Source organism: Microcaecilia unicolor, chromosome 4 (assembly GCF_901765095.1).
Source record: "Microcaecilia unicolor chromosome 4, aMicUni1.1, whole genome shotgun sequence".
Classification (NCBI taxonomy): Eukaryota; Metazoa; Chordata; class Amphibia; order Gymnophiona; family Siphonopidae; genus Microcaecilia; species Microcaecilia unicolor.
The window spans coordinates 181,398,681-181,542,859 of NC_044034.1; the positions used below are offsets into that span (position 1 = coordinate 181,398,681).

General features: G+C 45.6%; 1 protein-coding gene across 1 annotated transcript; it reads left to right on the forward strand.

Annotated features, from left to right (window-relative positions):
• Positions 1-54,930: 54,930 nt before the first annotated feature.
• Positions 54,931-119,248, forward strand: RIC3 (RIC3 acetylcholine receptor chaperone). Its single transcript, XM_030201034.1, has 6 exons — positions 54,931-55,125; positions 56,889-57,094; positions 70,804-70,882; positions 82,197-82,290; positions 97,744-97,889; positions 117,155-119,248. The coding sequence occupies exons 1-6, from the start codon at positions 55,011-55,013 to the stop codon at positions 117,655-117,657; spliced, it is 1,143 nt and encodes a 380-aa protein (XP_030056894.1). The 5' UTR covers positions 54,931-55,010; the 3' UTR covers positions 117,658-119,248.
• The last annotated feature ends 24,931 nt before the right edge of the window (positions 119,249-144,179 follow it).

A 144,179-nucleotide genomic window follows, 5' to 3' on the forward strand; every position in this document is an offset into this window, starting at 1 on the left:
GTGGTGGCAACGATTCCCATATGTTGCCATGCCGCCGGCACCTGCCTCTTCCCGTTATAAGCAGGACTTTTTTTATTTTTACTTAGACATTTTTTTTTTTAAATGGTCCTCCACATGTATGTGTGCACTTACACAAATATATACCAGTATGCTACCTAAGCACTACTCTTTAAATATGCAACTATCATATTGTAACCAGGTACCTCTTTTGTGCAGCCAAGGATAGAACAATCTCCTCCAGCCAAAGGCTCCCGGTACAATGAAGAAATAGATGTCCACCAGTAATTTCAATCTTAAGGACTTTTATTCCATGCAGGTTTCTAGTACACAGTTCCAACAGCAGCATAGCACATACCAGGATTCAATACAGGCTTACAGGTTCCAGTCTGGGCTCTTTATCCAGTGCACAATAAACAGTAATTCAATTCCCAAGACAAACAGTTCTTTCAGTTCATCCTCACAGTTCAGTCTCTACCTTCTATCCTCTTTACCTTCAGGAGAGTTCAATATTTTAGGGACTCCTTCTACCCAAGGGTTTTCCCCTGCATCAGCTTCACAGTGAATTCAATACTTTTGGGACTTCCTCTCACCCAAGGAATCTCAGCCCACTTCAGTACTTTAGGGACCTCCCTGCCCAAGGGTTTTCAGCCTGCAACTGCTTCTCTCCTTCAGTTCCTCTCTCCTGAACTGAACTGCTGGGACTCCTTCCCACCTGCCTAATCAATCCCTGGCTTCAGCTACCACCACAATCATTCTCCTTCCATTAGCTTTCTCACACCCTAAACCAGCTGAGTTAAGCATTAGACTAATGAGACCAATGATGAGCTCCTGCACACAGGGTTTCCTAACTCTCTTTCCGCCTAGTGGCAGCCACTCTACACAACCTGCCCGCTTACCCCCATGTCTTCCCTGATTGCAGTCCGGGTTCTTCATCTCCCCCTCTGGCTCCTTGCCTGCAATGCCTTTTGGGACTTGTATTTCAGACTGAAACTGCCGTAACCCAACTATCCTGGAGGTGACTTTATCACAATATATAGCATGCTTTTCCAAGGGGGTAGACAAATAGGGGGAAATGGGCATGAGAAAGGCAGGGCTCCTACTTACATGTATAAGGCTCTTTGATCGGCGTAAATTCAAGCAGTTAAATATTAAGTGCATGAATATTGGGTTATGCTAGAATTCCATAATGGAACCTAGGTGCTAATGATAATAGGACAGAACTCAATTATATCACAAGGGACACCAAGAATAATAGGACAGAAGGCAATCATCCTACAAAGGACACCAAGAATAATAGGACAGATCTCAATCATACCACAAGGAACACAAAGAATAATAGGACAGAATACAATCATCCCACAAAAGACACCAAGAATAATAGGACAAAACTCAATCATACCACAAAGGACAGAACTCAATCATATCACATAGAGGGGCATAATCGAACGGGGCACCCAAGTTTTCCTGAAGGCATCCCCGCAGGACGGCCACATGAAGGGGCGGGGAAACCACTATTATCGAAACAAGATGGGCATCCATCTTTCGTTTTGATAATACGGTCGAGGATGCCCAAATCTCAACATTTAGGTCTACCGTAGAGATGGTCGTCCCCAGTTTTCGGTGATAATGGAAACAGAGGACGCCTATTTCAGAAATGACCAAATGCAAGCCCTTTGGTCATAGGAGGAGCCAGCATTCGTAGTGCACTGGTCCCCTTGACATGCCAGGACACCAACCAGGCACCCTAGGGGGCACTGCAGTGGACTTCATAAATTGCTCCCAGGTACATAGCTCCCTTACCTTGGGTGCTGAGCCCCCCAACCCCCCCCCCAAAAAAAAAACCCACTCTCCACAACTGTACACCACTACCATAGCCCTTATGGGTAGAGGGGGCACCTACATGTGGGTACAGTGGGTTTCTGGTGGGTTTTGAAGGGCTCACATTTACCACCACAAGTGTAACAGGTAGGGAAGGATGGGCCTATGTACGCCTGCCTGAAGTGCACTGCACCCATTAAAACTGCTCCAGGGACCTGCATACTGCTGTCATGGAGCTGGGTATGATATTTGAGGCTGGCATAGAGCCTGGCAAAAAAAAAAAATTGTTTTTTTTTTTAGGGTGGGAGGGGGTTGGTGACCACTGGGGGAATAAGGGGAGGACATCCCCGATTCCCTCCAGTGGTCATCTGGTCAGTTCGGGCACTTTTTTGAGGCTTGGTCGTAAGAAAAAAGACCAAGTAAAGTCACCCAAGTGCTCGTCAGGGACGCCCTTCTTTTTTCCATTATCGGCCGAGGACGCCCATCTCTTAAGCATGCCCCAGTCCCGCCTTCGCTACACTGCCAACAAGCCCTCGTGAACTCTGGTCATCCCTGCGATGGAAAGCAGTTGAGGGCGCCCAAAATCGGCTTTCGATTATGCCGATTTGGGTGCCCCTGAGAGAAGGACACCCATCTTCTGATTTGTGTCGGAAGATGGGCGCCCTTCCCTTTCGAAAATAAGCCTGATAGTGCCTCAGGGATCAGTGCTCGGGCCAATTCTATTCAATATATTTGTGAGTGACATTGCTGAAGGATTAAAAGGTAAGGTTTCCCTTTTTACAGATGATACCAAGATTTGTAACAGAGTGGACACCCCAGAGGGAGCAGAAAAAATGAACTTGGATCTGCAAAAGTTAGAAGAATGGTCTAACATTTGGCAATTAAAATTTAATGCAAAAAAGTGGAAAGTGATATATTTGGAGAGTAGAAACCCAAGGGAGCTATATATTCTAGGAGGTGGGAGGCTAATATGCACAGACAGGGAGAGGGACCTTGGGGTGATGGTGTCAGGCACCTTTTTGAGGCTTGGTCATGAAAACAAAATGGACCAAGTTGACCAAATGCTCATCAGGGACGCCCTTCTTTTTTCCATTATCGACCGAGGACGCCCATCTCTTAAGCACACCCCAGTCCTGCCTTCGCTACACCTCAGAAACGCCCCCGTGAACTTTGGTCGTCCCCGGCGTCCAAAATCGGCTTTCAATTATGCCGATTTGGGCGACCCTGAAAGGATGCCCATCTCCCGATTTGTGTCAGAAGATGGGCGCCCTTCTCTTTCGAAAATGCCCCTGAAAGTACATCAAGAATAATAGGCCAGAACTCAATCATCCCACAAAGGACACCAAGAATAATAGGACAGAACTCAATCATATCACAAGAGATGCCAAGAATAATAGGACAGAACTCAATCATCCCACAAAGGACACCAAGAATAATTGGATAGAACTCAGTCATATCACAAGGGATGCCAAGAATAATAGGACAGAACTCAATTATACTACAAACGATGCCAAGAATAATAGGTCAAAACTCAATCATACCACAAAGTTAACAAGTTTTGCAACTGGTTCATAAGGCTCATAAACAAGGCAAAGAAATACGATCATATTACCCCCTACTTAAAGAATGTACACTGGTGACCTCTTGCACTGTATCACCTAAAATGTTCTGGAACAACAAAGTCTTTACCTTTTTCCTAAATATTATATAAGAATGAGAAGATGAAAATATTTCAGCCAGCTCCTTCCAGTATCGAGTGGCTTGAAATTCCAAGGTTAATTCTAACATCCTTAATCTCCTTTTTTCTTTAGGTGAAGTGAAGGAAAACAAGTAAGCACAATTAGACCTTCTGGCTGTTATAGAAACTGCAAACTGAAAATAGGAATAAAGCTAATTAGGGGCTAGACCATGCAGCGATTTGAATAGAAAACAGGCCAGTTTGAATACTGGCTTTAAAAGGCAGCCAATAGAGTTTGATATAATAAGAGGAAATGCCATCATATTTGGTTAAACCAAAAATAAAACAAACTGTGGTGTTTTGAACAGTTTATGCTAAATTACAATAGTCTAGTTGCAAGAGAAGAAGTGTCTGTATCAATAGGCAAAACGGACAGTCTCAAAATAACTATGAATACAACACAGTTTTCTCATCAGGAAGAAAGATTTCCTCACTTAGGGGCCCTTTTACGAAGCAGCGGTAAGCCCAATACGGGCTTACTGCTCACTAAAAGAGAAGTACCGCTGAGCTATCGAAGCAGCTCGGCGGTAGTTCCCCCCACCAGTGCGCACCATTTCAGGCGCTGCCAAAATATTTCAATTTTTGTAGTGCCAGTGTGTACCCAGTATTAATTGGGCAGTGCTGTGTGTTGCCTGGTTACTGCTGGGTTAGCGCGAGAGCCCTTACCACCACTTCAATGCTTCCCTTTGACATGGCCGTGAGGCAAGTGCTTCACTTGCTGCATGGCCATTTCTTGAAACAAACAAAAACCTGCCTTTTATCCACTGCGGTAAGAGGGGGCCTTGGTGCACATCAAAAACATGCACTGATGCCAGCGCAGGCCCTCTTTTGCCACAGCTTCATAAAAGGACCCCTAAAGAAGTAACGTGCACTTCCTTTGAGACAGAACTGGCCACTAAAACACCTAGAATCTTTGTCACGGTGAATAGCTTGTATTCTGTTTGATTGATATAAATGTAGTTCACCCTCCTGCCTCTCCTTCATCCTGTCTTGCCCAAGCTGTACTTTCACCGCTTCTCCTTGTAAGCTACCCAGATGGTATGTCTAATGAGCAGGATAGAAAGTCCAAAATAAACTTGAAAAAAACTTGAAATTTGAAACTCAAGATAGAGTTAAAACATACAATTACATATAATCAAACGACTGCTTCAAGCATGAGCAGACAACCCTTCCTCAACCAGAGCATGGCCTTGGGGGGGGGGGGGGGGAGGGGTCTAAATAGAGGCGCTCAAATTATAAAATTGCCCCCAAAGTACCTAGCAGACTGCTTGGTTCCATTATCTCCCACCCAATTGCTGCACTCCTTCCAATAACTTCTTTTGGTTATTCCTTCCAGTTCTTTCATCCATTTGGAATGCATACAGTAGGCTGTGTTTGTTTGTTTTTTGGCTCCGACATTATAGAACTAGCTTCTTCTGTCCCTGCAAATGGAAAGGTCTTGAGTGACATTTGTCCATACCCAAGTCATGGATATTTTAGCAGGCCCTTCAGCAGCTAAGTAGAGAAGGAGGGCCTCCCTCACACCAGATCCATTTGGCTCAGTTATTTCCAAGACGGTCTCTTTGTCTATTATCTTTTTAGATGTTTTATGTCTGTTTTTTAGGATTGTACACCATTTTGTCAAGTTAGTTCTTGAAGAGCGCTACAGTAGATGCTATGAATAAAATAGAATTATGGGGAGGGGGCTGAGGAGGTGGGAGAAATAAGACAACTCACGGGAGGGAGTTATTTAAAAAGTGGTAGGGATTTACTTGGTGATGAGGGGGGTGGGGACAGCAAGGTTGGCTGCTACTTTTTATGTGCACTGTCAAAGGAAATAAAAGAAATATGCAGAAACAAAATGAAAACAAAATAAAAATTCCTGCACATCCATATATCATGTTTATGTTTATGTTTAATGGTTTAATACACTGCCTTTCTTGATGAGCCAGCAAAGCATTATACAGGCTTAAATCCAGGGCTTTTTTCAGGGGATACTGAGTACCAGTTCCTTTTCCATTGCATGCTAAAACTGACCCCTTGTCCTCAAGTGTTAATGAAAGAGCCCAGGCTTTGCACACCAATTCTACCTTTCCCTAGATTCTGTGTCTGGCTGCAGGGAGACTGACTATTGTGGGACAGGTCCCTCAGCGATCACCCCATCCCTGAAGGATAGCCTGGCATTTGAATACCAGTACCTTTTCTGCTAAAAAAAACACACACTGCTTAAAACTGACAAATAACTAACTTTACCATGCAGGTTTTGAACCCAGTTAGTATACAGACCTCTTAATGCAAAATATAATAAAAGGAAAACACACTGGTGAGAGACTTATCAAAGAGTAAAAGTAAACAATTTGATGCATTGTTATTCAAACAAGCTTATGTATAGTTCTTTTTGAACAGGTTTCTCAATACATGTCTATGTTTCATTATGTTTGTCTGCTGATCTTGTATGTTTCTTATAATATGCTAAGGACACTTGTTTGGTGGAATACAAATACATTTTGAATAAATAAATAAATATCAGAGGAGATTCTGAATAATGAACTCTTTAAAAACCATCATTCAGCACATTTTGTACCAGTACTGTGGTGCCGGTTACTTTATCGCCAGCATTCTTCTGTAATATCACAGGATTGCTCAGAATCTAGACAACTACAAGGCCAATTTTTAAATGGGGGTAATAGGTAAAAGTAATGGGATTTGATATACCACCTTTCTGTGGTACAATCAAAGCGGTTTACATTTTTATTATATGCAGATACACTCTCTGTCTCTAGTGGGCTCACAATCTTTTTTTGTACCTGAGGCAATGGAGGATTAAAGGCTCTGTTTACTAAGGTGCAATAGTATTTTTAGCGCACCTATACTTAGCGAGCGCACTAACCATGTAGGCGCCTATAGGGATATTGTAGGCATATACATGGTTAATGCGCGTACATGGTTAACACGCGTTAAAAATGTTAACGCACCTATAATGCTGCTTAGGGCCCTAAGTGACTTGTCCAGAGTCACAAGGAGCTGCAGTGGGAACTGAACCAAGTTTCCCAGGTTTTCAGCCTACGGCACTAACCATTATTTATTTATTTGTGACTTGATATACCACCTTAACTGTACAGCAGAACAAAGTGGTTAACAAAATAAAAAGACATCATAAAAGAGAAGGAAAAGAACTCCAATAAATTGATAGGAAAGATGATATACACATTCATAAAGAAACTTTAACAAATTCACACATTATAACAAATAATATCAATTTACTGTCTCTCCCAAGTGCCAGAATCCCTATGTGCCCCTAGGCCTGATTAAACAGCCATGCTTTCAACAAAGATTTAAATTTCTTAATGTTAAGTTCACCATGCAATGACAAAGGTAAAGAATTTCAAAGATAGGAAATAGTAAAGAAAAAAGCACTCTGACGAGTTATCTCTAATTGCATAAAACGCAGTCCCAGAAAGACCATATGACCACTTTTTGCTGCTTCCATGGTTAATTACCACCATTTCTATGCAGAGTTTTGTAAAATCAGCCAATGATATATAGAGGCACCAGCATGGAAGGTGTAAAATTGACTCTTGCACATCTCCTTATACAATGGAGGTGCTGGGTGATGCCTGCCTTTTTTTCTTTGTGCAGCTTTGTGGAATCACTGTTCCCACTGAATGTGTCAGTACAAACATATCTACTTGCCAGCACCCCTCTATGTATTTTACAAAAGGGTCCAAGTTCAGCAGAGCCTTTTGTAAAGCCTGTGGAACTGTGAAAACCTCAGACTAACCATTATAATTCTTCCCTTGATGAGCTGTGGAAAATGGGCCTTTATAACTGACGCATGCAAATCTTTAATGTTTTTACGTATATTTTTAGGTTGTTTGCATCCATATATTTTTATTTCTTCTTTATATGTAACAATACCTATTTGAGTAGTCTACAAAGAAGTACATGATATTATTAATTTGCACTGTATATTTTTCCAGTGTGCAGTGCAAAATTAGATATTGGATATCATACTGATGAGACAGCTGAGGAATAATTAATGACTGTGTAATAGATCATCTTGATTTCTAATAATAACCCTTTTGCTTCATTTGACCTATGTGTAATTTCAGGTCAGTTCATGTCTATAATTTGAAAATATTCACATTTGCATATACACACAATGGCTGCCATCAGTGTTCACAGAATTCGTTTTCAGTGATCCTGAAAGCAGGTGCCTCTTTGCCCAAGCTGACATCTCCATTGCAGAATGGAAAAAGCCTTCAGACATGTTTTTTAGTTTATGCTGAATCTGTGACATCACATTCTGCTATGTGCAATGAATTCCTGGCAGGCTGCATTTCCACAGTTGATATTCAGCTGGCGACACTCAGTGCTTTGCTGACTGCTGCCGGCATTATGCCCATAAATAGAGGGGCCCTTTTACAAAGCATCAGGAATCTCAACATGAGCTTACCGCACGCTATCCCGGAATTACGGCTGGCCCAACGCGGCCACCGGTGCTAGTTCCAGCTTCAGCGTGCTCCATTTCTGGCATGCCAGAAAATATGTTTTAATTTAATAATGTGGTGCTCACCCGATGGTAATCGGGCATCGTCATGCACTGCCCAGTTACTGCCGGAGCCCTTACCACCACCTCAATGGGTGGCGGTACTTCCTCCCACATGGCCAAGCAGTAAGAGTACTCTTGTTTTTTAGGGGTCCTGGCGGGAAAAATGGCCCTGGTATGCAGGAAAATGGCCCCCGCCACTACCGCAGGGCCCTTTTTCCCACAGCTTAGCAAAAGGACCCCTCAATGCTGGGCCATGCACTTGGGCTACAGAAACCCAAGGGAGCAGTACAGTTTAGGGGAGAAAGTACTTCTATGCTCGAAAGAAGAGCGGGACTTGGGAGTGATCATTTCTGACAATCTCAAAGGAGCCAAAACAGGTAGAAATGGTGACAGCCAGAACCAGAAGGATGCTTGGGTGCAGGAGGAAAAAGGAGGTGATAGTGTCTCTGTTTAAGTCTCTGGTGAGGTTCCAATTAGAGTACTCTGTACAGTTCTGGAGACCACATCTTCAAAAAGATATAAACAGGATGGAGTTTATCCAGAGGGTGGCTACTAAAATGATAGTGAGCTTATTTTATTTATTTATTGGGATTTATTAACACCTTTATGAAGAGATTCACTCAAGGCGGTGTACAGCAGGTACAATTTAACATAAAACTTACAATTTTGTTAAAAGCATAACAATAGTAAAATAACCAAGAATAAACTAAGTACAATAAATGAGGTAAACTTGAAAACATAAATTGAAACCTAACAATAGAACTACCGTGAAACAGTATAAAAATATACACATTTAACAGCACTGGAATTCAAATACCAGAGATATAATACAATGTTAGCATAATGCTAATGAACACCTAATAAGCATGCATTAGAACATTCAACTAACATAGATATGATAGATAGCTGAGGGACCAAGAGCAGATATATGATGGGAACAAGATGCGAGGTACAGAGTCAGTTGGAATAATTTGATGATTAACTAAACTCAAGGCAAGTTATTTGTATAATTGAGCAAGAGATAAGGAACTGATCTAAGTTACAGTGTGTGTAGCAAGGTAGTCTATGTGCAGAATGAGTGTATAGTCAGTCACCCTATGTATTAAAGGCTCATAAAGCATATAGAGATGGACTCATAGACCACAATAGGTATACTTTGGAAGAAAGATGAGAGAGAGGAGATATGATTGAGACATTTAAATATCTCTGTGGCATTAATGCACAGGAGGCAGGTCTCACTCAACTGAAAGGAAGCTCTGGAACGAGAGGGCATAAGATGACGTTAAAAGGGGTTAGACTCAGAAGTAATCTAAGAAAATACTTCTTTACAGAAAGGGTGATGGATGCTTGGAATGACCTCCCGGAGGAGGTGGTGGATGCAAGGACTGCATCTGAATTCAAGAAAGTATGGGATAGGCATGTGGGATATCTTAGGAGGAGGAAGAGATAGTGAATGATATGAGTGGGCAGACTGGATGAACCATATGGCTTTTATCTGCTGCCATTTTCTATGTTTCTATGGGAAACAATTCAAAAGAAAAGTACTCCAGAACAAATCCCAAACAATCAAAACAGTGGAGATGACAAAAGCAACTGGGTGCTTCAATGTCTTTTATTATAAATCTTCACTAAACTCGACATGGGCTGGGTTTCGGCTATAAAGCCTGCTGTTAGGCCTTGTTCAAAGAAGAGTTGCAGGTCCCAGGGGTCTTTAGCCAATTTAGTGATATTTTCATGGGGAAGGTGTGTCCAGTGGCAAAAAAGAAGCCCTAGGGAGTACTGGGCAAGCTGAATGGGAAGAGTCTAAGGACCTGATGCACAAAAGTCACCATTAAACACTGTGCACATTTCTATCCACTGGTGAACTTCGCAATCTTGTAACAGCACCCGATGCACAAAGGAAATTGCATGCAAAGCATATGCACAGAAAATCTGTAAGTGTCTCGGAAGGGAAAGCACCTAGCACATGAGCAGAACAGTCTCTCGGTAAATATTGATGTTCTACGCATGTGCTTTTCCCCTCTTGGCTTTCCACTCCTACGGTGCATGACCAGCTAAAACAAAAACTTTTTATATATTTAACGCTTGTTTATTTGTTTAAAATTTGTTTATGGTAAAAACTGTTTTTCTTGACTCTTGCTGACCGTTCGGAGCCACTGTTACATCAGCTTTGTTGACACAATGTATGTTCCTGGTTCTTGTTGACTGCTTAATAAAAAAGATTTAAACATAAAAAGGCTATTGCAAAACAGTTACAGTAACTTAAGAATTGGGGGGGGGGAGGGGAGTTCCTTTTGTTTGCTCAGTTGAAGTGTTTTTCTGGGGGGGGGGGGGGGGTTGTTTACATTTGCTAGTCCTTGTCTGCTGAGAGCTGGGCTATTTAACATTAGTACTCTACATCCAGCAAACTGTACTGCAAGCAGACTCTTTCACCACTCCTTTACTCCATCGGCTCCAGACCTGCGGGGAGGGGGGGGGGGGAATTTGCACATTAAAGGAAGGTGCTCCTTTTTGTGCATCGCTCGGAGTGCTCATTTTAATACTACTTGTAATACATTTGCATTGGGTTATTTGTGAAATTGAAATGGGACTTGATATACTGCCTTTCTGTGTTTTTTGCAACTACATTCAATGTGGTTTACATAGTACATACAGGTACTTATTTGTACCTGGGGCAGTGGAGGGTTAGGTGATGTTCCCAGGGTCACAAGGAGCTGCAGTAGAAATTGAACCCAGTTCTCCAGGGTCAAAGTCTGCTGCACTGACCACTAGGCTACCCCTTTGTGCATTAAATACTAACCAGCTCATAATCGAAAGTGATCGCCGGCCATTTCCTGACACAAATCGGGAGATGGCCGGCGATCTGGGAAAAGCGGCGAAATCGGTATAATCGAAAGCTGCTTTTTTTGACAGCATCGCCGCTTTCCCGTCGCCTCGCCGGCGAAAGTTCAAAGGGGCGTGTCGGTGGCGAAGTGAAGGTGGGACATGGGCGGGTATGGGCGTGGCTACCAGATAGCCGGCTTTCGCCGATAATGGAAAAAAAATACGGCGTTAAGCAGTATTTCGCCGGCTTTACTTGGTCCTTTTATTTTCACGACTAAGCCTCAAAAAGGTTCCCAAACTGACCCACATGACCACCGGTAGGAAGCGGAGATGACCTCCCTGTACTCCCCCAGTGGTCACTAACCCCCTCCCACCAAACCCCCCCCCCCCCACTTTAAACACTTTTCTTTCCAGCCTGTATGCCAGCCTCAAATGCCGTACCCACCTCCATGACAGCAGAATGTGTTCTGTCCTCCGACAGCCTTTTCCTGCTTGTGATGTGGCTCTGGGGTGAGTGTGACACCTTTTCTGTTATTTGCACTGCAGAGTCACATCAGCAATGCATTGTAGTGGGTGTAGGGTATTGGGCTCCGTGATTCCACTAGTTTGTGGCAAATGCTCACGATGTTGGTAGTTGGTAAGCTCTACTCCCATGGTGCTTTCCTCCTGCTTAGTGGGTCAGTGTGCCCTGTTTTGTTTCCTGTTGTAGTCCATGCGGTAGTGGCCATTTTTGTAAGCCACTTCTAGTTCCCTTTCCTGTGTTACCCACTTAGTTATTACCTTGAACGGTGCTGAAAGAGGGCATTGTACACCATTGTGCCAGCTCTGACCTACTGCTAATCTTAGTACCAGGAGACTCTTTGCCAGTGGGGCACAACCTCTGATCTGCAGTTAACTGTGAATAAACGTGCTTATTTCAAGAAAGGACGTTTTCAGAGAGATTAGTCTTCAGGTGTGAACTGGTGTGCCAAAGTTATACAGCAGCAATAAGTCCTAGAGGCTGTATGCAGGTCCCTGGAGCAGTTTTAGTGGGTACAGTACATTTGTGGGTAGTGGGTTTTGGGGGAGGGTTGGGGGGGCTCAGCTCCCAAAGTAAGGGAGTTATGTACGTGGGAGCTTTTCTGAAGTCCACCGCAGTGACCCCTAGGGAGCCCGGTTGGTGTCCTGGCATGTCAGGGGGGCCAGTGCACTAAAAATGCTGGCTCCTCCCATGGCCAAATGCCTTGGATTTGGTCGAGGTTTGAGATGGCTGACATAACTTTCCATTATCGCTAAAAAACGAAGCCAGCCATCTCAAACCCCGGCCAAATCCAAGGCATTTGGTTGGCCGGAACCGTATTATCGAAACAAAAGATGGCCGGCCATCTTTTTCGAAAATACAGGTCTGGCCAGCTGTTTGTGGCACCGCAAAAATACATCGCTGGCCATGTATTTCGCCGGCGCCATTCCATTATTCCCCTCCACATAACCTTTGCTTCAGACCAGCTACAACCAGTCTAAAGCAAATGTTGTAAGTTCAGTAAGCTTTGTGTATCGGGCCCTAAGACACTTGCAGGCTCATTTTCGAAGATTTGCATCCTTTTCACAGGGTCGCCCAAATCGGCATAATCGAAAGCTGATTTTGGGCATCCCCAACTGCTTTCCGTCGCGGGGACGATCAAAGTTTACGAGGGCATGTCGGAGGCGTAGCGAAGGCGGGACTTGGGCATCCTCAACCCATAATGGAAAAAAAAGGGAGTCTCTGATGAGCACTTGGACGACTTTACCTGGTCCTGTTTTTCTTACGACCAAGCCACAAAAAGGTGCCTAAACTGACCAGATGTCCACCGGAGAGAATCGGGGGTCACCTCCCCTTACTCCCCCAGTGGTCACTAACCCCCTACCACCCTCAAAAAACATCTTTAAAAATATTTTGTGCCAGCCTCTATGCCAACCTCAAATGTCATACTCAGGTCCATCACAGCAGTCTGCAGGTCCCTGGAGCAGTTTTAGTGGGTACAGTGCACTTCAGGCAGGTGGACCCAGGCCCATTCCCCCCCCCCCCCCCCACACACACCTATTACACTTGTGGTGGTAAATGTGAGCCCTCCAAAACCCACCACAAACCCACTGTACCCACATCTAGGTGCCCCCCTTCACCCGTAAGGGCTATGGTAGTGGTGTATAGTTGTGGGTAGTGGGTTTTTGGGGGGTTTGGGGGGCTCAGCACACAAAGTAAGGGAGTTATGTACCTGGGAGCAATTTATGAAGTCCATTGCAGTGCCCCCTAGGGTACCCGGTTGGTGTCCTGGCATATCAGGTGGACCAGTGCACTACGAATGCTGGCTCCTCCCACGTTCAAAGGGCTTGCACTTGGTTGTTTCTGAGATGGGGGTCCTTGGTTTTCATTATCGCCGAAAATCAGAAACGACCATCTCTAAGGATGACCTAAATTTCAAGATTTGGGTGTCCCCGACCGTATTATTGAAACGAAAGATGGACGTCCGTCTTGTTTCGATAATATGGGTTTCCCCGCCCCTCCACCGGGATGTTTTGCGAGGGCGTCCTCAGCAAAACTTGGGCGTCAATTATGCCCCTCTTAGATGGTCTTTTACTAAGCCATGGTAGCGTTTGTAACTCACAGTAGAAATCAGTTGGCAGGAAATGCTGAGACGCCCATAGGAATATAATGGGTGTTTCGGCGTTTACCGCCAGTTGATTTCTACCACAAGATAAAAACACTACTGCGGCTTAATAAAAGACACCCTTAATCAGCTAAGTACCAACCCCACCCCCGGAATGCAACCATAATATCCATATTTGCTTTAGGCACTAACAGAGCATTTTCAGCAGCACTAACCGGTTAAGTGAACAAGCGATTTAACTAGACAGAAGACATTCCAGGCTTGTTCAGTCCCTTTGAATATCAACCTCCTGATGTTTTACAGCATAGTTTAGAGTGAGTTCTTGATTCAACATGTTATTTACCTAAGCTCAATCTGTCAGTATCTTTGAAAAATATATGCTTGACTCCTGAGGGAAGCGCATCAGGCACTGAAACGCAGGACTGCGTCACTTTTAGCCATTATTCATCAATAAACCACTTGCTTTGGAATTACATTGGTCTACCCCTTTCTTCTTTTTGTTTCATTGTGAGTGGACATGCCAGATTATAAAACACAGAAATGTGGTTTTTAATTTCTTTTTTGTTTGTTTGGTTTGGTATAAAAACGTGTTATAATTTACTGTGAAATTCTGAAAGACCCTGAACTTTCTTGTCCTGCCTTCTTCCCACTGCATATGTAAAACATACGGAACCTTTCAGAATGCTCACGGAACCCCGGCTGAAATGTACTGGAATATGATTTCATTGAGTGTAATGAAGATATGTTCCTGTGTTCTTTATAGTGAGTTTTCTACTGTTTCAATCTGAAGGAGGACAGAATTAGCATGACACACCCACGTTTCTCTTCTTCCCATGGAAGGCCTTGGTGAAACAGGTCAACACTAGCTTCTGTAACACAATTTGGCTCTTTATAAATGCACATGTATAGTGTGAAAGTTTGCACAAAAGTGTGCCACACTGCAATATAAGCAGGGAAAGAAAGACATCTCAAAGTGAAATGCACTAAAAGATGAGTAGGTACAGCCAGTTTATAATTTTTTTTAATTAACAGTGCTTTATGTTAAGTTTTCATTTGTAATTTAAAAAACAATTGCCCCCCCCCCCCCCCCAAAAAAAAAACAAGTTTTAATCATCCTACAGTCTAGAACAGGGGTTCTTAACCCAGTCACTGGGACACACCTAGCAGTGGTGTAGCCAGAACCAGTATTTTGAATGGGCCCAGAGCTAACTTAGATGGGCCCCTCCATGGCACGGCACTGCATTCCATAGCCCCCCCCCCCCCCCCCCCCCCCGAGATATTTTAAAAATTATAGCTTTTTCACCAACCTCAAATCAACATCTCTCTTCCTCCACGGCGTCCCCTCCCTGGTGTACCTTACAGATGTCTCTGGCGCCTGCAGTGATTCAATTATTGTTGCCTGTGCTGGCTCCACAGGTTTCCATCTGCCAGGTCCTGCCAGACAGGAAATAATGAAAGTGAGGGCAGGACCCAGCCAATGGAAGCCTGCAGAACCAGTGCATGCAGCAATAATGAATCACTGAAGGCATCGGGGATGCCTGTAAGGTACACCAGGGAGAGATGGTGTTCAGCGACGGGCAGGCAGATGCCAGGATGCCAAGGAGGAGGAGAGATGTTGATGTGGAGTGCTGCCATTGTGTGGGCCTGAGCCACTGACACCTAGACAGTCAGGTTTTCAGGATATCCCCAATGAATATGAACATCAGAACATAAGAATAGCCATACTGGGTCAGACCAATGGTCCATCCAGCTCAGTATCCTGTTTCCAAAGTGGCCAATCCAGGTCACAAGTGCCTGGCAGAAACCCAAACAGTAGCAACATTCCATGCTATCAATCCCAGGGCAAGCAGTGACTTCCCCCATGTCTATATCAATAGCAGACTATGAACTTCTCCTCCAGGAACTTGTCCAAACCTTTTTTTAAACCCAGATATGGTAACCACTGCTGTTACCACATCCTCAAGTTCCAGAGCTTAACTATTCACAGAGTAAAAAAAAAAAATATTTCCTCCTATTTGTTTTAAAAGCATTTCCATGTAACTTCATTGAGTTTCTCCTAGTCTTTGTACTTTTTGAAAGAGTAAAAAAATCGATTCACCTTCACTCATTCTACACCATTCAGGATTTTGTAGACCTCAATCATATCTCTCCTTGGCAGTTTCTTTTCCAAGCTGAAGAGCCCTAACTTTAGCCTTTCCTCATATGAGAGGAGTTCCATCCCCTTTATCATTTTGGTTGCTCTTCTTTGAACCTTTTCTAATTCTGCTATATCTTTTTTGAGATCAAGCAATCAGAATTGAATGCAATACTCAAGGTGAGGTCGCACCATAGAGCAGTACAGAAGCATGATAGCATTCTTGGTCTTATTTATCATTCCTTTACTAATAATTCCTAGCATTGCTTTTTTCGCTTCCACCACACACTGGGCACATTTCAGCATGTTGTCTGACACCTAGATCTTTTTCTTGGGTGCTGACTCCAAAGGAGGACCCTAGCATCAAGAAACTATGATTTGGATTATACTTCCCAATCTACATCACTTTGCATTTGTCCACATTAAATTTCATCATGCAGGTTGGATACCCAGTTTTCCAATTTCCTAAGCTTCATGCAATATTTCACAGTTCATATGTGTTTTAACAACTTCGAATAGTTTTATGTCATCTGCAAATTGGGGGCTCCTTTTACCAAGCAGCTATAATGGGGCCCTGCAGTGGCATCGATGCATGGGATTGCCATGCCCTGAAACCCCCCTTTTACCACCATTGGTAAAACTTTTCTTAAAGGAAGGGAATGACCATGCGGTAAGTTAAACACTTGCTGCATGGCCATTTCCTGGGGGAGCCTACGGTATCCTATTTAGGAGAAGGTAAGGGCTCCCATGGTAGCCAGGCAGTAATCTGGCAGCGCATGGCACTGCTCAATTACTGCTGGGTGTGCCCCCGCCACTCGAAGAAAAAACATTTTTGACACACCGGAAATGAGGCATGGTGGGGGCAGGAACTACTGCCAGGCTACCCTTGGAACCTAGCGGTAGAACCAAATTGCAACAATAGGCTTGCCGCACTTTTGTAAAAGGGCCATTTAGTCACGTCACTTGTCATTCTGATTTCCAGATCATTTATAAATATGTTAAATAGCACCAGTCCCAGTACAGATCCCTGTGGCACTCCACTATTCACCCTCCTCTATTGAGAAAAATGGCCATTTAACCCTACCCTCTGCTTTCTGTCCATTTAACCAATTCCTAATCACAACAGAACATTGCTTCCTATCCCATGACTCTTTAATTTTCTCAAGAGTTTCTCATGAGGAATTTTGTCAAAAGATTTCTGAAACTCTAGATACACTAAATCAAACTGGCTCACCATTATCAACTTGTTTATTTATGCCTTCAAAGAAATGAAGCAAATTGGTAAGGCAAGACTTCCCTTGGCTGAATCCATGCTGACTGTGTCCCATTAAACCATATTTGACTATCCAGCTTATTTTCGAAAGAGAAAGATGCCCATATTGCAACCCAAATAGGGAGATGGGCGTCTTTCTCCCGTGGGCAAACAAATCGGTATAATTGAAAGCCGATTTTGGGCGTCTTCAACTGCACTCCATCGCAGGAACGAACAAAGTGGATGGGGGCGTGTCGGAGGCGTGGTGAAGGCGGGACTGGGGCGTGGTTATCAGCCGAGGAGAGATGGGCGTCTTTAGCTGATAATCGAAACAAGAAGGGCGTTTTGGACGAGAATTTGGTCCGCTTTATTGGACCCTTTTTTTTCAGGTCCAAGTCCCAAAAAAGTGCCCCAACTGACCAGATGACCACTGGAGGGAATCTGGGATCACCTCCCCTGACTCCCCCAGTGGTCACTAACTCCCTCCCACCATAAAAAAATCCACTTTAATAACTTTTTTTGCCAGCCTGTATGCCAGCCTCAAATGCCGTACCCACCTCCATGACAGCAGAATGTGTTCTATCCTCTGACAGCCTTTCCCTGGTTCTGATGTGGCTCTCGGGTGAGTGTGACACCTTTTCTGTTATGCGCACTGCAGTCACATCAGCAATGCATTGTGGTGGGTGTAGGGTATTGGGCTCCGTGATTCCACTAGCATGTGTTAAATGCTCACGATGTTGGTAGTTGGTAGGCTCTACTCCCATGGTGCTTTTCCCTCTGCTTACTGGGTCAGAGTGTGCCCTGTTTTGTTTCCGGTAGTCCATGAGGTAGTGGCCTTTTTTGTAAGCCAGTTTTAGATCCATTTCATGTGTTACCCACGTTACTGAAAGTGGGCATTGTACAGCATTCTGCCAGCTCTGACCTACTGCTAATCTCAGTACCAGGGAGACTCTTTGCCAGTGGGGCACAATCTCTGATCTGCAGTTAACTGTGAGTAAACATGCTTATTCCAATAAAGGACATTTTCGGAGACATTAGTCTTCAGGTGTCAACTGGTGTGCCAAGGTTCTACAGCAGCAACAAGTCCTAGAGGCCTGGAGCACTTTTAGTGGGTACCGCAGTGCACTTCAGGCAGGTGGACCCAGGCCCATCCCCCTACCTGTAACACGTGCTGATAAATGGGAGGCCTCCAAAACCCACTGTACCCACATATAGGTGCCCCTTTCACCTCTAAGAGCTATGGTAGTGTTGTACATTTGTGGGTAGTGGGTTTTGGGGGAGGGGGTTGGGGGCTCAGCACCCGTGGTAAGGGAGTTATGCATGTGGGAGCTGTTTCGGAAGTCCACCGCACTGACCTCTAGGGTGCCCAGTTGGTGTCCTGGCATGTCAGGGGGGGCCAGTGTACTACGAATCCTGGCCCCTCCCACGACCGAATGGCTCGGATTAGGACGTTTTTGAGCTGGCCAGTTTTAGTTTCCATTATTGCAAAAAAAAAAAAAAAACTCCAGCTCAGAAACGAACAAATCCATGGTATTTTGTCCGTACAAACCGTATTTTCGAAACAAAACAAAGACCTCCATTTTTTTCAAAAATACGGTCTGTCCTTCCTCTTCACTTACCCGTTTTTTGTCATAGATGCCCATGAAGATAGGCGTTCGCGTTCGATTATGCTCCTCCACGTGTTCTGTAATTTTATTCTTTATAATAGTTGCCATTATTTTGCCTGGCACTAAAGTCAGGTTTACCAATCTGTAATTTCCTGGATCACCCCTGGAAACCTTTTTAAAAATCTGTGGTGCATTGGCCACCCTCCAATCTTCAGGTACTATGGACAATTTTAATGACAGGTTACAGATCACTAACAGCAGATCAGCAATTTCATGTTTGAGTTCTTTCGGTATCCTAGGATGCATGCCATCTGGTCCAGGTGATTTACTACTCTTTAATTAATCAGTTTGGCTCAGTGCATCTTCCAGGTTCACCGAGATTTCTTTTAGTTCCTCCATATCATCACCCTTGAAAACCATTTCTGGTACAGGTAAATCTTTCAACCTAAACTCAACTGGGAACAAAATTTGTTTAACTAGGTACTAATTGACCATAACATTAAATACAAGAAAGTACCATTCTTAAATACCTAAACACATAATTGACTATAACAAAAAATAAAATTAAAATAATTTTTAAGTTATTAAATGTATTAATATTTAATTGTAATATGCTCAGTTCACCAGTATATTCAACCACACATGAAATAAGTGTTTCATTGGAGAGAACAATTGAATACCAGATAAGTGGACAAAATTTTGTGACTTTTTATCCATATATAACTTTGTAAACTGTTATATAAGTGAAGCTTTTTTGCATTGTGGACTCATTATTGGGTTGATTGAAATAAATATTTATTTATTTCAGCTTCCCTTATAGTGCAAGCTATCTGGCGATTTGAAAGTCATTATTACCACCTTTATTTGGGTGAGAGGTTTGGAACATTGATGTGCGATGATGGTTCCATATCAAGCTGTCACTTTTTTCACATTGTGAGTGATTATACTGGTGAACTGAGCATATTACACTTAAATATTAATACATTTAAAATTATTTTTATTTATTTTTATTACAGGTAGATCTCTTACATCTTCTTCTGTAAAGACCAAAGCAAAGAATTAAATCAGTCTCTCCACTATGGCCTTATCCTCCCTGAGTGCCTTTTAGTCATGAGATAGATTTACACAGAATGGAGGCAGTGCATGCAAATTTATCTCATGAATATTCATTGTGGGTATCCTGAAAACCTGACTGGCTATGTGTGTCCCAAGGAGTAGATTGAGAATCTCTGGTCTACAAAATACCCCTCTGTTGCATATCACACCATTAAATTCCAAGGTGCACATTCTTCATTTATCAGAGTCAAGCAATCAGGGCCATTTCAACCAATTGCAGGGCCCTAGGCAAACTTTGTGGATGAGGCCCATTTTATTTTTTCCTAATTGCACCTCTCTTAGGGCCCTATTTACTAAGCCGCGTTATAGGCACATTAGTGTTTTTAACATGCGTTAACAGTGTACGTGCCTATAATATCCTTATAGGAGCCTTATATAGCACATAGTTAACACGTGTGCTAATTGTAGGTGCGCTGTGAGGAGGCAGGAAACTACAAGGTCCAGAATGCACTGCAGCTGGAAAGGAAGCAGAGTCAGGGGAAGGACTCTAGGCAGGAGAGTGAGAAGCCAGGAGTTGATTGGGAAATTGAACCAGGTGTGAGAGGTTTTAGCAGCTTTATTAAGACAATGGTGGAAAGCTGGAAGGGGAGATGGAAGCACCGGGGAAGCTCTCTGCTGAAAAGGTGACTGCTGCACTACCCTCTGAGAAGGAAAAGTAAATGCTTTTGTTTGGCTGTTTAAACTGTGAAAGTTTGAGGAACTGCTTTAAGTCTGAAAAGGGTTTAATTAGAAGACTCTGAGTAAATACCTTTTGTTATGTTTGAGTTGAAGAAGAAATGTTTGAGTTAAAGAAGAAATAAGCCATGAAGTTTATGTTAAATGGCAACTAATAAAGCCTTTGGTTATAAGAAGCCTGGTGTTGATGAATATTTGTGAAAGGAGAAGAGGAGGCAGAGAACTCCCCTGTGTGTGAGGCAGAGTCCTGGTGAATCACCGTGAAGTGTAGAGCCCAGCAGTGACTGTGTGTGAAGGAAGCTAAGCAGGGTCAGTCCTGGAAGGGTGACCAGCTCACAGCGTTAAAAATGCTAACATGCCTTAGTGAACAGGGCCCTTAATCTGACCCCTTCACACCCTCCTTTCCTCCAGTCAAAGCCCTTTCTCATCTCCTTCCTCCATTGTGATCCACTTTCTCATTTCAGACCCCACCCATGGCTCTTCTAGCAACTCAGCACTGCCCCAATCACAATCCTCTACCAGGCAGGATATGCTTAATTACTCATCTGGTGAGATGAGTTGCAAAATCTTGTACATCATAATGAGACTAGCTCCACAGTAGCAGAGTATGATGTCAAATTAAATGCATCTCCTGCTGCTGGTATTGCGGAGTGCCATGTGCACTATGAGATCAGACCGGTCGAGAGTTTGGGTTATCTTGGGCCTGATCTGATGGGATTTCAAACTGGGTTTTTTTTATTTTGGAGGGAGCCACTAACCACTTGCTCACCTCCTAGCAACATCAGCGCTAGCTTCTGTAATACAATCTGGCTTTGTATAACACTTTATTGTAAGCAGAGAAAGCAAGACATCTCAAAGCGAAATGCACCAAAAGATGAGGAAGTACAGCCAGTTTAGACTTTCTTTTATCAACAGTGCTTTACATTAAGCTTTCATTTGTAATTAGAAAAAAAGAATTGCAAAAAAACCCCAGAAGGGAATTGAAAATGACTTAATCATCCTACAGTCTAGAACAGGGGTTCTTAACCCAGTCTTTGGGTCACACCTAGCCAGTCAGGTTTACTTATGAGCCCTCTATTAGGCAGGGCCCAGGACAGTTGTCCCTTTTGCCCATATGTAAAAGCAGCCCTGAAAGCCATAGGGTAATTCTTTGTCTTGAAGCTGCAGCTCAGAACATGAAAAATATTTGTTCACTGCTCCTCTGTATTACAGTGTATATGTTGGGGTCTCAAATACTGCTGCATGCCTTTTGAAAGAAAGAAAACTATTTTCAGTTCCAGAAAAAGAGGGTTTGCTTATATAATGAACATCTTTTTCTAGAAAATCTAACCACAGAACAGCCCAGAGACTGCCTCATGGAGAGTGGACCAACGCAAAGAAACCCAATGGGTATAAGAGGCTACCCAGGGAGAAAGAGCTAGAGAGAAGTTGAGAAACGAGTTTTGAAATCTTCTGTAATTAAAAAAAAAGTTTGCCTTCCAAAAATGAGTATATATTTCAAGCACAGTACATAAATGAATACCTCAGGGATAAACAAAGATTTTCTTAAAAGCAAATTGTTCTTATAACAGGAATTACTTCAGCAGGAATGAACTCTTGGGACAAGAAGAAAGCCAGAGAAAGTAAGTGCAAGACCTTTCCAAGAAGGCATAGAATAAGAAAGGTTCTTCCTAATGGAATCCAACATCAAACTATAATTAGCTGCAGTGTGCAGTATACAGTGTGATGTATACAAATCTGGCTTTTGCTTAAGTTGATGTTATAGAAGAAAAGACTTTTTTTTTCTGGGTAACTTAAGTTTAGAATGGTGTGTCTCCATCACAAAGAGCTGCTGATGTCAAAGAATACATCAATAAATCATGAGTTTCTAACATCCAGTAGGGTCACAGAGTGTTCTCAATGAGCTTCCTTAAAGGATATTAGATTGCATTATACCTTGTCTTCTCTTGACATTCGGAAGAATTAAGACTCACAATTATCCTGTTGAAAGCTGGTTCTATTTAGAGTTATTTGAACTATAATTATCTGATCATAGACTTATTAGTTATCTCACCTTTTATCTCTTTAAAATAGATTGATGCTCTACCTCATATGGTATACAGATGTCTATCGAGTTATCATCCTAAAATAATAAAACCATAAAGCCTAATAGTTTTAATAATAGAGCACCTTTTATCTGGAATTGGTTAGGATCAGACTTGTTCTAGAAAATAGATTATTCCGGATGATGGAAATTGCAGATAAGGGGAGATTCTGTCTTTCTTTTTCTTTCTCTCTCTCTCTTTTTTTTTTTTTGTTCTTTTGAGAAAAAAAAAACATTGGATAAGGGGAGTTTTTCCGGTTAGTGGAGCATATGAAGCTAACTGATTTCTTCATAATAGAAATTCTGGTTAAAGGAATGGGGGCTGAACCCAATGATTTTATGGTTAATAGGAGTTTGGGGTTGTTCTTTAGACTGACACTGCCACCTTCTGGAAAGCTTTGAATTTGGCTCCATTTTAACCCAGAATGATCAGATCTTTCATATGAGCACAACTTTTGCAGAACAAAGTTCAAAGCTATCTATCTTTTGCAGAACAAAGTTCAAAGCTATCTATCTAGGTAGGATGTCCTGGCTGAAAATTGTCCCTCTCGTAGCAGTTAAACCTATGCAGATACTCTCAAGATACCGGGTTAAAAAGAAGACAAGTTGGCAGAAAATGTTTGGGAAGCCCTGCAGTAGAAGATAATGTGCATCTCCTTCTTTGCACTTTAAGGCCATACGTACACTACTGCTCAGTATTTTTCACAGTCACCAGAATACACATACTATTGTGGCATGAACTCATTGTTTCTAAAGATGACAGCAAAGCTGGAAGATAACTGGCAGGATAGAAACCAAACAATATTCCCTTCCGACTGAAGAGTCATTACAATAAGAAAAATAAACAAGTGAAAACATAGGAGCCAACTTTTCAAAATTATTGGGGGTGCTAAGCCCAATGGAAATGACCCCTCCCTGGACACATACAATGAATTTTCTCAATATTGGGGGTGCTCAAGCACCCACAGCACCCACAGAGTCGGCTCCAATGAGTGAAAACAGCCTGGCCCTCACAGTTTAGCAATGCGGAGAGAATTTATAGACAGATAATATTGTCAAGGAAGACACATCAAAGAGAATTTACTTTTTTATGCTCTTTTGTACTCTCTCATTCCAGCTTCCTCACACTCCTTCCACTCTCCCTGAAGGACTGACTTTAGTTTATTATTATTTATTTACCTTAAAGGGCTGACTTTAGTTGGGCACAGGGCAAACCAGCTATAGTGGGGCAAAAGCATGAATTTAAGTGGCTCTGCCCCCAAGCTACAGAAAATTATAGTGGTGGAGGCCTACAGTAAGAGCAAAGACTGCTCCCCTCAGAAGCGGAACCAGATTGACGATGCGGGGGAAGCGACAGCGGACTTGCGCCGGTGCTGGCGCACATTTTCAATGCAACACATTGAGAAACAAATAGGCGCCAGAGCTGGCAGAACTCCATTTGGGGGAGCGGACGCTCCCCTGGCCCCCCCACTGGCTACGCCACTGGCTCCCCTTCCCCACATACACACATGCAGGCGCACAAAAAAGAACAGGGCCAAGAGTCCATGGACCCCAGTACCCCATTGTTAAGGAGCAGCATCATCTTCAGTTTCTGAGGGGGGAGGGCTGTACTGCAGGCTCACCCCTCCCCTCCTTTTTCCAGCAAGTTTCCTGAACAAGGGGCTACCAGCAGAACACTCCCTGCTGCTCTGGAGTCTAAAAAGAAATGGTGGACCTGCCTTTCAGGTCATTCACCCAGAAATTAAGTCCTGCTGTTAACTCATTGGATACACTGAGATATAATCCTGCTTTACCTTGAGAGATCAAAATTGGAACTCCTTCCAATCTAGGGTTTTTTGTTTTGTTTATTTTGTTTTACTTCATTTAAACAAACACTTTTTTAAAGGGGGGAACAATAAAACAAAATAGAGCTGTCCAGCCCAGCTTGTGCCCCTCCTCTTACCTATTCATCCAACTTTGCAAGTAAATATTTCCCTGAGGCCTCCTACTCCCTCTGTAGGCTTAAATGCTCAAAATGGGGCAACAGAAATGCCCAGTCATTCCTGTCCAATGAATGCTTTTTAAAATAGCACCAGCCCCAAGTCAGTCAGGGGGTCTTTTACTAAGCCGTAGTAGTTTATGCTAGAGATGCCATAGGAATATATGGGTGTCTCAAGTGTTTAGCGCATGCTAATCATTAGCACTCACTAAAAACGCCACTGCGGCTTAGTAAAAGACCCTTCTATACCATTGTGGAATCCAACGTCAGAAGGTACTGGGGAGCTCTCCTACCCCATTCTGAACATTTAAACCCACAGACTGGCTAAGAGGCTGGGGACTGGGGTCCAGGTATGGGGAGAGACCAGTGGGCCAAGGGGACAATGTATTTTCTTAGATACCCATAAGCGAGCCTTCTCTGGAGTAGCCCCCAAACTCTGGAATGCACTGCCTCAAAGGCTCTGCTTAACACAAGATTATCTCTGCTTCAGGAATCAGGTGAAAACTTGGCTCTACAACCAGGCCTTTAATGGAAGAAGTAACTAACTTGTTAGTCTCACTCACATACACAAGGAGTAACACGGGCTGCACATACTGCAGCAGGACACGTTTATCAACTCCTACACTCGCTGAGATAATATTTATTACAACAACACAGAGAGGGCTCAAAGTACAGAACAAGTCCAAAATACAACAGAAAAGCACCTCATGTGCACCTTTCTTTTAAATTTGTCACCTTAGTTTATAACTTCTCTTACTCTCATATGTTCCGTCTTTGCTATACCCTACACTGTCAATGAAAATGTTCTATTACATGTAATTGTCTATTGCTCATGTCTGATTTATTCTTAATGGACACCACCTTGAGCGAATTCCTTCAAAAAGGCGATAAATAAATCCTAATAAATAAATACATAAATAAATATATAAATAGAATGGTTGAAGAGGCGGATGGCTTTTATTTTGTGTTATGTTATTTTACTTTATTTATTTATGGTTTGGTGGCCGTGGAATCTCTTTTGTAACAAAATAAAGGGGCCCTGCAGTAAGCACTAACGCATCTATATCACCATACGCTAACCGATTATCATTTGGTTAGCACAGGAGTCCTTACTGCCTAGAAAATAGGTGTCGATAAGGGCTCCTGTGCAAATGGGGAAATTAGTGTGTGGCCATTAATACAGAAAATGGGAAATGTGGCCATTTTACAGTCATACTAAAAGTGGTCTCAGCTTTTGGGAAAGCCCCTGTGCTAGTGACAGCACTGGCCATTTTTTTAGTGCAGCTTAGTTAAAGGGCCCCAAAATAAAAAACAGCTCTAGGTAAAACCAAGACTGGCTTAGTCTGACCCTTTTGACATGATCTAACTAAAATAATAAGTACAGTGCCCTAAACCCAATATATCTTTAAAAGACATGTAAATAAAAGAAAAATTTATCGGAAAGAGAAATGTGCTCAGTTCATACCTATTCAAACCATTACAACCTCAGCAGGTCATTGGTTGAACAAAACAAAAGGAACCATCATTGCACATTTAGGGGTCCTTTGACCAAGCTGCGGGATAAAGGGCGAGCTAGCGGCAGGGGCCATTTTTCCCACGAGTTAGGGCCTTTTTTTACTGCAGTGGGTAAAAAGCCCACAGACACACATGACTATGCAGTAAGCAAACTCTTGCCATGTGGCCATGCTGCAGGGAGCCCTTACCCCACCCACTGAGGTAGCGATAAGGGCTCTTGCGCTAACCTGGCAGCAACTGGGCAGAGCACGGTAATGCCCAATTACTACCAGGTTACCACCATGCAAGCCATTTCTGGGGGGGGGGGGGGTTCCCCCACGAAATGGCACGCATCAAGGTGGGACTACCACCAGCTGCCACCTTGGGCTGGCGGTAGTCCCAGAAGAGCGAGTGGTAAGCTTGTGTTGGGCTTACCTCCGCTCTATAAAAGGGCACCTTAATGCAGGGCCGCCGAGAGGGGGGACAGGGGGGACAAAATTCCCTGGGCCCGGGCCTCCGGGGGGGGGGGCAGTGCCGCCGCTGCCGCAGTCCGGCCCGCCCTCCGTCGCTCCCTGGCATTGAATTTAAGCTCCTCACCTTCGAAAGCGCAGCAAGCAGTGGCAGACCACTCCTTCCTTCAGTGTCCCGCCCTCGTCTGACGTAACTTCCGCGAGGGCGGAACACAGAAGGAAGGAACGGTCTGCCACTGCTTGCTGCGCTTTCGAAGGTGATGCGCTTAAGGTCAGTGCAGAGGGCTCGGGGTGGAGAGAGGGCCCGGTGGCAGATGGGGGGGCCCCGGGACGGCCTTGTCCCGGGCCTGGCCCAGTCTCTCGGCGGCCCTGCCTTAATGTTCCTATACCAATAAATGTATGCACATACATCCACCGCCACACCTGCCATGTTGTTTTACCCACAAAAGATCACCATCATGAACACTACTAAACCTGCACAAGCAATGTTGTACATACATACAATATAAATGTGCAAATAAACCCCAAACTGAAAATGCAAATCAGTACAATACAATGCTTCTAGTCTGAAAACACCTTGACAATTCGTTGCAGATTACAAAAAGAAAACTGGAAAATAATTTCTAGGAAATACACCCTTACTAAATAAAAATAACCAAATTACATTTCACAAAATTTGTCATATAACCAAGTTTTCACAAATTTGTGGAAAAACAGATAGTTTGATTTAACGTGAATATCCTCAGGTAACTTACTCCATCATACAACAACCTAATAATACAATGAAGTATTAAAGATAGATTTATATCTGAGTTGCGTAATTGAAGGAAACTGAAGCAACATTAAGTTACGCAATTTATAAGAGCAGGTCGAATGAAGTAAATTTGCCCAATTAACCAAATAAAAAGGGGCTAACCCATTCAGTATCTTAAATACAAAACTACAAAACTTACATTGAGCCCTTGCCTCAATTGGAACCCAGTGCATAAAAGGGGAATGACTGATTCAAACCTGGAGACCATAAATATCAAACATGCGGCAGTATTCTGCAACAATTGCACTCTTTTTAACAACTTCTTTGAATAGCAGACAAATATAATATTACAATAGTCTAGTTTACTCAATACTAATGCTTGAACCAATAGCCTAAATTCGTCAAAACCAAAAAATTTGCAAATAGTTGTTTCTCATAGTATAGAATGATTTTTGTACTATTAATTTGACATAATTAGAAAAAGTCAATAGGCTATCTACTTTGACTCCCAAAATAAGTGTTGATTGCTCAAAGACTAAACAGTCCAAACCTATATGAAAATTTTGAGGAAAACTTAAGTTTTCAGGTCCAAGTCATAAAAATTTAGTTTTTCCACAGTTTAATTTCAAATGATTATTAGTAATCCAAATATCAATGAGTTGAACACACCTCCAACTTATTCAGACTGGAAATCCAATCTCCAACAATAGGTAACAATAATGTAATATCATCTGCATAGATATAAAATGTTATGTTCAATTATGTTCTTATATAGATGACTTCTTCTCCTCCAATCATACCCAGTCCATCAATGTTGCTTCTATTACTCTGGTTCACCTTAGTCCTGCATATTTCCTAAACAGTGAGTCTAAAACATGGCGCCCTCAACACTACCACCACTCATTCAGTGTCCCCTTGACTCTGGCCAAGTTTCGCATCAAGCTTCTTCAAAAGGGAGTAAATTTATCATATCATATAGGTATGAACCTAAAGTGTGATCACAGCTCACTAAAGGCCTTGCTCCTCTACTAAGCTAAATGCATTTGCTAGCTGAAAGAAAACAGTGATTATTAAAAAGTCAATTGTCATTCTTCCTCTTTAGAAAAATTCCCATTAAAGATAAAGCCAATTTTAATTAGATGAAGTATACAATTACTGTAATTACATTTTTTAAAAATTCACATCATGAAGATGACCCTTCTTAAAAGGGTTACAGGAATAATTAGTGTATTCATATTAACCAAAATGTATTGGATAATATTTATACCCAGAAGGGAAAGCACATTACATATATTTCACTTTGGGGACAGCTCACAAATGTTTTGGCAGGCACATGAATATTTATAGGTGAGTGTGTGCTTTAGAAGATTATGTGAGAAAGTATTTATATGCTCACAAATTTGTACCCACGGGTAAAATAGTGCAAAGATTATTAGTATGCAAAATATGATTTTAAGCAGGAATGTATATTGATCATGCTAATTAATTGGAGCAGATGACTTTTAAAACTTGAAAAACAAAGTAATGGGCTCACAGTCCCTACAAAATGTAAATTTTACTTATGTGCAAAGACAACAATATGTTCAGAGCATTGCAATAAATTAATTATTTTGTAAATTTTCTAAGAACAGACTAACCCTTGCTTCAGACACAGATGACTGTTCATTCCTACAGGGAAGGAATGGCAGTTCGTCACCTCAACCCCATGGAACTAGTAGTGAACATTTTCAGCAGTGGTCTAGGAGGGGACACATATTTTGAATGCATTGATCTTTCTGCTACATCCAGTCCTGGATGGAGTCCATGTGAAGCCATCTTACCAATTTAATTTCAAACTAAGGACCAGATACTCATTAAGGAGGCTTAGGTGATCACTTAGAGCAAAGAAAGTTTGGGGTAGAGCCAGGGACTTCACTATTAAAGCGCACAGTGCTCTGTCTAATGGGCCTACTAGCTGGTGCCCTGAATCTCAGTCAGCAGAGGACAGCCCTCTGCTTTCTGCTTTAGCCCCTCCCCTCCCAGGTGGTATGCAAAGAGCAGGAGGAGTATGAGGTTAGAGGGGACAGAGCAGAACAAGGGAAAGTCACTTTACTCTCTATTCTAGGAGAGAGTAGATGCCCAAGAGCACAGGTCTGAAGGTTCACCTGGGGTACTAACTGATTGCACCAGCCCTGCTAAAGGCTTGGTTCACTTAACTTTTTGTTCCCTTAGACACAGAAAGGCTTCAGTAGTTTAGGACCTGAATTTGTAGAATTTAGAGATGGCTTAACAAGTTTTTCCATAATCCCCCCCCCAATATTTAACCATGGCTAGATATAACCCGGACAGTTGGTGCCTGTACCCAACCTTGATGTTACTAGTGGTGTAAGAGAGTTCCAAAAATTTTCCTTTCATCTCCCTGAATCAGCCCAAGCAAAACATGGCCCATGTGGGGACCAAAAAAAGAATAAAAATAAAATTATTTTGGGGCTGTTCTTTATTTACTATCACCACACAGATAAGTACTTTAACAATACTATTGGTGAACTGGTATTGCTCACAGTTTTTGAAGTATTTCTATAATAGGTTTCAGTTGTATTTTATGATTTTGTGCAATGATTAAAGCACATAATCACCGCCATACTGTGAAAAGACCAAGGGTCCATCAAGCTCAGCATCCTGTCTCTGACAGCGGCCAATCCAGGCTTCAAGAACTTGGCAACCCCCCCCCCCCCCCCAAAAAAAAAAAAAAAAAAATTAATAATGTTCAATGGACTTTTCCTTCAGGAATCTGTCCAAACCCCCCTTAAACTCCATAAGGCCAGCTGCTGCCACCACATTCTCCGGCAACGAGTTCCAGAGTCCAACTACACGCTGTTTAAATCTATCATATTCTAGCTTCATCTTGTGTCCCCTGGGTCTATTATTGTTTGACTACATAAGCTGAATGTTTATGCTGGTGCAACTGTATGATATGAATACAGCAAAATAATTTCTGTAAAACAATTTATACTTCTGTCCCGCAGGGTCCCCTAAAAGAGTTCAATGCAGTGTATAATCTAAAAGATACTAGCAATCCCAGGATGCAATTTTTTATTTATTTATTTGTTGCATTTGTATCCCACATTTTCCCACCTAATTGCAGGCTCAATGTGGCTTACATAATACCGTGATGGCGATCGCCAATTCCGGTATGAGAAATACAGAGTGGTATTGCGTTAGAGTTCAAGAGTGACAAAGTAAATTAGGTAGTCAAGGAGGAAGAGTCAAGTTTTGTCCAGTTCTGGTATAAGTTTCGTTGTATTCCAGGGTTCAGGTGTTTAGGTTGGATCATTTTGGTTAGATGGTTTCCTAAAGAACAAGTCCATAAACCGCAACTAAATGGACTTGGGAAAAATCCACAATTCCAGGAATAACATGTATAGAATGTTTGTACGTTTGGGAAGCTCGCCAGGTGCCCTTGGCCTGGATTGGCCGCTGACGTGGAGAGGATGCTGGGCTCGATGGACCCTTGGTCTTTTCCCAGTGTGGCATTACTTATGTACTTATGCTTTATTGAACAAGTTGGTTTTTAATGATTTCCGGAAGTTTGTTAGTTTGTGCATTGTTTTCAAGACGATTGGTAGTGCATTCCATAGTTGCGTGCTTATGTAGGAGAAGCTGGATGCATAGGTTGATTTATATTTTAGTCCTTTGCAACTTGGGTAGTGGAGATTTAGGTATGTGTGTGTTGACCTTTGTGTTTCTGGTTGGTAAGTCTATGAGGTCTGCCATTTATACTGGGGCCTCACCATGGATAATTTTATGGACCAAGGTACAGATTTTGAACACGATTCTTTCTTTGATTGGGAGCCAATGCAGTTTTTCTCATAGGGGTTTGGTGCTTTCGAATCTCGTTTTTCCAAATACGAGTCTGGCTGAGGTGTTTTGGGCAGTTTGTAGCTTCTTAATGATTTGTTCTTTACATCCAGCATAGATTGCATTGCAGTAGCCTAGGTGACTTAGAGGGACATAATTGAATGGAGAGGGCCATCTATATGGGCGGCCATCTATATGGCCGGCGCCGCAAAGAGCAGTCCCGAACCGTATTATCGAAAAAGATGGCCGGCCATCTTTCGTTTCGATAATACGGTTGGGGCTGGCCAAATGTCAGAGATGGCTGGGATTGAGATGGCCGGCATCGGTTTTCACCGATAATGGAAACCAATGCTGGCAATCTCAAACCCGGCCAAATCCAAGGCATTTGGTCGTCGGAAGGGCCAGCATTTGTAGTGCACTGGTCCCCCTGACATGCCAGGACACCAACTGGGCACCCTAGGGGGCACTGCATTGGACTTCAAAAATTGCTCCCAGGTGCATACCTCCCTTACCTTGTGTGCTGAGCCCCCCAAATCCCCCCCCCAAAACCCACTCCCCACAACTCTACACCATTACTATAGCCCTTATGGGTGAAAGGGGGCACCTACATGTGGGTACAGTGGGTTTTGGGGGGTTTGGAGGGCTCCCATTTACCACCACAAGTGTAACAGGTAGGGGGGGATGGGCCTGGGTCCACCTGCCTGAAGTGCACTGCACCCAGAAAAAACTGCTCCAGGGACCTGCATACTGCTGTCAGGGAGCTGGGTATGACATTTCAGGCTGGCATAGAGGCTGGCAAAAAAGTTTTTTTTTTTTTGGGTGGGAGGGGGTTGGTGACCACTGGGGGAGTAAGGGGAGGTGATCCCAGATTCCCTCCGGTGGTCATTTGGTCAGTTGGGGCACCTTTTTGAGGCTTGGTCCTGATAAAAAAGGGACCAAGTGAAGTCGGCGAAATGCTCGTCAGGGCCGGCTTTCTTTTTTCCATTATCGGGCGAAGCCGGCCATCTCCTGACCACGCCCCTGTCCCGCCTTCGCTACCCTACCGACACGCCCCCTTGAAGTTTGGCTGGCTCCATGATGGAAAGCAGTTGGCGCTGGCCAAAATCGGCTTTCGGTTATACCGATTTGGCCGGGTTCAGGAGATCGCCGGCCATCTCTCGATTTGTGGCGGAAGATGGCCGATGATCTCCTTCGAAAATAAGCAGGTTAGTACCATTGATTGTACCAGGCTGCGGAATATTTCCCTCGGAAAGTAAGGTTTTACTCGTTTGAGTTTCCACATTGAGTGGAACATTTTCTTTGTTGTATTTTTCGCTTGGTTTTCTAGCGTGAGGTTTCTGTCGATTGTAACTCCGAGAATTTTCAGGCTGTCTGAAACAGGAAGAGTGTAGTCTGGGGTGTTTATATTGGTGGGTTTATTCGTGTTGTATTGGGATGAGAGGATGAGTGAGTTTTAGTTGAAATGCATCCGCTCATGAGTTCATGATTTGCAGGCTGAGTTTGATTTCATTTGTGATTTCTGTTAGATCGTGTTTGAATGGGATGTATATGTTATAACTGCGATTGTGAGCCCTTGTGCCCCAACAGAGCATGGTGGACAGAAGGGTGTCACCGCATACGGTCGGGCAGCCGAACAACCCCAGCTTCACCTGGGAATGACCACCGTTCCCCAGGAGTTGAGCCCCCAGGTGCAGGTGGCCACCAAGGCTTCCGGTCACAAACAGGGTCAAACGACCGCCGGCCATGGCAGGCAGCAAAGCAGAGAAGAGTCAGATCCAATCCACAGTCAGGGCAGTCAGCAAAGCAAAGAAGAGTCAGGTCCAATCCACGGTCAAGGCAGGCAGCAAAGCAAAGAAGAGTCAGATCCAATCCACGGTCAAGACAAGCGAAGAAGCAGATGGAGTAAAGCATAATCCAGAGCACCAGACCTCTAACAAGATAGAAGCCGAAGCAAACTGATGACAGTGTTCTGTTCTTAAATAGGCCTCTCATCAGGAGATCCCTGCAACAGCTGACAGGCGAGGAACCTCATTGGGCACACCCATAAGAATAAGCCTCTCAAGATGGCTGCCCCTCAGGAACCGATGCAGATGCTCTTCTCAAGATGTCTGACCTTCAGGAACTGATATCGAGCCTCTCAAGATGGCTGCCCCTCAGATGAACCTCTCAATATGGCCACCACCAGGAGCAGCAAGGTAGGAGTGTAACAGTATATTGTGGCATCATCTGCGTAGATGTAAGGGTTAAAGCCTTGGTAGGATAGGGATTTGGCTAGTGGGGTCATCATTAGGTTGAAAAGGGTCAGTGATAACGGTGATCCATGGGGTACTATTAGATTATAAGCTCTTTGAGCAGGGACTGTCTCTCTTTGTTAAATTGTACAGCACTGCGTAACCCTAGTAGCGCTCTAGAAATGTTAAGTAGTAGTAGTAGTAGTATTCCACATTCTGGTTTCCATGGTGATGATATATTCGAATTTGATATCACTTGGTAAGTTCTTGTGGTTAGGAAGCCCTTGATCCAACTGAGTACACTTCCACTGATCCCGAAGTATTCTAAAATGTTTAGTAGTATTTTATGGTTTACCATGTCGAACGCATTAGACATGTCGAATTGCCAGTTGCAATTTCTTGTTTGAATTTGGAAAGGAGAGTAATTAGTACTGTTTTGGTGCTGTGGTTGGAGCGAAATCTTGATTGTGTTTCGTGTAGTATTGAGAATTTGTTTAAGTAGTCGGTAAGTTGTTTGGTTACCATGCTTTCCAGCAATTTGACTACCAGAGGTATGGATGCTACCGGGCGGTAGTTGGTGATTTCAATTGCTTTTTTCTTTGTATCTTTAGGTATTGGGGTGAGTAGTATGTTGCCTTTGTCCTTAGGAAAGAGACCAAGTTGCAGCATGTAGTTTAGGTGTAATGTGAGGTCTGTTATGAAGGGTTAAGGGGCAGATTTTATTAAGTAGTAGGGGCATGTGTCCAATTTTCAGTGGGTCTTGGCGAACCTGTTAATCACTTGGGTGACAATTTCATCGGTAAGGAGAGCGAAGTTTGTCCAGATTCGGTCTGCTGGGTGTTCCCCGAGGATTGGGTCCAGGCAGTCAATGAATATTTCGATGTCGGTAGTGTTCTGTGGTAACGTAGTTTTATATTCAGCAAGTTTGTCTGCAGATGGGGTGTGTGTGTTGGTTGTGGTAACCGATGTGCTATCTAGTAATTTATGCACGAGTTGATATAGTTTGTTCGTGTCTTTATAGTCTGGCCCTATTTTGGTTTTGTAATAGGACCTTTTGGTTTGTCTTATTGCATATTTGTATTTTCTTTGCATTTGTTTCCATGCATTGAGGGTGGGTACATCTTTTATTTTCTTCCATGCTCATTCGAGCCTCCTGGTTTGTATTTTTAGTTTTTTCAGTTCTTTGTTATACCATGGTATCGAGTTGTGTCTTCGTGAGGTTCTTGTTTGTAGTGGTGCTATTTCGTCTAATATGCTTCTGCATCTATTATCCCAGTCTAGGAGATAGTGTATAGAGTCTGTTTGTGCTGTCCATTCATTATTGTAGATCTGTTGCCAGAATATTTCAGGATCTATTTGGCCTCTCGTGGTGTAGGTTGTGTGTTTTTATGTATGGTATGAGCCTTTTTTCCGCCGTTGTAGGGATAAGCTTAGTTTGCAGTGGTCTGACCATGGTATGTCTGTCAATTTAGTATCTGATAGTATAAGGTTCTGGTCTGAAGACAATTTCTGTGTGATAAGGTCATGTGTGCCCTTTGGCATGGGTTGCTTGCATATGTGGCCAATTAAGGCCCCATAGTTGGAGGAATTCCTTGCAATCGCGTGCATTGGTGGAGTTAGGGTCTTCTAGGTGTAAGTTGACGTCACCTAGTATAAGTAGATTGGAGTTAGATACACAGGTGTTTGATATAAAATCCATGAAGTGTGATTGTCATTCGTACCAGTTACCTGGAGGTCTGTAGAACAAGACACAGTTTAGGTGATCAAGCAGTGTTGTATGGTGGATTTTGACTGAGGCGATTTCAATTTGGGGTGTTATGGACTTGGCTATGGTTACTATTGTGAAGTGAGATCTATGGATTAGTGCTATGCCTCCGCCTCTTTTTTCTTTTCTGGTCCAGTGAGTGATTTTATAACCTGGGGGGCACAGATCTAGAATTATGGGATCCTTTTGATCGTGGATCCAGGTTTCATTGATGAATAGTAGGTCAAGGTTGTCTGACGTGATCCAACCTGTTATTGTTGTTGTTTTGTTGACTACTGATCTTGCATTGATGTATCCCACTTGAATTCTTTGGTAGGGGTCAGCTATGTTCGGAGCTATGTTGATTTTTGTTAGTTGTCTATTCTCTTTTAGTATGGTTTTGTTATGACCTTTCTTTACTTTGTGTTGATTTTGTCCGCGTATTGAAGGTCTTCCATTATTTTGGTTATTGTCAGTTTGGTGGGATGTGTTATGTCTAGACAGTCTAGTGAAATAGTGTATTGTAGGTATTATGTTGGTTTCTGTAAGTAGGTCGGTTAGTGTGTGATGGATCAGGGATGGAGTAAATTAATAGGAGCACTTTGACGGTGTTCATTGTGGTATCGGTTCACTTTGGGCTCCTGGATGAACGTGTTTGATGGTTAAGTTGTTGGGCTTTGTTCTTGGGATGGTATCTATGGATGTCTGAAGTGGCTCTGAGTCACTATGATATTGGTGAACGGGTTAGTCGGTTAAAAGTGACTAATTTACTCAAATTAGTTGTTCAGATTTTTTTCCCATGGATCTGAGAGGTAGAGCTGTTTTATAGATTGGGGGTAGAAGCCTAATGGAGGTGCTGTCTAGTGGGGAGTGTTGCAGCCCAGCACAGGAAGAGGCTGTGTCGGCTTCCAATGGCTTTTGACGGCCCGTCTAGGGAAGGTGCTGCAATCAGGTGCTGTTACGGTGCTGCCCTCACACAGTTCATGGATCTCTCGCTGTTCCTGTCATCCCGAACGTTACCGCTCCATGTGGTCGGGCCACCGTGGTTCCCGAGCTCCCCTGGTAGCTTGCTAGATGCCGGCGGTTCTCGTGCCGTTCCGTAGGGCTCCGTTCCGTTCAAGACTCGGCATGGGCAGGTGTTGGGGGATCACTGGGAGCGCGTTCGCCAACGGCGCTCCCCGTGCAACAGTCTGTGCAGGAAGGGTCGGCCGACCGCCGTCTGCCTCGTTCCTGGGTGGCTGGTGTGTAAGGAAGCTGAGCTAGTTGCGCGTCTGATTCCTCAATGGCCCCATGTTATCCCTCATGTGGAGAGGGCACGATCGCCTCTCCCAGACCGAGAGCAGCCGCGATGTGGCTCACTGGCTCCGCATGGTCTTCAGGATCACCGGTCTGATACGCTGCCTGTCTCCACTAAATTTTGTGGCTCCCAGAGCGTCGTTTTCCACCGCTGACTGCCTCCACCACTCCCGGGGCCCAGAGCTCTATTGGGTGAGTCACCTATACCATCGCCATCTTTGTGAAAGACTGAAAAAGGATACAAAAAAGGTCAAATATAAAGTATCAGTGTTACTTATGAAAAAACTCAAAAAGATAAGTTTTAAGAGCCTTTCTAAAAGGTAAGTAATGAGATATTTGCTGTATAGGTGAAGATAAGAGTTCCACCAATATAGGGATTGATAAGAGAGCATTCCATTGAATATGGTTTTCTAAATCACATCTTTTGGACTTGGAAATTGTAATAACAAAGGCAGTCTGCAAGCTGAAACCAAACTCCTATATAATAAATAAATTATAGAATATTGTCATTTGCGTCTGTTGCATGGAGCACTTAAGTGCTCCAACGTGACCTGTTATAAGTGGCCATGCCTAAATTTGAGCACACAAATGCATTTTTGTACTTGTATTCTATAACAGGTTAAGTGCCTAAATGCCATAATAGAATTGGCACTAAGCACACTGCATTCTGGGGCCTACATCTTGGCATAGTAAAAGTGCAGAGCACTGGATACAGATACAGGCAGACACCACAAGACCTTGGCAGTATTTATCTGCCACCTAAGTATCTTCATTTGTTATTATGAGTGAAGACCCTCATGGGAAGAAACATTGTGCAGTGATTTATATGACAGACCCCCAATGCAGGCATTCGCCGAAACACAGGCCGTGTCGGGTCAATGAATAAAATTGCTTCCTCTGAATTTTGACTCTGCCTTGTGGTTCCATCTGTGGCTCTCTACATTTTTACAACTTCACGTTCCATTGTGTTGTTGCTTCCCTCTGATCTGCCTGCCTACATCTTGGAGCTAGGTTATACAATTGTCTCTAAACCATCTGATAAACTTTTTGTTCCATTGAACTGAGGCTAAAAATGGGGCAAAAAACACAAGATGCTGCAAATAAAGACTTAAAACACTTTTGTCCAGTAACAGCAGATTATGATGAAGCTATAAGGAGGAGGATTCACATTTAAAAAGAGTGCTGAACATTTATAAGCTCATCACAGAAATGGAATGCTTGAGCTATATGTTTTTGTGGATACATACACCTGCTATTTCTAAGGTGCATTAATGCTTTTCCAAGCTGTTAAGCCACATAGATTAATTTGCAATCGTTTTAATGTGAAATGTATGCTAATAAGATAATGAGAAGCAAAACTGTGCAAAACACATCAGTAACTGTTAGCACAGTGAGAATGTGTGTGTTCAACGTGCTCTGCTGATGAATCAATGCAAATAAAAAAAAAACTTTACACCTCAGAGATAGTGTCTGCATGTAAAGCATGCTGTCTGCCTCATTACCATGCCAATAACATCAGCCAACAATACACACAACAAAACATTGCATTTATGGTTAGTGTACTTTACTACTTGACCCCTGAATCACATGCAAAGTAATAACATTTAGGGACCATTCTACTAATATTGTTAAGTTTTGGACTTAGGGCTAGATTCAGTACATGACACTCAAAAATGGGCGCAGAAAAAAATCTCACTCAGTGCTATTCTATAAGGGGCACTGAAATTTGCATTGAATGCAAATTTCAGTGCCCAAATTTGGGTGCCAGGATTTGTGCCTACTGAAACCAGGTGTCAGGGGCGGACTGACCGTTCGGGCAACCGGGCATTGCCCGAGGGCCCAGAGGCTTGGTGGGGGCAGAGGCTCTGACCGGATGCCCGCTGTTCTCCCCATTCCCACACACTGGGGTTTAAATCTTTTATTTATCTCCATCGCAGCAGCCGCGTCATTGAAAGCCCTGCCCATCTCTAGCCTTCCTTTCATGAGTTCATTCCCTCAGTCCCGCCTTCTGATGTAATTTCCTCATTCCACGAGGGCGGGACTTTGAGGGAACGAACTCACGAAGGGAAGGCTAGAGAGGGGCAGGGCTTTCAATGACGTGGCCACTTCGACGGAGGTAATAAAAAAGATTTAAACCACGCAGGGTGGCACTGTGGCAGGAAGAAAAAGGGGGATGGGGGAGAAAAGGGCGGGCAGGTGGATATGAATGGGAGGGGAGGATGGGGGCGAAGGAGAATCGCTGGACATGGATGGGAGTGGGATGGGAGAGCAGGGGAGAGAGGAGAATCACTGGGTATGGATGGAAGGAGGGGACAGGGGAGAGAAGAGAATTGCTGGGTATGGATGGATGGAGGGGGCAGGGAAGAGAATTGCTGGATATGGATGGATGGATGGAGGGCAGGGGAAAGGAGAGTTGCTGGACATGGGTAGATGTAGGGGAGGGCAGGGGACAGGAGAGTTGCTGGACATAGGTGGATGGAGGGGAGGGGAGAGGAGAGTTGCTGGACATGGGTGAATGGAGGGGAGGGGAGAGGAGGGTTGCTGGACATGGGTGGATGGAGGGGAGGGCAGGGGAGAGAGGAGGGTTGCTGGACATGGGTGGATGGGGGGAGGGCAGGGGAGAGAGGAGGGTTGATGGACATGGGTGGATGGAGGGGAGAGCAGGGGAGAGAGGAGAGTTGCTGGACATGGATGGATGGAGGGGAGGGCAGGGCAGGGAGAGAGGAAAATTGTTGGACATGGATGGAGGGGAGAGAAGGGAAGACAGAGGAAGGAGATGCACATGGATGGAGGGGAGAGAGAAGAAATGCTGGACATGGATGGAGGTGAGGGAAGAGAGAGGGAGGAGATGAGATGAAGGAAAAGGAAGAGAGGAGAAAAACTGCACATGGATGGAGAAAATAGGCAGAAGCTGGATCCACTGGACAGTCAAGTCTGCGGAGGACCCAGCTTTTACTTACGGATGTTGGGCAAGAAATGAAGAAGAAAGGAGGAAAGAAAAGAAATAAATAGAAAGGAAGCCCTAGAAATGGAGCTAAGAGGACAGAAGCAGAATCAGATACTGGGCCAGCATGATCAGAAAAACAAAGTCACCAGACAACAAAGGTAGAAAAAATCATTTTATTTTCATTATAGTGTTTGGAATATGTCCACTTTGAGAATCAGGTGCTCAAAGTTAAGTTTATATTTATTTACTTATTTATGGCATTTTATCCTACATTAAACATGAATTAGATTGGAACCTGGGATCATTTAATTTTTTTTTTTCCTGGAGAGAGTAATGCATTGCTCCCCCCTCCAGGCTCTCTCCCCGGCTATAGCCAGCTCCGCAGTTTTTTTGGGGGGGTGCAGAGGTGGAGGTGGGGCACAGAGGTGGACGAGGGGCGCAGAGGTGGATGGGGAGGGGCGCAGAGGTGGATCAGGGAGACAGCCTGATGTTAAACATTTACCAGCACATCACTGCACACTGCCTTCCTGCTGCGGCCACCACTGCTGTTGCTGCTGTTACAGCAATGGCGGCAAAAACAGAAATAAAGATCGCAACGTGGAGCTGCACTGTTCCTCCTATTCACGGCTGCCGGTCCCACCTTCCTCTAACAATTTCCTGTTCCGGGACAGAGCCGGTCAGCTGCAAGCGGGAAAGGAACAACGGTGCAGCCCCGTGATCTTTTTTTCTATTTTTGCCGCCACTGCTGAAACAGCAGCAGGGCAGCAGCAGTGGTGGCCGCAGCAAGGAGATATTGGATGGGAGTGGGGATAACCTGGTCCTGGTGTGCCAGTGGTAGTGGGGGTGTCCGTTGGGGGGGGATGGAGAGAAGGTTTGGGTGTTAGGTGGGGCTGAAAAAAAGACTGTAACACTGGATGGAAGGGGGAGGGTGTGATTGTAAGTGAGGGTAGGGTGGAAGAGTGAGAAAATGGGGATTAGGTGGGGTGATAGTGGGGACATATAAATTGAGCAGGAATAAAGAGGACCCCAGGTACAGGGTGACTGGGTGATGGGGAAGGACAGACGATGGATGGAGAATGGTTGGGAGGGGGAACAGATGCCGGATGAAGAGGGAAGGGAGGACAGATGCTGGATGAGGGAGAGAGAAGGGACATATGCCAGATGGAAATGGGGAGAGGAGGGAGGGGATAGAAGCTGAATGGAAGGGGAAGAGAGGATGCAGATGTTGGATGGAACTGGGGAGAGAGAGGGGCCTGAGTGGATGGAAGTAAAGAGAAAGAGGGGCCAGATGCTGGATGGAAAGGGGGTGAGAGGGGGCAGATGCTGGATGGAAAGGGGGAGAGAGGGGGCAGACGCTGAATGGAGTAGGGGAAAGGAGGGGGAAGATGCTGGACAGAAAGGGGAAAAAGAGAGAGGGAGCAGATGCTGGATGGAAAGGAGGGGAGAGAGAGGGATAGACACTGGCAAGAGTTAAGAAGAAATCGAGGAAAAAAGAAACAAGAGACTGGGACCAACACAATTAGAAAAAGTAAACAGCCAGACAACAAAGGTAGGAAAAATGAATTTTATTTTTAGTTTAGTATAAAGTAGTGTGGTAGTTGTGTTAATAAAGAAAATGGAAATAAGATGATATCTTTATTGGACTAATTTTAATACATTTTTGCTAATGTTTGGAGACCCAACCCTCCTTTCTCATGTTACAACAGAATACCTTAATAGCAGTATACTGTCCTGACCTGAGGAAAGAGGTTTTGGTCTCTGAAAGTTAACTGGAAAATATATTTGATCCAATAAATTGGTATCATCATATGTTCAATTTTTTTGTTTTATGTGTATTTGCTAACCTATAGTATAGTGATTGAAATGTCAGTTTTTGAAATTTGCATCTGCGGGCGGGGGAAGCCACTAATTGTCCTGGGATTGGTAGCATGGAATGTTGCTACTATTTGGGGTTTATGCAGGTACTTATGACCTGGATTGACTACTGTTGGAAGCAGGATACTGGACTAGATGGACCACTGGTATGACCCAGTATGGCTATTTTTAAGTTCTTCTGACTCACCCATGCACCTCCCATGGCCACACCTCCTTTTATGTTGTGTGCTATGGTATTTGAGTGGGCCTTGTTTAAGAATAATGCATAGCAAAATGTGCATGCAAATTCAAATTAGTGCCAATTAGCATCAAATTACTGGCACTGATTGGTACGCATTTTGGATTGGCATAAATATTGGCACCTGATTTTAGGTGCCATATATAAAATCCAGGAGTGAATGTGCTATAATGCAGAATAAAACACTATACTGTGCAGCAAACTCAAAACTAACGTTGCATCAAGAAGGGTTGTTCCCATTATCATTTATTGCAGGTTAATGTAGAAGCACTTAGGGTTTTTTTTTTACTAAAGCTTAGCTTGAGTTATCTGCAGCAGGGTCCATAGGAATAAAACTCTGGAATTCGTTGCCGGAGAACGTGGTGAAGGCGGTTAGCTTAGCAGAGTTTAAAAAGGGGTTAGACGGTTTCCTAAAGAACAAGTCCATAAACCACTACTAAATGGACTTGGGAAAAATCCACAGTTCCAGGAATAACATGTATAGAATGTTTGTACATTTGGGAAGCTCGCCAGGTGCCCTTGGCCTGGATTGGCCGAAGTCGTGGACAGGATGCTGAGCTCGATGGACCCTTGGTCTTTTCCCAGTGTGGCATTACTTATGTACTTATGTAACTTTATAACAGAGCATGTGGTTTAAGAGGGCAAGTAGATGCCTACTTAGATTTACTGTACACCGCCTTGAGTGAATTCCTTCAAAAAGGCGGTAAATAAATCCTAATAAATAAATAAATAATGTTTATCAGGCTCATTTTCAAAAGAGAAGGACGCCCATCTTTCGACACAAATCAGAAGATGGGTGTCCTTCTCACAGGGTCGTCCAAATCGGTATAATCGAAAGCCGATTTTGGACGTCCCCAACAGCTTTCCGTCGCAGGGACAACCAAAATTCATGGGGGCGTGTCGGAGGCGTAGCAAAGGCAGGAGTTAGGCATGCCTAACACATGGACGTCCTCGACCCATAATGGGAAAAAAAGAGTGTCCATGACGAGCACTTGGATGACTTTACCCAGTGCCGTAGCGAGGGCGGCTGACACCCGGGGCGGGTCGCCGCTGTGCACCCCCCCCCCTGGGTGCAGCACGGCGCACCCCCTTCGGCACATGCACCCCCCGGAGCGAATTCTTACCACTAGCGGAGGCAGGCGGGAGGGCCAGTCTGCCCCGAGTGCACGTCGCCGGGAGCTGCATCGGCTCCGCCGGCTCCCCGCGCCCTGGAACAGGAAGTAACCTGTTCCAGGACAGAGGGAGCAGGGACCCAGCGGAGCCGACACCCCCCAGCGGCGTGCACCCAGGGCGGACCACCCCAACCTCCCCCTTCCTACGCCACTGACTTTACCTGGTCCTGTTTTTCTTACGACCACGGCACAAAAAGGTGCCTGAAATGACCAGATGACCACCGGAGAGAATCGGGGATGACCTCCTCTTACTCCCCCAGTGGTCACTAACCCCCTACCACCCTCAAATAAAATCTTTAAAAATATTTTGTGCCAGCCTCTATGCCAGCCTCAAATATCATACTCAGGTCCATCAAAGCAGTATGCAGGTCTCTGGAGCAGTTTTAGTGGGTGTAGTGCACTTCAGGCAGGCGGACCCAGGCCCATCCCCCCCCCACCTGTTACACTTGTGGTGGTAAATGTGAGCCCTCCAAAACCCACCATAAACCCACTGTACCCACATCTAGGTGCCCCCTTCACTCGTAAGGGCTTTGGTAGTGGTGTACAGTTGTGGGTAGTGGGTTTTGGGGGGAGGGGGGCTCAGCACACAAGGTAAGGGAGCTATGTACCTGGGAGCAATTTATGAAGTCCACTGCAGTGCTCCCTAGGGTGCCCAGTTGGTGTCCTGGCATGTCAGGGGGACCAGTGCACTACGAATGCTGGCTCCTCCCATGACCAAAGGGCTTGCATTTGGTCGTTTCTGAGATGGGCGTCCTTGGTTTCTATTATCGCCGAAAATCAGAAACGACCAAGTCTAGGTTCGACCATCTCTAAGGACGACCTAAATTTCAAGATTTGGGCGTCCCTGACTGTATTATCAAAATGAAAGATGGACGTTCATCTTGTTTCGTTAATATGGGTTTCCCCGCCCCTCCATCAGGACATTTTGCGAGGACGTCCTCAGCAAAACTTGGGCGTCCCTTTCGATTATGTCCCTCCATGTGTCTTTATAAAATCCTAGCATAAGTGGCAGAGATTGCACCTAGATTATTTAAGTGCATAAAGTATTATATTTTATAATCTATCCTCTGGATTCTATATATAATGCCAGAAGTTGGACACCAAAATTTGGGCACACTACAGAGAGGCACGCGCAACTTAATGGCTCAATGAGCTGTTATAATCAATAATGCACAAAGGGTACATTACTGCAGGAACTTATAATTGCCCTTTATCTCCCAAATTCTACATAGGTCATCCAAATTTGGATGACCAGGGCAGATGTGCACACAAATTAATTAGTTACGAGGCATCAACAATCAATAATTGGAGTCAATTGGCACTTGTATGTGCATCGACCCTAGTCAATGATCGTATCTATTCCTAAATTTTATAATGTGCAATTCCAAAGGGGAATAGCTATGGGAGGAGTATGGGCGGATTGGGGGCATTCCCAGAAGTTAGGGACGATGTTATAGAATAATGTAATTTCTGCATCTAAGTTGGGTGCTGGCTTTACACCAATTTCAGCAGGCATAAATCCAGCACCTAATGTTAGTCGTGAGAGCTGCGCTGTTAGTATTCTGCAAGGGGCGGATGCAGAATACTAGTTTAGCGCAGATCTTTTTGGCGCCTAACCTTGGGCTTCATTTACTGAATCCAGCCCTATGTGTATTTGAACATTACTCTCCTCCAGAAGTCTTTATAGATTTTGATAAATTTAAAAGACCTACACAAAAATTATATTTTAGTACATGAGCTAAAGAGACCCTTCTTTACATGAATTACAACTTATTCCTTTAGAACAGTGTTTCTCAACCTGGAGGCATGAGAAATATTGGCACCTATTAGATATACATTGTATGCAAATGTATCTCATACATATTAATTGTGGCAGTTCTGAAAACCTGACCAGCTAGGTGTTCATACAGAAGAAGGTTGAGAATCACTATTCTAGAAGATATCACGTTATAAAAACTCCAGTTTTTCTCCTGAATAAACCCAGGCATATCGTCATCCTTTGTCTCTTGAGTTTCCTCTTGTCCTTAGCAGGGAAGGCTAAACTTTTTTTATACTGTTCACGTTTAGTTTGTTTTATTGGAAGCCCATAAGAGATTTAAAGATCATTCAACCAGTGGGCTCTTAGACGATCAATGTTATTTTTTCTGGTGACCTCAGGGGCTGTATCATTTACTGAGGCATCAGATAAGCTGTTTGTGTGCAAGCTTTTAAAAATTGGCAAAGAAAGTTTATTTACCAAACATACTTCTGAAGGACACAGCATGCATTTCATTCAAGTTATCCCTAATGAGATCTTGTTTACATTATCTAGTACAACAGCTGTAAAAAGGTAATGTTTTATGGTCCAAGAAGTTGTACCCAACTCATTGGCTTATAAGTGAGGTTCATTCTTGTCATAATATGTACATGTAATCTGGGATTGGGTTGTTTCTCTTAGGTGGTTGCCAGATTGTGAATAGCCCCTGTACATAAACAATATTTATTGGCTAGGACCAGAATCTTGCAGGAATGCAATAAGCAGCTGTCCACCCTCCCTTTATCTACTCTCAGAATACGCTAGAAGAGTCCAAGGCTGAGTTTTCAATCAACTGTTTACTCATATAAAGTCACTTCAGGCAAAACACAATGTGACAGGCAGAATTAGCCATAAGAGGCAGGTGGCAATGATAATTATTTACAGTTTCTCTGAGGCTCTACTCCTTTAGTTTCTCAACTATGAGAAAGACCAACTCTCTTTATTTCTATTTGTCACAATGAACACCTACATGGGGAGATGCTGATGTGGCAGTGGCCACAGCAGAGAGAGGGAGGGGGAGGTTTGCAAGGAAAATGCAGGATGGAGCATGGGAGATAGGAGGGGCAATGAAGGACAACATCACAAGGAGAATAAAGAGATACAGAATATGCTGGACACAGGGAAACATAAGGAGATGGAAGGAAGATACTGGACACAAGGGGACAACAGACAAAGATAAAAGTAGGACTGAGTAGAGGAGACTTTGGACATAGGAGAGATAGGGAGAGAGAAAGAAAGAGGGAAGATGTTGAATGGGGAGAGTGAGAAAGGGGAGATGCAGGATGAGGGAAGAGAAGGGGCAAAAGCTGGATGAAGGGGAGAGAGGTGAGCCACTAGATAGGGGGAGAGGAGGGTGAAAGACTGGGGAAGGAAAAATAGGGAAGGACAGAGATGAGGAATGGGAAGGTTGGGGTGAGAGTTGAAAAGCTGTAGGTAGATGCAGTAACAAAAAAAAAAAGAGGCTAATAAAGGACTAGTTAGTAAGAAGGAGTGAAATCTGAGTTGATAGAGAGGTAGAAAAATAAACAGAAAAAGCTAAAAGGAAAAGATCAGTGTCCAGAGATGGATGTAGGTGAGGAAGTGAAGAAGACCAGAGGGGATGGAAGAAGTTGTAATTCAACAGGAAACCCTAAGAGAGTTAAGAGAAGACAGCAGAAAGCAGAATCCAGTGACTAGGACTTATATGATTAGAAAAACAAATGTTTAGATGACAAAAGTAAAAAAAAATGTATATAATAATTGCATTTGAATGTGCCATTTTTGAAATTTACATCTGCTGTCATTTTGAGCACTTAGCAATCAATAGCTATCATTACGCAAAGGCGACCCCACCTTTTTTCTACTCGGAAATACATCAGATATACAGCGCAATCCGCTTAAGTGCAAGGGTATGGGACCAAAGAAATACATGCACTTAACCGTTGTGACCCAAAGAAGCTTGACATCTGATAAACATATGTACAGTACTGTTTATTATTATACATACAGTATACAGTCTCCGTTAACTGACATTAGGCTTACTTGAAGTAATCAGTTATAGTCCTCTGTACACTATTGGGTCTGTGAGTTCCATAGACTACGTCTGCCAGACGGTAAGAACTGTCATAGCACTGACATCCACTGGCTTCCAGATAGGCCTGCACGGGGTTGAGACTCTCCAGCGATCTTGCAAAAGTGACAGGAGGAGCTTGTTGAATTTCGTCAGCATGTGCCTCGCTGCTCATTTCATCCTCTGTTTCATCATCAGCTGTTGTTGCCTGAATGTAGGCGCATATCTCGACATCAGTGCTGTCGTCAGCTGTTTGTAGATTATAATCAACAGCTACGTAGCGATGAAACTCCTCTTCAGTAACACCGGCTGGGATGTCAATAGCCTGTTCATCTGACGCGTTTGCAACAGCTGCATCTCTTTCATCCCTCTCCACATCCTTAACAAAGCTTGCCTGCTTGTAGCAGTTCACAATGGTTGCCTGTGTAACATGATTCCAGGCATTTTTCTGCATAAGTAGGGAATCCAACAGTCATAGATTACGAGCCAGTTCAACAGCACGTTTATCCAGTGCATTTTGTCTAGCAAAAAAGGTGCCGGTACTCAAATGCCAGGCCACCCTTCAGGGGTGGAGTGATCATTGAGGGACCCACCCTACAATAGCCAGGACCCCTGCAACCAGTCATAGAATCTATGACAAGGCAGAATTTGTATGTAGAACCTGAGCTCTTTCATTAAAATATGAGAACCATGGGTCAAGTTTAGCAGACAGTGGAAAAGGTGCTGGTACTCAGTACCCCCAAGTACCCCTTCAAAAAAAGCCCTGCGTTTATCCTTGCCAGTCTGGTCATCCATAATGCTCATCAGACGACGTAGCACAAGAGCCTGATAATGTTGTTTGAAATTGGCTATTATGCCCTGATCCATAGGTTGGATCAGAGAGGTAGTGTTTGGAGGTAGGAAGATCACCTTGACGTTAGACAGCCTGACATCATCCCTGTGTGCAGCACAATTATCACAAAGCAACAAAATCTGATGTTTTTGTGCCCGCATTCTAGTGTCTAACTTCTTTAGCCACTGCTTCCAAATTTCTCCAGTCATCCATGAATTTGTGTTAGCCTCGTATGACACAGGAAGTCGCTTAACCTTCTTGAAGCAACGGGGCTGTTTGCTCTTTCCAGTGACGAGGGGTTCCAACTTCTCACTCCCATTCATATTGCAGCAAAGGAGGATTGTCGGTCGGTCCTTCGACGTTTTACCTCCAGTAGTTTCGGCATGTTTGAATGCAAGTGTTCCATCAAGAATTGCTCGCCAGTAGAGACCGTTTTCGTCAGCATTGAAAATGTCACGAGGTGCAAACTCATTCAAAATGGTAGGAAGAACTGAAACAACCCAATTTTCAGCACCAAAGTCATCAGTGTCTTGTTTCTCACCATGCTGTTTCTTGAATTTTATGCTGTTCCTCTCCTTCCATCTTTCCAACCATCCAACAGTGACTTTGAATTCAGTTCGTCCAAGACTTTCATCTAGCTGGTTAGCTTTCCTCCATAAGCAGTGGACCACTGACAGGAAACTGTGCTCCTGACTCGAGAAAACCACCAAAGAAGAGCATCTTCTACCTCCTCAGCTTTTTCCGCCCGTTTTCGTTTCCGTTGTGGATTTGTATTGTTTTGCCAGTCTTCCAGAAGCTGGTCTTTCTGCTTCAAGACATGTGAAATTTGACTGGGATTGACACCATATTCTTTCGCAATAGATGCTTGACTTTGTTTGTTTTCTAATTTTTTAAGAACTTCTATTCGTTCAGCCAGTGTTAAAGTCTTACAGGTCTGCCGTGATGACGACGACGACCCCAGTGTACACTCTAACAACATTCTTTTGATTATTCTGCCTGTGGCAGTTAAAGGGGCGGTAAATTTGAAATCTTGTTGGTTGTCACGTGCCAATCGGCTTCCATATTCCGTGCACGCGCTTATGCGGAGTCTTTCCTGCAGAGGAGCGGTCTTAAACCATGCATATAAGCGAATCTTGTACTTATCAGTGGTGCGCTAAACCGAAGTTTGTCCCCATAGAAATTGATGGTGCCAAAAACGGGACCAAAGTACGGCATACAGTTAAACAGAGCATGCACATATCCGACGTGCACTTAAATGGAGTGCACTGTACATATATTCTCTAGCTTCAACACTAAAGGGCATATAAATCATGATTATATATATATTTTTTTCTAGCGGTTTCTTGACACGAAGCAAGTTTAAGACTCGCAAAGCATTGTTTTTGGTAAGACACACTGTGCATTCTCTATGTGATTCAGCACTCCATATAGATTATCCAGAATTCTCACTGTATATGTAATATGCACACTTTTTCATTCCAATACAATCACCTTCTTTATTGTTCTTCTTCAGAAAAACACTTATATACCTCTTATTGCATCCATACACTAATAGAACAATTCTTAATGCATGAATACAATTCACCAGTTTCACAGCATGAACATTATTATTGGTCCACATGCATGCAATCTATTTTTTAAGTATTATTATTTTTTATTTTGTGATATTTATGTTTTGACACAGTTTATCTTTCATTTTATTTTTAAATGTGCAAGAAATGTATGAAGTATTTTACATGTATAGAAAATATTGGTTTTTATTATTAATGGCTGTCAAGTTTGTAAATTTTGATTTTTGTATGTATTCTAGACCCCTGAGGCAGGTGCTATTGAGTGCCGAAACATGGTCTGTGTCAGGTCATTTTAATAAAGATACTGTCATTGTTCCAGTTCTGGAGGCCCTTTTGTGCTTTGTTTTTTTCTGTTGCTTGCAATGAAATAGTGAATGTCAGCCACATGCCATTAACAAAGGCAAAACAGCGGGATAAAAAACACATGGGGGGGGGGGGGGGGGAGGGAATTCTCCAAATGGCACAAAAGCTTGGGAACACAAAAAAACTGGGCACTAAGCTAGTTTTCTATAACAGTGGAGTTGCACCAAATCTGTTCTAGAATTCTAGTGGACGTCTGTAGTTGAGTCAAACTTTAGGCTCACACTTATGCCATGTCTATGTTGGCGCTTAAAAGCAACAATGGGTGGGTAAATGTAGGGCCACTGAAGGGAGGGTCGGGGGGGGGGCAAAATTCTCAGTGGCCCTGGGTAAATGCAACTCTTTATATAAAGTGCACACAGGAGTAGTCAGAGCGCCCTGACACACCCATTCCCCTCCCATGTTAACGCCCCCTTTGCAGTTGCTGCTATAGAACGTAGATGATCAGTAGACAGAATAGTGGTGTAAATGACTTACATGTGCAACTACTTAGTGCCAATTAGTGCTTATTAATTCCAATTATTAGTAATCTCCAATTAAATGCCAATTTAGAGCTTATTGATTAATGATGTTATGTGCGTAACTGATTCTACACTATAACAGGGAGAGCAATTGCACGCCTAACTTTAGGCATCATTTATAGAATTTGGAGGTTTTGCTTTTTTGTTCGCCAATAACAGTAGTGACTTTTTGGGAAGAGTCTGCTTTCTTCGCTGTAACATTGCTCCTGAAATGAAAATGAAGTCTAATCAAAACAAACAATGTTGTACATGACACAGGAAACAAAACTAGAATTTTTGGGCTAACCATCTCTACCAAATAACTAGTCTAAAGAACAGCCTGATAGTGCTTGCTTTAGGGCCGTGATTCCTAATCTCTGGGAGAGACACCTCACCACCACCACCATTCCATAGGAGTGCTGTGAGTGTTTGAACACCCCCAATATTACTGATTCTTTGAGAAGGGTAATTTGCATTGGGGTTTAGCACCTCCAATCATTTTGAAAACTTGGCTTCTATGCCCCCTCCCCCTTTCCCACTGCTTTCTGGTCCTGCCTATGATCACAAACATTTTAAATATAGACCTGAAGCTTTCAATACCACATAAAGACACTTTAGGGATGGTTATAACCTACACAGAGTGGTGGGTGTGGCTCTAGCCACCTTGTTGGACAGACTTGAAGGACCGTGCAGGTCTCTTTATCTGCTGTCATTTACTGCGTTACTGAGCTGCTGTATGTTTTTTTAATGTTTGATGTTGCTCAGATAAGTATATTTTTTCAAATATTTTAATGGGTTGATTGAGGTCCATTTGGTTCTAAAGAACACTTACCTACTAGAAAAATTTGTACTTAGAGTATATATGACCCTTTTGGATGTTAAAACAGCCAGGAGGCAACAGGTGAGAAACTTTAGATGAATAAATAAAATCAGACTGTTCTTTAATTAAATGAATATACAGAAGCTCTGTAAATGTGACGAGGATTGCAAAACAGCCATAAAAAGGGAAGTAGTAATTAAAAGAAGCTACAGGTTAAGTGATGTGGTGAAAACTGGAAACAGAATCCAGTCATTAAATACCAAAGAAGGTTTTATACCAGGCGTACTGTCAAACACATCTCCAGAGCATGTACACTTGAACAGACAGTTTCTAAAAATATTGAAAATAAATACATTTTAATGCCCCAAATAGGAATATGTACAAGGAAAAAAATTCATTTTCAGAAAATCTGGCTTTTCCCCTGATTTATTTTTCAGTTTGTTTCACACATTTATGTTAACAAAAATGTTTTAACCCATGTTAGAACCTTTAAATATATAGAAATTAACTACATGTTTTAATGTTTAGATTAGTGTCCATTAAATCAAATTTGCATGCATTTTTAAGGTGCCTCAACAAACTGAGGGGTCCTTTTACTAAGCGGCAGCAAAATCTGGGCTTAGCATGTGCTAATGCAGAACTTTTCTGTGCGCTAAGCCCATTTTTAGGGGCCCTTTTACTAAGCCGTGTAAGCGTCTACTCACGCCCAATGTGCACCAAAATAGAGTTACCGCCCGGCTACCACGTGGCTCTTGTGGTAATTTAAATTTTGGCATGCGTCTGAAAAATAATTTTTATTTTCGGACACGTGTATCGGATGCGCGCCAAGTGGCATATGACACAGGTAGGTCATTACCGCACGGTTACCGTGTGAGACTTTACCGTTATATCAATGGCTGGTGGTAAGGTCTCAGACCCAAAATGGATGCATGTCAACTTTGATTTTGCCGCATGTCCATTTTTGGCAAACATTTTAAAAAAGGCTTTTTTACAGGCACGCTGAAAAATGGACCTGCGCATGCCCAAAACCTGCACCTACACTACCGCAGGCCATTTTTCAGCACACCTTAGTAAAAGGACCAATTAATGCAGCGGTATTGAGGCCATTTTAAATATATATTTTTTTGCAGGTTCAACGCTAACTCTTCCATTAAGCACACAGGACTTGTAAAAAAAATAATGTGGGAGTACTTACACCTCCTTTTAGGAAACACCTCTACAGGGCTAAGTGCCCCCACATTAAGGGGCCCTTTTACTAAATGTTTTTTGCGCGGCAATAGGCTTGCCATGTGCCAATCAGGAACTACCAAGCTATAGAATTAGCACGTTGTTATAGAATTTGGACGAACGCGCCTATACAACACCTAACTTTAGGCACATTATATAGAACAGAGCTTGGTGCTTTAATCGAACACATCTAGATTTTAGAAGCCATTTACAGAATCTGTCCCTAGTTGCACAAGTAAATGGACAGAAAACTGGCACTTTTGTGGGTAAGCATGCACTTATATATTATGTAAGCAGCAGCAAAGTGACATGGAGGGGCATAATCGAACGCGAACGCCAATTTGTAAAAACGTCCATCTCCGAGAACGGGTCCGTGAAGGGGCGGGCCGAACTGTATTTTCGAAAAAAATGGACGTCCATCTTTTTTTTCGAAAATACATTGGATTAGGGTGTTTTTTGAGCTGGGCGTTTTTGTTTTTTAGCGATAATCGAAACCGAAGCGTCCCAGCTCAAAAACGACCAAATCCAAGGCATTTGGTCATGGGAGGGGCCAGCATTCGTAGTGCACTGGTCCCCCTGAGATGCCTCTATGCCAGCCTCAAATATCATATCTAGCTCCATGACAATAGTATGCAGGTCCCCAGAGCAATTTTACTTTAGTTGGTGCTGCGCGGGACCCATGCAGAGAGGAAAAATCGGAAGAAAAAAAAAAACAAGCAAGCAAGTGCAGTCAGGGACGTCCAAATTAAAAGATAGTAAAAGGGGGAATTGAACCAGCAACCTTTTAATTACAAGCTCAGTGCTCTAGCCAGTGCACCACTGATTAGACGTCCTTGCTTTTCCATTAAGTCTCTCCAAGTTTCTGTCAAACTTTCTGACATCTGTGTCAGCTAAACAGCGGTGATTGGCTGACAGAAACTTGGAGGGACTTAATGGAAAGGGAAGAATATCTAAGCACCTGAATAATGTGGTTCACTGGCTGGAGCATTGAGCTTGTAATCAGAAGGTTGCTGGTTCGATTCCCCCTTTTATTATCCTGGTAATTTAGACGTCCCTGACTGCACTTGCTTGTTTTTTGTTTTTTTTCTTCCGATTTTTCCTCGCTGCATGGGTCCCGCACAGCACTAACTAAACTAAAATTACTTTGGGGACCTGCATACTGCTGTCATGGAGCTGGGGATGATATTTGAGGCTGGCTTACAAGTTGGGAAAAAAGTGTTTAACATTCGGTTTTTTTTTGGTGGGAGGGGGTTAGTGACCACTGGGGGAGTCAGGGGAGGTCATCCCCAGTTCCCTCCGGTGGTCATCTGGTCATTTAGGGCACTTTTTTGGGACCTGTTCGTGAAAAAAACGGGTCCAACAAAAGTGACCTAAATTCTCTCTGAAAACGCCTTTCTTTTTTCCATTATCGGCCGAGCACGCACATCTCTGCTCAGCCGATAACCACGCCTCAGTCCCACCTTCACCACGCCTCTGACACGCCCCCGTCAACTTTATGCTTTCCCGCGACGGAGTGTAGTTGGAAACGCCCAAAATCGGCTTTCGATTATACCGATTTGGGCACCCACAAGAGAAAGACGTCCATCTCCCGATTTAAGTCGGAATTTGGGCGTTTTTCTCTAAGCGTTATTCTGTATGGGCGCATGTAAGTGGCATAGCGTGTAACTGTCTGGGGGCATTTACATGGGCAGAGCATGGGAGCATGAGTGGGCTGCCATTTTTGCTTGCAACTTGCAGAATACTGTAAGTTAGGTGTGCCCTTGTTCAAATTAGCCACCCGCAGTTACACCAGGTCTATGGCTGGTGTCACAGTGCGAGCTCTAAATGTCAAGTTCACCAATACCAGGTTACACTGGTATTATAAGAACATAAGAGCATAAGCACTGCCATACTGGGACAAACCAAAAGTCCATCAAGCCCAGTATCCTGTTTCCAACAGTGGTCAATCCAGGTCGCAAATACCTAGCAAGATCCCAAAAGAGTAAAACAGATCTTATGCTGCTTATCCTAGAAAAAAGTAGTGGATTTTCCCAAGTCCCATTATGGAACCCGGGCATCCAGGTGTCTTTATACTAGGCTCTCACCAAACAGCATTGGGGCACCTATATGGAGATGCCAACTTAATACATTTTTCCTTCAAAGACTAATGCAAGGTGCAGCAATAACACCAAAAATACTGCTAATACTTAACCTTAACCCATAACGGGTAGTTAAAGTTTGTGGTAAATGGAAGTGGTAATGCTGTTTTTTAAAAGTTTCCATGTTACTTACAGGTCTGTGGATACTTGCTGTCTGATTTCAACTCCTGCACAGTGCCAGCAGCCAGAGCCAAAAGAGAGGACAAGCAGAGCAGCAGGAAGAAGTAAACTCCCACCACTGTGCAGCTGGTTTAAATATTTTCTTAGTTTCAGTAGCAAGCAACCCTAGCAGTGAGTGGCCCCCAGCTTTTTGCTGGGCCCACTCACACTCAGTGGTTACTAAGCTGCTGTCCCCTTCCCTCATCAGCCACTAGTGATCCTATCTCACTTAGGTCAACCTACATAGAATGATCCACTGTTGAGGTTGCCTAATTGCATACTTGAAGCTATTTTGTTTTCTCTAAGAAAACGTAAGATTACATCTCCATGTATGGAATGGGACAAAACCAGATTCCAATCAGGCAAGTCAGGTTGATAAGGGCAAGATGGCAAAAGCCTACTTTCATGGCTAATGGAAAAGCAGAAGTTTCACTCGCTGGCTCCCAGGGAATGTCAACTGAGTAGAGGGACTTGTGGCTCATATATTCTATAAGGCACTGTTTCCCAAGTCGGTCCTTGCCACTCAGGTTTTCAGGATATCTACAATGGATATGCATGAAAGAGATTTGCATACAGTGGAGGCGGAGTATGCAAAACAGTCCATGTATATTCATTGTGGATATCCTGAAAACCTGACTGGCAAAGGAGTACCCCAGGCCATACTTGAGAAACACAGCTCTAGGATCTAGCTGATCCAAATCATAATCAGATTGCTTACAAATATATTCCATTAAACCAGCATGTTCATCTTGCAATCTCTCTTTCCAATAAAGAATGTAAACTAGTTTTAGCAGAGGTACTAGTAGCTCAGCTGTTTGCCATGGCGTGTAGCAGCTTTCCCAAATACATTTCACTCAGCAGCAGATTGAAAAGCAGCCAGCCGACTGCCGGGAATAAGAAAATAACACTGACTGACTGAGACTGACCCATCAGCCAATACCATTCATTCACAAATCAGAGGCTGTCTGGAGGGACCAATCAACAGCCGCCTTACAAGGTAACCTCGGACTCTAGGCTGCTGATGTGTATCCTCAGCAGCCTGTGTCTCTCTGGATGCAGCATCGTTGCAGGTGTACTGGGCTCTGCTCTTTGCAGCTTCTTCCATCATCATAATATTAAAAATGGCCCTGTCGACTTTTCAGAAGGTGGCCATGGTCTCTGGCCTTGTCCTCTGCATCTCTCTGCTGCTCCCTAGAGCCTTTGTATCCAGAGGGAAGCCAATCGGGCAGCAGGAGGGTAAGCTGCGCCCGTTGATCGCATGTCGATTGCCTCTTTTCTTGCCTGCAGTCAGACGTAGAACCTGCTTTAAAATGTATAGAGAGACAGACAGGCGTATATTTAGGCTTCTACTCGACTTCTGTCTTTTTCATAACTGACTTTCATGTATTGTGGCTGTGCTGCTTCTTTTTGTCTTTACTAGAACCGTTGGGGTATACTAAACCCAGGGTAAATAACATTACCAGGCTATAAATCTGTTAAGAAAGGGGGGGGAGGGGTCTTTGTGTTTACAGCCTGAAAGCTCAGTGGTGTGCGCAGCTATCAGTTAACTGAAAGAATCATCACTGTTTAAATTGATGTAAATGCAAGATATGCGCTTTCCGGGCTTTTCAGAGGTTCGCTGTTAGGAGAAATTAAGAGAACTGGCTGAAAACTTATAGTAAATATTTTTGAAACGATGTAGATTTCAAAATACAAATGAAAGCTTATATTTTGTCAGTGTTCCTGCTGTTGGGGACCACACATTTCTCTGTCGCCTTAACATCCATACCTTTAGCCATATATATAGATCAACAAACGTTTTTTTTTTAATGAAATTTTAAAAAGAAACCTACAGAAAATGCATTTTGAAAACATTTTTGAGTGTGGCATTTTACAAGGTTTATGACTGGGAAGAAAGACAGGACAGCATGCATACTTGACAAATTAAACACATATTATGGTTGGAAAGTTAAAAGAGCAATTCTGTAACTGCACCTAAATCTAGGCATGCAAATTTATAGAATAGGCGTATGTATGAATGACATCACACAAATTGGCATTTTTGTGTGTATGTGCTAGGCGCTATTCTATAAAATTTGTTTACTAATTGCATAGCAGTTAGCAACAAATTGGCTGTACCAGTGGGAGGAGTGTGGGCATTTCATGGGCATTGTGCCTAGCTATGTGCACACCTTATAGTACAGCATTGGATACCCAAATTGCAAGGTACACTTAGGCTCACCAAGTTATTCCTGCTTGTGACATGGCGAAGCTGTCACGCCTGAGTTGTGGCACACCAAATCGGCTCTGTACTACCATTCTATAAGCAATTGAAGCACAGCGAGGATGACAAAAAATCCACTCAGTCAGTAAATGATGCCATAAAACTTTAATCAAAGTAATGCATGACTCAAAACGGGCTTATGTTTTGGCCACCTGGTCTTCATCAGGAGTCAAGTATTTATGTAAATGTCAAAAGGAATACTCTATACACCACAAAACGCTAAGTTAGAAGAAAGTTAGTGATCGTATCAAAGGGTCACTTGCCTCAGTTATCGCTAATCCGGCTTCAGTGTGAACTACACCGATACTAGATCAAGCGTTTTGTGATGCATATATTCATTTTGACATCTACATAAATACTTGACTCCTGAAGCAGGCCAGGTGGCTGAAACACAGGCCCGTGTCAAGTCGTGTATTACTTTGATTAAAGTTCTATAGCACCATTTACTGACTGAGTGGATTTGTTGTCATCCTCGCTGTGGTTTGATTGCTAATTGAGTTGGTTTGTGAGGACTGGTTCAACTCTATCTACTATTCTATAATGTGTTAGGCACACCTTAACCCCATTATGGAACTGGTGTTGTGCACTTCTTTGTCACACCTGCGTTTGGGTGCCACTCCCCCTTAGCTTTTTTCTTGTAATCACTGAATGTCAGCAACAGTTGTCTTTCTGTTAACTAAAGCAGCTCTTTTTCGCCCCAACAATTATCCAGCAACTATTCTGTTTATTTATTTAGGGATTTCAGGTCAGTTTCCATCAGCACTGCACCAGAAGATGGCAGAAAGCAGGCCTGCAGGATCACCTTACCCCAGGGCTCATTTGGCAGAGGCCATGTCCAAGGCAAAAATGGGCAGCGGAGGGGCCAGGCACAGTCTTGTAGGACAGATCATACCAATTTATGGATTTGGGATCTTTTTGTACATATTGTACATCCTTTTTAAGGTATGAACAATTTTGGGAAGTACAACTAAGCCTTTCTGAATGTATGTGTTCAGGATTTTGTGCTACTTTGAACAGAGAAAAAGAAAGTATGGTTTGTTGCATTGTAGCCTTTCTAATTCCAACAGTATAATTTTGGGCTTTTTGACCTAAGAGAGACACTTCTCCCTGATTCTATAAAGGTCGCTAAAAATTGCACGTGCAAACTTAAACACATTTCCGATTTGTGCACACAATTTAATAGAATAATGAGCCAATTAGTGCCAATATTTGGCTTTTTAACAAGCAGTTATTGGCACTAATTAGATTCAATTGGGATTAATACACGTAGAGTTAGGTGCAGGATCCGCACCTAAGATTTACGTGCAATCCAAAGAAAGGGGCACAGAAATGGGAGGATCATGGGCCTTTTGGGCCAAATAGGTACGTGAGTTTTGAGTTACACTCGTAATTAGAGAATATGGGTGCTCTGCACATAAATTTAGGTGCGGGCATTTGCACCATGTTTTGCACGCACCTAAGGTGTGAGCGCTTACACTATGTTAAAGGCTGATGGAAATGCTGGCGCCTAAAGGTGACAGTTATGGTGCAAGTGATTGTATTCTATAACTTATGCTTGCAACTGTGAGTCATGCCCCTGATCCACCCATGGGTATGTTGCCAAAATTTGTTCACCAGATCTACGTGCAAACTGACATCCCAGTTTACTAAGCTGCGCTAGTGGTTGCCATGCACTAATGCTGACACAGCCCATTCACTTTGAATGGGCTTTGTAGGCATTGCCACATGGCAGCCACTTGCACAGCATAATAAACGGGGGTAAATTTGGGTTTACATGTGGATCTGCCCTGTGCTTTATTCTATAAAATGTGTGCCTAAATTTTATAGTGCACAACTCAAAAGGGGACATGGCCACCGGAGGAGCATGGGCGGGTCAGGGACATTCACAGAAATTAGGTGCTGTGTTTTAGACTAGGGTCATTTGCATGCCCAACTGCCATTAGTTGCATGCCAGCATTTACACCAGGTTTCTGCAGGTGTAAGTGCCACACCTAAAGTTAGGCACAAGATCTGCACTAAGAGGCTCTTTTACTAAGCTGTGGTAGGACTACTGCCAAATCGATGCTACTGCTGGGGTTGCATGGATGCCCTGTGGTAGTTCTGAAGTTGGCATACTTACCAGCTTATAATTGAAAGAGAAAAACGCCTATATTGCGACCCAAATCAGGAGATGGGCGTCTTTCTCCCATGGGTGCCCAAATCGGTATAATCGAAAGCCGATTTTGGGCGTTTCCAACTGCAATCCGTCGCTGAAACGGGTAAAGTTGATGGGGGCGTGTTGGAGTCATGGTGAAGGCGGAACTGGGGCGTGGTTATTGGCCGAGGAGAGATGGGCGTCTTTAGCTGATAATCGGAAAAAAAAAAGGCGTTTTGACCGCGATTTTGGGTCACTTTTTTTGGACCCTTTTTTTTTCATGAACAGGTCCCAAAAAAGTGCCCCAACTGACCAGATGACCACTGGAGGGAATCGGGGATCACCTCCCCGGACTCCCCCAGTGGTCACTAACCCCCTCCCACCAAAAAAAAAAACACTTTAAAAACTTTTTTGCCAGCCTCTATGCCAGCCTCAAATGCTGTACCCACCTCTATGACAGCAGAATGTGTTCTATCCTGTGACAGCCTTTCCCTGGTTCTGATGTGGCTCTCGGGTGAGTGTGACACCTTTTCTGTAGGGTATTGGGGTCCGTGATTCCACTAGCTTGTGGCAAATGCTCACGATGTTGATAGTTGGTAGACTCTACTCCCATGGTGCTTTTACCCCTGCTTACTGGGTCAGAGTGTGCCCTGTTTTGTTTCCGGTAGTCCATGAGGTAGTGGCCATTTTTGTAAGCCAGTTTTAGATCCCTTTCACGTGTTAGCCACGTTACAGAACTTAGTTCTTACATTGAATGTGGCTGAAAGACGGCATTGTAGAGCATTCTGCCAGCTCTGACCTACTGCTCATCTCAGTACCAGGGAGACTCATTGCCAGTGGGGCACAACCTCTGATCTGCAGTTAACTGTGAGTATGCGTGCTTATTCCAATAAAGGACATTTTCGGAGAGATTAGTCTTCAGGTGTCAACTGGTGTGCCAATGTTATATAGCAGCAACCAGTCCTAGAGGCCTGCGTGTATGCAGGTCCCTGGAGCACTTTTAGTGGGTACCGCAGTGCACTTCAGCCATGCGGACTCAGGCCCATCCCCCCCCCCCCCCCCCCCCCCACCTATAACACTTGTGCTGGTAAATGGGAGGCCTGCAAAACCCACTGTACCCACATGTAGGTGCCCCCTTCACCCCTAAGAGCTAGGGTAGTGTTGTACATTTGTGGGTAGTGGGTTTTGGGGGAGGGGGGTTGGGTGCTCAGCACCCGTGGTAAGGGAGCTATGCATGTGGGAGCGTTGTCTGAAGTCCACCGCACTGACCTCTAGGGTGTCCAGTTGGTGTCCTGGCATGTCAGGGGGGCGAGTGTACTACAAATCGTGGCCCCTCCCTCGACTAAATGGCTCGGATTAGCACATTTTTGAGCTGGGCGTTTTTAGTTTCCATTATCGCTAAAAAAAAACAAACGCCCAGCTGAAAAATGTCCATTTTTTCGAAAATACGGTCTGTCCTGCCTCTTCACGTACCCGTTTTCGGACATAGACGCCCATGGAGATAGGCGTTCGCGTTCGATTATGCCCCTCCACGTTTCCCGCAGTTGAAAATAGTTTTCTATTTTCTAACACACCAGGAGGGGGGGGGGGCCACACACATTCCCGTGGCAGCTGACCACACGGCCACATTGCCATGCTGTCCCTGAACAGCGCGTGAGCCCTTACTGCCTTCTAAATAGGTGGCAGTAAGGGCTCAGGCAGTATATAGCTGTGCACTAATTTTAATAATAGTGCACGGCCATTTACTGCCACATTTTAAAAGGCCTTTTTTCCACCATGGTAAAAAATGTTCCGGCGCATGCCAAAACTATTGCAGACCACTTTTTACCATGGCTTAGTACAAGGGTCCATAAGCTAGTATTGTGTAAAAGGTGCTCAGCGCAGAACGCCCTTTGCAGACTACTAGTTTAGCTCAGATCTTCCTGGGGACTCATTCTGGGTGCCATTTATAATATTTTCCCATATGTTTATAGAATCGCATCTAAGTTCAGTAACTACAAATTAGTACCAATTAACGCTACAAGGGCTATTTATATTTAATTTAACATTTAAATTAGGTGCACAGCTGTCAATATTCTATAATTTGCATGCTAGTCCGAAATTTGGACACCCAACTTTATAGAATCTGGAGGTTTCTCTCTGCTGTTTGAAAGCTCAAGAGTGAAAGAACAGCACTCTTGGTCAGGCAGGGGTTAGCTGATGTATGTCAGACTTTTTATTTACAAATTTATTTCCTTGTCATCAACAGAGGATGAATCCATTAACTAATGGGGTTGTATCCGCCTACCAGCAGATGGAGATAGAGAACACTGAAAGCACATGGTGTTCCTGTACGCCCTCTGCCTTCAGTATATCTCTATTTCCCAGCAGGTGTGGACGTCACTTTCTCGTCTCCTGGATTTCTGCCTGGGGTGGCTCCTGTGCTTTGCCAGTAGAGTGGGGGGGTGGGGGGGTGTTGTGGTGCTCACTTTAAAGGCATGCTTGGTTTTCCCTGTCCCTGCCTTACCCCATTCCCCCTCCTCCTGGAGTTCCTCTGTGGCTGCCTGCCTCTAACTTTCCTCACAGTAAAAAAAAAAAAAAAAGAGAGAGAGGTTTTCTCCAGAGATCCTGGTTCTGTGCAGCTTGACTGAAGCTCGTTTGACTCGGTCTCCTGAGGTGAGAGTGGTGCCCAACTCCTCTGGGGAGGTTCCCGCTGACAGCGCTCTGTGCAAGGTAAGTTTTGGTGTGAAGGCGCCATTTTGTTTTCTGTATTTGATGGCTGCTGAAGGGGTTAAGCGCTGCTCCCACTGTGGGAAACGCAGATCAGGAGCGGGGCTTTGCAGCTCATGCTGCCTAGATGCTAATGTTGGCACGAGCATGGTGGGCGATGAGTCTTCCCGCCCAACGGAGTTGGCAGAGGGCGCCATCTTAGAGGCACTGCGTGACTCGACCTTCACGGTTGCGGAGGAGTCTGAGTGCAGGGGGACGCCTCGTTTTGAGGTTTCTAGAGGAGGTATTGCCTCCGCTTCCCCCAATGTGGGGGCGGATGTACAGGGTGAGTTTTTCTCCCCTGAATTTGTGCTGCTGATGCATAAGGCTTTTATGTTAAAAAGAGCACTGCCTGAAGCTCCTGGCAAATCCTTTCGGACTGGGTTGCCTCCAGTTCTTAATAGCCCAGCGTCTGCTAGAGACTTTATTTCTTCCCTCGAGCTTTTGGCTAAGCGTAGATGAGTGAATACCCCGTCTGAGGGGGATTCTTCACCCTGTTCTCCCCCGTGGTCTAGTTTCGGGGACTCTGAGGGGTCTGGCAGGCCATCACGGACTGATGATCCAAACGAGGGTGGCTGCTTGCCACAGGAGTTGGATGACCCTAAAGCGGTTCGGATTTTCCACCGTGACGATCTGCCAGCTCTCATTTCTGATGCTTTACAGGCCCTTTGTATTGAAGATCCTGATGAGGGCGCTGCCTCTTCTTTTAATCCTAGGATAGCTAGTTCTAAGAAGCCTTCTCGGGCTTTTCCCGTGCATGCTTCCATCCAAGAGCTTTATTTCAGCTCAATGGTCTGATCCTGATGGTCCCTTGAAGGTGGCCAGGGCTATGTGTCACCTTTACCCTCTGAGTGAAAGTTGGTCCTCTTTGGGATGCCTAAAGTGGATGCGTTAGTCACGGCTGTGACTAAAAAGACTACTCTCCCAGTGGAGGAAGGGGTCACTTTGAAAGATTTGCAGGACCGGCGGCTGGAATCCGCGCTGAAGCAGTCCTTTGAAATCTCGGGCCTTTCCTTACGGGCGGCTATTTGCAGTTCCTATGCAGCCTGGGCCTTCCTTTCCTGGTTGCAGCAGGCGGTTGAGCAGCCCGCTGATGGAGCGGGTTCCCTCGCTGAGGTCAGCCCGCGTATGGAGTCTGCCCTGTCTTTTTTGGCTGATGCCCTTTATGATCTGGTCAGAGCTTTGGCTAAGCAGATGTCGGTGGCGGTTGCTGCCCGCCACCTTCTTTGGCTCCGGCATTGGGCGGCTGACATGGCCTCTAAGCAAAGGCTGGTGAGGTTACCCTTTCGGGACCTTCTTTTATTTGGGGAGTATTTAGAGAATATTGTTAAGGACCTAGGGGATTAAGTCCCAACGGTTGCCTGAGGATAGGCCGAGGCCTTCTTCCAAAAGTCCTTCTTTTCCCTCCTCTTCCAGACCACGTTTTCGCGAAGCTCGCAGGTATCGCCCGGGGCGCTCTGCAGGGTCTGGTCAACGTACCCGTTTCCAGCAGAGGAACTCCTTTCATTCGGACAAACGCGCTGCGGCGTCCGGGCAACGCCCAGGAGTTCAGGGGCATCCTCCACAATGATGGGGCGCCGGTCCACACGTCGGTTCCCGCAGTAGGGGGTCGTCTCTCCCTCTTTCTCGAGGAGTGGACCAAGATTACTTCGGATCAGTGGGTTCTGGACCTGATCAGAAAAGGTTACCAACTAGAATTCGCTGCCCCGGTGGGAGACGCGTTTTTGGAGTCCCGATGCGGCACTGCCGTCAAGTGGACGGCGGTACACGAGACCTTGCAGGTGTTGCTGAAGCTCGGAGCGGTGGTTCCGGTTCCTTCTGTCGAACGCGGCTGCGGTCGCTACTCCATCTATTTTGTGGTGCCTCGTTCAGACCTATCCTCGACTTGCGCAGAGTCAACGAGGCCTTAGGAGTGCGACACTTCCGCATGGAAACCCTGCGCTCCGTCATTGCGGCGGTATAGCCAGGAGAGTTTCTCACGTCCCTGGACCTCAAGGAGGCGTATTTGCATATTCCCATCTGGCTGCCGCATCAGTGGTTTTTCCAGTTTGCAGTATTGAGCCAACATTCCAGTTTTGCGCCTTGCTTTTCGGCCTGGCAACTGCCCCTTGGACCTTTTCCAAGGTGATGGTAGTGGTGGCTGCCTTTCTCAGGCGAGAGGGTATCAGAGTTCACCCTTATCTCAACGACTGGCTCATCAGAGCGGATTCGGCAGACGAAAGCCGACTTGCCACAGCCAGAGTTGTTACAGTTCTTCAGACTCTGGGCTGGGTAGTCTATATGCCCAAAAGTCATCTGACCCCCTCTCAGTCTCTCAAGTATTTGGGGGTCCGGTTCGACACGGCTTTGGGGTTCATTTTTCTTCCCGACAACAGGCGCCTCAAGCGTCTGAATCAGGTCCATCTGCTCTTGCGGATGCCTCGCCCTCAAGCTTGGCACTTTGTTCAGCTCCTGGGATCGATGACGGCCACCATAGAGGGGGTTCCCTGGGCGAGAGCTCACATGAGACCACTGCAGCTTGCTCTGCTTCAGCAATAGTCTCCGATTTCCTAGGAATACCAACGCAGACTAAGGTGGCTTCTGGCGGCCCAGCGCAGTATGGATTGGTGGCTTTCCGACAGCATGCTGCGGCAGGGGATGCCACTGGCTCTTCCGTTTTGGTGTCTGGTGATACCGGATGCCAGCCTTTCGGGCTGGGGAGCCCATTGCCGAGGACACTATGCTCAGGGTTTGTGGTCCACCGCGGAAGCGGGATGGTCCATCAATCGCTTGGAACTGAGAGCGATATTCCAGGCTCTTCTGGCCTTTCACAGGACGCTGGAGGGTCTTCCTGTCCGAGTTCTGTCGGACAACACAACAGCAGTGGCCTACATCAATCGTCAGGGCGGCACTCAGTGCAGGGCCCTGGCTGCGGAGGCATTTCAGATCTGCGACTGGGCCGAGCGCCACCTAGAGCTGCTGTCCGCGGCTCACATAGTCGGTCAGAGCAACGTACAAGCCAATTTCCTCAGCAGAAATCAAATCAACCCGGTGGAATGGGAACTGACAGAAGAAGTTTTTCTTCAGATTTGTGCCAAATAGAGGACTCCAGGCTTGGACCTCATGGCGTCAAGCGTAAACGCCAAAGTCCCTCGCTTTTTCAGCAGAAGGAGAGATCCTCGCTCGGCAGGGTTGGACGCCCTGGCTCAACCTTGGCCCTCGGGCCTCCTGTAGATGTTCCCTCCTTGGCCCTTGATAGGGTGAGTACTACTTCGGATTTGCCTGCAGCAAGGATTGGTGATTCTTATTGTCCTGGATTGGCCAAGGCGTCCGGCGGATGCTGGTGGGCGCGCCTCTTCCTTTGCCTCGGGTTCCGAACTTGTTAGTTCAGGGTCCGGTGACTATGGAATATCCTTGCCGCTTTGGTCTTAAGACCTGGCTCTTGAGAGGGCGCAATTGAGGGATAAGGGCTATTCTAATAAGGTTGTTGCCACGCTCTTGCAGGCTCGCACGCGGTCTACCTCTGCGACTTATGCTCGGATCTGGTGCGCTTTTGAGGTGTGGTGTACTCCAAAGTCTATCTCGCCGGCTCTGGCGACTGTCTCACTTTTGCTGGACTTTTTGCAGGACAGGCTACAAAAGGGCCTGGCCTACAATTCCCTTTGAGTTCAAGTGGCAGCGTTGGCCTGCTTCCGGGGGGAAGTCTCCGGCTTGTCCCTCCAGATATTGTCCGATTTCCAGATATCCAGATATTGTCCGATTTCTCAGAGGAGCGCTTCGTCTCCGTCCTCTTTTGCGATCGCCCTGTCCGGCTTGGAACCTGGGGCTCATGTTGAAGGCGCTCCAGTGATCTCTGTTTGAGCCTCTTAAATGGGCTTCTGAGAAGGATGTGACTCTCAAGACAGTTTTTTTAGTGGCAATGACATCGGCAAGAAGAGTGTCTGAGCTTCAGGCTCTTTCCTGTCTGGATCCTTTTCTATAGTTCTCGGAATCCAGGGTAACTGTCCGTACAGTGCCTTCCTTTCTGCCTAAGGTGGTTTCAGCTTTTCACCTGAACCAGCCCATTTTTCTTCCTTCCTTTTGTAAGGAGGAGTTTCCGGACTCCTTTGGGCAGTTGCACTTTTTGGATGTCCGCAGGGCTCTGTGGCAGTATCTGCAGATGTCAAATGAGTTTAGGAATTCTGATCATTTATTTGTTCTGTTGGCAGGTCCCCGACGGGGGTTTCCAGCGTCTAAGGCCACTATAGCCCGCTGGCTTAAGGAACTTATTTTTTCTGCTTATCTGCTTTCAGGGCAGTTTCCGCCTGAAGCATTTAAAGCGTACTCTACAAGGGCAATGTCCTCTTCGTGGACTGAAACGGGTGTCTTTTCTCTTCAAGAGATCTGTCGTGCGGCTACCTGGGCTTCTCATCTTTCTTTCGTGTGGCATTACAGACTGGATGTGGCAGCGCGGCAGGATGCGCATTTTGGAGCGCAACTGCTTGCTCACGGAGTTGCCTGTTCCCACCCTACTTAGGGAGTGCTTTGGTACATCCCATCAGTTAATGGATTCATCTGCTGTTGATGACAAGGAAGGGAAAATTAGGTTCTTACCTTGATAATTTTCATTCCTTTAGTCACAGCAGATGAATCTATGATCCCTCCCTGTCTGACTTCAGTTTTTGTACAGATGTTGCATATGGACATTGTGCCTCATCAGGAGTACTTGAAGACAAGCTATCAGAGTTACTACATGCTGTTTTTATTGGAGGAGGTTGATAACATCCCTCATTTGTTTGGTTATTGCTCCGGTTCAGGGGCGTTTGTTCTCTGTGAGGAAAGTTTATGTTATTTTGTCTTTCTTATTCACTCTGCTTTGGAAATTTCATACACTAAAGGTAGAGGGGGCTGGGCGTCCAGGAACACCATGTGCTTTCAGTGTTCTCTATCTCCTTGAATTTGGCCGGGGTTTGAGATAGCCGATATAACTTTCCATTATCGCTAAAAAACTAAGCCGGCCATCTCAAACCCCGGCCAAATCCAATGCATTTGGCTGGCTGGAACCGTATTATCGAAACAAAAGATGGCCGGCCATCTTTTTCGAAAATACGGGTCTGGCCAGCTGTTTGCGGCGCCACCAAAATACATCGTCGGCCATGTATTTCGCCGGCGCCGTTCGATTATTCCCCTCTTTCACACACAAGATATCTATCTGTGACACTCACATCTGTCTCTCTCACGCAGCCACACACACAGATTCAAACACACTATCTTTCATACACTCAGACTTACTTTCATACACAGACTGTATCACACACTCAGTCACACTCTCTTTCATATACACTATCTCTCTACTGTGTTCCACTTTTACAAACTATCAATAAAAAACAAACAAACAAAAATACAAAAAACACATTCATTAAAACAGTTCAGGTCAAAAAAAACACAAATAGATAAAAACCTTGCTAGCGCCTGTTTCATTAGTTTGAGAAACAGGCCTTTTTTTACTAGTATATAATAAAGCAATTAACCATAAAAATACAGGAAAAGAAAAAACACGGTGAGAAAAAGATAAATAAATTTAACTAAGTTAAATAAAAAAGAAGGTAATCCTGGGAAATCTCCAAATGTGTCTGCAAAATCTATTTCAAAATTCCACAAAACATCCTAGCCAATCAGACCTACTGTAGATTCATTAGCCTCAAGAAACTTTTTTAACTGGTTACGTTCCATGAAGACATATAACTACTACTACTACTAATCGTTTCTATAGCGCTAGTAGGCATGCGCAGCGCTATATACATTATATACAGATACTTTCTCTGTCCCTAGGGGGCTCACAATCTAAGTTTTTTGTACCTGAGGCAATGGAGGGTTAAGTGACTTGCCCAAGGTCACAAGGAGCTGCAGTGGGAATCGAACCCAGGTTGCTAGGATCAAAGCCCGCAGCACTAACCATTAATGCATTTAAAATGTTAAGCCAAGAGTCAGCAAATAAGTTGTAGGTGATATTGGACAAAACATACATGACTAGGGTTTGATAACCATGCTACTTTAATCAAGGAGATACAGATGTATTGCAAAGTATCACCTGCAGCCTGTTTGTCAACCCTTATCTCTACATGGAGAAAGCTGTTTTTAAAAGTAATTCATCTAGGTCAGAAGTGACATAACCTGGGTAAAATGGGCTGTATGAGAACTGCCCTCCCTTAGCCATTTAATGTGTGGTCAGGGTTCCACAGTTGTGTGCACTTTTGACTGCATTAGAAGGAGGCATTCCCAGAGGGCTAACAATGTGCATAGACTGCATTTACACATCTGTATTCATTATTTTGCATTTAAAAAGGGTTAGCAGGTGAGTGTAGTAGAAATATTGGTGGGTTCTTTGTACCCGAGTAGTTGTCAAAGTGAAAGTGCATGTATTTTTTCTTTATGAAAATTGATGTAAAGACCATCTATGAAAGGTAGTCACGAACTTTGCAATGCAAGTGGCTAGAACATCTCCCCCTTTATAGTTTTTAAATGGATATACCAGTAGTTGATTAAACATTCTTTCATGCTTTTAATCAATCAACCTAAATATTGTTTGCAGTTGACAAAGCACTTGTCAGTTAAAGATGTTTGGGTTAACCTGGCCCAGACAAGACTTCATAAATGGATCTCTGACCTCTTTAATTTTACATTATCTTCCTTGACGCAATGAAGGCTGTAGCTTGTCTCTGCTATTCTAAAACAGAAAGAGGATATGATTTGAAAGCCGGCAATAAAATGGACATGTCAGAGAATATATGCCAGCCTACGTCAGTATAATTTAATAACTTGTTTTATCCATTGTATTTCTTGCTCTGGATCATGTGGAGGGGCATAATCGAAAGGGACGCTCAAGGTTTGTTCGCAAAACCTCCCAATGGAGAGGCAGGGAAACCCGTATTATCGAAACAAGATGGACGTCCATCTTTTGTTTCGATAATATGGTCGGGGACACCCAAATCTTGAAATTTTGGTCGTCCTTAGAGATGGTCGTCCCTAGACTTGGTCGTTTCTGATTTTCAGTGATAATGAAAACCAAGGACACCCATCTCAGAAACGACCAAATGCAAGCCCTTTGGTCGTGGGAGGAACCAACATTTCTAGTGCACTGGTCCCCCTGACGTGCCAGGGCACCCTAGGGGGCACTGCAGTGGACTTGATAAAATGCTCCCAGGAACATAGCTCCCTTACCTTATCTGCTGAGCCCCCCCCAACCCCCCCCACTAAAACCCATTACCCACAACTGTACACCACTACCATAGTCCTTATGGATGAAGGAGGGCACCTAGATGTGGGTACAGTGGGTTTCTGGTGGGTTTTGGAGGGCTCGCTGTTTCCTCCACAAACGTAACAGGCAGGGAGGGGGATGGGCCTGAGTCCGCCTGCCTGAAGTGCACTGCACCCACTAAAACTGCTCCAGAGAACTGCATACTGCTGTGATGGACCTGAGTATGACATCTGAAGCTGGCAAAAGATATTTTTTGAGGGTGGGAGGGGGTTAGTGACCACTGGGGGGAGTAAGGGGAGGTTATTCCCTAGTCTCTCTGGTGGTCATCTGGTCATTTTGGGCACCTTTTCGTGCCTTGGTTGTAAGAAAAACTGGACCAGGTAAAGTCGTCCAAGTGCTCGTCAGGGACGCCCTTTTTTTTTTTCCATTATGGGTCGGGGACGTCCATGTGTTAGGCATGCCCAAGTCCCGCCTTCGCTATGCCTCCGATACACCCCCTTGAACTTTGGCTGTCCCTGCGACGGAAAGCAGTTGGGGACGCCCAAAATTGGCTTTCGATTATACCGATTTGGGCGACCCTGTGAGAAGGACGCCCATCTTCTGATTTGTGTCAGAAGATGGGCACCCTTCTCACAGGGTTGTCCAAATTGGTATAATCGAAAGCCAATTTTGGACGACCCTGTTAGAAGTGCGCCCATCTTCCGATTTGTGTCAAAAGATGGGCGTCCTTCTCTTTTGAAAATGAGCCTGATATAATGGACAAAAGAAACCACACTGAGGCCTCCTATGATTGGTTCTGAATTGGTGAACTAGGGCAGGGGGACCCAGCCCAGTCCTGGAATAAGACCTAATGTTCTGCTCTATCATTGGGATGATTGCAATGCAGTTTAAACTAGAGTAGAGAGAAGACACAGAACTCTTGAACCAAAATCTTATTTAATGCAGTAATTAAACAAGGAAAAATAACTTACAGTTTAGATGTGCTGGACAAGAGTTCTTGCTTTGCAAACTAGGAGTCTGTTCTCAACCAGCTCTCTCTCCATGCAAAAGAGGCTGGGAAATTTCAGCAGCATGCTGGGTAGGAATGCTGTTTGTACTTTTATACTGTTTTGAAATCACGATAGAGTCACAATGGCTTGAAGGGATCATGCAGCAAATAAACAATATAGGCAGTTTCTGTTCACAGAGGAAACATGATGCCGACTAACCTTTACACACCTGATGGAGAGTGAAAGTGTGGGGGGGGGGGGGGGGGAAGTTGCCAGCAAGCGTAGAGAACAAGGCAAGGCAACAGAAAGAGTGCTATAAGACACAGGAAGGTGGACATGTGCTCATAAAGAACCTAATACAGGGGAACTACAGGATACCAGGGACGTGTATTTCAAGGACACAACCCTATTTCCTGTCTCCATGCACCTAACCCGTAGGATTCTGATAGATATGCATGAGATTTGCATGCATTGGGGACCCAGTGTATGCAAATGTATCTGTTACATATTCATTGCAGCTTTCCTGAAAGCACTATTAGGTGGACCTTCCAGATAAGGTATTCCGAGGTCCATGAGCATTCTTAAAGCTCTTACATCTTAGCGATCTACTAGAATATAATGCGCTCCATGATGGGCTGTTTTGTCCATTTTATGGTCTCAAGTTTTAGAGCAATAACATGGAGGGAATGAGGCTAAGGGAGGTATGTGACAGCTGCCCTTAAAAATTCCTTTTCTGTGGTGGTAAAGACTTGATTAACGGACGCTTAGATTTGAGCACCACTGTTGATTTATAAGGGTGTGCGTGGGACAGTCTGGTCTGTGCTACTTTACTTCAAAATTTCTTTGTTTTACGTGCTTTTGGTTTTGCTGCCAGGAATTCCGTGATTCTGCTAAAATCGCTAAGCTGTGCACACCGCAGCTTGAAATGGCTTACTGTGGGACGCACACAGGCATTTGCAGTAAGTTTGAAACTGGCACATGCTAACCGTGCGCAAAAAAAAAAAAATTTATTGTGAGGAAGAGGCTTTCTATGCTAATCAGCGCACACTAACTGATTAGTAGTGCAGGATTACCACGTGAGCCCTCACCGCCTACATAATAGGTGTTGGTAAGTGCTAATGCAGAAATGTTTTAAGTGGCTGCACGCTAATCCAAGTTTCCAAGTTTATTCATTATTTACTACCCCGCCCTATGGAAGCCATCAGGGCGGTTTACAATCTAAGATAAGAGGAAAGAAAGACAGGGGAGAGAGCAAAATAAAAAGTGCAATGGATGTAAGACTAGATACAGTAATGGTGACATTAGTGCATGGCCATTAACGCAATAAATGGAAAATCAAGCTAAGGCCAGTTTTTACCGCAGCTTAGTAAAAAGACTCCTTAGTGACTAGGAGTAGATGATTGTTTCTGTAGCTATTTATTTTCATTGTAGGTCTCAGGTTTGTGTTACATTATCTTTTTCTTTTTTCTACTTTTCTTCCATGGTATTTGCTATATTACAGTTGATGCCTTCAGGGCTTCTGTAGTGGGTTTCATGTAATACAATAGCCTTTTTCAATTATCAGCTTTCTTCCAAGGGAAAAAACAATAAAGCAGAACGGAAATGCTCTTCATCTACAACGGGGAACTTAAAGAGAAAAATAAGTGAGTATTACTGAAAGAAGAGAAAATGAAGGCATGTGTGAAGTATTGTGTCTGTTGATGTTTTAGCTAGTTTGTGACAGGTATAGTGGCAGTTGAAACACAGGAACCCCCTAATTCTATAAATTTGCCACTTGGATGTATAAGGATGCACATAAGTGACATAGGACTAGATTGGTGCTCAAAATTCGGTGCCCCAAAAAGTCTGCACGGAGCACTATTCTGTAAACAGCAGTACGAGTTGAATGACATTTGTAGAAATGTTTCCAAAGTGTGGTCCTGGAATACCTTAGGTTTTCAGGATCTCCACAATGAATATTCATGAACTTGATTTGTGTACACTGTCTCCATTATATCCAGATCTCTTGGACTTGGGAAACACTGGTTTATAGAATAGCACTTAGAGATGATTTCTGCGCCAAACTTTGGGCAGTGTAAATCCTGGCATGATTTAGGCTCAGATCCCTGGTATTCAGTAAATACGGCACCCATCTTTAGTGAACGCCCCTGACTCACCAGTGCCCCTCCCATGGCCACGCCCCCTTTTGATGTGCACGTTAAAAGATTTGCACGCAGATCTTTATAGAATAGTGCTTAGCAAGATGCGCACTCAAATTCAAAGTGTTGCCAGTTAACGCCCGTAATCGATTGTTAGTGTCTAACTATTGGCGCTGATTGGCTCATTAGCCTATTTAGTTATGTGCACTTCTCAGAATAGTGCAAAATTTTGCATGTGGAAGTTTGTGCGCCATATTATAGAATTCGGGGGATAGTGCATAATTTGAATGTGACGGTGTTCACGGGCATGGTCAGTGCTGCCACTACAGAATACTGCAGAATACTCTATGGTTGGTGTAACTGCAGATGCCGTAATGTTAGGTACGTTGATGCTAATTTATGTTAGATTTCTACAGAGGAATCTAATGTAGTAACATAGTAGATGATGGCAGATAAAGACATGTACAGTCCATCCAGTCTGCCCAACAAGACAAATTCATAGCATAAGGGAAAGGGCATGAGACTTTCTGTGGTTACAATCAAAGTAGTTTACCTGGGGTAACAGATGGTTAAGTGACTTGCCCAGAGTCACAAGGAGCTGTAGTGGGAATTCAACCCAGTTCCCTAGGATCAAAGCCCACTTCACTAACCACAAGGTTACTCCTCCACATATTTATACTTGATTTTGAATCTGGGCTCCCAGATGCCTTTATAGAATAGACTTTCACTGTGCAGCATTGGGGCACCCAAAAGGGGGCGCCCATTTGTTGAACTGTCTTCTAAGAGGGGAATTTTATAATAGATGCCTAGAGTAAGAGTGCAGAAAGACACTATTTTATAAAGACCTGTAGAAGAGCATTTTAGAAAGGACATCCAACTCAGAATATGGTTGTCCATTTCTCATGTATATTGGAACAGGATCTACCGATATACTACCTGTTCTAAAATACATGTGAGATGGACGTCCATGTACTGGAAACGTCCAGCATGAACATTCATTTTGCAAACTGAAACATCCAAGTTATGAACTAGGAATACAAGGGACATGGACATCTTTGTGGCAGCAGAGGAATGTCTGTGTCATAAAATGGCCATGTAGACACCTGTGCAGAGCAGAGGTGGTAGCTTTATGGTTAGAACACTGGGCTGAAAACCAGGGGACTCAGGTTCAAATCCTAATTGAACTTTGTGAATTTTTTTTTTTTTGTTTTCAACTATAAGCCCTCCAGAGATAGAAAATACCCCCAAAATAGTAGGTATTTTTCTGTCCCTGGAGCGCTCACAATTTAAAAAAAAAAAACAAAAAAAAAACAAAGTGCTGAAGTGAGATTTGACTCTGGGTCCTCTGGCTTTCAGCCCACTACACTAACCAGTAGGCAACCCCACCGCTCTGCATGGAGGCCTATAAGGAAGTTAATTTAAAAAAGATTTAAGTACCATGAACATCCATGGTTCCTGACGCTATCACGTTCAGGGGATGAAAGGGAACAGCAACCACTGAGAGATTAGGGAGGTGACTTGCCTTAATCTATCCAGTGCACAGCTGCTCAATTAGAGCACCTTTCTGTAACCTGGACGTGCCAAGTATCAGGTCTAAATAACATCCATCTTTTTGACATACACATCCCTTGCCCTTCTGGATGTCCATATTTTGGCCCCTCCCTAGTGTAGTGTCCAGACCATGCCCCCTTGACATAAGGATGTATTGCAGGTGTAGATGTCTGTATCCTGGCTTTATAAAATTGGGATTTGGACGCCCATGCAATATGGATGTCTAAATGTCAATTTTCAGACGTCCAGAACACAAATAGAGCTTCTAAAATAAGGTCCATAAGCACCTTATTTTATAAAATACGAGCAGAAATCCTCCAGAAATCACGCCTTTGATTGAAGGTGCAGACATTATCCAGCTTATAATCGAAAGAGAAAAACGCCTATATTGCGACCCAAATCGGGAGATGGGCGTCCTTCTCCCGTGGGCGCCCAAATCGGTATAATTGAAAGCCGATTTTGTGCATTTCCAACTGCAATCTGTCGCGGAAACGGGTAAAGTTGACGGAGGCGTGGTGAAGGCGGAACTGGGGCGTGGTTATCGGCCGAGGAGAGATGGGCGTCTTTAGCTGATAATCGAGAAAAAAAAAGCGTTTTTACCACGATTTTGGGTCACTTTTTTTGGACCCTTTTTTTTTTTCACGAACAGGTCCCAAAAAAGTGCCCCAACTGACCAGATGACCACTGGAGGGAATCGGGGATGACCTCCCCGGACTCCCCCAGTGGTCACTAACCCCCTCCCACCAAAAAGAAAACACTTTAAAAACTTTTTTCCAGCCTCTATGCCAGCCTCAAATGCCGTACCCACCTCCATGACAACAGAATGTGTTCTATCCTGTGACAGCCCTTTCCTGGTTCTGATGTGGCTCTCGGGTGAGTGTGACACCTTTTCTGTTATGCGCACTGCAGAGTCACATCAGCAATGCATTGTGGTGGGTGTAGGGTATTGTGCTCCGTGATTCCACTAGCTTGTGGCAAATGCTCGCGATGTTGGTAGTTGGTAGGCTCTACTCCCATGGTGCTTTTCCCAGTTGGTGTTTTCATGCGGGTCCCGGTGCTACGTGCTATTCTATACAGTGTCCAACTCGGAGCACTATTTATAGAATAGCGCTCGGAGCTCATTTTTTTTCAGCGCCCAAATTTGGGTGCCATTTACAGATTCTAGTCCAATAAGACAGCTGGTCTGGGATGGGTAAGTTATGTGGTAAAAAACCTGAAATGGATGGAGTGATAAAACTGCCCAACTTGGGGCCCTGTTTACTAAGCTGCTTTATAGGCCCGCTAGTATTTTTAGCGCGCGCTAATGCTAGAGACACCCGTGGAGGGGCATAATCGAACGCAAACGCCCATGTGTAAGAACATCCATCTCCGAGAACGGATCGTGAAGGGGTGGGCTGAATCGTATTTTCGAAAAAGATGGATGTTTATCTTTAGTCTCGAAAATACGGTTTGTGCCAGGCAAATTCATTGGATGTGGGCGTTTTTGAGATTTGGTCGTTTGTTTGAGCTGGGCGTTTTCGTTTTTCAGCAATAATCGAAACCGAAGCGTCCCAGCTCAAAAACGACCAAATCCAAGGCTTTGGGTCGTGGGAGGGGCCAGGATTCGTAGTGCACTGGTCCCCCTCACATGCCAGGACACCAACCGGGCACCCTAGGGGGCACTTTTAAAAAATAGGAAAAAACATTAAATTACCTCCCAGGTGCATAGCTCCTTTACCTTGGGTGCTGAGACCCCCAAATCCCCCCCAAACCCACTCCCCACAACTCAACACCATTACCATAGTACTTAATGGTGAAGGGGGGCACCTACATGTGGGTACAGTGGGTTTTGGGGGGGGGGTAGAGGGCTCCCATTTACCACCACAAGTAGTACAGGTAGGGGGGATGGGCCTGGGTCCGCCTGCCTGAAGTGCACTGCATTACCTCTAAAACTGCTCCAGGGACAGGACTTGTTACTGGTGTATAACCTTGGCACAGCAGTTGACACCGTAAGACTAATCTCGCTGAAAATGTCCTTTATTTCAATAAACGCGTTTACTCACAGTTCTCCGAGGACAAGCAGGCTGCTTGTTCTCACTGATGGGTGACGTCCACGGCAGCCCCTCCAATCGGAATCTTCACTAGCAAAGGCCTTTGCTAGTCCTCGCGCGCCAATGCGCACCGCGCATGCGCGGCCGTCTTCCCGCCCGAAACCGGCTTGTGCCGGCCAGCCTTCTTTTCTCCGCGCTCGGTACGGTTGTGCTTTACCGTTCGTGCCCCGAAAAGTCGGCCTCGCGCGTCGTTTTTCGACTGCTTTCTGTGAGAAATCCAGAAATTGTTTGGATTAACCACTTTTAGTTTTTCCTTCCTCTACTTCGAGTTTTTTCGCCACGTTAAGTTTTCTTTCGTCGTCGGGGTAGGCCTTACTTAGGCCCCGGTCGAAATTTCCCTTTTTTCTGTGCCAAATTTCGCCATTTCGTCTTTCGATTTCGCCGGCGTGATTTTTCCGCCCATGACATCGAAGCCTTCCAGCGGCTTCAAGAAGTGCACCCAGTGCGCCCGGGTAATCTCGCTCACTGACAGGCACGCCTCGTGTCTTCAGTGTCTGGGGGCTGGGCACCGCCCTCAGGCCTGTAGTCTGTGTTCCCTTTTGCAAAGGCGGACTCAGGTAGCGAGGTTAGCCCAGTGGAACATTTTGTTCTCGGGCTCTTCGTCGGCATCGGCACCGGGGGTATCGAGTGCATCGACGTCTTCAGCGTGCAGACCTTCAACCTCGGCGGCCAGTACATCGAGTGCATCGAGGCATCGGCCCTCTGCATCGGCGCCGAGACATCGGACAGCTGCATCGACGTCGGTGGTACCGGGACCTCGTCTGCTGATGTCGTCGGACGGTGGTGCTTCGTCTGGAGTGCAGGTGAGGGCTGTCCATTCCCCTGCTGGTGGCGGTGAGCCTTCGGGTGGGTCTCCCCCTACCCTGAGGGCTCCTGCGGTACAGCCCCCCCGAGACCGACCTTCTTCGATCTCGGCCCCGAGGAAGCGACGGCTGGATTCTACGTCCTCCTCGTCGGTACCGGGAAGCTCCGGTGACATGCTTCGTCCCAAGAAGTCGAAGAAGCATCGTCACCGGTCCCCTTCCCATGTCGGTACCGAGAGCTCTGGGTCGCCGAAGGAGTCGGCACCCAGCAGGCATCGGCACCGAGAGGACCGCTCACCCTCTGTTCAGGAGGTGTCGATGCGCTCCACTCTGGACAGCCCGGAACAGCCTCCATGCCCGGAACAGGTTCTGACGTCGACGCCTGCATCGACCTCCATGCCTTTCTCTGTAGCCGCTCTGAACGAGAGCCTCCGGGCCGTTCTCCCAGAGATTCTGGGAGAGCTGCTGCGCCAACCCCTCCGGTACCGGCGGTGCTTGCGCCACCGGTACTGTCGAGCGTGGCGCCAGCTGGCCCATCGCCCGAGGTGAGGTCTCCGGCATCGGTGCCGCGTGCGGTACCGGCTGCCGTCGCCTCCCAGGAAGGCTCCCCGACTACGTCGGCGGAGGGAGCTTCGCCGATGCTGGCGAGAGAGTCTACCTCTCGACGCCCCCATCGTGGACGTGGCTCCACGGAGTCGAGTCGGGCACGGTTGCAGACACAGGTCCGTGAACTTGTGTCTGACACCGAGGGTGAGGCCTCGTGGGAAGAGGAAGAAGACCCCAGATATTTCTCTGACGAGGAGTCTGAGGGTCTTCCTTCCGATCCCACTCCCTCTCCTGAAAGACAGCTTTCCCCTCCTGAGAGTCTGTCTTTTGCTTCCTTTGTCCGGGAGATGTCTACGGCCATCCCCTTCCCGGTGGTTGTGGAGGACGAGCCCAGGGCTGAAATGTTTGAGCTCCTGGACTATCCTTCTCCACCTAAGGAAGCGTCCACTGTTCCCTTGCACCATGTCCTAAAAAAGACATTGCTTGCGAACTGGACCAAGCCTTTAACTAATCCCCACATCCCCAAGAAGATCGAGTCCCAGTACCGGATCCATGGGGACCCAGATCTGATGCGCACTCAGTTGCCTCATGATTCTGGAGTTGTGGATCTGGCCCTAAAGAAGGCTAAGAGTTCTAGGGAGCATGCTTCAGCGCCCCCGGGCAAGGACTCTAGAACCTTAGACTCCTTTGGGAGGAAGGCCTACCATTCTTCTATGCTCGTGGCCAAAATCCAGTCTTACCAGCTCTACACGAGCATACACATGCGGAACAATGTGCGGCAGTTGGCGGGCTTGGTTGATGCGCTTCCCCCTGAGCAAGCCAAGCCATTTCAGGAGGTGGTCAGGCAGCTGAAGGCGTGCAGAAAATTCCTGGCCAGAGGGGTGTATGACACCTTTGATGTTGCGTCCAGGGCCGCTGCTCAAGGTGTGGTGATGCGCAGGCTCTCATGGCTGCGTGCCTCCGACCTGGAGAATAGAATCCAGCAGCGGATTGCGGACTCGCCTTGCCGTGCGGATAACATTTTTGGAGAGAAAGTCGAACAGGTGGTAGAGCAGCTCCACCAGCGGGACACCGCATTCGACAAGTTCTCCCGCCGGCAGCCTTCAGCCTCTACCTCTACAGGTAGAAGATTTTTTGGGGGAAGGAAGACTGTTCCCTACTCTTCTGGCAAGCGTAGGTACAATCCTCCTTCTCGACAGCCTGCGGCCCAGGCTAAGCCCCAGCGTGCTCGCTCTCGTCAGCAGCGTGCGCCTCAGCAAGGCCCCTCGGCTCCCCAGCAAAAGCAAGGGACGGGCTTTTGACTGGCTCCAGCAGAGCATAGCCGACATCCAAGTGTCAGTGCCGGGCGACCTGCCAGTCGGAGGGAGGTTGAAAGCTTTTCACCAAAGGTGGCCTCTCATAACCTCCGATCAGTGGGTTCTCCAAATAGTCCGGCAAGGATACACCCTCAATTTGGCCTCAAAACCTCCAAATTGTCCACCGGGAGCTCAGTCTTACAGCTTCCAGCACAAGCAGGTACTTGCAGAGGAACTCTCTGCCCTTCTCAGCGCCAATGCGATCGAGCCCGTGCCATCCGGGCAAGAAGGGCTGGGATTCTATTCCAGGTACTTCCTTGTGGAAAAGAAAACAGGGGGGATGCGTCCCATCCTAGACCTAAGGGCCCTGAACAAATATCTGGTCAAAGAAAAGTTCAGGATGCTTTCCCTGGGCACCCTCCTTCCCATGATTCAGGAAAACGATTGGCTATGCTCTCTGGACTTGAAGGATGCCTACACACACATCCCGATACTGCCAGCTCACAGACAGTATCTGCGATTTCAGCTGGACACACGTCACTTCCAGTACTGTGTGCTACCCTTTGGGCTCGCCTCTGCGCCCCAGGGTGTTCACAAAGTGCTTGGCTGTAGTAGCAGCGGCACTTCGCAGGCTGGGGGTGCACGTGTTCCCATATCTCGACGATTGGCTGGTGAAGAATACATCCGAGGCAGGAGCCCTGCAGTTCATGCAGATGACTGTTCGCCTCCTGGAGCTACTGGGGTTTGTGATAAATTATCCAAAGTCCCATCTTCTCCCAGTACAGAGACTCGAATTCATAGGAGCTCTGCTGGATTCTCGGACGGCTCGCGCCTATCTCCCAGAGACGAGAGCCAACAACTTGTTGACCCTCGTCTCGCGGGTGCGAGCGTCCCAGCAGATCACAGCTCGGCAGATGTTGAGATTGCTAGGCCACATGGCCTCCACAGTCCATGTGACTCCCATGGCCCGCCTTCACATGAGATCTGCTCAATGGACCCTAGCTTCCCAGTGGTTCCAGGCTGCTGGGGATCTAGAAGACGTAATCCACCTGTCCACGAGTTTTCTCGAATCCCTGTATTGGACGATTTGGTCCAATTTGACTCTGGGACGTCCTTTCCAAATTCCTCAGCCACAAAAAGTGCTGACCACGGATGCGTCTCTCCTGGGGTGGGGAGCTCATGTCGATGGGCTTCACACCAAAGGAAGCTGGTCCCTCCAGGAACGTGATCTGCAGATCAATCTTCTGGAGTTGCGAGCGATCTGGAACGCTCTGAAGGCTTTCAGAGATCGGCTGTCCCACCAAATTATCCAAATTCAGACAGACAACCAGGTTGCCATGTACTACGTCAACAAGCAGGGGGGCACCGGATCTCGCCCCCTGTGTCAGGAAGCCGTCAGCATGTGGCTATGGGCTCGCCGTCACGGCATGGTGCTCCAAGCCACATATCTGGCAGGCGTAAACAACAGTCTGGCCGACAGGTTGAGCAGGATTATGCAACCTCACGAGTGGTCGCTCAATTCCCGTGTAGTGCGACAGATCTTCCAGGCGTGGGGCACCCCCTTGGTAGACCTCTTCGCATCTCGAGCCAACCACAAAGTCCCTCAGTTCTGTTCCAGGCTCAGGGCCCACGGCAGACTGGCATCGGATGCCTTCCCTCTGGATTGGGGGGAGGGTCTGCTGTATGCTTATCCTCCCATACCTCTGGTGGGGAAGACTTTGTTGAACTCAAGCAAGACCGAGGCACCATGATTCTGATTGCTCCTTTTTGGCCGCGTCAGATCTGGTTCCCTCTCTTCTGGAGTTGTCCTCCGAAGAACCGTGGAGATTGGAGTGTTTTTCCGACCCTCATCACGCAGGGACGAAGGGGCGCTTCTGCATCCCAGCCTCCGGTCCCTGGCTCTCACGGCCTGGATGTTGAGAGCGTAGACTTTGCCTCTTTGGGTCTGTCAGAGGGTGTCTCCCATGTCTTGCTTGCTTCCAGGAAAGATTCCACCAGAGGAGTTACTTCTTTCTGTGGAGGAGGTTTGCCGTCGGGTGTGACAGCAAGGCCCTAGATCCCGCTCTTGTCCTACACAGACCCTGCTTGAATACCTTCTGCACCTGTCTGAGTCTGGTCTCAAGACCAACTCTGTAAGGGTTTCACCTTAGTGCAATCAGTGCATACCATTACCGTGTGGAAGGTAAGCCGATCTCAGGACAGCCTTTAGTTGTTCGCTTCATGAGAGGTTTGCTTTTGTCAAAGCCCCCTGTCAAGCCTCCTACAGTGCTCCATGGGATCTCAATGTCGTTCTCACCAGCTGATGAAACCTTCCTTTTGAGCCACTGAATTCCTGCCACTCTGAAGTACTTGACCTGGAAGGTCATTTTCTTGGTGGCTGTTACTTCAGCTCGAGAGTCAGTGAGCTTCAGGCCCTGGAGCCCAGGCCCCTTACCAACCAAATTTCATCACAACAGAGTAGTCCTCCGCACTCACCCTAAGTTCTTGCCAAAGGTCGTGTCGAGTTCCATCTGAAACCAGTCATTGTCTTGCAACATTCTTTCCCCGTCCTCATTCCTGCCCTGCTGAACGTCAGCTGCACACATTGGACTGCAAGAGAGCATTGGCCTTCTACCTGGAGCGGACACAGCCCAACAGACAGTCCGCCCAATTGTTTGTTTCTTTTGATCCCAATAGGAGGGGAGTGGCTGTGGGGAAACGCACCATATCCAGTTGGCTAGCAGATTGCATTTCCTTCACTTACGCCCAGGCTGGGCTGGCTCTTGAGGGTCATGTCACGGCTCATAATGTTAGAGCCATGGCAGCGTCGGTAGCCCACTTGAAGTCAGCCACCATTGAAGAGATCTGCAAAGCTGCGACGTGGTCATCTGTCCTCACATTCACATCTCATTACTGCCTACAGCAGGATACCCGACGCGACAGTCGGTTCGGGCAGTCAGTTCTTCAGAACCTGTTTGGGCTTTAGGATCCAACTCCACCCCCCGAGGGCCCTGTTTGTTCTGTTCCAGGCTGCACTCTCAGTTAGTTGGTAAATTTTTTAGGTCAATCTCAGTTATGTCCTCGCCGTTGCGAGGCCCAATTGACCATGGTTGTTGTTTTGAGTGAGCCTGGGGGCTAGGGATACCCCATCAGTGAGAACAAGCAGCCTGCTTGTCCTCGGAGAAAGCGAATGCTACATACCTGTAGAAGGTATTCTCCGAGGACAGCAGGCTGATTGTTCTCACAAACCCGCCCGCCTCCCCTTTGGAGTTGTGTCTTCCCTTGTCTTTGTTTTGCTACATATGAGACTGGCCGGCACAAGCCGGTTTTGGGCGGGAAGACGGCCGCGCATGCGCGGTGCGCATTGGCGCGCGAGGACTAGCAAAGGCCTTTGCTAGTGAAGATTCCGATTGGAGGGGCTGCCGTGGACGTCACCCATCAGTGAGAACAATCAGCCTGCTGTCCTCGGAGAATACCTTCTACAGGTATGTAGCATTCGCTTTAACTGCAGATCAGAGGTTGTGCCCCACTGGCAACGAGTCTCCCTGGTACTAAGATTAGCAGTAGCTCAGAGCTGGCAGAATGGTGTACAATGCCCTCTTTCAGCAACATTCAAGGTAAGAACTAAGTTCTGTAACGTGGCTAACACACGAAAGGGATCTAAAACGGACTTACAAAAATGGCCACTACCTCGTGGACTACCGGAAACAAAACAGGGCACACTCTGACCCAGTAAGCAGAGGGAAAAGCACCATGGGAGAAGAGCCTACCAACTACCAACATCATGAGACTGTAACACAAGCTAGTGAAATCACGGAGTCCAATACCCTACACCCACCACAATGCAATGCTGATGTGACCCTGCAGTGCACCCGAGAGCCACATCTGGCCCAGGGAAAGGCTGTGAGAGGATCGAATACATTCTGCTGTCATGGAGGTGGGTACGGAATTCGAGGGTGGCATAGAGGCTGGGAAATAAGGTTTTTGTAAGTGGTTTTTTTTTTGTGGGAGGGGGTTAGTGACCACTGGGGGAGTCAGGGGAGGTGATTCCGGATTCCCTCCGGTGGTCATCTGGTCATTTAGGGCACTTTTTAGGGACCTGTTCGTGAGAAAAAAGGGTCCAAAAAAAGTGTCCTAAATTCTTGCTAAAAACGCCTTTCTTTTTTCCATTATCGGCCGAGCACGCCCATCTCTGCTCAGCCGATAACCACGCCCCAGTCCCCCCTTCACCACACCTCCGACACGCCCCCATCAACTTTATTCGTTCCCACGACGGAGTGCAGTTGAAGACTACCAAAATCGGCTTTCGATTATACCGATTTGGCCGCCCATGGGAAACGGACGCCCATCTCCCGAACATGGGCGTTTTTCTCCTTTCGAAAATAAGCAAGATAGGAATATATGGATGTCTTTAGCATTAGCGCGCACTGAAAACATTAGTGCACCTTATTAAACAGGGCCCTGAGAGTGTAACAATGGATAATAAGGATCATCTCTCAGGGAGAGGTTGTAGTCTGTAGTACTATCATGAACTTTGGGATTGTCTGTATTTCAGCTGATTATGAGCTCAGCCAGCTGCAGGACAAACTGAGAGAAACTGAAGAAGTCATGGAAAAGATCATCAGTAGAATTGGAGCAAACTGTGAGAGGTAGGTAGACTTTCAAAACCAAACATGGTGCAACTTCTCACTTCCTCAATCGAAATTCTTAAATGTAGGACGTATTCTGATCCCTTTAAAAACCTATCTTTCTTTGCAGAAAGCAAGCTCACTTGTCATTCTGCATTATGCGCTTTGTATTCTGATTTTGTCCTTGTCATAATCTTTGTATTCTCTTGCAGGCACTTTCTTCTCCATTCTTATCCCCTCTATGTTTAGTACTAATTATAGTTTTACATAATTAAGTGGAAATGAATGCTTTCCATTTCAGCATCTATAAACTTTCTTTGTCTGAGACAAAATTAACGTCAAATTAAGTCTAGCCCTGTCTTTTTCTTTTGTTACATTTATAAAACAACACTTCATCTGAATAGTGCTGCTTTCTTTTTATTTTCTGAATGTTTCAGCTTTGTTTCTGCATTTGAATAATGAAACCATTGAGATATTCTCTGCCACTCAGAACACTCATACTTTTCTCTCTTTGTCTCTGTCCTCTGCTTGAGTGCAAGTGTTGTGTATCTCAATGGGGGACAGGAAGACTTCTTAAAGTTAAAATTACCAAATAAAATGTTGATAGTTAGCTGCATTGTTGGTTTAATCATGTATTGACAATGAATGTGACGATGCTGTGGACTAAATACAACACTGCCTTTCTGTGGTTGGCATGATGGTGAATTGCCAAGTGCCCTGTTTGTGATGCCACTGTTTAATCATAAGGAGTGGTGGATGCAGCTCTGGCTGCCCTAGGGGTCCTTTTACCAATATGCAGTAAGCACTAACACTAACACGTGCAGCTTAAAAGGGCTTACCATGGGGCATGCTGAGGTGTCCTACAGTAAAATCCTGATGTGCGCGCTCTACTCGTGCGCTAAAAATAAATTTTAATTTTTGGATGAGGGTGCATGTCAGAGGATGGAGAGTGGGTATGGATGTGTGTGCCAATCAGCACAGCCACATTGCTGCACACTAAGAGGTCCTTTTACTAAGCCACGCTAAAAAGTGGCCAGCTCTGCAGACACTTTTAGCATGGCAGTAAAATGGCCACGTTTGGGGGTTTTTTGTAATAGCAATGCGCTAATTTCTCTATTAGTGGCCATTACCACCGGGAGCCCTAACCTCTACCTATTTAGGAGGCAATAAGGGCTCCCATGCTAATCGGGTAGTATTTGGTAATGTGCCCACGCTACCTGATTAGCAGAGGCACGCCTATTCTCCACCCTCAGACATGCCTCCTGCACTGGAAAATAAAAAATATTTTCCAGCGTGGGATTAGCACACACTAAGCAGAACACTACCATGGGATGCCTCAGCGTGTCCCGTGGTAATACTCTTAGCGCATGGTAGGCCCGTGGTAGGCCTATTGCACCTTAGTAAAAGGGCCCCTAACTGATTAGTTTGTGATTAGTGCATGAGCCACTTACGGCCTACAAAATGAGTGGTGGTAAGGGGCCCACACACTAAAGGCAACTAATGCCAAAAATAGCAAGTTGGCAGTTTTTTGACTGCAGCAAAAAGTGGTCTTACCACATAGGAAAGATCCTTATTACGTGGATGTCTAAATCCCAATTTTATAAAGCCAGGATATGGGTGTCTAAAACTGCAATATGTCCTTATGGCAAGGGGACATGGTCCGGACATATTTTGGGAGGAACTAGGGAGGGGCCAAAATATGTTTATAACCAGAAGACATTTTATAAGTTTACCCAATGATATACATTACTCCCGGAGTTCTGCATAAAATTCTTTTCCAAAAATATAAAATACACATTTATCTGTATCTTGAAAATATCACAGAATCAAATTATCGAAAGGGACGCCCAAGTTTTGCTGAGGATGTCCTCGCAAAACGTCCCGGTAGAGGGGCGGGGAAACACGTATTATTGAAACAAGATGGACATCCATCTTTCGTTTCGATAATACGGTCGGGGACACCCAGATCTTAAAATTTAAGTCATCCTTAGAGATGGTCGTCCCTATACTTGGTCGTTTCTGGTTTTCGGCGATAATGGAAACCAAGAACGCCCATTTCAGAAATGACCAAATGCAAGCCCTTTGGTCATGGGAGGAGCCAGCATTCATAGTGCACTGGTCCCCCTGACATGCCAGGACACCAACCGGGCACCCTAGGGGACACTGCAGTGGACTTCATAAATTGCTCCCAGGTACATAGCTCCCTTACCTTGTGTACTGAGCCCCCCAACCCCCCCCCCCCCCAAAACCCACTACCCACAACTGTACACCACTACCAAAGCCCTTACGGGTGAAGGGGGGCACCTAGATGTGGGTACAGTGGGTTTGTGGTGGGTTTTGAAGGGCTCACATTTACCACCACAAGTGTAACAGGTGGGGGGGGGGGGGGATGGGCCTGAGTCCGCCTGCCTGAAGTGCACTGCACCCACTATAATTGCTCCAGGGACCTGCATACTGCTGTGATGGACCTGATTATGACATTAGAGGCTGGCACAAAATATTTTTAAAGATATGTTTTGAGGGTGGGAGGGGGTTAGTGACCACTGGGGGAGTAAGGGGAGGTGATCCCCGATTTTCTCCGGTGGTCATCTGGTCAGTTCAGGCACCTTTTTGTGCCTTGGTTGTAAGAAAAACAGGACCAGATAAAGTCGTCCAAGTGCTCGTCAGGGACGCCCTTTTTTTTCCCATTGTGGGTCAAGGATGTCCATGTGTTAGGCACGCCCAAGTCCCGCCTTCGCTATGCCTCCGACACGCCCCCGTGAGCTTTGGTCGTCCCTGCAATGGAAAGCAGTTGGGGACGTCCAAAACGGCTTTCGATTATACCGATTTGGGTGACCCTGTGAGAAGGATGCCCATCTTCCGATTTGTGTCGAAAGATGAGCGTCCTCTTTCAAAAATGTGCGTGATAGTCTCTATCATGCTCTAATGCGAAGGTTATTAAAAGGGCCTTTTACAAAGCCTTACAAGTGTTTTTAGCCTGCAGTAAAAATCAGCTGGTGGTAAATGCTGAGATGCCCATCTAATATAATAATTTGCACCGCCAACGTTCTGAAGCTGACTCCGTGGCAGTGAAACCGTGTAGTGTTGGTAGGGTTCGTAATCGCACTCTCGATCACTGCCCCGCCCTTGAGGGAACTCAGTACAGTTGCCAGGGAAAGAAACGCGACATCAGCAGGAGAAGGGACCAACCACAGGCAATCACAATCACTCTCAGTTTCCGCAAACAGGAAATGAGGGCGGGACCAGACGAACAGCTGAAACCACAGCCTGTCTGAAGCGGTGTCTACTTGCTGCACTTCAGTGTTGGCAGCCGAGCAGGAGGTAAAACGTTTTAAACAGCACACGTCCTCCTTGCACTCACAGGCCACAGACACAGAGGGAGGGAGGCGCTGGGCGGCGGAAATCAGAGGAGAGGGGGGGGGCGCGAATAGAGGGGGGTCCTGAGACGAGAGCGAGGGGGGGAGGGGGTCCTGAGACGAGAGAGAGGGGGGGGGGGGGGTCCTGAGATGAAAGGGAGGAGGTGGGGGGGTCCTGAGACGAAAGAGAGGGGAAGGGGGAAGGAGGAAGGGAGGAGGGGGGTCGGGAGGGGGAGGAGGAGGAAGGGAGGAGGGGGGTCGGAGGAGGAAGGGAGAGGAGGGGGAGGAGGAAGAGGAAGGGGGTGGGGGAGGATGAGGGGGAGGAGAGGAGGGGGGTGAAGGAGGGGGAGGGGACCCTGGAACCTTGTTAGCGCCCGTTTCCTTTCTATTCGAAACGAGCCTCTTTTATCAGTAGGAATATAATGGGTGTCTCAACATTTACTGCCAGCTGATTTTTGCCACAAACTAAAAATGCTAGCGCAGCTTTGTAAAAGACCCCCTAAGAAGTATTCTAACTGTAATGACCCCCAAGGAGCTTTCCAGGAATGCTGTTATATACAGTTCATCTGGAACATCTCCCTCTTTTCCCACTGGGGTTGAACTTCCAATAAATTCAAATACTGTATTCTTACTACAGGAGGTATGCTCTCTGATAGTATCAATAGATCCTCCTGGAAATATTTCCATATCATTTCTATAGGTGAAACAGTTGGAGACTTAGGAAAGTTCAAGAATCACAAATTATGTTTCCTCAATTGATTCTCCATGTTCTCTAGCTTCCAGGCCATCACAGATCTTTCTTTAAGAAAAGTTAATTCAAGCTGTTTTATCTCTCTTATTTGCTCTGCCTGTTTCAACAGTCTACCTTCATAAACGGTCAACAACTCTCCATGCTCTTCCACTTTAGAGGAAATAGTTCCATAATCTGTTCTTTGTGTAGACAATACCATTTTAAGATTGGTGTCCATAACCATAATCACCTGCTAAATTTATTTATTTATCACATTTGCATCCCACATTTTCCCGCTGATTGCAGGCTCAAAGTGGCTTACAATAGTACTGTAATAAAGTTGCCATGCAAATAAGTACAGTTTTGCAAATTAAGAAACAAGGTAGGAATAACAATTGAACAGCAATAATTATTAAGTAAGATAGAATTAACAATTAATAATAAAATAAGGAAGATAATAATGTGTAATTAGTGTCCATTAGATCATATGATGGTAAGGTATAATTCTGATTCTCCAAAGACAAGCAGGCTGATATTCTCACAAGTGGTGACGCCACGTCGGCCCCGGAGGATTTTAAAGCAAAATCTAAAAATCTCTTCTACGGCGTTCCGTCGCGCGAGCGAACGCACTGCGCATGTGCGCACACCTCTTCCCGCTCGCCGTGCGGACACGCCCCTCAGTTTTTCTTTTTCCGCGTCTGAGGAGACACGGAGTTCGTTAGTGCTTCGTGTTTTCTTCAGGTCCTCGGAGTAAAATCTCTTTTTTTATTTTACCCTTTTTGGGTGTTCTTTATTTTTTCATTTGATCCTTTCATGGCAGGCTCATTGTGGCTTTTATATACAGGTACTTTTTTGTACCTGGGGCAAGGAAAAGTTAAGTAGTTGCCAGAGTCACAAGGGGCTGTGCCTGAAAGGAAAACAAAGCATATAAGCTTCTCTTTTTCTTTTTTCTTATAAAAGTGCTGGCATATTGTTATCTGTGGGCTCTCTCTCGCCAGCAAACTAAACAAGCCCACATTTTTAGGATCCATTTATTAAAACTTTACAAATGGCTCTCCAGAGCTGTGAGAGCCTGCTCCAGCACACCACTGTCTTTAAGCCACACAAGTGGTGAAGGTGTATGTCACAGGAAAAACCAGGAACCTAAGCAGGTGCATTCCTGGTCAGCCACTGAATGGGCAACCTGGTGACACAATATCAGTGGTGTAACCTTTGAAGTGAGTCTCCACCCGCCTCGGCGCCTCCTGCTATGCAGGTCATTCGGGCGCATCGGAGGATGTGTCTTGGGCCGGATCATCTCCCTGTGAAGCGCAAGTAGTGTCTCAAAGACGAGACGTATTCTACTCTGCCAGGGATGCCCAAAGGAGATCATTCTGGAGTCCGACAGAGACCGATGCACGCTGGGTATAGTTATGCATCGAATAGGTCTCCACCTGCCTCAGCGCCTCCTGCTTGGCAGGTCATTCGGGCGCATCGCCGGATGTGTCTTGGGCCGGATCATCTCCCTGTGAAGCGCAAGTAGTGTCTCAAAGACGAGACGTATTCTACTCTGCCAGGGATGCCCAAAGGAGATGCCCAGAGCTTTGCTCCCTCGGTTATGGAGGTATCCGAGCTTCAGACATCAGTCGGTGCCGAGAGCGTTGCTCCCTCTGTTATGGAGGTATCCTGGCATTGGACGTCGATGCACCGGTACATCGGTACCAGATATCATCGGTGCCGTGGATACCATCGGTGCCAGGTGTCATGGGTACCGTCGGTACCGAGGAGTATCGATACCAGAACATTGGTACCATGGTCGGTGTCATGGGTCCCGTCGGTACCGGGTATCATCGGTACCATGGGTCCCGTCGGCACCGGGTATCATCGGTACCATGGGTGCCGTCGATGCCGAGTGTCATCGGTACCATGGGTGCTGTCGGTACCGGGTATCATCGGTGCCATGGGTGCCGTCGGTACCGAGTATCATCGGTGCCATGGGTACTGTCGGTACCGAATATCATCGGTGCGTCGGTACCGAGGAGTATCGATACCAAGAACATTGGTACCATGGTCGGTGTCATGGGTCCCGTCTGTACCGGGTATCATCGGTACCATGGGTCCCGTCGGCACCGGGTATCATCGGTACCATGAGTGCCGTCGATGCCGAGTGTCATCGGTGCCATGGGTGCTGTCGGTACCGGGTATCATGGGCACCATCGGCACCAGGTATCATGGGCACCATCGACTATCGGTACCAGGTATCATCGCCCATCGGTACCAAGTATCATGAGTGCCATCGGTACCATAGTATCAGGTATCGTCGGTACCGTGGATACATGGGTATCAGGTATCATGGATGCCGTCGGCACATGAGTACCATCGATACCAGATATCATGACCAGGTACCATCGGTGCCATGGGTGCCATTGGTACCAGGTGTCATGAGCACCGTCGGTGCCATGTGTACCATCGGTACCGTCGGTGCTGTTGGTGCCGGATATCATGGGTACCATCGGTACCACATGTCATGGCTACCATCGGTACAAGGTATCATGGGAACCATCGATACCAGATATCATGACTATCATCGGTACCAAGTACCATGGGTACCATTGGTACCGGGGTCCATCGGTACCATGTGTATCATCGGTACCGTCGGTGCCATGGTCTAGCAGTCTGGTTTCGATTCTCTTGCATTTCCAGACTTTGTCCTTGGCTTCGGGACCATGGGTACCATTGGATGCCATGGGTGCTACCGCCTCCTGCGGCATCTAGCTTTTCACCTGGTCTCCTTCACCGATGCTGCCTCTGGTATGGGTGTTCGCACCCTACTGGGGCAACTTCTCGACCCATAGTAGCCTCCATATCGGACGTGTTTGGATCTGAGCTGCTCTGTTTGAGTAGTTAGTTCAGTTCAATGATGGTCATCTGACATTACAGTGGAGATTGTGAATCCCAATGCCCAGATGCTAGAGGTCCTGGACTACTATCTTCACCTGAGTCTTCTGCACTCAGAACAGATAGGAGTTCTAAGAACTTACTTCGGCGCCCCCGGGGCCAGAGCATACATCCTTAGCCTCTTTTGGAGAATGGCGTACCAGGCTGGCATGATCGCATCCCAAATCAAGTCTTGTCAGATCTTTACGAGCATTCCCACCGGAGTAGGCTAGACCTTTTCACCAAGTGGTCAGGTAGCACACGGTGTGTCGCAGGTTCCTGTCCAAGGGCATTTTCGACACTTGTAATGTAACACCTAGATTTCTGCTCTAGGTACAGTGATGCGCAGACTCTCATGACTGTGTGCCTCTCTCCTGGAGGAGGAGACTCAGCAGAAAACTGTAGATATGCTGTGCATACACTTCCTCATCTTGGAAGTTCTTTAGAGAGAGGAGTAGTTTTCCTTGTGCCTTAAGGGGTCGTACCTATACTCCTACTTCTCGACAGCCGGTTCGGGCTATGCCTCAGCACGCTCGTTCTAGTCAGCGGCGTGCACCTAATCAGGCCCCTGCAGCTATTCCCCAGGAACCAGAGGGGTTTTTGACTGGCTCCAATTCAGTATAGCCACTAAAAAAAAAAAAAAAAAAATGTCCGTACCGGCCAATCTGCCTGTCGGGGGGGGAAGTTTACATTTTCTCCACCAAAGGTGACTTCTTTTATCCTCCAACCGGTGGGTTTTTTCAACTAGTCCGGTTAGGATACATTCTCAATCTGGAATCAAACCCTCCACATTGTTCATTGGAAGCTTAATCCTTTAGCTTCCATCAAAAGTGAGTACTTGCAGAGGAACTCTCTGCTTTTCTCAGCGCCAATGCAGTCGAGCCCGTTCCACCAGGGCAAGAAGGGTTGAGATTCTATTCCAGGTCTTTCCTTGTGGGTTGCGTCCCATCATAGACATAAGGGGCCTAAACAGATTTGGTTCAGGATGCTTTCCCTGGGCATCCTTCTTCCCATACTTCAGGAAAACGATTGGTTATGCTCTCTGGATTTACAGGATACTTATACTCTCTTTGCATCCAGAGTATGTTTTTTTCCTAGTGCCTGGCTGTTGTTGCAGCGTATCTTCATGGACTGGGAGTGCATGTGTTCCCTTAACACGATGATTGCCCGTCTCAACAGATTACAGCACAGTACATATTGAGACTTCTAGACACATGGCTTCCACAGTTCATGTAACTCCCATGGCACTTTTGCACATGACATCCGCTCAGTGCATCCTAGCTTCCCAGTGGTATCAAGTTTAGGGTATCTAGAGGATGTAACCCAACTGTTCGCCAGTCTTCGGTATTCCCCTCAGAGGTGGTTAATTCTCTCTATTTTGATTCTGAGGCATCTTACTCAGTCAAAAGCTGCTGACGAAGGTTGCATCCCTCCTGGCTATCCAACCAAATTATTTTAATTCAACAAACAATCGGGTTGTGATGTACTCGATAACAAAGGAGTACTGGATCTTGACCTCTGAGTCAGGATGCCATGCAGATGTAGCGGTCGGCCCGCAATGCGGCATGTTTTCTCCAAGCCACGTATCTAATTGGCGTAAACAGCAGTCTGGCCGACAGGCTGAGCAGGATAATGCTACAGTTGAGCATGCCTATAGTTTGAAAGACCCCTCAGTGGATCTTTTTGCTACTTAGTCCAATCGCAAAGTCCCTCAGTTCTGTTCCAGGCTGCAGGTTCACGGCAGGCTACCATCGGATGCCTTTCTCCTTCTTTGGGAGACAGGTTTTCTGTATGCGTATCCTCCCATACATCTGGTGGAAAAGACTTTGCTGTTTCTCAAGCAAGATTGTGGAGCCATGATTCTGATTGCTCTTTTCTAGCTGCGTCAAATAGGATTCCCTCTTCTTCTGGAGTTGGAATGTTTTCCAGCTCTCATTACGCAGAACGAGGGGGCACTTCTACATCCCAACCTCCAATCTCTGGCTCACACGGTCTGGATGTTGAGAGTGGGGTTTCGTTGAGTTTTCCAGAGTGTCTCCCGACTCTTGCTTGCTTTCAGAAAAGATTTCACAAAGAGGTGTTATTCTTTTTCATGGAAGAGGTTTGCCGTCTAGTGTGACAGCAAGGCCCTAGATCCTGCATCTTGTCTTATACAGACCTTGCTTGAGTTCTTTCTACACCTTTCTGAGTCTGGTCTCAAGACCAACTCTGTCAGTATTCATCTTTGTGCAATAGAGCTTATCATCAACGTGTGAAAGGTCAACCTTTAGCTGTCCACTTCACGAGAGGTTTATTTCTCCCCCAATATTGAGAGAATTCCTTGTATGTGTCTAGGGGAGATTATTTCTGTTGGGCTTAGCACCCACAATAATTTTGACAGTTGGCTCTTATGCTTCGGTCAGAGTTCCTATCACTCCTTATCCAGTATCTTGGGGTCCCAATGTCGTTTTCATCCAGCTGCTGCAAGCTCAATTCGGGCCACTGGATTCCTGCCATCTGAAGTATTGGACCTGGAAGGTCGTTTTCCTTAGTGGCTGTTCCTTCAACTCGTAAGGTCGGTGAGCTTCGGTCTCTAGTAGCGCAAGCGCCTTACCTTACTTCTCATCTTAACAGAGTAGTTCTCTGCATGCAGACAAAGTTCTTACTGGCGCTGGTATCAGAGTACCAGCTGATCCAGTCAGTTGTCTTGCCAACATTCTTTCTCCCTCATCTTACAAGCCCTGGCGAAAGCAGCTCCGCACTTTTGCGTGGAGCAGACGAGCTCCCTCGGACGGTCCGCCCAGTTGTTTATTTCTTTTAATGCCAGTTGCTGTCGGAAACTGCATAATTTCTTCTTGGCTAGCAGAGTGCATCTCCTTCATTTTTGTCCAAGCTGGACTGACTCTAGAAGGCCATGTCACGGCTCACAAAATTAGAGCCATGGCTGAGTCGGTGGCTCATCTAAGATCAGTCACTATTGAAGAGATCTGCAAAGCTGCGGCGTGGTCATCAGTCCACACATTTTCATCTTACTACTGCCTTCAGCAATAGCCGACTCGTCAGTCGGTTTGGGCAGTCGGGGCTGCAGAACTTGTTTGGGGTTTAGAATCCAACTCCAACCCTCCTAAGCCCATTTTTGTTCTGTTCCAGGCTACACTCATTTAGATATTTCTTCTTTTCAGGTCAATTTTATTCTGGCCTCGCCGTTGCGAGACTCAATTGACCACTGTTTGTTGTGTTGTGTAAGCCTGGAAGCTAGGGATACCCCACTTGTGAGAATATCAGCCTGCTTGTCTTTGGAGAAAGAGTAGTTACTTACCTGTAACAGGTGTCTCCGAAGACAGCAGGCTGCATATTCTCACAAACCCTCCCACCTTCCCCTTTTGGAGTTGTCTCCTCCATCTTTTGGATTTAACTGAGGGGCGTGTCCGCACGGCGAGCGGGAAGAGGTGTGCGCACATGCGCAGTGCGTTCGCTCGCGCGACGGAACGCCGTAGAAGAGATTTTTAGATTTTGCTTTAAAATCCTCCGGGGCCGACGTGGCGTCACCACTTGTGAGAATATGCAGCCTGCTGTCTTCGGAGAACACCTGTTACAGGTAAGTAACTACTCTTTATGTTGAACCTGGGGAATAAGTCTTTTTAAACAATACTGATGTCAATAATTTCCTAAAGTTTAGGTAGTTCTTGGTAGATTTTACTGGTTTGGGTAGGGCATTCCACAGTTGAGTGCCAATGTAAGTGAAATTTGAGGCGTAAATTGATTTATATTTTAAGCCATTACAGTCTGGATAGTGTAAGTTCAGATATGATCGTGAGGTACTGGATCTGTTTCTGGGTGGTAAGTCAACCAGTTCAAGCATATATTCAGGTACCTCACCGTAGATTATCCTGTGGGTTTCCATATCAACCACAGCCGATTTTTTTTTAAACTCCCTCAACTTTAAGATGTTACCTCCAGAAGCTCCATCTTCCGCTCCTGCAGTGAGGCCCATATCTGTCCATTTCAGATGAAACCCAGCTTCTCCCAAAAATCTGAAATTAAATCAAGTGATTTAAACTTATCAAATGAAAAATGACAATAACAATACTTTAAACAGAAACTACTTGTAAATCAAATGTAATTCCTCTGGTGTACATGAATTAAAACAACCCTTCAGAAAAAGTGGTGAATATATTGCCCTACTTTGCAGTGACGTGGGAGGCAAAAGTGGTATCAGAATTCAAGATAACATAAATACAGATGATGTCCCTAACACGTGGATACATACCTGATATCAAAATCCCTTTTCGGAAGTACGAACTCCCCTTCAAATCACAAATCAGGAACCTTGGAATACAGTTAGATTCAACACTTACTCTGATTTCCCAAATCCAGCAACATTCAGAGCTGCTTCTACTGTTTGCGGACAGCTACACCTGCCTTTCTCCTTACATTGAGAAGGGAAATGTTATCTCAGTTGTACATGCCATGATCATGTCAAGACTGGATTACTGCAATGCACTATACAATGGTCTGACTACAAAGGGCCTGCACCAGCTCCAGTTGATTCAGAATGCAGCATCAAGACTCATAGAAGGTTGCAAGCAACGTGACCATATCACACTATTTTTGCAAACCTCCATTGGCTACCAGTACAATACAGTGCTAAATTTAAAACTCTATGTCTGATCTTCAAGGCCCTGAAAGGAAATGGCCCTGAGTACCTGAAAAATAGGATGATCCTCCACACACCGCAAGGACACTAAGGTCCCATCCCAAGGACTTTCACTAACCACACCCTCTCCATCTCCAAAAGACATTACACGATGTGATACCCGCAAGCGAACCTTCTCCGGAGTAGCCTCCACACTCTGGAATGCATTGCCTGAAAGGCTGTGCTTAACACAAGACTATCTCTACTTCAGGAAGCAGGTGAAAGCTTAGCTCTTCAACCAGGCCTTTAATGGAAGAAGTAACTAATATAGAAATATACTGTCACTTGCTCTCAGTGAATATACAAGCCAATGGCTGAGGCCAAGAGCTAGGCCTCTTAAAATCAAAAATCATCTCTGACAAAAATACATTTCACTACAGCAAATGCTTGAAGTGAGTTCCCAGAGAGCTGACGAGGGAGGGGGACTCTGCTCTTGTCAACAATCCTGGACTGGCACCTGCAAGAAGTCATGAGCGAAGATGTTTGGCTAATGCAAGAGATAGTAGAGGGTCAGGTGCAAGTATGAGAGGGGGGAGCTGAGGAGGGCAAAATGACCTTGGGAAGTCATTTCTTCGCAGGTTGTCCTAAATATAATTTGTACTTAGAGTTTGGAACATGTGAAGTCATTCTTATCAACTGATAAGGGCCAAGAGCTCTGGTGAGAAAGCTAGAGTCCATTGGAATCAATAGGGTCAAAATGGTATAAAAAGGGCAGTCTGAGGGGTATTAAATCGGAAGGGGAAGGGAGAAGGCAGAGGGCTGGAGAGAAGACTCCAGACGGCTAGAGAGAGAAAGGACATGTCGTGAAATGCTGTTCCACCATGTGAATGCCTGAACTGCTGTACTGTCTTTGGGTAAGATACCAAGCTAATAAACGTCTCTATATCTACTGAATACTGGGTTTCTTTCTAATTGGGGAGGTTGCTACTGCCCAGACAGTGTAAAACTGTCATGAACAGATATAAGGTTGGGGTAATTAAGTATTTAGAGGGGATATGCAATTCTTTCCAGGATAGTAGAAAGCCCATGGCTTCCGCTGCCCAAATGGATGTGGCAGACCTAATTATATTCATTATGGTAGCAGATGAATGCGCTGTTTGCCTCTGGGATTAGGATCTGCCACCTATCCCTCCCATTTTTCCCTCTCTACATTTAATTAACATTGGGCACAGACGGCACATTTATTTTAAAACATTTTTCTTAAACTTTCACAATCATTTCTAACGAGCACTTTAACTGCAGTGTTCAAGGTCTCCCTTCTAGGACAGTTGCCAACCTTACCACAATGCTTAACACATGTGAACTCTTCCACATGGAACCAGAACTGTCCTACTCTATTACTTGCTAAGATATTATCATGTTTTATTATTATCACCTTACCCTTAGATCCTTTTGCTATACTAAATGTATTTTTTCAGACAGATTTCCACAACTCATGATGTATTGTAAGCCACATTGAGCCTGCAAAAAGGTGGAATACAAATGCAATAAATAAATAAATAAATAAAATACATTGTTTATAGATTCTGCCCTGCGTCTTCCCTACACGAAGACAGGCTGAAGCTGCTTTGACACACTGAAGTTTAAAACTCACTTTTCTTCTATTTTCTGGTTTGCCCTACGCTGTGTTGGTAAAAGTGAAACACTCATCACATATCTCTACTACTACTACTATTTAGCATTTCTATAGCGCTACAAGGCGTACGCAGCGCTGCACAAACATAGAAGAAAGACAGTCCCTGCTCAAAGAGCTTACAATCTAATAGACAAGAAATAAAGTAAGCAAATCAAATCAATTAATGTGTACAAGAAGGAGGAGAGGAGGGTAGGTGGAGGCAAGTGGTTACAAGTGGTTACGAGTCAAAAGCAATGTTAAAGAGGTGGGCTTTCAGTCTAGATTTAAAGGTGGCCAAGGATGGGGCAAGACGTAGGGGCTCAGGAAGTTTATTCCAGGCATAGGGTGCAGCGAGACAGAAGGCGCGAAGTCTAGAGTTGGCAGTAGTGGAGAAGGGAACAGATAAGAAGGATTTATCCATGGAGCGGAGTGCACGGGAAGGGGTGTAGGGAAGGATGAGTGTGGAGAGATACTGGGGAGCAGCAGAGTGAGTACATTTATAGGTTAGTAGAAGAAGCTTGAACAAGATGCAAAAATGGATAGGGAGCCAGTGAAGCGACTTGAGGAGAGGGGTAGTATGAGTAAAGCGACCCTGGCGGAAGACGAGACGGGCAGCAGAGTTTTGAACCAATTGGAGAGGGTAGAGGTGACTAAGTGGGAGGCCAGCAAGAAGCAGATTGCAGTAGTCTAAACGAGAGGTGACAAGGGTGTGGACGAGGGTTTTGGTAGAGTGCTCAGAAAGAAAGGGGCGGATTTTATGGATGTTGTAAAGAAAGAAACGATAGGTCTTGGCAATCTGCTGGATATGAGCAGAGAAGGAGAGAGAAGAGTCAAAGATGACCCCAAGGTTTCGAGCTGAGGAGACAGGGAGAATGAGAGAGCCATCAACAGAAATAGAAAACGGGGGGAGCGGGGAGGTGGGTTTGGGGGGAAAAATGAGAAGCTCGGTTTTGGTCATGTTTAATTTCAGGTGGCGTTGAGACATCCAGACAGCAATGTCAGACAAGCACGCTGAAACTTTGTTTTGGATGCAAGGTGAGATATCAGGGGTAGAAAGGTAGATTTGGGATTCATCAGCATAGAGATGGTAGGAAAAGCCATGGGATGAGATTAATGAACCAAGGGAAGAAGTGTAGATAGAAAAGAGGAGGGGACCAAGAACAGAACCCTGAGGTACGCCGACAGGCAGAGGGATAGAAGTAGAAGAGGATCCACCAGAGTGAACACTGAAGGTGCGGAGGGAGAGGTAGGAAGAGAACCAGGAAAGGACAGAGCCCTGGAATCCAAGTGAGGACAGGGTATCGAGGAGTACGCTGTGATCGACAGTGTCAAAAGCGGCGGAAAGATCAAGAAGAATGAGGATGGAATAGAGACCTCTGGATTTAGCCAGTAATAGGTCATTGGAGACTTTAGTAAGCGCAGTTTTAACAAAATCTCTTTCGCTATCTCTGTCAACTGTTTTGCTCATATTTCTATCTATCTAACCCTGTCCTCTATATTTTTCCAACTTTAAACTCCACCTATTCTTCTTAGGCTGGTACCACTATATATTTCTGCATAATTATATTCACTAACTCTTTAGTCTCACTCACAGACACAAAGAGTGACTTGGGTTGCATATACTGCAGCAGGATATGTTTATCCACTCTTACCCTAGCTGAGATAATATTTAACCATTTCTCTGACCTCATGTGCAACTTTCTTTAAATCAGTCACCTTACTTTCTAACTCTTCCTACTTCCTTACCTATTTATATGTTACATCTTTGCTTTACTCTTCACTATCAATTATAATGTTCTATTATGTATTGTGTTGCCATTGTAAGTGGTATACCATGCCATACTTTGTATTGTTTTTGAATATTTTTACTGCTGTAATTGTCTATTGCTCATGTTTGATCTATCCTTACTGTACACTGTCTTGAGTGAATTCCTTCAAAAAGGCGGTAAATAAATCCTAATAAATAAATGTGTAGCTGCAAGAAAGTGATGGGAAAGTGGTAGATCAGGTCAGGTTTGTGTTAACCACATCAGGAATGGAAGACTTAATGATCCTTGGAGTCTTTGTCTGCCATCATATTATTCTGTATTGCATTGTTTAGAACATTCTAGAATGTAGTCATCTCTCTTGTGATTTTTTTTTTAAATATATTTTTATTATCTCTCTTGTGATTTTTAATCAGGGCTGAACCTGTAAGTGCAGATCAAGAACAGAAATTGCTGGAACAGCTGAACGAAATCACAAGAGTAATGAAGGAGGGTAAACTCTTTGATGGTGTCTCCCCTGAGAAGGATGCAGAAGGTGCTCCATACGTGCAGGACCAGGAAGGTGAACTTTAATGTATTGCCTTGTAGTGATTTTTGTTGTAAGGAAACAAAATGCTACTGAAACTCTGTAAAACATAATAACATATTCCTTGTTGGCTTTGTCAGACCAGTCAAGAAAAGTTGGTTATGCCCTCCTGCCATTGGATGGAGACAAAGAAAATCTTAAAGCTGACTTCACACCCCTTATAGGTGATCAGTGCTGCCTTTCTTTCATTTGGGATTTGTAATATGGAGTGTTGCCACAATTTGGGTTTCTGCCAGGTACTTGTGACCTGGCTTGGTCACTATTTGGAAAACAGGATACTGGGCTAGATGGACCACTTGTCTGACCCAATATGGCTACCCTTATGTTCTATGTTCCATTCTTCAGTATTTCTCTGACTTTGGCAGATGATACAAAATGTGGACTAGTGCAGCAGAATCGCTAGACCACAGGACAGTGGTCTCCAGGCTCTCTTTCCCTGGCAGAGCAGAATCTCAATGGGACCCCAAGGGCGACATTCTGTGGGCTGATTCTTACAGCTAAACAGGATGCTCAGTTCATGGGGCAGTGGTCTGAGGGCTGATTCCCCTAGTTCAGGGGTAGGCAACTCTGGTCCTCGAGAGCCGCAGGCTGGTCAGGTTTTCAGGATATCCACAATGAATATGCAGGAGATAGATTTGCAAGCACTGCCTCCATGGTATGCAAATCTGTCTCCTGCACATTCATTGTGGATATCCTGAAAACTTGACCTGCCTGCGGCTCTCGAGGACCGGAGTTGCCTACCCCTGCCCTAGTTGAACAGATACTGGTATATGTGCTCATAGGACTTGAGGTTTCACTCTCAGTATTCTAGATCTTTCTTTAACTCGTCTGCTCTAATCACACTCCTTGCTGTGGTTTCTAGTCTCCAAAACAGCAGTTGGTACCATTTATTGCTAAAAACTTCACAGGAGGGATCCTGAAACATTGAAGACACCCAGCGTCTATAGTTATGGATGATGTCATGCACGTCTTCAGACAGCCCACGATAGCGAAACTCTGTGCAACAGTCAGTGTGATTGACCCACTCTGCATGTTGTGTCTACTAGTTGAAAATTCAAGTGCTTTTTCACACGAATTGTTATTCCTGTGAAGATTTTTGCAATAAATGGTACAAGAGATAAGGGGGATTTATACTGATGAAAGTAATCAATAGAAATAAAAGAAAATAAAATATGGAAAAGAAAATAAGATGATACCTTTTTTATTGGACATAACTTAATACATTTCTTGATTAGCTTTCGAAGGTTGCCCTTCTTCGTCAGATCAGAAATAAGCAAATGTTGGTAGATGACAGTATATATAAGTGAAACATCAAATCATTTCAGTGACAGTCTAACAGGATGGGGGTGGATAGGTGAGAGACAGGAAGAGTCGGGTGGATGAGGGACAGGGAGATATGCATGGAGATAGGAGGGTGACAGAGCAGTACAATTTTATGGTTTATAATGGGCTAGAAAACCCAGATCTTCGTTAAGTCCTGTCTGGTGGGTGTCAACTTATTTAATCATTCTAACTTCAAAGGTCTTACGTTCCTGTATTGTTTTAAAGTTCCCTTTCAGTATTCTTACCATGAAATCACTGGTACAGTGTTCTGGTTTTGTAAAGTGCTGCCCCACAGAGGTGACATCCTTATTGATACTAGCATTTTTCATATGGTGTCTAAGTAAAATAAATCTACTACTACTTAACATTTCTAGAGCGCTACTAGGGTTACGCAGAGCTGTACAGTTTAACAAAAAAGGACAGTCCCTGCTCAAAGGAGCTTACAATCTAAAGGACGAAATGTCAAGTTGGGGCAGTCTAGATTTCATGAATAGAGGTATAGTGGTTAGGTGCCAAAGGCGACATTGAAGAGGTGGGCTTTAAGCAAGGATTTGAAGATGAGCAGGGAGGGGCCTAGCTTATGGGCTCAGGGAGTTTATTTCAAGCATGGGGTGAGGGAGGCAGAAAGGGCGGAGCCTGGAGGTGGCGGTGGTGGTAAAGGGTACTGAAAGGAGTGATTTGTCTTGAGAGCGGAGGTAACGGATAGGAACGTAAGGGGAGATGAGGGTAGAGAGGTAAGGAGGGGCTGCAGATTGAGTGCATTTGTAGGTTAGTAGGAGAAGCTTGAACTGTATGCGGTACTTGATCGGAAGCCAGAGAAGTGACTTGAGGAGAGGGGTGATGTGAGTATATTGGTCCAGGCGGAAGATAAGACGTGCAGCAGAGTTCTGAACGGACTGAAGAGGGGATAGATGGCAAAGTGGGAGGCCAGTGAGGAGTAGGTTGCAGTAGTCAAGGCGAGAGGTAATGAGAGAGTGGATGAGAGTTCGGGTGGTGTGCTCAGAGAGGAAAGGGCGAATTTTGCTAATGTTGTAGAGGAAGAAGCGACAGGTCTTGGCTATCTGCTGGATATGCGCAGAGAAGGAGAGGGAGGAGTCGAAGATGACTCCGAGGTTGCGGGCAGATGAGACCGGGACGATGAGGGTGTTATCAACTGAGATAGAGAGTGGAGGGAGAGGAGAGGTGGGTTTGGGTGGGAAGACAATAAGCTCGGTCTTGGCCATGTTCAGTTTCAGGTGGCGGTTGGACATCCAGGCAGCAATGTCGGATAAGCAGGCTGATACTTTGGCCTGGGTTTCGGCAGTGATGTCTGGTGTGGAGAGATAAAGCTGGATGTCATCGGCATAAAGATGATATTGGAAACCATGAGACGAGATCAAAGAGCCCAGGGAAGAGGTGGGTAATTCAGGGTCACTATGCAATTGCCTCAGGCTGCACCAGCAAGGGTTTGCAGGTACCAGAGGACCAACAAGCCACTGGAGAAGGCAGAGTCCAGATGATAATAGCAGGACAGAGGCCTTTCCTCTATTGCATTCCAGTTCTAAGCTCAGCTGCTCAGGTCAGGAGAGTGTCTGCCTTGGGACCAAGAGGCTGAGTTATCATGGCTTTCTCCTTCCCAGACTAAGTGGAGCTTAGGTGATTATCTGGCCTGATCTGGCATGGACAATATAGAAGGTGAAATTTAAACATATACCTGTTATCAATAGAAATCAAACAAAATAAAATATGGAAAAGAAAATAAGATGATACCTTTTTTATTGGACATAACTTAATACATTTCTTGATTAGCTTTCAAAGGTTGCCCTTCTTCGTCAGATCGGAAATAAGCAAATGTGGTAGCAGATAGTATATATAAGAGAAACATCAAAGCATTACTTTGACAGTCTGACAGAGTGGGAGGGTGGGGGTATGCATGGGGACATCAAAGCATTTCATTGATATTCTAACAGGATGGGTGTTGGTAGGTGAGAGGAGGGTGATAAACAGAGAAATCACAAGGCAGCTACGGGTGCTGTTCAGGCACAAACAAGAAAAGCAAGTCTGGCAGCCCGGAAGATCCAGACCGGACTGGACTGAAGTCTGGAACGTGTGACAGTCCATAGCAGCCACCGGTTCTGACCACCAGAGGGCGAGGTGAGCACAGACAAGGAAACAGTCACCATCGTGACACTAAATCATTTATAAATATATTAAAAAGCAGCGGTCCTAGCACTGACCCCTCAGGAACCCCACTAACTACCCTTCTCCATTGTGAATACTGCCCATTTAACCCCACTCTTTGTTTCCTTTCCTTCAGCCAGTTTTTAATCCACAATAGGACATTTCCTCCTATCCCATGACCCTCCAATTTCCAATGTAGCCTTTCATGAGGTACCTTATCAAACGCCTTTTGAAAATCCAGACACACAATATTAACCGGCTCCCCTTTGTCCACATGTTTGTTTACTCCTTCAAAGAATTGAAGTAAATTGGTCAGGCAAGATTTCCCCACACTAAAGCCGTGCTGACTTGGTCTCGGTAATCCATGTCCTTGGATGTGCTCTGTAATTTTGTTTTTAATAATAGCCTCTACCATTTTCCCCGGCACCGACGTCAAACTCACCGGTCTATAATTTCCCAGATCTGCCCTGGAACCTTTTTTAAAAATCGGCGTTACATTGGCCACCCTCCAATCTTCTGGTACCATGGCCGATTTTAAGGATAAATTGCATATCACTAACAGTAGCTCCGCAAGCTCATTTTTCAGTTCTATCAGTACTCTAGGATGTATGGAGGAAAGCTATAAAACATATAAACACACCATAAAGAAAGCTAAAGCAAAATACTACTGCACATATGTGAACCCAGAACAGATTAACATGAAAAAAATATTCGAACTTATGAACAATGTACTGAAAATCCAAGATGTACTAGCATCAACTGAAACACCACCAACCACAGATGAGCTCGCTCAGTACTTTGAATAAAAAAATAGTAAAGGTCAGATCAAACCTTGCAAAAACACAAACATCCATCATAGACTTCTTACAAGAATACAAAACCAATGACACCCACACCATGACAGACAGAATCTGGTTCTCCTTTAAAACTCCTAAAATCAGCACAGTTAAGACATTACTGACAAAATAAGCACATGCAAACTGTCTGCTGGATAACTGCCCTAACTATATGGTGAAGAACCCACCAGACTGGTTTATCGAGCGTTTCACCAAACACATCATATACATGTTTTTGAATGGACAAGTCCCAACTGACAAAGGCGACATCGTACTCACCCCAATCCCCCAAAACACCAGATCAGAGATCCCACAACCTACAGACCAGTGGCTTCAATACCACTTTTGACCAAAATGATGGAGGGTCTGGTATCACAACAATAAATGAAATACCTGACACAATTTTCAATCCTTCACAACTCCCAGTTGGGTTTCAGACCACAACATAGTACTGAGACGGTCATAACTACTCTGATAACGAAATACAGAAGTTTAACATGCCAAGGATAGAAAATCTTACTACTATAATTCGATATGTCAAGTGCCTTCGATCTAGTAGACCACACAACACTAATTACCTTGCTCGATAACATGGGAATCAGTGGCGCAGTGGCAGCATGGTTCAGTGGTTTCCCAAGGACCAGATCCTACATTGTAAAGATGTCAAACCAGTTATCAACCTCATGGATCTCCAAGTGTGGAGGACTACAGGGTTCTCCAATATATCACCTATACTGTTCAATGTTATGATGGCTCCACTTGGAAAAAAAGTAGACCTAATGGGCTTTAACCCATTCATATAAGTAGATGATGGGGAAATCTTGCCTGACCAATTTACTTCAATTCTTTGTAGGAGTAAACAAACGTGGACAGAGGCGAGCCAGTTGATATTGTATATCTGGATTTTCAAAAGGCGTTTGACAAGGTACGTCATGAAAGGCTACAGAGGAAATTGGAGGGTCATGGGATAGGAGGAAAAGTCCTATTGTGGATTAAAACCTGGTTGAAGGATAGGAAACAGAGAGTGGGGTTAGATGGGCAGTATTCACAATGGAGAAGGGTAGTTAGTGGGGTTCCTCAGGGGTCAGTGCTAGGACCGCTGCTTTTTAATATTGTCAGGTTCTCAGGTTCAGAGCCCGCGGGGCCGGGCTCTGGAGCAACCGTGAGCCCTTGGGCTGCTGCCGAGGAGCGACAGCAGCAGGCAAAACCCACCAACCAACACTGGGCAAGCACACTGGCAGGGACTGCAGGCACTGCCCAGCGAACCGGAACACATGGACTGGAATCCCCCGGACTGGAGGACACAGGACTGGAACACACACCGGACCGGAACACACTGGACTGGAGCGCACCAGACTGGAACACACCGGACCGGAACACACCGGACTGGAGCACACTGGACTGGTCCGTACAGCTTCACCTGCACTTAGCTACAAAGCCTCCCAAGTGTTGAGCTCATGGGTTCGAGTAGCCGGCAGGACTTACTGGACGCCGGATGACATAGGGACCAGGACTGGAAACAGAAGTGCTCCTAAACCTAAACTGATCTACGGGCTCCCAATCCCTAAACCAGCAGGAGTGTTCCTAACAGTAAACTGACAAAAAGGACTTCCTAAGCCCTATACTAAACAGGAGCTCCTAATCCCTGCTCAAGAAAGGGACTTCCTAAGCCCTAAACTAACAGAGCAGGGAACTCAACACAAAGCTAACACAGGTGCTACTAAGCACCAAGCTACAAGCAGAGCTTTACACTAATAAGCTAAACACAAAACTAAACCAGCTACCTAAGCACTGCTCTAGCAAGCTAGATACAACTAACAAGGTGCTTCCTAAGCACTACTCTGGCAAGCAACCAGAAGAGCTCCTAGCACTAAAAGGGAAGACAGGGGAGCCACAAGGAGGGAAGCTAACACATAAGCCAAAAGTGCTTCTAAAGCACCAAACACCAACAGCAAAGACTGCAATGCTCCTAATAGCACAAACACCAGAAGTACTTCTAACAGCAAACTCTGCAGTGTTCCTAACAACACCAAACCCTGAAGTACTTCTATCAACAACAGAGCTTCCAAAGCCCTACACACAGCAATGCTACCAAAACCAAGAGGGAACAGAAGGGAACCAAAAGGGAAAAGCAGGAAAGCTAAACACACAGTCACCAGTGCACACTGCACTAACACTAACCTGGCCCTTAGCAAAAGCAAGCAGGGAAACTAGACACAACGTCAGAAGTGCACACTGCACCACCCTACCTACAGCAAACACCACTGTTGCAAAAGCCCTGAAGGAAACAACACCACTTCCTTATCAAGGCCCTCCCTGATGATGTCACACTCCCTAGACCTAGGCAAAAGCACACTGACCCAGAGAGGCCCAACCCACACCAATGCAAAACCGTGAAACACTTGAAGCCAGTACACCCAAAGAGAGTTAGAGCAACTCAGGCAACACACACACAGGTGCAGTAGTAAAGTAAAACAATTAACCCCATGCTGCTGGAAGCTGCCAGCACAGAGAGACAGAGCCAGCTCAGAAAGGACAGAGAAAAGAAACAGAAGCCAGCTAAGAAGCTGACCCCCAGGAAAGAGGTAAGTTTGAGAGGGGTTCAGACCCCAATCATAACAGCACCTCCCCCTCAAGGCTCCCGTGTCCCCACGGGAGCTCCAGGTCTCAAAAGACAATTTAGGTCTCCATGGGTAGCTGTGATGAAATCTCCCAATGGGTTTCACAACATAAATCTGGGCGGCTGGGCAGGACGTGACAAGTACATCTGGAACTAGGAAACCAGAATGGATTTGGCCGCCATGAGGCTCTTTAGAACGGCTGCTAGGCAGGATCAGAGTCTTGGATGCAACAAGTGGAGTCCTATTCAACAGGAACCATCTCTTGAAGGAATCCACAACTTCCTTGACTTCCTGGCACTCCACTGTAGCAGCCAGACCTGGGCTAGAGCCCACACCCATCCTGGAATCTAAAGCCGGACAGGAACTCGAACAGGACTTCAGACTGGACCTTGCCTCTTGGCTGGAGCTGGAACTCAGGAGGGGTTCAACGTCTTGGTTGAAGTGGGATCTCAGAGTAGACTCAGCATCTTGCCTGAGACTGCAATCTGATCCGGCCTCAGCCTCTTGGCCGGAACTGCCACTCAATTCGGACTCAGCCTCTTGGCTGGACTCGGTACTCAACGTAGACTCAGCATCTCGGCTGGCACTGGGACTTGCTCCGGACTCAGCATCTTGGCCGGAACTGCAACTTGACCCGGACTCAGCCTCTTGGCTGGGACCGCAACTCTCACCGGACTCAGCATCTTGGCCGGGACTGTAACTTGACCCGGACTCTGCATCTTGCCTGGAACTGGAACTCCAACTCTCACCGGACTCAACATCTTGGCCGGGACTGCAACTTGACCCAGACTCAGCATCTTGCCTGGGACTGGAACTCCAACTTGACCCGGACTCAGCATCTTGCCTGAGACTGCAATCTGATCCGGCCTCAGCCTCTTGGCCGGAACTGCCCCTCAATTCGGACTCAGCCTCTTGGCTGGACTCGGTACTCAACGTAGACTCAGCATCTCGGCTGGCACTGGGACTTGCTCCGGACTCAGCATCTTGGCCGGAACTGCAACTTGACCCAGACTCAGCATCTTGCCTGGGACTGGAACTCCAACTTGACCCGGACTCAGCATCTTGCCTGGGACTGTAACTCAATTCTGATTCGGCATCTCGGCTGAACTCTGCACTCGGTGTAGACTCAGCACTCATCATGGACTCAATATCTCGGCTGGGCTCTGCACTCGGTGTAAACTCAAAATCCCGGCTGGGACTGCAACTCGATCCAGACTCAGCATCTTGACTGGAACTGCAACTCGATCCAGACTCAGCATCTTGACTGGAACTACAACTCGATCCAGACTCAGCATCTTGACTGGAACTGCAACTCGATCCAGACTCAGCATCTTGACTGGAACTACAACTCGATCCAGACTCAGCATCTTGACTGGAACTGCAACTCAATCCAGACTCAGCATCTTGACTGGAACTGCAACTCGATCCAGACTCAGCATCTTGACTGGAACTACAACTCGATCCAGACTCAGCATCTTGACTGGAACTGCAACTCGATCCAGACTCAGCATCTTGACTGGAACTACAACTCGATCCAGACTCAGCATCTTGACTGGAACTGCAACTCAATCCAGACTCAGCATCTTGACTGGAACTGCAACTCGATCCAGACTCAGCACCTTGACTGGAACTGCAACTCGATCCAGACTCAGCATCTTGACTGGAACTGCAACTCAATCCAGACTCAGCATCTTGACTGGAACTGCAACTCAATTCTGATTCGGCATCTCGGCTGAACTCTGCACTCGGTGCAGACTCAGCACTCATCGTGAACTCATCATCTCGGCTGGGCTCTGCACTCGGTGCAGACTCAGCACCCATCGTGGACTCATCACTCGGTGTAGACTCAGCATCCCGACTGGGACTGCAACTCGATCCAGACTCAGCATTTTGACTGGAACTGCAACTCAATCCAGACTCAGCCTCTCGGCTGCCACTGCTGCCACTCGATCCGGACTCAGCATCTTGGCAGGCAAAGCCCTTCAGGCTGGACTCAGAAGTTGGCGGGAAAAATCAGGAAGCCACCTTCTTTCAGCTTGGGCTTCAGGAGTATCCCGTAGGGTTGGCTCCGAGAGGGTAAAAGAACAGCTTGGTAGAGGGATCAATAGCAGAAACTGGGTTTTCTTCGAACCCAAGCCAGGAGACACGCCTTCTTTCCGCTGCAGCTTCAGGAGTATTCTTCAGGGCTGGATCAGACAAAAGTGCAACCCGGTAATCCTGGAGTGTCAGAAACGGATCCAGATCAAAAATGGGGTTGGAACTGGGATCCAAACTGGTACTAGGAGGCTTGGTTTGAAGCGCCACTTGAACTGGACGCAGAGACTTGGCTTGAAGCGCTGCTTGGACTGGAATCGGAGACTCAGTCAGAAGCATCCCTCGGACTGGACTCAGAGGCTTGAGTGGAAGCGCCACCTGAACTGGGATCGGCGACTCGGTTAGGAGCATCCCTTGGACTGGCCTCTGAAGCTTGGCTGGACGTGCTGCTCGGACTGGATTCAGAGGCTTGTCTGGGCGCGCTGCTTGAACGGGACTGGACCCCTGCTGGGCCCAGAGCGTGGAATTCCCAAGACGTCTCCTCTCAGCGACAGCTTCAGGAGTATCCCACAAAGCTGGATTCAAGACCAGGCTGCGGCGATATTCAGCGAGCGTGATAAAAGGGTCCATATCTGAAACTGGGTTTTCAGCGATTCCAAGCCATCGGACACGTTTTCTCTCAGCTGCCGCTTCAGGAGTCTTCTTCAAAACAGGATGAGACAAAAGTTTCCCACGATACTGACGAAGAGTCATAGAAGGATCAAGAACAACGATGGAGCTGGACCCCAGCTGGGTCAGCTGGGCGGGGGTTCTTGCCGGGCTCATGGCCTTTGCAATCTGTCAGGTTCTCAGGTTCAGAGCCCGCGGGGCCGGGCTCTGGAGCAACCGTGAGCCCTTGGGCTGCTGCCGAGGAGCGACAGCAGCAGGCAAAACCCACTAACCAACACTGGGCAAGCACACTGGCAGGGACTGCAGGCACTGCCCAGCGAACCGGAACACATGGACTGGAATCCCCCGGACTGGAGGACACAGGACTGGAACACACACCGGACCGGAACACACTGGACTGGAGCGCACCAGACTGGAACACACCGGACCGGAACACACCGGACTGGTCCGTACAGCTTCACCTGCACTTAGCTACAAAGCCTCCCAAGAGTTGAGCTCATGGGTTCGAGTAGCCGGCAGGACTTACTGGACGCCGGATGACATAGGGACCAGGACTGGAAACAGAAGTGCTCCTAAACCTAAACTGATCTACGGGCTCCCAATCCCTAAACCAGCAGGAGTGTTCCTAACAGTAAACTGACAAAAAGGACTTCCTAAGCCCTATACTAAACAGGAGCTCCTAATCCCTGCTCAAGAAAGGGACTTCCTAAGCCCTAAACTAACAGAGCAGGGAACTCAACACAAAGCTAACACAGGTGCTACTAAGCACCAAGCTACAAGCAGAGCTTTACACTAATAAGCTAAACACAAAACTAAACCAGCTACCTAAGCACTGCTCTAGCAAGCTAGATACAACTAACAAGGTGCTTCCTAAGCACTACTCTGGCAAGCAACCAGAAGAGCTCCTAGCACTAAAAGGGAAGACAGGGGAGCCACAAGGAGGGAAGCTAACACATAAGCCAAAAGTGCTTCTAAAGCACCAAACACCAACAGCAAAGACTGCAATGCTCCTAATAGCACAAACACCAGAAGTACTTCTAACAGCAAACTCTGCAGTGTTCCTAACAACACCAAACCCTGAAGTACTTCTATCAACAACAGAGCTTCCAAAGCCCTACACACAGCAATGCTACCAAAACCAAGAGGGAACAGAAGGGAACCAAAAGGGAAAAGCAGGAAAGCTAAACACACAGTCACCAGTGCACACTGCACTAACACTAACCTGGCCCTTAGCAAAAGCAAGCAGGGAAACTAGACACAACGTCAGAAGTGCACACTGCACCACCCTACCTACAGCAAACACCACTGTTGCAAAAGCCCTGAAGGAAACAACACCACTTCCTTATCAAGGCCCTCCCTGATGATGTCACACTCCCTAGACCTAGGCAAAAGCACACTGACCCAGAGAGGCCCAACCCACACCAATGCAAAACCGTGAAACACTTGAAGCCAGTACACCCAAAGAGAGTTAGAGCAACTCAGGCAACACACACACAGGTGCAGTAGTAAAGTAAAACAATTAACCCCATGCTGCTGGAAGCTGCCAGCACAGAGAGACAGAGCCAGCTCAGAAAGGACAGAGAAAAGAAACAGAAGCCAGCTAAGAAGCTGACCCCCAGGAAAGAGGTAAGTTTGAGAGGGGTTCAGACCCCAATCATAACAAATATATTTATAAATGATTTAGAGATGGGAGTAACTAGCGAGGTAATTAAATTTGCTGATGACACAAAGTTATTCAAAGTCGTTAACTCGCGACAGGATTGTGAAAAATTACAGAAGGACCTTACGAGACTGGGAGACTGGGCGGCTAAATGGCAGATGACATTTAATGTGAGCAAGTGCAAGGTGATGCATGTAGGAAAAAAGAACCCAAATTATAGCTACGTCATGCAAGGTTCCACGTTAGGAGTTACGGACCAAGAAAGGGATCTGGGTGTCGTCGTCGATAATACACTGAAACCTTCTGCTCAGTGTGCTGCTGCAGCTCGGAAAGCGAATAGAATGTTGGGTATTATTAGGAAAGGTATGGAAAACAGGTGTGAGGGTGTTATAATGCCGTTATATCGCTCCATGGTGCGACCGCACCTTGAGTATTGTGTTCAATTCTGGTCGCCGCATCTCAAGAAAGATATAGTAGAATTGGAAAAGGTGCAGCGAAGGGCGACTAAAATGATAGCGGGGATGATAGGGGGGCTTCCCTATGAAGAAAGACTAAGGAGGCTAGGGCTTTTCAGCTTGGAGAAGAGACGGCTGAGGGGAGACATGATAGAGGTATATAAAATAATGAGTGGAGTGGAACAGGTGGATGTGAAGCGTCTGTTCACGCTTTCCAAAAATACTAGGACTAGGGGGCATGCGATGAAACTACAGTGTAGTAAATTTAAAACAAATCTGAGAAAGTTTTTCTTCACCCAACGCGTAATTAAACTCTGGAATTCGTTGCCGGAGAATGTGGTGAAGGCGGTTAGCTTGGCAGAGTTTATAAAGGGGATAGACGGTTTCCTAAAGGACAAGTCCATAAACCGCTACTAAATGTACTTGGGAAAAATCCACAATTCCAGGAATAACATGTATAGAACGTTTGTACGTTTGGGAAGCTTGCCAGGTGCCATTGGCCTGGATTGGCCGCTGTCGTGGACAGGATGCTGGGCTCGATGGACCCTTGGTCTTTTCCCAGTGTGGCATTACTTATGTACTTATGATGATGTCACCATTTACATGCCTTTTAACAACAGTATCACAGAAATATTGGACAAGGTTAAAAAAGGACTGGACCTTATGGAAAACTGGGCCACAAATTTCAAACTCAAATTAAATAGAGACAAAACCAAATTACATAGAGGCATATTTTCAAAGCACTTTGGGAGGCTAAGTTCCATAGGTTTCTATGGAACTTTGGGAGGCTAAGTGCTTTGAAAATGAGCCTGATAGTAACATAGTAATTCCTGGTCCTATCTAGCCTGCGCAATCCCATATCTCACCAAAATTTCACAATCGAAACCAAATCGAAACACAACTAAAATTTGGGAACTATTCTTGAAAAACACTTATCTCTGGACAGTCAAATATCTGCAGTAACATCAAAATGCTTCAGAACACTATGGAAACTGAGAAGGATCAGAGACTATTTTCCTAGACAGTCATTCCGGATAATGGTTCAATCACTGATACTGTCAAAACCAGACTATTGTAACGCAGCATACATAGAAAACATACTAAAATCGTTGCAAACAGTCCAAAACATGGCAGCAAGACTGATACTCAAGAAGTTGAAATACGAAAGAGCTACTCCATTGCTAGAAATGTTATACTGGTTGCCAGTCAAGGCAAGACTGCTTTTCAAAGCCTTATTTTCAAGATACTATTCGGAATGACTCCTGAATATATGCTAGATCTGATTGAACTATCCCCAAGGAATGCAAGCCCAGAAACCAGAGGCTACCTACTTCTTCATCTACCCAACTGCAGAAACATAACAATCTACACGGCAGGGTTTAGCTGTCGGGGCGCCAAAAGGTGGAACTCCATACCCAAAGCCACAAGAAGCATCACTAGCTAGCTTCAGTTCAGGAAAGAACAGAAGGCCTACCTTTTCAAAACATTTTATAGCTAACTACAGAAAGTATCGATGTTCACGACTATTTCTAACTGCATAACATTACTGTAATGTCACCTAACTGTAAATTGTAAGCCACTTTGAACCGAAACTTGTTTTTGGATAATAGTTGGATACAAGAATTCATAAAGAAATAAATAAACAATCAAATGCATTTGTTCTCCCTAGGCTTGAACTAATGGGGTTAACATACCCTACAAGCTGCATCAAGGCCACCCACCTGAAACCAAACCCCAACTATCCCCAACACCATAGGGAGGGAGGGAGAGCAAACACTGTCTCAAAACAAGCAGGAGAACTCTCTTTCATACCTTTACTCCTGTTCCACGATTGGCTCTCTTTCCTCCACCAAAACTGCAAGAGCCATCCTCAGGGGTTGAGAAGAGTTTGTTCAGCCCTATTAGTCAGTGCCAGTTGAATGTGGAGCTTTATAAGTGAAACCTTCAGTGTAAAATGATACAAATGTGCACATTTATATGTACTCATGTGAGGTTTAATATTCCACATAGCATTTTTAAATTTATTAGTTTTCAGAAAAGTCATAAACTTATGAAAGTATCAGTGGTATTTAAAAAAATACATGAACTTTTCTGCAAGAATGCTTGCAAGATTGTGAGCAATGATCCTCCAGTTTAAAAAAATCAAGCCTCCAATAATGCTGCAATAATGACCTAAATAAAGAGGAGTCTGGAAGAAGTCCAGGGCAAGTGCTAGCCCCAAATTGGCATAAATCACATGTACTGTACATCTCTTCTGTGTAAAAATGTGTTTGTCCCCTGAAGCAGCAAGATTGCGTTCTCGGCATCCACACAGAATGACATCAACATGAGAGACATCTTGTGGGAACGCAACCTGGAATACCCATCTGGAGTATGTTGCAGTCTGATGCCCCTCTCATAGCCTCACCCCTTTTGGGGTTGTGTGTGAAAGGATTTAGGCATGGATTTTTATAGAATAACACGCAGCCAGATCCATGCACAAATCTAAAATAGAACCAATTAATATCAACTGTTGATTGTTTACAGCTAGTTATTGATTGTTAATGGTTCATTTACTAATTTATTTGTGTGAGGATCTCAGGATCGCACGCAATTTTAGAATCCGGGGGATGATGCGTGAGTAAGAGAGAGCAAAGGAAGAGGGAGAATCACTCTTGCTGCAGTGCAGTGAGCCCAGCATAGAGTGAAGGAGTGGCCTCATGTTTAGTGCAGTAGGTTGCGGAACTGTGTTTGATTCCTGCTGCTGCCTAACAGTAGTGGGTTGAGATCCTGGGGAACCAGATTCAGTTCCCTCTGCAGCTCCATGTGACCCTGGACAAGTCACTCAGCCCTCCATTGTCCAGGTACAGTACACCACTTAGATTGTGAGCCCATTTGGAACAGTGCTAGAAAATTGTACTTGTTAACTGCAGAAGGCCTCAGTGGTGTATCAAATGTGCTAAGTAAATAAATGTTTTAAAAACCCAAGTAAATCTAACCAGACAGAAAGTCTTCTGAAAGATAGTGTATCAGTTGACTCGCTTAAAAGCAATAAAATTGTTGCAGTCTCTTTGCTCAAATGTATGGAGGGTCTTGCTTGGTGAGCTTCATGCTACTACTACTACTACTTAGCATTTCTATAGCGCTGCCAGGGTTACGCAGCGCTGTACAAGTTTAAACACGGGGAGGGACAGTCCCTGCTCAAGAGAGCTTACAATCTAACTGTAACAGACTACGTAGTCAGTGTAGGTAACAGGAATGGGGAAGGTGGTTAGGCGCCAAAAGCAAGGGAGAAGAGATGGGCCTTGAGTAAGGACTTGAAGATGGGCAGGGAGGGCGCATGGCGTATGGGCTCAGGAAGTCTGTTCCAGGCATAATGTGCTGCGAGGCAGAAGGGGCGGAGTCTGGAGTTAGCGGTGGTGGAGAATGGTACAGATAGGAGTGATTTGTCCTGAGAGCGGAGGTTACGGGTGGGAACATACGGGGAGAGGAGGGTAGAGAGGTAATGGGGGGCAGCAGATTGAGTGCACTTGAAGGTCAATAGGAGAAGCTTGAACTGTATACGGTAGTGGATTGGGAGCCAGTGAAGCGACTTGAGGAGAGGGGTGATATGAGAGTATCGGTTCACGCGGTAGATAAGACGTGCGGCGGAATTTTGGACAGATTGAAGGGGGGATAGGTGGCTAAGCGGGAGGCCAGCGAGGAGAAGGTTGCAATAGTCAAGACGAGAGGTAACGAGCGAGTGGATGAGGGTTCGGGTGGTCTGTTCAGAGAGGAATGGGCGAAAATTGCTAATATTATAGAGGAAGAAGCGACAGGTCTTAGCTGTCTGCTGGATATGGGCAGAGAAGGAGAGGGAGGAATCGAAGATGACTCCGAGATTGCGTGCTGAAGAGACGGGGAGGATGAGGGTGTTGTCAACAGAGACGGAAAGTGGGGGAAGAGGAGAAGAGGGTTTGGGTGGAAAGATAAGGAGCTCAGTCTTTGCCATGTTCAATTTCAGATGCCGGTTGGACATCCAGGCAGCGATGTCGGAAAGGCAGGCTGAAACTTTGGCCTGGGTTTCGACTGTGATGTCGGGAGTGGAGAGGTAAAGCTGGGTGTCATCGGCATAGAGATGGTACTGGAAACCATGTGATGAGATCAATGAGCCTAGGGAAGAGGTGTATATCGAGAAGAGAAGTGGTCCAAGGACAGATCCTTGAGGAACCCCAACAGAGAGCGGGACTGGGGTGGAAGAGGAGCCATTAGAAGATACTCTGAAGGTGCATTGGGAAAGATACGAGGAGAACCAGGAGAGGACGGAGCCCTGGAACCCAAATGAGGACAGTGTGTCAAGAAGTAAATTATGATTGACGGTATCAAAGGCGGCGGATAGGTCGAGGAGGATGAGGATGGAATAATGGCCTTTGGATTTGGCGAGGAACAGGTCATTGCAGACTTTAGAGAGTGCTGTTTCTGTCGAGTGTAGTGGGCGAAAGCCAGATTGAAGCGGGTCGAGGACAGCCTGAGAGGAGAGGAAGTCAAGGCAACGGCTGTGGACAGCACGTTCAAGTAATTTGGAGAGGAAGGGTAGAAGAGAGATGGGGCGGTAGTTGGAGGGACAGGTGGGGTCAAGTGATGGATTTTTGAGAAGTGGTGTGACTACAGCGTGCTTGAAGGTGTCAGGGACAGTAGCAGTGGAGAGAGAGAGGTCGAGGATGTGACAGATTGAGGGGTTAACTGTAGGAGAGATGTTGGTAAGCAGATTGGTGGGAATGGGATCCGAGGAACAGGTGGTGCACTTAGAGGAAGAAAGAAGGCGAGCAGTTTCCTCTTCGGTGATCTCAGGGAAGGAGGAAAAGGAGGCCGGGTTAAGTTGGTTGAGGGAGTGGGTTAAGAAGTCACAGGGAGGAGAAGGCTTGGAAGTGAATTCAAGGTTAATCTTCTGCACTTTATCGCGGAAGTGGTCAGCTAGTGTTTGAGGAGAGAGTGAGGGGGGGTGGGAGCGGAGGGTACTTTAAGTAGGGAGTTGAGGGTGGCGAAGAGGCGACGAGGGTTGGAGCCAAGAGAATTGATTAATTGAGAATAATATTCCTGTTTGGCAAGGAATAGGGAGGACTGGAAGGAGGATAGCATGAATTTGTAATGGGTGAAGTCTGATAGGGTGCGAGATTTCCTCCAGAGTTGTTCAGCAGATCGGGTGCAGGAGCGAAGGTAACGGATGCAAGGGGTTAACCAGGGCTGAGGATTAGTGCGCTTAGTGGGGCGAGAGACAGATGGTGCTAGGGTATCCAGAGCAGTGGAGAGAGTTTCATTGTAGGTAGAGACAGCCGTGTCGACAGATTCAGAAGACGAGATGGAAGGGAAGAGATTGGAGATGTGAGAGGATAGGGTAGGGGGGTCGACAGCTTGGAGATTCCTGAAGGCCGTGGTTATAGTTGGGCGAGGTTGAGGGGGAGGGTGATGAAGTGTGAGGGTGATTAGGTGATGATCTGAGATAGGAAGGACTGAGGTGCAGAAATTGGAAGGTGAGCAGGAAGAGAAGAGAACGAGGTCGAGACAATGGCCATCACGGTGAGTAGGGGTGGTAGAGCAAAGTCGGAGGTTAAAGGAGGATATCAGAGTGAGGAATTTAGAAGCGTAGGAGTTGGATGGGTTGTCAACGTGAATGTTAAAATCACCAAGAATGAGGGATGGAGATGCGGGATCAAGAAAGACGGTGAGCCAAGTGTCGAAGTCAGTAAGGAATGAAGAGAGGGGCTTGTCAGGGGGGCGGTAGATGACTGCAACTCTGAGTGGTAATGGGTAGAATAGCCGGATGGAGTGAGCTTCGAAGGACGAGAAGCAGTGAGACTGCGGTAGGAGGAGGGGTTGGAAACTACAGGAGGGTGAGAGAAGTAGCCCGACGCCTCCACCGCGGCCATCTGGGCGGGGAGTGTGGGAGAAGAGATAGCCTCCATGACAAAGGGCCGCGACTGAGGCAGAGTCGTCAGGGGAGAGCCAGGTTTCAGTTAGGGCGAGCAGTTGGAGGGAACGAGAGATGAAGAGATCGTGGGTGAAGGGCAATTTGTTGCAGATCGAGTGGGCATTCCACAAGGCACATGAGAAGGGGAGGGAAGAGGGGGGGAGGAGGGGAATAGAGACGAGGTTGGAGACATCACGGAATCGTTTGCATGGATAGGAGGAGGACAGGTGGGGGGGGGGCCTGGATTAGGATTAATGTCTCCCGCGGATAGCAGGAGGAGGAGCAAGAGAGTGCGGAGGAGGGTGGGGCAGGTTGGACGACGAAGGCAACGAAGACGGGGTGCACTTAGGAGGAATGGTGAAGGGTTGATGGTAGGAAGGAGGTGTTGGAGATTAAGGGCTAGGAAGGAGGAGGGGGACAAGAGAGATGGTGAGGTGGTGAGGGATGGGGTGAATAGGGTATTGCCGTAGCGGGCAGGACGGGAGGGAACACAGGTGGGCAATGGGTTCTAGCGGTAGACAGCGGTAAGGGGAGGGGAAAAAGATTAGGAAGGGACAGGGCAAGGAAGGGAAACACTTTGGACCGCTATCCTCTCCACTGACATAAGCTATTGCCCCAGGCCAAACAATAAGAACATAAAAATAGCCATACTGGGAATGACCAATGGTCCATCTAGCCCAGTATCCTGCTTCCAACAGTGGCCAATCTAGGTCACAAGTATCTGGCAGAAACCCAGTTAGTAGCAACATTCCATGTTACCAATCCCGGAGCAAGCAGTGGCTTCCCCAATGTCCATCTCAATAACAAACCAGTGAAGGGTATTTTGTAAAGGCTGTGGAGAAATTGAAATTCAGAGGTGAGGGTGAGTGAAGGAGGCTGCTAGAAGAAGTATTTCATGAAAAGAAAGTGGTTGGGGACTAGTAAGGACAGGAATAAAGGAGGAAAATTGAATTGAAGAACTGGGAGGAAGAAGCATCGAGTTTGGAAAGAATATTTGAATGCTGTTTTCAAGGTTACAGCTCTTGACCTGGTAGCATCATTGCATCTTGTGGTATGAACAGTTTGGATTGGATCCTTTAGTAGAAGAATTCTTCAAAAGAAGCCTGCTTTGCCCTTCACAGGAGCACTTCTAATACTACTTTGTGGGTGGAAAGTCAAAACCTGGTTGAGGATGATAAAAATGACTTGTAGTGGAGAAACAAAACTTCCTAATGTCCTCAGACCTCCTCATCCCCTATATTTCCAGTATTCTAAATGTACCCATTTCTACGGAGCACTTTGTTTTATGGACGGAGGAAAACGGTTATACAATGGCTTATTGTAGAGGGTGTGTAAGGTCTGGTATGCCACAAGGAGCTAAAATCTATTATCATTCTTTAGGAAATGTATCTAAGTTTTGTAAAAATATTAAAATCTATTTCTGATCACTTTAGTAGAGTGAACAAAACCTCTCATTTGCTTTATCTTAGACATTTGTAAATTATACAGATGTACATTTTTAAAGTTCTGGTGTAATGTTTTCATTTTGACTATTAATTATGGATATTTTGTTTAAAGGTTATCCAGAGGAAACATACCGCCTCTATGAAAATTCTGACTGCTGCAGAGGTAGATGTGCCACAGTTCTTGTTGATTGCTCTGAGATAAATCAGCCATTTGTAAAGGAATTAGCAGAAAGAATGGAAGTTGTAGAAGATGAGGAAAATTTGTACAGTGAAACAGCAGTGAATTCTAATGAAATTAAGAGCTTCAGGGATGAGGAGGACAGGCGCACCATCTATAGTGACCAGAGTGAGGACCTCCGTTGGAGTCAGAATGTTGACAAGTGCCCCTGTTATGACCATAATGATAACGATCCTGCTGTCAGAGCTGAGAATTCTGGGTTCAGTTTAGACAGCTGCAGTGATCGAGATGACCATTTGAATGATGGCAATAAAATGGAAAAAAATAACAAAGCTGTCCAAAGACATGAACTGGGCCCATTACGAAAGCGCAGCAGAAAAGGATCAGAATTATTTTTTTTATTATTATTGTTGGGGTCAATATTCAGTGTAGTTTAAGTGGGCAGTGGAGGCTCCTGCCTGCCTGAATAACACTGAGCAGGCCAGCTGTTAATATTCAGTGACATTTAACCAGGCAGTGCCACTGAATATTGTCTTACCTACCTAGGTGGAATCTGGGCAGTGCCGGGAGAGTCTGGGGGCAGAATTGGGGAGGAGCTGGCAGTTATGTATGTTTATATTTAGTCCTAACTTTACCTACTCATCTATGGATGTGACGGCACTGAATATCAGCTAACCTCTGGGTAGCTGGTCAAACCCAGCTCTGGTCCTCCAACACCCCCCTCCTGTTTCCGTTCCCACCCCCATGATCTTACAACGCCTCTTTCCCTTACCAGATCCCCATTCCAAGCCTCTCTTTTCATGAAAGAGTTGCTGCTAAGACTCTCACCCTCTACCACATGTTGGACTTACCCTCCGTTCCTTCCCCATCCAGCTGTATGTTCAAAATGGTAGCAAGGATCCTAGTGGTAGTATCCTTGTTTGGAAGGCAGAACTTTAGCGGTAGTGACATGAGACTACTGCTAGGAGTCACAGCTACTATTTTGAACTTCGATTCGGAGTCAGACAGAGCAGGAGCAGAAGGGGACTGCTCCTGTACTGCCCCACACACCACCACTAGGGATCACCTCCATGTAAGTCCCAGAGGTGGCAGGACGTCAGGGGAAAGAGTCTTTGTTAATGACCCTTTCAGGCGAGGAGAGACTTGGAATGGGGATTGGGTGCCAGGTGAGGGGGAAGGTTGTGAGATTAGAGGGGAATCAGAACTGGGGAAAGATCAGAGAAATGGGGAGTGCAATGGTGGGGGGAGGGGTCAGAGTGACAGACCCCCTTATCCAGGTCCTGTCCAATGTTCAGCTGGGTCCTAGATAAGTGTCTTATGCGGCTCTAGGCTGAATAATGACCAGGACACAAATAATTGCTGATGGTCAGCTTCTGGTCAGTCATGCCAGATATTCAATGGTGGAACCTGGACATGGCCTGTCATTGAATATGTGGGACTAATTTAGCCATCAGTGATCAGTGCTTAAAAAAAGCATGAGTGCTGCCTGCTGAACGTCAGGGGGGTTATGTTTATTATTTTACATATAGCTACACAGAGGAAGAATAGATTTTGAAAGTATTTCTGCAGGTAAAACAGTGCTTAACCTATGGAAATGGGATTTTAGAAAACTGTTCACCCAGTATGTTGATAAACTTGTGGGCATACTGCCTGTGTGCATGTAAGTTTACCTGAACTGGATGCAGGTGTTCCAAGGGGATAATTGTGGACGGTTTGCATTTAAACCCAGATTTTACGTGCCTACTTCTACATGTGCATGCAACTGTAAAATTACACCCCTAGCAAAAACAGAATCTATTGAGTGCTTATGTTAAAAATATCCAAAATAAAGTGCTGTGGTCTGCCTTGCCACTTGTGGACATGGGTGTGGAGGTCGTACAGAAGGGACACTATGAAGGTGATTTTAGAAAAGTTATTCAACATTTACACATGTCTAAAGCTCATACATGTATAAATAGTTTTTAAAACACCATTACATATATGTATATGCCAGTAATAGAAACAGATTTGAAGGAGGTTTGTTGTAGGTGTGGTTTGAGTTGACCTTCATCCATATTTTTAGGTTCAATAATTTTTTATTGATGATATAACAAACTCAACATTCAGCATTCACAGAACTTAACCATGTAAAATCATAAGAACAGAATACATTCAAAGTGATAGTCTTATCATCAATGTTTTTACGTTTCTCCCCACTGTTTCCCCATCCCCTGTCCCTCCATACGTTGGTTTGACCTTCTTAGTAACATTTTGAGCATAATATGGGCCAGTAAACTGACCCTTGCGATCACCATCTTTGATCATCAGCATTCCATCGAGCTTCAGAGCGCCTGGTTTCTGATGGCCCTCTTAAGAATGTGATCTGTCCCTATGCACGATAACTTAGGCCATTTATACAAAACTTTCCAATGAACATACCATAAGTACGACAAAGTTCCGCTATCTATCCTGCAATCCTTATTGAACTTCCCCCCTTTTCTTCCCCTTCCCTTCTTATCCCCCCCCCCCCCCCCCCCCCCCCCTGGTCTGCACCTACTACAATCATGGTATCTATCCTCTGGGCAAGGCAGCAGCAGTCTACGGTCTCCTCTTTTCACATTCCCCAAGGGACCAGCTTGATAACATTCTATCCCTCCAGCGTGGCAGTGACAAATAGGAAATAGGGTGTAGGTTCCTCTTCACCCAATCTCCACTTCCCTTCCTCCCCCCTGTCTCTCTTACCCCATAGCAGGCTACTGCCGGTCCATGTCCTGGGTTACCGTGTAAATGGTGTGTGGGGTACTAATGTCCTCTTTAGTCTCCTTGCAACCTTTATGCGGTGGCATCCGGGGGGAGTGGGTGTAGGTCACTAGTGTGTATGCCAGGGACTCCTGGTTGCCATTCCTCTGGATTTTCCTCTCCTCGCTGTTAGAGTCTTAAGATGGTATACAGTACCTGAGAGACTCTAGAAATTTAATAGCAAACTTCTTCCTCTAGGAGGGAGGTGGGCCCACAAGGGTTTCCCCTGTGCCTTAAATTGTTGACACCGTATGCTATCTATATCGCTGACCCCGCATTATCTATCCGCATTTGCTTTATCAATTGTGCTTGCCACACCTGCAATGACGTTCCTTTCTGGATCTCCAGAATTGTAAAATAGAAGTTATTCCAAAATATACACCATCTTGGCAACGCCTTGAAACCCAGTCCGGGGGTTCTGCCGATAGGTAAAGATGTTGAATAGTATCTGGGGGTCCCTTATAAAAGTACACTGCCACAGCCGATCTATCTTCTCTCGCCCCACCCTTTGCCAAAACCTTCAATGTATTTGCAACTCCAAAACATATGTCCCAATGAGGCCAATTTGTGCTTACACTTGGGGCACTCCTCATGGGTCGAAAACCCTGCCCTCAGTGCTCTGCGTGGGGAATAGGTGCTTTCTCAATACCCATCTATATAACCTTTCTCTCTGTGGTACCGAAAGCCTCTGCCTGTAACAGAGATTTCAGGAACGTCCTGCATACCTCGGACCGATACCTCGCAATTAAGATCTCGAGACCACTCCTTGGCCAGACTAACAAAATCCGGTTCTTTGGTCGGGTCTTTAAGCTGCTGGTGTGAAATTTCAGGGGTACGGATACTTGCGCTCCCAAGGTGAAATCCTCTGAGAGGACCTCTACCACATCCTCGGTCAAATCTGGTCCAGTTTCAGAGAAGCTACATATGCCTTAGTTAATGATAGGCAAAGTAAGTTCCCCCCGAGATCTTAAATTTATTGTAGCTCTGGATAGGAATACATCTTCCCCTCATCTGTCATTATATGTGCTAAATACACTATTCCTTGTTTTGCCCATCTGCTAAATATACCTCCCTCTTGGACTGGTGGAAAAGCCGGGTTGCTGCAGATGGATAGCCAGGGGGACACCCGGGCCGAAAAATGATGATGTCTACATATCCATCGCCAGGTTTCCCTGAGGGCTTTCAACAGTGGGTGTATTTTAAAAGTGTCTCTAGGTAGGCCTCCCCCAGTATGCAATAGTGAACTAAAATGGATTCCCGGGAACCGGGAGATCTCCACGGGTGTCAGAGAGAAATCCGATGTCCCGCGGTACCAGTCGTTTATGTGTCTCATTGAGCAGGCTGTTGTTAAAAACTTAATGTTTAAGAGGCCCATGCCCCCTGCCTCTCGCGGGGTTGCAATTTGTTGATATGGTATTCTGGGTTTTTTCCCTTGCCATAGGTATCCCTGTATTAATCTTATCAACGCCTTTTCATCTCTATACTTTAAAAAGAGGGGCAGCTGTTGGAATATGTAAAGCCATCTAGGAGCAATCATCATATTGAAAAGTGCTATTCGACCCCAGATGGTAAGCGGTAACTCTTGCCATAGAGATAGTTTACATTTAGTCATGTCTAATAACGGGCCAATGTTCTCCTTATATAAAGAGGATTGATTGGTTGTAATAATCACCCCCAAGTATTTCAATTTAGAGTCTATCCATTTGATGGGGAATTTCCCTTTCCATTTTGTTCTTACACTACCATCTAGGGGCATTGCACCCAATTTGTTATAATTAAGGGTAAATCCTGATAATTGACCGTAGTCCTGGATCACCTTCAGTGCAGCCTCAAGTGATCTCTGAGGCTCGGTAAGCACTAGCAGAATGTCATCCGCATATGCTAAAGCCCTAACCTCCTGATCTCCTATATGTACGCCGCTGATGCCCGGGTCTGAATTTAAAAGCCGAAGCAATGGTTCTAAGGTTAAATCGAATAGTTAGGGGGAGAGGGGGCAACCCTGTCTTGTTCCCCGGCCTATTGGAAAGCCTTCTGACTTTCCTCCATTGACCACCACTTGTGCCTTCATGTCCGTATAAAGTGTCTTGATGGTCCGTAGGATCCCCTCGGGCAGTCCCACCCACTCCATCGTGGCAAACAGGAAATCCCATCCAACCTGGTCAAATGCTTTGGCAGCGTCCAAACTTACTATTATCCCTGGAATTTTCTGACGTCTACATTTGGCCATAGCTAATAATGTTCTCCTTATATGCAACACCGAGTGTCTCATGGGGACAAATTCCACCTGTGCTGGCCCAATAATGCTGGGGAGGCATTTCTTTAAGAGTTCTGCCAGAATCTTTGCCACAAGTTTAATATCTACATTAATTAATGAAATTGGTCTATAGGATTCTGATTCCTCCTGGGCCTTTCCTGGCTTCAATAATAGGGATATACATGCAGTATTTTCATGCATAGGGAACCGCCCTTCTTGGATGACTGCCTGATGATATTCGAACAGGGGGCCTATCACAGAGTTTTGCATCATTTTGTAGAACTCTCCTGAGTATCCATCCCACCCAGGTGCCGAAAAGGATTTTAGACCTTTGATCGCCCCCTGTAGCTCTTTGGGCTGTAACGGGGAATCCATTAATGCCACATCTGACTCCCCTAATTTTGGCATTTGGGCTTTTAAAAACAACTCTCTCCTCTCCCTCTCTCCTTCCGACTGTCCCGGCGCATATAATTTTGTAAAGTGCTCCTGTAAGATCTTACATATCTCATCCGATCTATTGGTAATATCCCCCTTTTTATCTTCATCGCTGGAATTGTTCGATTACCTCCCTTTCTCTGGACTAGTCTAGCTAGTAGGCCCCCCCGCCCTATTTCCAAATCTGTGAAACCTGTACTTTTGAAAGGTCTGGTTTCGAAGCATTTGTTCATGCAACAACGAGTTAATTGCAGCCTGTATAGCTAGATAATGGTCTTTGTTCTTTTCTGACGGTTGTGCTATGTTGTCGACGCCTTGCCTTCTGTAATTGTCTATTTAATTAACAAGTCCACGGGCAACTTCTTTCATCTTGCAGCTACATACGCAATCAGATCTCCCCGTAACACTGCTTTCCCTGTGCACCAAATAGTTGTGGGTTGGATTAGTGTTCTTTGTTATTTTGTGCAAAATCCCCCACTTTGCCGCTACGAAATTTCTGAAATGCTTTATCCTGAACTAGGTGGCTAGGAAATCTCCAACGTCTGGTCGATTGGAAGCTACAAGGGGCATCCAAGGTGAACCAGACGGGACTATGGTCGGAGATTAATATCTCCTCTATCTTGGAATCTCTCACGCAGTGGAAGAGGTCCTCTGAAATAAATATATAATCTATCCTTCCCCAAGTTCCGTGAGCTCTCGATCTGTGCGTGTATTCTCGTGTCTCTGGATGCAGGTTTCTCCATACGTCTACCACAGAGAGAGAGTTCCCAAACTCATGCAGTATTTTCCCTGCCTTTTGACCCTCGTGTATCTGCTCTCTGGCTCCTGTACAATCTATCTTTGGGTCCATCAAGCTATTCATGTCTCCTACTATAATCAAGTTTTTTCCTTGATATGGTAACAGCTGTCTCAGCACTCTGGGGAAAAAGGCTCGCTCTGGCGGTGTAGGGGCATATACGTTTAGTATATATAATTCCCTGCCTTGTAGCCATAATTTAACCAGGAGGAACCGCCCTGCAGGGTCCTGCAAGACCTTTTCTACAGAGTATGTCAAACGCTTATGGAAACAAATCACTACACCCCCTTTTCGTCCCTCAGATGAGGCATATAGTACCTGTCCATCCAAGCTTGGCGAAGTTTTCCGTGTCCATATCTGTCAATTTGTTTCCTGTAAACATGCAATATCGCATTTAAATGCGCTAATATCTTTTTCCTTTTAATGGGGGAGGTGGATGCCCCCACATTCCATGTTACTAGGTCACAGTGTGTTACCCAGATCAGTTTCAAAATATTCTAAATCTACTGCTAATTCTGCGGGCCCCCGGGTCCCAGCCCCTACCCGTGTCCATGCTGCATACCTTGCCCCTTTAACACAGTTCCTTATCCTCTCAGGTTTTGACCTGTATAGATTTTTAGTGATACCCTTCCTGTAGAGCTTTGTCTTAGGTGCAGAAAACCCTCCACTCTCTAAATCCCATCTATAGTGTTGTCTCAACCTTCCCTCCCTTCTGCGCTACCCCCCGCCACCCTACCCTCCCTCCTCACCCCTCTCTCCCATTCAAAATTCCCCTCTTACCCATAGACTTCTATCGTCTGCAATGAGCCCCTGGCTTATCCATTTCTGGATTGATAACGGTTTCTATCCTCCTCCCTTTGTGGCTCTGCTTATATAACTTATTTCAGGCATCTATGGAAACCTGTAGCCCCAGGTATTTGGTGTAACAATCCCCGATCCCCCCCCCCCCCCCCCCCCCCCCCACGTTAACTCTCTTTAACCCTAGAACGCATGACGTTAAAAATATACATATTAACGTCATGGGGGCCTTTTAGGCCCCCATGCACATAATGTAGAAAAACACACTTAAATAACTTTCACAAGTTTATTTCAAAATTGCTCAATAAAATATGAATAGTGGACAACATTTTAATTATAATTTTTCACAGAAAACACCAAAAAATCTTTTTTTTCCCAAATTTCACGCAAAGACATGAAAACACACAAAAATGCATAGAAATCTATAGCAAACTAGCTGCAGCTACATTTTTATTCTAACTTTCTTTTCTATTATATTAGTCTTCCAAACAATTCTGACATGTTATTTTTTCAGAAGAGTGTTCTTTGCAAACAGTTTCCTTACAAGTGGAACAATATCGCTCAGTTTTTCTCTCTATGTTTCTTGGACACATGAAACAACGCTTTCGTTTTCTTTCTCCTGGCTCTGGAGTAATCTGAAACTGTACGCCACACCGTTTCATTGCTTCTTTAGTTTTCTTTGGCAAGCATTTCAAGTCGCTTCGCTCTATCATGTGAGGTATTACAAGTTCATGACAAAGGTCCTTCAAGAATAAGCGTCTCCTGTCCTTCCTCTGTGCATGAAATTCAGGCTGAGTTTCTGTATAAATAATGAATGAATTTAGGGCTGCTACATCAAGCATATTTGAAAATAGTACTACAGGCCATCGTTTTGTTTGCCTCTTACACGAATATTCTCCCACCATCTCATCCATTTTATCTACACCTCCTTTTGTTGCATTGTAATGCAGGATGATTCTGGTTTCAATTTTGGTTATTGCTGTCAACACTGCAATCGTGATGCATGGTACTGAGTAAAATTACAGGATTTCTCCTTCTTTGCCTTGTAAGATACCAAAGTCGCTTTGTTATTGAATCCAAAGACACTCTCATAAAGTGCTCGCTGACAATTGTGTTTGAGTGCTGCTGGAATTTCTCGTCTGTTTTGCTTTATAGTACCAACAAGTGTAATAGCTTTTGCAAGCAGAAAATTGCCTAGTTCAACATTGGTGAAATAATTGTCCATGGTGATGTTTCTACCTGAATTGAATATTGGAACAGCAAGAGTTTTGACTATTTCAGACCCCAGATCCTTCTGTACTGGTGCACCAACCTCTTTGCCACAGTAGATTACGCCATTTATGCCATAATAATTTGCAGAATCACACATCCAGAAGATTTTTATACCGTACTTGGCTGGCTTGCTGGGCATGTATTGTATGAATTTGCAGCGTCCTCTGAACGGTACAAGTTGCTCATCTACAGTAACATTAGTACTAGGATTGTAAAGTTTTGTGCAATTTTTGATAAATATGTTCCAGATATAACTGATAGGGGCTAATTTGTCTGTTTCAAACCTCGCTGCACGAGTTCGCTTATCATCAAAGCGAATGATCCTTCTAATTTCCTCATATCTGCCCACTGACATTGTCGCCTTATAGTGTGGATCAGAAAGTGGGTCCAGAAATAATTCTCGTATTGGGACATCATACGATTTTTGACTCCCTGCCAGCAGGAAAAGTCCAATATATGCATAAAGTTCCTCTTTTGAGATATTTTTCCAGGACTTATTTTTTGCTGAAGCGATACGTCTTCTTTCTAGATTTGAACATAATAGGACCTCTTCTGCAATATTGTCAGAAAAATAAGTACAGAATACATCTTTAGGGGTAAAGTAACTGGGACTTCCCACAGCTCCTTGAGCCTGTCTCACAGTATTGTGTATTGGAGTACGTCCGACTAATGTAGGATTACTGTCCCAAAAAACATTCGTTTTGGATGTTCTACTTATCACTTCTTGAGGATCCACTAGATTCACTTCTTCATCATCAGAAGAATCACTGGATGAGGATGTTTGATTAGCTGGTGGCAGATATTCTTCATCAGACAAAGATAGTTCACTTTCATCATCGCTTTGAAACATAATCGCTTCAATCTCTTGGTCAGTCAGACACTTGGAGGAAGACTGTGCCATTGCTGACTAGATGTTAGAAAATGAAACAGATTTCCTCTCAACAGCTTATCTTATCACAGGTCCTTCAGCAATTAGCTCACAGTGTATACTGTCCTCAGTGTTCAGAGGACCTGAGGTGATGTCATGGCCTTATCACTCCCTCCAAAAATCACATGACATCCTCACATGTTATTATCCACACCCTGGCCCCTCCACCAGCATTACTGAGTACAATAAAGTAACTTGAGACACAAACACTTCTGAGAACATGATAAAAACAGCGGGGGCCTAAAAGGCCCCCAATTCGTACAGATGTAGTTTTCACCAAACAAGCATTGTTACACCATAATGCCTATGAAAAAAATTATATGAACAACTGGATATTATCAACAATGACATACTTGAGTAATACCTTGAGTTTCAAAATTCTAACTAAAGTAATTTTGCAGATAATAGCAAAAATGTAAGCATGGGGCCTAAAGGCCCCCAATATGCGTTCTAGGGTTAAAGAACATTATATTAAGCACAGAGTGTAAATCTGAATCATTACCGCGACACTATTCATCATTTACCAGTCTTTCGGCCTCCCCTTACTGTGGGGGGGTGGGGGGAGTTCCGCTGAAACAACTTTTCAGATCTCCTGTTCGGATAGGGTTTATGGGTCCGGTTCTTTCAGTTCTGCATCCCAGGAACTGTTGGGCATCCTGGGCTGTATGAAAGGCACGCCATTGGTTCTCGTGTTGAATCTTCAGGATCACTGGGTATAGTAACATGAATCTAGTGTTCCTGTTGACCAGCGCAGTACATATAGAGGCATATTTTCAAAGCACTTAGCCTCCCAAAGTTCCATAGAAACCTATGGAACTTAGCCTCCCAAAGTGCTTTGAAAATAAGCCTGACAGGATGGAATCTGCGTCTTTGCTCTTGTACTCCTGCCGAATAATCTTGGAAAATTTTTATCGGGGATCCCTCATACGTAAGGAATTCACGCTTCAGTCTGAAACCCCGTAAAATTTCTTCTTTGTGCAGGTAGTTGAGCACCTTTATGATGACTATTCTCGGCCGTTGCATGCCCTGTTGCCAGTGTCCCAATCTGTGGGCTCATTCAATACAGAGCTCTCCATAGCTATCCGAGAGGGCCAGTTCCTTTTTTAGCCATTGTTCCAGGTGATGTCCTAGCGTTTTCTCAGGAATCTTCTCCGGGAGGCCAGCTAATCGCAGATTGCATCTTCGTGCTCGGTTTTCCATGTCTTCCATTTTATCCTGTTGTAACTTGAGCTGTTCCCGCAGGCGTGCGATTTCCTGTGTGTAATGGGCGGTAGAGTCCTCTACTGCTGAGATCCGATTTTCCGCTTCCCCCACTCTTTTTTCCGTATCAGCGCCAGAGGACTCCAAGTTTTTCAGCTGCCCCGCCAACAAATCGAATCTCGGACTTAATGCAGCGCTCACAGCCGCTGTTATCTGCGCCAGTTGTTTTTCTGTGAATTCTCTTGCGCCTCCGCCTTTTGCCTCAGCCATTTTGTTGCCGATTTTTGGCGGTGATGCTTTTTCTTTATCAAATTTCGTACCTCTACAGGTGGTTCCGGAGGGCATAGGTTTCAGAAATTGTTCCATGCACACTCAAACTTTGTCCACATGCAACTTTTGCGCCACAACAGGCGTTCAACTGTATGCTTGGTTCAAATTTCTTTAGGTGCCGATTCTAATCCGGATGTTCCAGTTTCTGTAGCTGATATACAAGCACTTGTTTTCTGATCTCTGAAGTACTTTAATGGGGGTCCAGTATTTATTTCATACCCCTGTGCTTCCAGTCAGACTTAGTGAGGGGAGGGAGGGGTATATCCCACCTTGTGTACTTTGCAGTTCCTTTCCCCTGTGCCGCAACCGTTACTCTTGCCGTTATTCACTGCGGGTCTCTCTCAGTTTGTAGTCTCCGCTGCCAGTGGGCATTCCCCTCCCGTTTCCCACTTGACTTCTAGCTCTGTTCCCCGCTGTTTACTTATGCTGCGCCAGACATGGCCTTCCCACCTGCCCTGGTATCTTCTCGTTTCGGGGACTTATCCAGCCTGGCATGTTCCTCCCTCTCTCCCCGCTTCCTGGTCTCCGCCGCGGGTGCGCACCACTCTTCTTCCCGTTCTGTCTCTGGCTCCCCTGCTCCTCACCATTCAGTTCATGTCCCGCTCTGGTGTCGCTGCCCACCTTAGCCCGCCATCTTGGGTCGGGATCCAGGTACCGGGCGTTTAGCAGTTCTTGTGCTGTTATGGGCTGTAGTGGGAATCGTTCGGGGGTGTCTCCCTGCTACCGCCGCTCTCCGACATGAGCTTGTTTCTTCGGAGGCGGATCTGGTGCCGTCGAGATCGGGGCTTTGTGCGAGGTGCGGCGGAGCTCACAGCGTGGCAGCCATCTTGCTGTTCGGCTCCACCGGAAGTCCCTTCATCCATATTTTAGGAGGGCAAAATATCCTGGAAACTTTTACTGTTGGTATATACATTTGTTTTGAGTCATGCATAACTGTGGACTAACTTCTCGCTTGAGCCTGAGCTTTGAAAGAGAGCTTGAAGGGGGACCTGTGCTTACCTTTCTGGCATTGAAAGCAACCTTTTATTGACCAAAATGTGAGTTTTAGAGAATGGCTCCTCAATCCTTCTCCCAAAGATTTGCAGGTTTCTAAAATCTGGCTTTTACATGACCAAGAAGATTTAAGGTTTATTAGGTTGATATACTACCATATATCAGAGACAACAAAGCAGTTTAACAGAGGATCAGCAATAAAACAGGCTTAATGAGGGGATGGACACAGATCAGGTTGTGGGAAAAAGCAGGAGAATACAGAGATCATACAGTGGTTTTAAATAATAAATATAAAAACTATCATTTCAATACACAAATGAAATTAACTTCACCTGTTATTAGGGGTGAGGGAGAGGGAGGTAGCAAGGCCTCTCTAAGAACTTGCAGTGAAACAAGTGCTGTGACAAATGGAAACTCCAAAAGATAAGCCATATCTTCAATGCTTTTTTATACTTAACATGATCCGGCTCACCTCTAAGTTTGGGGGCAAGTTTATTCCACCATAGAGGTGTTAAGAATACAAACAAGGAGCAGTAGGTAAAATAAAATCTTATGGCAAATTGTGATGGGACTTGCAGCTGAGAGAACCTGACAGGTTGTTTTCTGTTATTCCTGCCTGGCTTTGATTTCTGTGGTGCTGGGTCTTTTTTATGCAAAACGCTATGAATGAATCTTTTTACTCCAGCTGTAAACAGCTTCATAATTTGGCCTCAGAATTTACTTCCTCCCTGAATGGGGAAGTCAGTAACGGAGTGTTTGGAATAGATGAACTAGCTATTGAATTATGGATGGGGCTGTGTGCATGGCCCAACTGTGTTAAAATCAGTTTGCTGGCCAGTAAAGCCCCGTGCTTTGGTTGATATTTTAAAAGGAGCTGAGCCGCTTGTGTGTGATCGCAATGTGCCCCAAAATTGACAGGGAGAGACAGAGAATAAATATGCCAGCGTTTAACCGTGAAGACACGGAACCTGTGCAGAATGCCAGATTGTACTCTGGCCACCTTGCTGGGCAGACTGGATGGCCCCTGCAGGTCTTTATGCTTAGCAGCTCGCTGACCTTAACTGTGGCTGTCCTCAAACACTCCTTTAGCTTTATGGAGCAGTGGCTGCCTTGCAAAATATAGTATGAAATAAGCTGAGTTTTGTAACTATTTTTTCATAAAATGTTGGAATAGTAAAATCTGAGAAAATACATTTTTGCAGTCTAAAGGAGGTACCTTTGGATTATTTTCTCATGGCAATTTGTATTGTCTCTCTTCCTCACACAAACTCACAACATAAAAGTTCTTTCTTTCTACAGAGAAGGCATAAGGGCATGCACTTTGTTAAAAGGCAGGCAATAAAGGTTTTTATATTAGTCCTGCCATTTGCTGCTAACTCTGGGTTGGTCAGAATGCTGTAGCGATACCTTACGCATGTTCAATATTACTGTGAAAGTTGCTCTGATTGGTAAAGAAATAAAACCTCTGTTTGTAAAATTTAGCTTGTATTTGCTAAAATCAACACCTGTTTGTATTATACTCAAAAATGTATTTGCTTGTGTTTTACTTAGCCTTATTTGCTAGAATCTGTGCCTGTTTGTGTTGCCTCATTATCTTTTTGCTTGTATTTTACACAGTGCTTCTTTTGTTAAAACTTAGCTCATGCAATCCATGTATAAAGAATGTTAGTTTCCTTACCTGTAGCTTTTTCCAGTCAATAAAAACACTTACTAGAGATGACAAACACAAGGAAGCTGCATGTTGAATGTGACCTGCTTTCCTTAAGGTATGAGATTGGGTGGAGTTGTTGCTGGGATCATTATGGTAACCTGTCTTTTGCAGGAGGGAGGGGACCCCTGTTCAGAAATGTTGGGAATGAGCTGAGAGAGGATGGAGGGGAATGGAGATGCGGGGCTATGGTTCTGCCTTAAATTTAGCTGAAGTGTATTTCTGGCCCCCTGATTGATGGAAAGTAAATGGATTGTGTATTTAGAGTGCCAGCAATGTGTTGCCTTTTTAAAAATATTTATTCCATAGCATCAACAGCAGATGAATCCAGAAACCCGTGGGTTATGTCCGCCTACAAGCAGGTAGAGATAGAGAACCAAACTCAAGGGAGCTATACCAGCCGGCCAGCCCCTAAGCTCTTCAGTATATCTCTGTCTCCAGCAGGTGGTAGACAGACCTGTCCCAGCTCCTGGATATTTTCAGGGCATTATTGTCTCCTGGACTGGTAGCCAGTTGAGACCAGGGGTGACAATGTGGTCTCTGACCCCCTTTAGAAGCATACTGGCTTGCCTGCCTGTCCCTGTGAAAGTCCCTCTCTCCCTGTGCTTTTGGCTTCTCTCTGCTAACTCCCTCACTTTAAAAAAAAAAAAAAAAAAAAGGAAAACAGAGTGATTCAAGCAGTGCTCTGTTCCTGCTCCTTTTGCTGTATGGGAGTTTTCCTCTGCTGAGACAGGCAGTTCTGCAAAGGCAGCATTCAGAGATTGAGGGATTTTGTCTGGCTGCTCAGATTGGGGTGAGTGCAGCTCTTTTTGATTCTCTCTATCTGTTACCTCCATCTTTACTTTCGTGCTGCCTGTGGCTATGGCGGCCGAAAATGTTAAGTGCTGTGCCCGTTGTGGGAAGCACAGGTCGACGGCGGGTGTTTGCTCCGCAGGCTGTTCAGACTCGGAGGAGATTCAGGGGAGTTTTCTTCTGGAGCGCCAGTTTCCTACGCAGGGACTGCTGATGAGGGCGCCATTTTGGAATCGCTATTTGTTTCTTCCCCTGGTTCTCTGGTGCTTGCTCAGACTCCTGCGACCCCAAAACGCAGGGATTTTGCTGGTGTGGAGGATGTCGCTAGGGGATCTGGTCCTTTTAGAATGATCGCTGCGGTGGAGGGCAGCGTAGCTGATTCAGGGGCAGGCTTTTCTCCTGAATTCATCCTCTTATTGTATCAGGTTTTTTTGCTGAAGCGCTCTCTCCCTCCTCCTCCCTCAGCCAGTTTAGGGGGATATGTGTCTCGAGAGGGTGCGGATGGAGGTCTGATACCTCTTGGGCTAGATCAGGCTTGCAAGCGCAGACGCAGAGATTCTATCAGACGTGGGTTCTATTGGACCGCTTTCTGTCACTCCTTCTCTTCCTGGATGTTCAGGATCTTCCCTGAGGGCCTCAGGCATCGAAGATTTAGAGGAGGGGGAGATCACCGCGGAGGAACCAGATCAGTCTGCGGTATGGATTTTTCACAGGGAGGAGCGTTCCTCCTTCATTTCTTCTGCCCTGGAAGTGTTGCATATTGAGGACCCTGAGGCGCCAGTTGCTGCCACTGTAAATGTGCACATGGCTAACACAAGGAGACCATCCAAGGCCTTCCTCGTGCATGAGGCCATCCAGGAGATTATCACTGCGCAGTGGTCGGAACCGGATGCCCCTTTGTGGGTGTCTAGATCTATGACTTGCCTTTATCCGGTGCAGCCCAGTCAGGCAGAGAGATTTGAACTGCCCCGTGTCGATTCTTTGGTGACAGCGGTAACAAAGAAAACTACCCTTCTGGTGAAAGGCATGGTGGCACTTAAAGACATGCAGGATAGAAGGCTAGAAGCGATGCTGAAGCGAGCATTTGAAGTTTCGACTTTGGCTCTTAAAGCTTCTGTGTGCAGTTCCTACGCTGGTTGGGCTTCCCTTGATTGGTTATAGCTGTTGGTGGAGCAGGAGCCCGGGATTTCCTGCCATGGAGGTGGCTCTAGCATACCTAGCGGATGCATTATATGATTTGGTGAGAGCTTCGGCCAAGAGTGTGGCTTTGGCAGTCACTGCTTGTAGGTTGCTATGGCTTTCGGCATTGGGCCACGGACATGGCATCTAAGCAACATCTGATTAAGTTACCCTTTCAAGGTAAACTTCTTTTTGGAGAGGAGCTAGAAAAGATTGTTAAAGATTTGGGGAATTCCAAATCTCAATGACTTCCAGAAGACAGACCCAAGGCCTCGGTTTAGAGATTCCAGACGATATCGACCAGGTAGACCTTCTCCAGCCTTCCAGCAGCCTAGGTTTCAGCAACAAAATTCCTTTCGTGCAGACAAATGAGGAGCCTCTCGACCTTCACAATGATGGGGCGCCAGTCCACTCGGACTTAAAAATAGGGGGTTGGTTGACTCTATTTTTCCAAGAGTGGACCAAGACTACCTCAGATCAATGGGTTCTTGAAGTCATCAAGGAAGGCTACAAAATAGAATTTGCCACACAGGTCGGAGACTCTTTCATGGGTCCCGGTGCACTACTTCTGTCAAGCAGGAGGGAATTCTAACCTTTATGCGAGACAGTTATGACTGGAAAAGTGTGAGCCTTTGTGCCCCGACTGAGCAGGGCTAGGATGGAGTGACACCGCACTTGGTCAGGCAGCCAGATAACCCCTAGCTTCACCTGGGGAACGACCGCCGTTCCCTGGGAGTTGAGCCCCCAGGTTCGGGCAGCCACCAGGACTTCTGGAACCGGCGGGGTTGCACGACCACTGACCAGACAGGCAGGCAAACAGACACAGTCCAAAAGCCAGGTAAATCCATAGGCAAAGAGTAGTCAAAAACAGTCCAAGGTCAAGGCAGGCAGCAAACAAGTAAGGTCCGGGAAACAAGCCGAGGTCTGGAACACTGGAACTGAAGGCAAGGAGCACTGGCGTGAACCTCAAACACAATTGAGGCCGAAGCCACGAAGGACTGAAGGCAGGGCCTTAAGTAGTGGAGGAATTAGGCTCAAGCATGTGCAGCTGATTCAAGATGGCTGCCCCCATCAGCAGAGTTGCCTACGTCCAAATATGGGCTTCCTTCCTGATCTCGTTACTCCAAGATGGTGCAGGCCTGGAACCAGGTGAGGAATGTAACAGAGACCTAGTGTCCATCGGAGCCATCGTGCCTGTGCCAAAGCTGGAAGAACACACAGGTCGATATTCCATATTTTTTGTGGTCCCAAAGAAAGGGGGGGTTATTCCGACCTGTTCTCGACCTCCGGAAGGTAAATCACTTACTGAGAATTCGCTGTTTTCTCATGGAAACGCTCTGGGCAGTGATTGCAGCAGTACAGCCCCAGGAGTTCCTGACAGCCTTGGACCTGAGAGAGGCCTACCTGTATATTCTGATTTGGCCACCCCATCAGAGGTTCTTGAGGTTCGCAGTCTCGGGGCTCCACTTTCAGTTCCAAGCATTGCCTTTCAGATTGGCCACAGCTCCTCACACATTTTCCAAAGTCGTGGTAGTGGTGGCAGCCTCTTTTCGAAAGGAGGGAATTCGAGTTCATCTCTATCTGGACGACTGGTTCATTCGAGCGTTGTCGGAGTTGGAGAGCCATCTGGCTACTCAGCATGTGGTGGAAGTTCTTCAGTCCCTCAGGTGATCAACTTCTCCAAGAGTCATCTCGTACCTTCCCAGTCACTGGAATGCCTGGGGGTGTGGTTCGATACTGCCCATGGACTGGTTTTTCTGCCCGAGGGCAGGAGGATCAAGTTGATGTCGCAGGTGAGAAGTCTCTTGCGGACGCCGTGCCCTCAAGTGTGGAACTATGTGCAGGTACTAGGTTCGATGGCTGCTGCGATCAAAGTGGTACTGTGGGCCAGGGCGCACATGCATCCCCTATAGCTGGTCCTTCTGAGCCTTTGGTCTCCAGTTTCACAGGATTACTCTCGACGTCTTACTTGGTTGTCGAAGGCGCGAGCCAGTATGATTTGGTGGCTCCTACCCGCCCACCTGAAATGGGGTGTGCCCTCAGTGTCCCCCTCAGTGGGTGGTAGTGGTGACAGATGCCAGCCTCCTCGGTTGGGGGGGCTCACTGTCTCGCAGTATGCGCAGTGCAGTTGGTCGACAGAAGAAGCGACCTGGCCCATCAGTTAACTGGAGTTGAGGTTACACAGCTACAGAGTATTGCCTCAACAATTATTAAGGAGGGAGAAATTCAAGCTCTTAAGCTTGAATATTTAGAAAATCAAGGACGAAGGAATAATTTGAGGTTTTTAAATTTTCCAAAATCACCTTTAATACCTGCTTTGGACATGTTAAGAAAATACTTTGGTGAAATATTGGGAGTTCCGGCTGAGGCTTATCTGACTATAGTCAGAACCCAATATATAACGGGAATCTCAAGATCTTCAAATGAGCGACCTCAATCTGAATTAAATTTTACAGAATTTCTGGAAAGTTCTTTAGAAGTCGTGACGGAACAATCTACTGTCCTTGTGACTTTTGCTTTAGAGCCGGACAGAAATAATATTTTCCGTTCCTATTTCCGCCATATAAATGCTCTTTTTTTGGGATCCAAAATTCAGATTTTTCCTGATTTGGCAAGGGACACACAAAAAAGGAGAGAATTCTTGGCTTTAAAACCAAGAATTCTCAACCTAGGTGGATTGAGTTAAAATTTCCTTGTAGATGCTTAGTGTCTAAATTTGATTAATTATGTTTTTTTGACCCAAAGAAACTTCTCAAATTTATTAATTTGAAAGAAGGGGATAGGGCTCCTTTGGTATGCAGATCTCATCCAGTTGTTAGCAGGATCGCCCCTGTGTCTGCCTTTAGCACCGGATCTTCTTCATCAGAGGCAAGTCCTGATGGAAGATCCCTCCCACTTTGGTCTTACGACTTGGCCTTTGAGAGGTCGAGATTGAGGAAAAAGGGCTATTCTGAGAATGTTATAGCTACATTGCTGCAGGCTCGTAACGTTCCATCACAACAGCTTATGCTCAAGTATGGCGCACCTTTGTGGCTTGGTGCATGTCACGGAACCCGGGATGGTGAGCCCTTGGGCTGCAGCCAGGCTGCAGCAGGCAAATCCTCTGGGGAGGCGCAGAGCAGAGGCGAACCAGGCACTGAATACAAACAAGATACCAGACATGGCAAATAGAGCACACTCAAGACAAGGTGAAACCAGAGCCTGGCTAAAGCAAAAACCAGGAATGGAGCTTAACAAAAGCAGGAACCAGGAACAAAGGAAGGACACTCATATGGGCTGCAAGGCCGAACTGGAACCCACCCGTAACAGAGTCCAAGCATACGGGCCACAAGGCCGAACTGGAACCCACTCATACCACAGGGAAGGGAAAAGAAACAGAATGGAATCTCTTGAGCAAGAAATGCTGAAGCAGTGCACACACACTGCACTAAACAGAGCCACAAACAAGGGGTCAAAAGACCCTACACACAGGCACAAAAGAACTGAAGGGGAAAGGACAACCCCACATAGACTCACATGGTAGAAACCACAAGTAAAAGATAACCGCACAGGGCTGTGCTTAGAACCACAGCTATAAACGAATAGTCCTAACCAAATCAAACAGACATCACACAGAGAGGTAGCTCAGGGCTGAGCTAGTGGTCCCAGCTAAACGGAAGAGCTGTCCACTCGTGCCACACAGAGAAGCAGCTCAAGGCTGAGCTAGTAGTCACAGCTAACAGAAAGAAGAACCACCCACTCAAACAGAACCAAACAGGATGCTCAGGGCTGTGGTAGAACCACAGCTATAAATGAATAGTCCTAACCCAGTCAAACAGAAATCACACAGAGAGGTAGCTCAGGGCTGAGCTAGTAGTCCCAGCTAAATGGAAGAGCTGTCCACGTGCCACATAGAGAAGCAGCTCAAGGCTGAGCTAGTAATCACAGCTAACAGAAGAACCACCCACTCAAACAGAACCAAACAGAGAGGATGCTCAGGGCTGTGCTAGTAGACACAGCTAAACAGAAGAACAGCCCACTCGTGCCACACAGAGAGGCCGCTCAGGGTGGCGCTAGTAGTCAAAGCTAAACAGAAGAGCAACCCATTCAAACACAAACAGAAATCAAACAGGGAGGATGCTCAGGGCTGCACTAATAGTCACAGCTAAATGAAAGAGCAACCACTAAAAACAGAAACCAAACAGAGAGGACGCTCAGGGCTGAGCTAGTAGACACAGCTAAAGAAAAGAACAGCCCACATGCCACAGAGACCGCACAAGGCTGCGCTAGTAGTCACAGCTAAACGAAAGAGCAACCCACTCAAACAGAAACCTTACAGAGAGGATTGAAACAGAAAGCACACAGGGAAAACTCAAGACAAGGAACACTCACGGCTATGCCACACAGCACTCAAAGATAAGGGAAGCCACTCATGAAGGAACACTCTAAGCTGTACCATACAGCTCAGGGAAGAGGAAAGCCACTCAAAGGAATACTGGAACCCTCTCTTTGGCAGAGATTTCTCGCCCAGCTACTTGGGCATCATTGCATTCATTTTTGAAACATAGAATAGATGTTTCAGCTCGTAAGGACATGCAATTTGGAGCGACGGTGTTGGCACGGGGTGCAGCAGATACCTACCCTACTTAGGGAGTGCTTTGGTACATCCCACTGGTTTCTGGATTCATCTGCTGATGACACTATGGAAGGTAAAATTATGCCTTACCTGATAATTTTCTTTCCTTTAGTCACAGCAGATGAATCCAGGATACGACTCTGAATTTTTTGTTCCGCTGTGCAGATCAGAACTCTCGTTTTAAGAAGAAAGGAGCAAAGGAGTTACGAAGAATTTCATGAGTGCTCCGGACACATGGAGGAGTGTTTTTGAAAGGGACGTCCAAGTTGCGATTTGGATGCCTTTGCAAAACGGCGAAATCCAGGGATGGGGGAACCCGTGTTTTTAAAACAAGATGGACGTCCATCTTTCGTTTCGAAAATACCGTCAGAGACGTCCAAATCCTTAAATTTGGACGTCCCTAGACACGGACGTTTCTGATTTTCGGCAAATTTCAAAACCAAAGAAATCCATGTCAAAAACGACCAAATACAAGCCATTTGGTCGTGGGAGGAGCCAGCATTTCTAGTGCACTGGCCCCCCTGACATGCTATGACACCAACCAGGCACCCTAGGGGGCACTACAGTGGACTTCATAAATTGCTCCCAGGTACATAGCTCCCTTACCTTGTGTGCTGAGCCCCCAAAAACCCACTACCCACAACTGTACACCACTACCAGAGCCCTTGCGGGTGAAGGGGGCACCTGGATGTAGGTACAGTGGGTTTCTGGTGGGTTTTGGACGGCTCGCTGTTTCCTCCACAAATGTAACAGGTAGGGGGGGGGGTATGGGCCTGGGTCCGCCTGTCTGAAGTGCACTGCAGCACCCACTAAAACTGCTCCTGGGACCTGCATGCACTGTCATGGACCTGAGTATAACATCTGAGGCTGGCATGACATATTTTTAAAGTTGTTTTTTGAGGGTGGGGGAGGGGGTTAGTGACCACTAGGGGAGTAACGGGAGGTCATCCCCTATTCTCTCTGGTGGTCATCTGGTCATTTCGGACACCTTTTTGTGCCTTAGTCATACGAAAAACAGGTCCGGGTGAAAATGTCCAAGTGTTCATCAGGGACATCCTTGTTTTTTTTCGATCATGGGTCAAGGACTTCCAAGTGTTAGGCACACCCAAGTCCCACCTTCGCTACGCCTCCGATAAGCCCCCTTGAACTTTGGCTGTCCTTGCAGTTGGTGACGTCCTAAATCGAGTTTCGATTATACCGATTTTGGTTGTCCCTGGGACACAAATGACCTGACTTAGACTATGAGTCCATCTGCGCTTCCCGGATCAGACTATGAAGACTGAACCTGAAATATGCTCCCTATTTAAGCCTTTCTAACACATCCCTCTTCCTACTCCTCCCTAGACATTCTCCCATACTTAACAACACACTAATCCCAATATACACCTTCCTCCCACTCCCCCACCTTTACCATCCTCCTTTCTTGCCCATCTTACCTATCCACATCTAAACGATCACTTCTTTACTTACTATATTACAGCTGCATCCAGTCTATGTTACTTTGTTAACCTGATATACTATCAGGCTTATTTTCGAAAGAGAAAGACGCCCATATTTTGACCCAAATCGGGAGATGGGCGCCTTTCTCCCGTGGGCGCCCAAATCGGTATAATCGAAAGCCGATTTTGGGTGCCTCCAACTGCAGTCTGTCGCAGGAATGAACAAAGTTGATGGGGGCGTGTTGGAGGCGTGGTGAAGGCGGGACTGGGGCGTGTTTATTGGCCAAGGAGAGATGGGCGCGCTCGGCCGATAATGGAAAAAAGAAGGGCGACAGAAGCGAGAATTTGGGCTGCTTTTTTTGGACCCTTTTTTTCACGAACAAGTCCCCAAAAAGTGCCCCAACTGCCCAGATGACCACCGGAGGGAATCGGGGATTACCTCCCCTGACTCCCCCAGTGGTCACTAAGCCCCTCCCACCAAAACAAAAAAAAAAACTTTAAAACCTTTTTTTTTGCCAGCCTGTATGCCAGCCTCAAATGTCATACCCAGCTCCATCACAGCAGTATGCAGGGCCCTGGAGCAGTTGTTAGTGGGTGCAGTGGACTTCAGGCAGGTGGACCCAGGCCCATCCCCCCCTACCTGTTACAATTGTGCTGGTAAATGGGAGCCCTCCAAACCGCCCCCAAAACCCACTGTACCCACATCTAGGTGCCCCCCTTCACCCATAAGTGCTATGGCAATGATGTAGAGTTGTGGGGAGTGGGTTTTTGGGGGGGGCTCATCACCCAAGGTAAGGGAGCTATGGACTTGGGAGGTATTTTAATTTTTTTTTTAATTTTTACAAGTGCCCCCTAGGGTGCTCGGTTGGTGTCCTGGCATGTGAGGGGGACCAGTGCACTACAAATCCTGGCCCCTCCCACGACCAAATGCCTTGGAGTTGTTCGTTTTTGAGCTGGGCGCCTTCAGTTTCCATTATCGCTGAAAACCGATACCGCCCAGCTCAAATCCGCCCAAATCCGATGCATTTGTCCAGCACCAACCGTATTATCAAAACAAAATATGGACGCCCATCTTTTTGAAAATATGGTCTGTCCCTCCCCTTCGCGTACCCATCCTCGGAGAAAGTCGCCCATAGAGGTGGGTGTTCGCGTTCGATTATGCCCCTCTATGTAAGCCGCACTGAACCTGCTAGTGAGCGGGAAAGTGCGAGGTATACGCATTACAAATAAATAAAATAAATATAAGGACGTCCATCTTCCGATTTATGCTGAAAGATGGACATCCTTCTCTTTCGAAAATGAGCCCATTTGTGTCTCAGAACTGGCATATGTTTTGCAAGTGGCAGTTTGTGCCACAGACCGCTCGTTTGTGGTTCATTCTTGTGAGGAAGTTGGCAGTTTTGATTGTTATAAAGTTATATTTTCTACAGCTTTGTGATGGAACATATACTAAAGAGCTTAGTGGCTGGCCGGCTGGTATACCTCCCAAGAGATACAAAAATTTCCCATTTTATTGACTTGATTCAGTAGTGTACCAAGGGTGGAGTGATGGGGACAGTTCGCACTGGGTGCAGGCAGCAAGGGGGTGTGCAGAGCAGGCGCTCGGCTGTCGGCTCTGCGGTCCCCTGCCCTCTCTTATCATTACTTCATGTTCTGGGGTAGAGGACCAGCAGAGCCGACAGACGAGCACCTGCTCCGCGCACCGCCTTGCTGGGAGGAAAGGTGAGGTGATGCACCAGGGGGGTGACATGTCGGGGGTGCACAGCGGTGACCTACCCCGGGTGGTGAACAAGCTAGGAATGCCACTGGCTTGATTGAAAGGTATTTTCAAGTTACACACATTGCATCTTATTGTCACAGAAAATAGACCTGTTGCAAAGGCAACGCAGGAAAGCTCCCTAGGTCCTTATAAAGGAGTAGGCTGATGATGTCACAAGTAGGAAATGAAACAGAAGCAGGGAGACCAAAGCAAGGCTTGGCTTCAGGGACACCAAAGTGAGGCTTGGCTAACAGGAAGAACAACAACATGAAGAAAGGCAGAAGGGAGTGGTCACAGAGCTAGATACAGACATGAGGGCACGGTCACAACCGTGACACTTATGTTCATGATTGAGTTTAAATTTTAATATTTGGTTTAAAAATCTTATGTATTTGAATAAATATGTATCTATTTACACTCTTAGACAACTTCAATGTATTCTAGATGTACAATTAATTAATCTACAAAGGATATTTGTCATTTATCCATCACTAGAAATAAAACATTGGTCGGCAAATGCCCAGAACTGTGGAACTCTTTACCACCAGAATTAAGAAAAATTACAAATTATATTAAATTCAGACATCATCTAAAAACATGGTTGTTTTCCAAAACTTTTAGTGATCATTGGTATTTTATGGATCTACTGGCAAATGTTAAGACAGTGGGCTAAGACATTTCCTACTTTTGAGTAAATTTTTATGACATGAAATCTGTGTCTTTTTGTAAGGGTATGTGCTATGAAATTTGTACATTCTATGATTACCTTTTTAATCCTCCTTTAGCTTGATATCTAAGGTGGACTATACATTTTGTACATTACTTTACATGATGGAAGTACTATGGCAAGTGTTAGCAGTAATTTTGATCATACTCCACATACTCTAGGAGTGAGGTTCACTGTTGTCATGGCATGGACAAACCCATTTGGAGACATTACCCCACTGGGAAGAAAGGATTGTAGTGCTTAGTAGTTGGTATAGATAAGATGAATATAAGCTGTATATTCTTTACCTGCTATCACTTTCTCTGTTTCTGTGCTGAAAGGTGACTCTTCTTCCCGTTCTCAGATCTGTGGCAGCCTAGAACGGCTTTTCCTCCAGGATCTGCTATACTTTGTGTCATCTATTGTTCCCTCAATCTTCACAAGCTTCCTTGTTCTCATGGCTGCAAAGCATTCCTGCAGCACAATGCTACCACTGCCATTTTACTGCAGGGATGGTGTTTCCAGGGTGAAATGCTATGTTTGTTTTATGCAGATATCACTTAGCATTCAGGCCAGAAAGTTCCACTTGGGACTCATCAAACCACAAAACTATCTCTCACATTTCTTTACTTCCCCTGTTTCTTTGTAAATGCTCCATGGCAAATTGCATGGTTTTACTTCAGAACTGGCTTCCTTGCTCTCCTCCCAATAAACAGTTGATATTCTATGTTGTCTGGTTACTCCTGAAGCGGGCCAATCTGGCCGAAACATGATCCTTGTCGAGTCTTGGATGCTAATAAACAGTTGATATTCTACATCATCTGGTTATATATTTTTTCCAGTCACCGTTGCTGTGTTTGTGATTGCAAGGGTTTGTTCTACTGTTGTACGTTGTCTCCTCCCACACAAATCACATTTGTGGAGTAATCTTGAAATTGTTGAACACATTTCCTCCAGTCTCAGCTAAAGACTTTAGAGGTTCTTTTAAAGTGATCTTAGCCATCACAGTGATCTTCCACAGCAGTTTCCTTAACCCACAATACTGACTTTGGAAGGATGGCTTGATCGAGGCAGTGCCTTGGTGCCAAACTTTACAATGATGGATTTGACAATGCCCCAAGAGATATCCAAACACACTGAAATTTTCTTGTAGCCTTACCACAATCTATACCTTTGATTAAATTGATCCCAGAATTCTTTTGGCAGCTCTGTGTTTTGTTTGTGTAGACCTTTGCTTCAGACTCACTTTTAACAAAATGGCTTGATTCTTCATCCCGGAGTATCTGAATCAGCTTAAGTCCTGTGGGTGGCCAAATTTATTATAGCACCTTAAGACAATTTTTTGAAATGGAGCTTATTTGGGTTTGCTTTGACAAAGAGTGTGAAGACATGCAATTACGATTTATTGGTTTCTTAGAGGGGCATAATCGAACAGCGCTGGCCATCTACGTGGGCGGCCATCTATATGGCCGGTGCCGCAAAGAGAGGTCCCGAACCATATTATCGAAAAGGATGGCCGGCCATCTTTCGATAAAATGGTTGGGGCTGGCCAAGTGTCAGAGATGGCCGGGTTTGAGATGGCTGGCATTGGTTTTCGCCGATAATGGAAACCGATGCCGGCCATCTCAAACCCGGCCAAATCCAAGGCATTTGGTCGTGGGAGGAGCCAGTGCACTGGTCCCCCTCACATGCCAGGGCACCCTAGGGGGCACTGCAGTGGACTTCAGAAATGGCTCCCAGGTGTATACCTCCCTTACCTTGTGTGCTGAGCTCCCCAAATCCCCCCCAAAACCCACTCCCCACAACTGTGCACCATTACAATAGCCCTTATGGGTGAAGGGGGCACCTACATGTGGGTACAGTGGGTTTTTTTTTGGGGGGGGGGTTGGAGGGCTCCCATTTTCCAGCAGAAGTGTAACAGGTCCATGACAGCAGTATGCAGGTCCCTGGAGCAGTTTTAGTGGTACTGCAGTGCACTTTAGACAGGCAGACCCAGCCCCATCCACCCCCCTACATGTTACGTTTGTGGTGTCCTGGCATGTTAGGGGGACCAGTGCACTACAAATGCTGTCTCCTCTCACAACCAAATGGCTTGCATTTGGTCGCTTTTGACATGGACGTCTTTGGTTTCGAAAATTGCCGAAAATCAGAAATGTTCATGTCTAGGGACGGTGAAATTTAAGGATTTGGACGTTCCTGACGGTATTTTCGAAACGAAAGATGGACGTCCATCTTGTTTCGAAAATACGGGTTTCCCTGCCCCTAGATTTTGCTGTTTTGCAAGGACGTCCAAATCGCAACTTGGACGTCCCTTTTTAAAATGCCCCTCCATATATCCATTTAAACACTTGGAGTATTAAGAAAAGGGATTTATATAGTCAGTACCTACTGCCAACCCTGTAAACGTCTTTTTCATGATATTTGCACCCTTTCATTTTCTTAGGAAGGGGTCAACACATTGTTGAAGACCTGTATTAAAACTTCCACTTTTAATTGTGATGAGAGTATTATTTCCAAAACTATGAAAAATGTAGGCCTTGGTTTGGTGTGTAGTACCTGGGCAATTGTGTAAGCCAATGATTCCCCAACCAGTCAGGTTTACAATGAATATCCGTGAGAGATATGTGCATTCACTGCATGCAAATCTCTCTCATGAATATTCATTGTGGATATTCTGAAAACCTGACTGGCTGGGGTGCCTCCAGGACCAGGTTTGGGAACCACTGGTGTAAGCCCTGATCAAATCTGGGGGGGGGGGGGGGGGGGGGATTTTCTTTATATGAAAGATACCCAGGGCTGCTCCATGTCATCCCTTAGCAATTACTCGGAACACAAGATTTCTTGTGACATAAATAGTCATTTGTAGTATTCTGTAAATCTATTAAGACAAGGGTCCATATTGGTTGTGTAGCTTTAAATGTATGAGAAATTTTCTCTTGTAACAAAAAAGCACACAATGATTGAAACAATTCAAGTT

Bases quoted from the DNA above. Each gene is read 5' to 3' on its own strand.
- RIC3 (XM_030201034.1), top strand. From the start codon at position 55,011: ATGGCCCTGTCGACTTTTCAGAAGGTGGCCATGGTCTCTGGCCTTGTC. The intron at 55,126-56,888 runs GTAAGCTGCGCC...TTATTTATTTAG, and splicing joins GCCAATCGGGCAGCAGGAGG to GGATTTCAGGTCAGTTTCCA. The intron at 82,291-97,743 runs GTAGGTAGACTT...ATTTTTAATCAG, and splicing joins ATTGGAGCAAACTGTGAGAG to GGCTGAACCTGTAAGTGCAG.